Genomic DNA, 144,179 nt, shown 5'->3' with positions numbered 1-144,179 from the left:
TAATGCTCTGTACAGCGTCTTTTACTTTTATCTCTGTACGGCACATCATGTTCCCATCAGCAAAAGAAGAATATGGCCTTTGGTTTGCTTATGGCAAATACTGGCCTTATGACAGTGTATATTTGGTATTTGCCTTATTAGCAGATGGCAGACTGAGAACTCTTACGCACACATTCCCAGAATAAAAAGATAAGCATTGTTCAGTGGTTAGAGATGAATATTTGTACTTTCTCTAAGACAAATCATGTATTTTTGTCACGATTCACATTTCTTTTTTTACATTTAAGAAGCTGCAGGATGTGAAGCAGAGAGCAAGATATGGTCCAGTGGTGAGGGCACTATCGTAAGATATAGGAGACCTGGATTCAGTTACCTCCTCTGCTACACACCTTGAACAAGTCATTTAGTTCCTCATCTGTAAAATGATGATAGTGCTTCCCTACCTCACAGGAGTGTTTTGAGGATACAGATATTAGACTGGGAAATGCTTTGAGATCTACTGATGAAAAGAACTAGATATTATTACGTATCCATACAACAGTGCTATAAAGGGACCAACAGCAATTACTCCCCCAGGATTCCAATTTAAAATGACCTGAAAAGATTTTGTAAATGCAAACAAATCCTAAATCACATGCAGAAAGTAAAATAACAAAATGGATATTCTGAAATAACAAATAGATATTTTATACACAATCTAAAAGCTGCTGCTTTTACTCCTTAAAGTGGTTGCCATTAAAATATTAACTTTTACCAGAAGCTGCCACAGAATGGTACTGAGTTATGGCAACTTTCTATCATTTAAGTAAAGGGAAATATTGCTGTATCTCTGATGGCACTGACTGGTAACTACTGACAAATGTTGACTGGGCCTAACCTAGGTATTTGGTTCTTTAGATGAATTTCAGTATATGCTCCTGAACATTCACCCCACCACATTCTGTACTCCCTAATAGGGTTATTTAATTTAACAGATTGGAATTAAGCAGTAATACTAAACTCTGAGAAGTAATTATTTTCTACTTTGCTATGTCACCCTTGTGTACCCTTCCTTCTCTTGTTTGTGGACTCTCTCTCTCTTCCTCACCCGCTGACTTCCCGAAAACTTATTTTTCTACAACACAGAATTGCTTCCTTTCCTTTTTACATTTGGCCTGGATATTACACCTGAGAGGCCTTGAAGACAGAAATAGACCCATCTGATACAATCGTTAGATTTCTTCAGTGAAAGATGAAATACACTTATGGAAATAATAGGACCAGGCATTTATGTATTGAAGGTGGCTGAATTAGATAACCAGAGATCCATTACTTTCCTAAACATGGTAGGTATTAGAGCAGTGGTGCGCAAACTGAGAGGGGCGCACCAGGTTCTCTGGGTGGGAGGATGCTGAAGAAACTGGGATCCCATGAGTCCTGCAGGACCCACTGCCATAATAGCAGGAGTGGGATAAAATAGAGTGGGTATTGTGGGGCAGGATGTGAGTGAGATTTTAAAAAATGGCCCTCCCATACTGCAAACAACATGAACACCCCAGTCAGCAGCCATCACTCTCTGACTTGTTAGCTCTGAAAGCAGCACCACTGCCAGCAGCAGCATAGAAGTAAGGGTGGAAATGCCCAGCTTTGAAGGCAGTACCCATGCCAGTGGCAATGCAGAAGTATAGGATTACTTCAGATTACAAATAATGGAGAGGGGGAGGAGTGACAAATTCCTTGAATGGTAAGGAGGGCATGACTGCACATTGTATACCACTGTATTAGAGTAAACAAGTTTTCTTGCCATCATTCTGAATGGGAGTTTTGCCCAAAGGCTTCATGATCAGGCCCTTATACTGACTGATATTCATGCCCCAAATACAAAAATATGGTTTGCATACTGGACAACAGGGATGGAAAGACAGTGTTGTATGTTTGACTGGTTTGCTTTCATCTCTTGAAATGAAAGCAGAGTGGTTAGAGAAGAGAACTGACATAACATAAGAACGGCCACACTGGGTCAGACTAACGGTCCATCTAGCCCAGTATCCTGTCTTCCAGCAGTGGCCAATACCAGACGTTTCAGAGGGAATGAACAGAATAGGGCAATTACTTAGTGAGCCACCCCCATCATACAGTCCCAGCACCTGGCAACCAGAGGCTTAGGGACACCCAGAGCATGGGGTTGCATCTCTGACCATCTTGGCTAATAGCCATTGAGAGACCTATCCTCCATGAATGTATCTAATTTTTTTTAACTCATGTCGTGGAAAAATTAACCACGCGTTGTGTTTGGATCAGAACAAAGCCTGAAATCCATTTATTCAAGGATGTGCATGCAGGGAGAGTCAGCCGAAGCTGCTCTGGCATAAACAGAAAATACAGGAGCTTATATTGCTGAAAACCACAATTTGTTAAACCCACTTTCTTTAACAGCATTTTCCTTATTTGGCATATAGTGCAAGCTTCAACAGTAGCTCTGCCTTATTTGGAGTTTAGCAAAAACAAGCTTTTTCTGTTATTGACAGGTGTTTCCCTTTGCGGTTAACGGTTTTTCTAACTTTGAGTGGTTATGGTTACATTTCTTAAACTGTGCTGTTTTGCAATTGCCCCTTAATGGAATTTTCCACACTTTCTTCTTATGCTTCATATACACAGTTAGCTTGAACAAAGTTTTAGGCCTACTTGGGAAGTTTGGGCCTGCTTGGATCCACTGAATTTTTCCTCCACACTCAATTATACCTTTCACCTTCACAGCATCCCATGGCAGCAAGTTCCAAGGGTTGACTGTGTTGTGTGAAGTACTGCCTTTTGTTTGTTTAAAACTGTTGGCTATTAATTTCATCAGATGTCCCATGGTTCTTGAGTTATGTAAAAGGGTTTATAACACTTTCTTATTCACTTTCTCCACACCATTCAAGATTTTATAGATCTTGAGTATATCGCCCCTTATTCATCTCTTTTCCAAGCTGAACAGTCGCAGTCTTTTTAGTCTCTCCTCATCTGGAAGCTATTCCATACTCGTCATCATTTTTATTGCCCTTCTCTGTACCTTTTCCTATTCTATCTTTTTGAGATAGGGTGACCAGAACTGCATACAATATTCAAGGTGTGGGCATACCATGGATTCATATAGTGGTATTATGATATTTTCTGTCTTATTATCTATCCCTTTCCTAATGGTTCCTAACACTGTTGGCTTTTTCGATCACTGCTGCACATTGAGCAGATGTTGTCAGAGAACTATCCACAACAACTCCAAGATCTTTTTCTTCAGTGATAACAGCTAATTTAGACTCCATCATTTTGTATGTAGAGTTGGGATTATGTTTTCCAATGTACATTTCTTTGCATTTATCAACACTGAATTTCATCTGCCATTTTGTTTCCCAGTCACCCAGTTTTGTGAAATCCCTTTTAATTCTTTACAGTTGGCTTTGGACTTAACCACCTTTAGTTCGTCTGGAAATTTGCCATCTCACTGTTTATCCCTTTTTCCAGATCATTTGTAAAAATGTTGAACAACACTGGTCCCTGTTCAAGTTGTTGGGGTCCCTGCTATTTATCTCTCTCCTTTCTGAAAACTGACCATTTATTCCTACCCTTTGTTCCCTATCTTTTAACTAGTTATTGATTCGTGAGAGGACCTTCCCTCTTATCCCATGACTGCTTATTTTGCTTAAGATTGGGCAACTTGAGAGAAAAGATGGTCTTTCGGCCAAAGCATTGGGAGTTGGACGATTTAGATTCTATTCCCTCCTCTACCACAGACTCCCTGTGTGATCAGGTCAAACCGTTGAACCTCTCTGTGCCTCAGTTTCTCCCATTTGTAAATTGGGGATGATAATGCTTACCTAAATCATACAGAACTTTATAAAAATACAAATGGTAATTGAAACTTAATTTTTAATCAGTAAACACAGCTTTGGTTGGCAAGAAATGTCTCTCATTCTCCACATCTATTTTGTAGGGTTTATGTAGAGTAAATGCATTCTCAGAACACATGTGACCTTGCACAAGTTTCAAGCTGACAGGCAATGTATTGAATCTGGCCCCAAAAAGATTATTTTAGAAATATTTGATATACAGTAGAACCTCAAAGTTATGAATACTAGAGGTACGAACTGACCAGTCAGCCACACACCTCATTTGGAACCATAAGTACACAATCAGGCAGCAGCAGAGACAATAACAACAACAACAAAGCACTGTGTTAAACATAAACGACTAAAAAAATAAAGGGAAAGCATCATTTTTCTTCTGCATGGTAAAGTTTCAAAGCTGTATTAAGTCAATGTTCAGTTGACTTGAAAGAACAACTATAATGTTTTGTTCAGAGTTATGAACTTTTCAGAGCTATGAACAACCTCGATTACCATGGTGTTCATAACGCTAAGGTTCTACTGTATAGTAGTGAGTGATTGTTTTTTACAACATGACTAATTCAAATTACATATTAATGGGGGTGGAGGAGAGATGCTATAAAAGCAGACTCTGTTCCATTCTTATTTTATTTATTTATTTACCATTTAGGATAATTTAGCATTGGCAATTGTCTTTCAGCTTCATTCATTCATTGAGCAATGCAATTTAAATAGCATCTTTTTTGTTCTGTTTTCTGAATAATGTTGATGCAAAACATTTACAGATGAGACAATAATTCTTTATCTCTTTTAACTTCCCCTAATGGGATTACATTGCTTGTAATTACCAGGTGATATCTTATTTCAAAACTGTTGCTGCTTGAGGGCAAAAAGGGGTCAGATTTGAGTCATACATTTTATAGGAAAAACGTTCCTTAGTTCACTTACCCGCAATGAATTCTGGCCATTATTGTTCAGCCATTTCAGCAGTCGCCTCTCTTTAACTTGATACAAGGTCACTAAGTAATTAATTATCTGTAATCAAATAATATTAAAGTCCCGGCAAGTTCATTGCAGGAAAAAAAAACTTTTCAGTTTTAAAAGAGGATGGATGAATAGGTGCCCTTTACTGTGGGATTTAAATAATACTGAAATCTTAATATATTTTATTCACTGCAGGGTATATTTTGCTCCTTTGAAATACATAATATCTATCTTGCACTTGGAGTAATATTTTGTTGGATCTCTGAAAACAAATTATATATATTACCCTCCTTTGTCTCTCTTTACACATCAGTCTGTGGGCAGAAATTGCTGGGGAGGCAGCATGGCCTTAAAGCCCTTTGCATGGAGTCAGGCCACCTGAATCCTATTCCTGACTTTGCCATGTGCCCATCACATCACACATTAGTTTCCCCATCTGTAAATAGGGGGTAGTGCTGGTTGTCTTCCTCTGTAAAGTGACTCGAGCTGTACATTGGAATGCTAGATTGGCCCAATCCAGAGTCCTCTGAACTAAACAGAAGGACTCCCATTGACTTCAGTGGACTTTGAATTGGGGCCAGTAAAATCTAAATATTTCTACATTAGTGTCTGTGACAGACATATGGTCTTTTTTCTTCCACTTAATATTGCAGAGCCTTCTCTTGTGCATTGGAGCTGGAAACATTTGGATCCTATCTTGGTATGCAAGCCCTACTTCCCCCAATAGGATTCTGGGTCCCACTACAGGTCAAGTCTATATGCTGAGGGACCCAGTAGGGAAGTTGTTTTCTTCACTAGCCAAATTTCTGGGTAACTGGATTTGCATTTTACAAGTTAAAATAATTTGGAACCATGTCACTGTAGAATAGTTGTGTCCTATTTTGGTATAAGTAGGTTTCATTGCAATATAATATTAGCTATGGCTGGGTCTTCCTTTTCATGTAATATCAGCACCTGCACTACTTGCAGGGAATTTAGAAATGTAACGCATTATTTCCTGAAATTATGTTAATTAGCAGCATAGTTCATTGCAATATAGATGGAAAGGTCAGGGACAGCAAGATACTCTCTTTATATTAACTACCCTAAAATATTTTAGCAGAAATTCCTTTCCACCTTATCCTTATTAAAGTGCCTGTATTAATAACAGAGCACATTTAAGCTCTGTGCATTTCTCTGAGTGCAAAAATGAATTGGAAAAAACAACACGTCTTTTCTACATTCTCTACTTTCTTACTGTTTTGTTCTTAAATCTGTACCCACTGCAGGGACAACTTAACTCCTGCTGTTAAACTAGGCCAACAGATTTCTCAGAAATAGCTACCAAGGGAGGAGAAAGCAAAGCTAAAATGTACTGTGAGCAGATGTTGCTCTTTAAAGTTCCTGGGCTTGATGCCTTGTGTTTGATTTTTCTCCACATTATTGTGGCTGAAATATGTGAGTGGCTTGTAGAGAGATGCCATCGACTTTGGGGAAAGGGGAAAAAAAGCCACAACTTTAGATGACCCAAGGTAAAAATAACCAGAGAATAGCACCATGCTTGTGACCTCTTCTGGCTGGAGGCCTGAGAAGCAACACTAACACTGACAGCTGATGAACAAGCTTCTTTAACTCAAATGAAGTTACACCTTTTAGAAGTGAGCGACCCCCGTGTGACAGATTCCTCTCACACCAAAATCCATGCTTCTTGAATCCTAGCAACCACCATCTGGTTCAGGCTTTTGGATGCATACAGCTTTTCCACTACCCTGAGCTGTGGTGGCTTTGCTTGTGGTCTGCTGGAATAACTCCATTGTAAATTGAACAAACTACACAACATCTCAAAAAAAATTGTCAGGCTGTTTTACATGGTATAAGGTGATGGAGTTGGAGGGGGGTGGCCGCATACTGTGCAAGATCTTGGTCAATAGAACTAGCCCGTGGGCCTATGAGGAGAGTCTATGCTTGCCTTAGGGTTGCTAGGATTGTACAGACAAGCCACTAGGCTCCACTTGTGCAACAGAAGGTTGGTACTCCCTCCCCTCCTGCTATATACAAACCCCTTTCTGAAGTCAAATTGCTCAGTTAAATTGGAGGAGGGCAGGGTGTCCCTAATCTTGCTCAACCTCCCTTCAATCCACAGGTCAGCCTTAGGAATTGCATTGTGATCATGCTGGACAGGAAACTGACATGTTCAGGGATGAAGAGTGGGAGTGGAGGGGGGAAGGCAAGACTGTTTTTTGGATCAGGGATTCACTGTTCTAGATATGGTACAAACACACTCCAGAAAAGAACTCAGCACAAAGAATGCTGCAAGTAGGTGGCTGGCTACTCATTTTCCATTCCCCTATATCATCTCCAGCTGTGGACAGTTCCTGCAGTGAGGGCGGAATAGATGAGTAGTGCAACTACCTTTGCCCCCTCTGCTGCTTTTCTCCTTCCCAGAGCTCTTCCCCTAAGACAGAGAGAAGGGAGGGAGTAGGGCAGACCTCTGTTTTCAGGCAGACTTGTTGTTAGATTCTAAGGATACCAGTACTAGTTAAGAATAGCCCACTTCCACCTTAATTGAATTGGCTCGTTAGCACTGACCCCCCCACACACACTTGGTAAGGCAACTCCCATCTTTTCATATGCCATGTATTTTTACCTCTCTACTGTATTTTCCACTCCATGCATCTGATGAAGTGGATTTTAGCCCACGAAAACTTATGCCCAAATAAATGTGTTAGTCTCTAAGGTGCTACAAGGACTCCTCATTGTTTTTGCTTATACAGACTAACACGGCTACCACTTTGAAACCAGTAAAAATTAACTTTTTTTAAATCTGCAGCACTAGAAAACTTGTACCTAAGAGATCTTTAAAAAGTTGGATGAAGAGCTCTCTACACCATTACATTTAAAATTCAACAACAACGTATCTTGGAACACTAGAAAAGTTCCAGAGGACAGGGAAAAAGCTAATGTTATACCAAGATTTAAAGGTTAAATGGGATGATCTGGGTAACTAAGCCCAGTTAGCCTGACACTGCTTGTGGGGAAAAATCATGGAAAGGCTGATATCGGATGCAATCAGTAAAGAATAAAATGATGGTTGTTTATTTAAAATCATAAAGTCTCCAATGCAAGACTCATTATAAATAATAGTACTTAACTCTAATAGTGCTTTTCAGCAGTAGATCTCTTAGCACTTTTCAAAGGAGATCAGTATCATTATCCTCATTTGACAGATGGGAAAACTTCAGAGATGGGAGGAGACGTACCCCAGGTGACCCACAGGCTAGTGGCAGCACTGGGATTAGAACCCATGTCTCCCAAGTCCCAGTCCAGTCCTCCATCCACTAGGGCCATTAAGTTAGTTAATTATACACTAAATACAATTAAATAAAACTTCAGTAGCATTGAGGTAAGTTTCACAGGAACTTAGCCGGCTAGTAAGCCCCCTTCATCTGGGATCCTCTCAAACACATGTATTTTGCAGTGTGCACTGAAAGTCATCAAATTTGGGCTATTTTGGACCAAAAGGTAGAGCATGTTCCAGAGTCTTGGACCCCTACAGAGAATGCCGTGCCAGTTTCCCCCTCACTTTGATAATGAAGGGGACCTAGCTATAACACCCTTGCTAACTGCAGTTGTGGCAGGATGGCCCAAAGAGAGAGGAAAGCCTGCAGGTAGGCTGGTCCCAGGCCAGCTGGGGGTTTATAGATCACAACCAACAGCTTAAACTCCACTTGGAGACCAGTGGGCAGCCAGTGCAGATCTTGGAGCACTGGTGTCATCCCAGCCAGATTCACCACTCAGTAAATGATCTACTTTGTTCTGTTCCAGCTTCAGTCTGAACGGTTTTAAAGTGTGACCCCACACTACAGTAGTCTAATCTTGAGGTGACAAAAGCATTGATAATAGTGGCATGATCAGCATCTGAAAGGAAAAGTCACATCCTCCTAGCCAGATGCAGATGGTAAAAAGCCATGCCAATCAATATGTTTTTTTGGAAAATAGGCCTTGCCCGACAAACTTAATACTGTCTTTTGATGAGATCACAGAAGGTTAATATAGACTTCTGTGTGATGTCAGTTACCTTTTAAGGCACTTGACTTAATCCCACAAGGAATTCTGATTTAAACAAATAGATTGCAGTATAAAAAGATCAATGTAGCCTGTATTAAATGGATTAAAAACTGGGTAACTGCTAGATTGCAAAAAGTAGTTGTAAACAGGGGCTTGTCACCCAGTAGGGTCCCAGATATATATCTGTTATTCAATATTTGTAACAGTGACCTGGAAGAAAAGATTTAATTACTAGTAAAACTTGCAAATGATACAGATTGATGGAACAGTAATTAATAATGGGGCAGGTCAGCTATACAGACCAAACTGAATCATTAGGTGAAATGGGCTCATCTAAACAGCATGCATTTTAATATAGCCAAATGCAAGGTTGAAAGGCTAGGAATAAAGAATGTAGATCACACTTCCAGGATGGGAGACTGTGTTCTGGAATGCACTGATATTGAAAAGTAGTTGGATGTAGATAAGCAGTGGAACATGAGCTTCCAATGTGATGCTGTATCAAAGATCTTCAGATGTATAAGCAGGAGAATATCAAGTAGGAGTTGGTATTACCTCTGCATATGGCATTAGTAAGACTGTCATTGGAATACTGTGTCCAGTTCTGATGTCAACACTTTAAAAAGGATGCTGAAAAACTGGAAAGGGATCAGAAAAAATCTTCAAGAACAATCTGATACCAGGAAACATACCTATAGTGAGAGACTTTATAAATTCAATCTGTTCAGATTATCCAAGAGAAGGTTAAGAGGTAACCTGCTAACTGTCTAGATGTACATACATGGGGAAGAGATTTGTGGTCATGGATGGCTCTTTCATCTAGCAGAAAAAGGCAAAATGAGATCCAAGGATTGGAAGTTGAAACAAGACAAGTTGAGACTGGAAATAAAGATACAAAATTTTAATAGTGAGGGAAATTAACCATTGGAATAACTTACTTAGAGATGCAGTGGATTGAAGTCTTTAAATTCAGACTGGATATATTTCTAAAAAGATACAATATAGCTCAAACAGAAGTTATGGGCTTGATAAAGAGATTACTGGCTGAGGTTCTTTGCCCTCAGGAGGGCAGACTAGATGGTCAGACTTGATGGTCCCTTCTGTCCTTAAGATCTATGAGCTCTCCCGCATAGCCAGAATAGACCATAACATTCTAATCAACTTCACACCTAGCCTTTAAAGTTTGGAAGAGCTGGTTGACATTTTTCAAACATTTTTTGACCAAAATGAATATTTGCAAAGAATGTTCATTCTGGGGAATTTGTGACAGTTTCTTTTTGTATTGTTTTGACCAAAATGATTTTTTTATGAAAAAAAATCATTTTGGACAAGCCATGACTGTCTTGTTTCCTACAAAACACTTTAAATCAGCTCAGCTTCTCATCTTGATGCTGTGATAAATGGCACTTTTTATGACAGGCTGTTCTCTGATCTGCTTTATGTAATAAGACCACGAAAAAACAAAAAAACAACCACCCAACTCTAACATTGAAGCCTGACGCTACATACCAGAAGTCTATGGAAACTGCAATCTCTACATAAATTGCTGCATTATAATAATAAGACTGAAAGTACATACAAAATATAGCAGTAGAGGAATTGATTTTCTCTTGTTTAAACGCTTGTTTTAAACAGGTGTAGATACTGACTTCAGTTGAGTTATTCCTGCTTTATACTCGTGTGCAGAAAGAACACTTAAATGTTTATTCCATTCTAAAATGGTATACCAATTTGACAGCCATTTTCTATACATAAAATAAGGAATATTGGTAGAACTAAATCTCTCCAATTGGTGGAGGTTATTAAAGTACTTCCATTGAAAGTGAGAGGATCTGTCACAGAATTTCTAAGCAAAATGTCATATGCTGGGGATGTTATAGTGAAGCAAGCTGGGGCACTCAGGAACAATATGTTTCTGTAAATACCTGTAGCAGTTAGCCTCCATGTGTTTTTAGTTTATGTTGTAGGGTGGCAGAACTCCAAGAAATTTTGATGAGTCAGGACTTTGGGTCCTGTGCCCATATTTATTTTATTTTATTTTATTTTATTCACCTACAGTCAGCTTGCCATTTCTTCAGTCACTTGACCAGTGGCAATCAATGAGCTGAACATGACTGTATGCATTAATGTCCATAAACCTAATATTTATCTGACACTTGGATTCATTGGGTTTCAGAGTATCAGCCATCATTAGACTCACACTTACATCTAATCCTGGAGTCCTGCCCCTAGTAGCTTGATGCTTAAAAAACATTACTGGCCTTACTATCCTGATGCTTAGATAATATATTTATTGCAACTACCATGCCTGGTGAGATGAGGAACAGTAAATTGATACCTCATTCTTTGGAAGCTTCTGCCACAGCGTTATTTTTCACTTCATCTCTACACTGAGTCTCCACTCTGCTGATCAGGATTCTATTCCAAACTAAACAGCAAATGATGTCTCATTAATCCTTTCTGATCTCAGTTATTGGTACAAATCAGTCATACGTCCACTGAAAACAATCCAAATTGATGACTGTATTTGAGATTGGAATATATCCTCTTTAGTGATATCTTAATACTCATTTTTGATAATAGCAGCAGATATTGCTTGGGCAGAGATGAGGGTTGATTTTAAAGGCTTGCTACTAGGATGGGGGACACGAAATTCAAACCTCCTCCTCCAGTCTGGTTTAATCAGAGCATATTCAGGCTCAATTGAAATCTGATTCTAAGCATCGATTCTTCAGAGTCAAACAAATATCATTTAATCTCATCGGTGATGGGCTAAAATCCCCAATCTTAGTCTCTAACTTTTAGAATGAACTCTATGTGGAGAACAAAGGTGCTCGTGAGAAAACAGCCAAGGCTGGTGTTATTGGCAGAGCATACAAGCTGAGGTGACTGGTTCAATAAGATACCAGAGAACCTAAGTATGTAGGGGATGCTGTGCGGGCACAAAGCTTGAACTTGATGTCAGAAAAAAGGGATTCTGCAGAGTAGTGGGAGGGATAATATAATTATCATATTCAGGAAACAATGCAGAGGGGAAAGAATGGATCATCTGCATAAGAAATGCCACAGTAACTGATCATTCAGAACTTCTGGAGTACATTCTGGGGCAGGAAAACTGCGTTGCAGACATTGTCTATTTTATTTGCCTTCTCCTAAGATCAAGCTTCAACTCTACTTAATATTGCAGATCTTAACTTTGTATATGGGAGTGTATACATGGCCACACAGAAATGAGACATGCTGGTGGTTGATGCGTTAGCTGGTGGCTGAGTGCCATGGAAGCAGAGGAAATGATAAAAGCTTGATCCAGACAGGCTGCAGCATACAGACCTGTATGCATAAATTATGTTCAGCTTACTAATGTTGCTAGAGGACAGGGAAGAACTGCTTCACTCTCAACTGTGTGAACACACTTGGCTGCGAGGTGGTGAGGAAGATTTGGGACCATGCAGATCTTCCCGCTTATACTGTTCCCTTCCTCTGCCTTTGACAAATTCAGTGCTCCCCATTTGGGGAACACTGGTCTAAGGCTTCAGTTGCTTCTTTTTGAAGCAAAAGATGGATTTAATGAGACCACTGACATTATTGCAGACTGAATCCGTATATTTCTGCTTATCTTTAATGATCTTGCAAACTATGTGCTCAGATGCCACAGTGATGGTAGGACCTTAAAAGAGCCTAGATTTACTGTATTTAGTGTTTGCATTAATTGTCTTCTGCCCCAGGCCATGAATCCTTTACCTCTTGACAAAGAAATCATTGAAACCACTCAGCTCACTGAACTGGTACCTAGGAGTCTGGAAGCAAAAATAAGTATTAGACTGCTGCGAGGAAGGGGAGTGTCCCTTAACCTAGCTAATACAGTTAATTCTGCCAGAGTCATATGAATGATACATTTGCTAATTAAATGAACACAAGCAAGTCCCTCCCTGCTGTGTTCACTATGCTTTTTTTGTAGATAAATGTAGTAAGGGTAGCCTCTACAATACAGAATATCATAAAAGAAGAACAAAAGGAACATGTTCAAGTATCACAGGGCTGCACTCGACAAATAATTCTGAAACTGCAGAAAGCTAGGTTCTCAAGATGAGGATAACAGCCTTTCACAAATCTTTGGGGAACAATGTTCATGACTGTGGGCAACCCAAAGCCTCTGACTGCCAGATGCTGCATCTGGATGACAGGGGATGGATCACTGAATAATTACTCCACTCTGTTCATTCCCTCTGAAGCATTTGCACTGGCCAAAATCAGAAGACAGGATACTGGGCTAGATGGACCATTGGTGTGACCCCATATGGCCATTCTTAGGTTCTTATGTAAGAATAAATTCAAGCCAAGAATAGCTTCTTTTTTTCTTCTGTAACAGAACAGGTAAACCAAAAGACGTTTAATACTCCTGCGGGAATTCTGCACCACTGCATGTGAGCAGAATTTACTTTCCGACCGGGAAGTAAAGGGAAGCTTCAAGAGCAGCCACTTCTTAGCAGCAAAGGTATATCATTTCAGGCACCCAGAGCAGCTGGCAGAGAGATAAATCAGTGCGGGGATGGGGCACCCCAGCAGTAGCTCCCACCCTGAGCAGGGATCAGCTGCTAGTCCCAGCTGTCTGGAGGCAAGAGAGGATGGGACTTCCTCTTCCCCTGCAAGCAGTGGCTGGGACTGTGTCAGACTCACCCCCATGAACCTTCCCCAGCTGCAGGAAGCTCAGCATCTTCCCTTGCTTCCTGCCCGCATCGCTCCTCAGCCATGGGGGGAGGGGTCAGTGTACAGGGAGCTGCTCCCCACTCCATCCAACCCTCATGCATCCAGACTTCATGTACCCATATACCAGTGCCAAGCCTCACCCAGTACATACAGACCCTCCCTAGCCCTCCATCCCTGAACCCCACCCCACTGAACCTCAATTCCTCCATCTGCATCTGTACCCACATCTGCCTCTGGATCTCCACCCCAGCAGACAGACCACCCCCATGTGCTCCCTGCACTCAAACCCCCACACCACTCTGAGCCCCCACATTCAGACCCTCACACCACCGACTTCCAACTTGCTTCACCCCACCAAGCCCCCACTCCACCCTACCAAGCCCCACTCCCCCAGCACCCAGACCCCCCCTGCTGAAGCCCCAGACCCAGACCCCTCTGCTGAGCCCCAGCCACATTCACCTGGAAGTCCCTGCAGTGTCCCATTGCCCCTGCACCTGGAAGCCCCCAATGAGCCTCTATGCATCTAGAGCCCTCTACATCTAGACCCCCGCACACATTGAGCTGCCTGCACCCAGACTGTCCCACACAGAATCCTCTCACCCCACACCTGGATCCCTCCACTCTGAGCCCCTCCACACTTGGATCCTGCCTGGTTGAGCCTGTCTTCCCCACACCTGGTGTGCCTGGTGCAGAGGTGCAGGTCCCCAGGGTGTTTCTGGGGCAGGCGCAGGCCTTGTGCTGTGTCAGGGTTGGGTGCAGCCTCACTGCTGAGTCCATGTCCCAGGGGTGGGGGAGCTTCAGGGTGATCCCCCACCTTCTTGCAGCCAGTAGTCTGTGCTCTTCACTGCCATGCTGGAGCCTCTGCATTAAACTTGCAGAATTTTAAAATATTGTGCGCATAATTTTTAATATTTTGGTGCAGAATGCCCCCAGGAGTAATTTAAGGTGAGTTTCTTAGTCTTTTAAAGTACATCTGAAAGAACCTACTTGAATGCACTAACAAAGCAGAACAACTTGTTGCCATGGTGTATAAAGAGAAAACAAGTGACCAGCATTTAGACTGGACTGAGGGAGCATATGTCTAAAGAAATCGTTTTAGAGAGAATAGTTGGAAGCAGTGGATGGGGTTAAAGTTACTGGTTTCTGCCTTGGCTCCTGCATCTGCCCTGTAGAAAGGGAGTTTTAGCTGAAATTTATGAGGGGGAAGCCAGTCTTTAAATTGGACATATTCCCCTGCCATTTATCCTCAAACGTCAGACCTCCTGGTTGTTGCTGAGGCTGCTCTTTATTCAAGCTCCAGTTCCTCTGTGTTATGGCTAGAGGTTCTTGTGCCAATGTGTGAAGGGAGGGAGAGGTCAATGGACTCAATCACAGCCAGAGTCCTCAGATGACTTTGAGTCTCACTCAGCGCCAGAGTGGGGGGGAAAGGAATAGTTCTTTAGTGTTGTTTTACTTTGTACTTCTACAGTTCTTTCCAGTAAAGGATTATAAAATTCTGGGTAACATCCCTCTGAAGTAGGTATACTATACCCATTTTACAGATGAGCTAAGTGACCTAGTCACAGTCATAGAATGTATCAGTGACAGACCTGGTGATACAACCTGGGAGGCCTAACTCCGCAGTAGTCTTGTATATCAGGTACTAGACAATATGTCTTTTCTTACTACTGTACATTCTTCAAAGATCCTATGTTTGTTTCCCTCATCAGATGAGTAACTTTTAGGCTACATCTCCACTAAAAGAGGTAGGGTTGTGATTCCCCTGTTCATTGAGCTAGGACTAGTATAAATAGCAACATAACTGCTATTGGCAACTATTACAAGCAGAGGCACAGCTCAGCTGTGCTGAGTACCTACCTTTTGGTTTCAGGCAGGCTGGTACTTGACACTGCTACACTGGGCCTCCAGTGCCATTATCTGTGCTACCATGGCAACACTGCTATTTATACTCGCACTAGCTTGATGAGAGCAAGTGTGTGTATGCGAGCAGGGGAATCATACCCCTTGGTCATAGTGTAGACATAGCCTTTGGTTCATGCTTCCAGTGCAGACACTTATGTTTACAAGTTCACAATGTACTTTCCACAAATATTCTCTAATATTCACTTACACTTTGCTGTTTTCCTGGTAAATTCGCCTGCTGGCATATTCAACTGAGTTGTGAACACAGCTGCAGTGAAATTTGATATTTTGTTTGAGTGACTATTTGTGGACGTCTTATAAGGTATTTGCCCAGTTTTGCTTACCTACGCTGTACAATAGTTCTTATACCACACCCATCACTGCAGTATGTGAGCGTCTTCCAGTAGTGCATTAAGCAATGTGACTAACACCTGTCACATGTTTGTTTGTTCTATCTTCCTCTCCCAAGAGGGAGAAGCGTGTGCAGTGGAGTGCATTGTTTTGGTAGTCTCTGAGTGTGTTGGGTTTTATATATAAATATACCTCTTGCTGTGTGTTCATGCTAGACAAGCCAATATCAAAGAAATATGCCTTGCACTTGGCGTGGAAACTGGTGAGGTTTATGATGGTCCTTAATTCCTGGGGGTGTTCATTCCACAGTCTCAGAGTGCCATGCAGAAAGTTCTGTCTCCCATACAGACGAATTTTACTCTTATTGTGGAATTCCATTGTGCCAGAGGAGCATAGTTGTCAACAACAGTCTTCACTTCCAAGCCTTAGATGATCTTTTAGCTATCCTATCATATCCCATTCATGGTCCCAAACCATGTAGCACTTTGAAGATACCTATCCCAGTGTATGGTGATGCTTAATACTTTGTACTTCAACAATGAGTTTCAGATACTGACTCTTATTCCCAGTCTACTCAGACAATGGTAATTAAAGTGTGATTCTAGTCTGAAATTCAGAGATAATAAAGCCAAAAGGACCATTGTGTTCATCTAATTTGACCTCCTGCATAACACAGTCCAACAGACTTCCCTAAATTAATTCCTGTTTGAACTAGAGCATGAAGCACAGATTCACATTTTCTGTTTCCAGCAACCACACATTATGCATCTTAGTTCTGAAGGTACACTGTTCATGGTTCGCTATCCAGTTGCATTTTTTCAGGTTCTTCAGGTGTGATGCTGAATGGTGATAGACACTAAAGTGCATTTAAAAACAGCAGAGTTCACTATTTCCAGGTCAAAAAGGCTTTTCTTCTTATACTATATATCTAACTTTGTCAGGATGACATCAAAAAGATTTACAACAATCTCCCACTTCATTTTTCCGAACATGAGTGATTTCTCTGTTTATGGTCTATGGCCTTGTCTACAGGGAAATTAACCAGCATAGGTATACTGGAATAGCTCCTCATGTGGACAATCTATCACTTGCAGGAGCAGACCTAGCCCTTTTGCCAGGCAGGGTGGAAAATGTTTTTGGCATCTCCACTCCCCATAAGCAGCTGAGCCAAAGTTCGATCAGCAGAGCAAATAAAGCTGAGTGGCATGGCTGTACATCACCCACTATTAGTGCCTATGATGACCACCCTGCTTGCTCGCTCCTACAACTAACCCAGGTTTCTAATCTTATACTTAGATTATAAACTGTTTGGGACAGGGAAAATATTTTTGTTCTGTGGTTGTACCGCGCCTAGCACAATAGAGTCCTGGTCCATGAGTAGGATTCCTCAGATCTATGGTAATGCAAAAAATAATAATCTTCTACTGAGCTATATTGAATTATGCAAGCTAATCTAAGTGTGAAAGAGGGTCAATTTATGAATTTGCTAGAGTGCCAATTAGATCTTAAAGCTGAAATCTAGCCAACTAGGTTGCTAATATTTAAGAGAATAACCCCTTTTATTGAATCCAAGGAAGATTAGCTTACCAGTTTTAATGTTGGGTTCTTTTCCCGTCAACTTTTAACTTGAGTAATATTTCTCAGTTCAGGACACTTATTTTTTTCTTAACCAACCGACAGTTTATTAATTCACCACATTAGTGGATAATCAATAGCTCACACTCAAATGTAGACACAACCAATTGTGTGCACTACATATACTATAGTCTTGCAAGAAATTATCACAGACTAAAGTTGAGGTTCAGCAACTGTATCAAGGAACAAAGCAAACTACCAAGATTTCTTATTACTTATACTTATGTCAAGGTTCCTCCCCCACTGTGAACGCTAGGGTACAGATGTGGGGACCTGCATGAAAACCTCCTAAGCTTATCTTTACCAGTTTAGGTCAAAACTTCCCCAAGGTACAAAATATTCCACCCTTTGTCCTTGGATTGGCCGCTACCGCCACCAAACAAATACTGGTTACTGGGGAAGAGCTGTTTGGAAACGTCTTTCCCCCCAAATACTTCCCAAAACCTTGCACCCCACGTCCTGGACAAGGTTTGGTAAAAAGCCTCACCAATTTGCCTAGGTGACTACAGACCCAGACCCTTGGATCTTAAGAACAATGAACAATCCTCCCAACACTTGCACCCCCCCTTTCCTGGGAAATGTTGGATAAAAAGCCTCACCAATTTGCATAGGTGACCACAGACCCAAACCCTTGGATCTGAGAACAATGAAAAAAGCATTCAGTTTTCTTACAAGAAGACTTTTAATAGAAATAGAAGTAAATAGAAGTAAAGAAATCACCTCTGTAAAATCAGGATGGTAGGTACCTTACAGGGTAATTAGATTCAAAACATAGAGAACCCCTCTAGGGAAAACCTTAAGTTACAAAAAGATACACAGACAGAAATAGTTATTCTATTCAGCACAATTCTTTTCTCAGCCATTTAAAGAAATCATAATCTAACGCATACCTAGCTAGATTACTTACTAAAAGTTCTAAGACTCCATTCCTGTTCTGTCCCCAGCAAAGCAGCATACCAACAGACAGAGACCCTTTGTTTCTCTCCCTCCTCCCAAGCTTTTGAAAGTATCTTGTCTCCTCATTGGTCATTTTGGTCAGGTGCCCGCGAGGTTACCTTTAGCTTCTTAACCCTTTACAGGTGAGAGGAGTTTTCCCCTGGCCAGGAGGGATTTCAAAGGGGTTAACCCTTCCCTTTATTTTTATGACAACTTATGATAATAAATTATCAATTCTTAACACATTTATCACACTTCTAAGTGTGTATTTGTCTTTCAGGCACCTTTTAAGTGTGTGGTTACTACTCTTAGACTGGATTGTCCAAAAGGACCAAGTTTAGAATATTACAAACCATTGCCTAAAATAATTCTTTTCAATCTTTCAAACCAGTTTGCTTGGATTTATAAAGAAGTTAAAATCTAAAGTGTGATTACTTGAGGTCTCACAAGAGAGTGTAGATTCAACAAGATAACCTATAGTTGTTTAGCTAAAGAATAGAAGGGGAAATACAGTCTTTGAAATGAAATGTCAACACTTCTTCTTATCTTCCTAACCCTGGGCCTGGTGAGATCCTTTCCACACAGCTGGTCCAGGCTTTGGTTGCACTTAGGATTCTGCAGCTTCTTGTTGGTTTCAAGCAACTCATTTGAGCACATGGTGACCTCAGTTTTATACACCCTACTTTCAGGGCTCATAAGAGGATGTCACTCTCTAATTCCTGTTGGACACATGTCAAGTGAGTGCTTAGGTTTTTTCTCTTTCAGTTTCTTTGCTTCTTCCATTGGTATCCTGTATATAGTGTGTTGGGATATAACAAATTTCTTCAATCCTTTTCTCGTCAGAAATTTTTTAAGTTTGATTCATTTCAAGGATAGTATTTCATTATTAGCCCCTATTATCGATTGGGATCCCGCCCTTTTAAGCAATTTATCTTAATATCCTAAAGTTATACCTGATTTACATCTTTTAACATTCTTCTTCCGTGTGCCAGACAATTCATAACACTTCTACAGTGCAGCAATTATTTACAATGAAACACAACAAAATCCATATAATCTTCTACATTTGAAGGACATACTCCATATATTCTTTGATTATATATACGCATTTCACATTATTTAGAATTTACAATAGAACAACAGACTTTATTAAAATATAGTCATAACATTCACAAAATGAGACTCATAGAAACCATCCTCAAACAACTCATAACACAAAAGGCTAGCTTCCTTCAGGAGTCAACCACAAATTGTGCAACAACAACAACCTCCTCAGAACACCATCCTCACCACTATAGATGTCACTTCTTTGTATACCAACATCCCTCACAAGGACGGCATAGCAGCCTGCCTCAAATATTTACAAGACAATGGACAATCTTCAGATAGCCTCCTCAAACACATCACCAAACTCAACCATTTCATTCTCACCCATAACAATTTTACATTCAACAACATACACTTTGTCTAAACCACGGGGCCAGCCATGGATATTCGGATGCCTTCCCAATATGCCAATCTCTTCCTGGGCCATCTTGAAGAAGAATTTTAGATAAATGCACCACAAAATCAATGATACACCAGCGATAAACTGATGCTATTTTCATCCTCTGGACAGATGAGAGATTCCCTCATAGACTTCACCCACAACTTCAACAACCATCACTAGTCCATTAAATTCTCTCTGAAACACTCCCATACTAGCACCATCTTCCTGGACACCATGATCAGCTTAAAAAAACATCCTACAGAACCCTACAGACAACAGTATATAAGAAACCCACAGATTACCGCACTTACCTTCATAGATCCAGTAACCACCCCAAACACAAGAAGAAATCTGTTATGTATACAGCCAGGCACTCAGATACCACAGAATATGCTGAGGAGAAAGTCTGATATATCTTAACACACTCAAAACCGCCTTCACCAAATAAGGACACTTCACCAGAGAAGTAAATCACATCATGGAACGAGTCACTCAAATACCCCAAGAGAACATGCTGCAATACAGAAATAAATCCCCCTCTCACTGAAAAAGCACCCCTAGTTGTCACCTAGCACCCCACATTGGAACCTATACAGGGTATCAAACAACTACAATGATGGGGCCCTCATCCTGAAAGAAATCTTTCCTGAACCCCTCTTCTATCCTTCAAACAACCCCCCAAACTCTCCAGGCTCATCATCAGAAGCAAGCTCCCCATAGAGCAGGACACACCAAACCAAAGCAGCACCAGATCCTGCCAGAACAACAGACACAAAACCTGCAAACATATCTCCACTGCTACAATGATTAACACTCACACCCCTGCAAACACACCTTTCAAGATCCATGGGTCCTACACAAGCCTATCACAACATGTAGTGTACCTCATCCAGTGTTCTAAATGCCCCAACAACAACTATGTGGGTGAAGCCAGACAATCACTACGCTCTCGAATGAGCTTGCACAGGAAAATGATAAAAGAGAAAGATACCTTATCACCTCTGGGTGAACAGTCTTCACAAAGCAATCACTTTATATCTGACCTATCATTCCTCATCCTCAAAGCAAACCTGCACAACACTTTCAAATGATAAGCCTGGGAGTTTAAATTAATAACTTTGCTAGACACTAAAAACACGGTCTTAATAAATCATGGATTTAAGGCTTATTACAACAATCTGTAACCCACTAACCCTCTCCCCACCTTTTTGTCCTATGACTACAGGGGTGTTAACAGGCCACTTCACCTTGAATGATTCCTTAGAATATGTGCAAACTACTTATGCTAAACTATCTGTTCCATTTCGTAATTAGCTGTGACACTCTCATTACCTTTCCCAGACATGAGGAAGAGCTCTGTATAGCTTGAAAGCTTGTGTCGCTCACCAGCAGAATTGGGTCCAATAAAAAAATATGACCTCATACACTTTGTCTCTCTATTATTCACACATAGAAGGATGTAGATCTGACTCACAAGGCAAACAAATGTGCAGCTTCTAATTTGGGGTGAAAGACAGACGATCCATGGTATACTTGATTTACTAAAACAACGAGGAGTCCTGTGGCACTTTAAAGACTAACAGATTTACTTGGGCATAAGCTTTCATGGGTAAAAAACCCACTTCTTCAAATACATGGAGTGCCCAAACAATGTATAGTTTATAATTTGGGGTGAAAACATTTGGCTTGGATTTCTTGGGGTAACAGGCAGTTCATCCAATTTGACCATCATTCGTACAGCCACATTTCTAGTTTGCTTAACTTGCCACTTCAGCACCCACCTCTTGATCCACTAAATGTGCAGTGGCTCACTTTTCATAGGAAAGCAGGGTGTGACCCTGGCTTGGTAAACTGCAGTTCTTTTTAACTAGGTTGGGAGGGAGCAAGGTTTTTTCCATATGCAAATTACAAGAGATTATTTCCTAGATGATTAACAATACTCTCATTTAAAAAGAAAAGGAGTATTTGTGGCACCTTAGAGACTAACAAATTTATTTGAGCATAAGCTTTCGTGAGCTACAGCTCACTTCATCGAATGCATTCAGTGGAATATACAGTGGGGAGATTTATATACATAGAGAACATGAAACAATGGGTGTTACAGACAGACCCCCAACCTGAGGGAAATACTCACCAGCAACCACACAACAGAACCACTAACCCAGGAACCTATCTTTGCAACAAATCCCATTGCCAACTGTCTCCACATATCTATTCAGGGGACACCATCATAGGGCCTAATCACATCAGCCACACTATCAGAGGCTCGTTCACCTGCATATCTACCAATGTGATATATGCCATCATGTGCCAGCAATGCCCCTCTGCCATGTACATTGGTCAAACTGGACAGTCTCTACGTAAAAGAATAAATGGACACAAATCAGATGTCAAGAATTATAACATTCAAAAACCAGTCAGAGAACACTTTAATATCGTTGGTCACTCGATTACAGACCTAAAAGTTGCAATTCTTCAACAAAAAAAACTTCAAAAACAGACTCCAATGAGAGACTGCTGAATTGGAATTAATTTGCAAACTGGATACAATTAATTTAGGCTTGAATTAAGACTGGGAGTGGATGGGTCATTACACAAAGTAAAACTATTTCCCCATGTTTATTCCCCTCCCTTCCCCCCCCCCCCCCCCACACTGTTCCTCAGATGTTCTTGTCAACTGCTGGAAATGGCCCACCTTGATTATCACTACAAAAGATTTTTCCCCCCGCTCTCCTGCTGGTAATAGCTCACCTTACCTGATCACTCTCATTACAGTGTGTATGGTAACACCCATTGTTTCATATTCTCTATGGATATAAATCTCCCCACTGTATTTTCCACTGCATGCATCCAATGAAGTGAGCTGTAGCTCACGAAAGCTTATGCTCAAATAAATTTGATAGTCTCTAAGGTGCCACAAGTACTCCTTTTCTTTTTGTGGATACAAACTAACACGGCTGCTACTCTGAAACCTGTCAATACTCTCATTTAGCCATTTTGGTGTCTGTTCTTGGGAAGGGGAATGCCCAGCCTGGGGTCCTCAGGCAAAGTGTCTCACACGATGTGAACCATTCTCTTATTGACTTCATAGGTGGATCCCATTTTGGGATAAACAGAGATGGATAGCTTTTCTAATTTTGAGGACTGGAAGGACTCATTCGTTGTTTATCATTCAAGGCAAATCTGTTCCATGTATCCTTTACATGAAGGTTCTTGCCCTTAATCCCTTGCAATTCCTTTTTATAGGGTCAAGCTGTGTGTTTTTTTTTTTAATTATGCTTTCATAGTTCCTAATGTAACCCACACACCTCCTGGGTGTGGTGCTCTGTCCCATCTAGTGGCGGAGAAATAGAGAGAGATTTATATATATTAATGAGTCTGCTCTACAGCTTTAGCTAACAGCCAGTTGGCTTTTAGCTCATGCTATAGAGGCTTCTGCACTAAACTCCAGAGGTCCCAGGTTCAATCCTGACAACTGGGGTCTGTCGGCATTACACTAACATGACTCATGCTTTTAATTATGAAAAATTCTATTCAGAAACAACAACACCCACTCTTTTCTGTGGGGGAGATACATGGGAGATTATGTTATATGCTGCTCTTGCCAGATGAGTGTGGGTGTATCATACAACCCAACCATAATGTCCTTTTTATTTTTTTAAACTGTCACAAACCCTCAGCCACTGAATCACGAATTACATTATCTATCTTTTTAGATATGCAATTTGTGGTCCCAGAATAGCTGCAGCACATCTTGTTCCACATGGCAGCTGGGCGAACAACAACATGAACAGACAGCATACTCTAAAGGGGTACTTGGTATAGAAAATAAGCACTTTAATTTTTCCCACTTATTTTCTGCCAGATGGTTTCCAATAGAACTCCTCAAGTGTTTCCTACTGTATTGCAGTAGAGTTGAGCATGTATAAGGCCTTTAGATCATTCTTGGTAATGTATAGAGCTAAGCGCAAGAGTGAGCTTTTCAAATGACACCCAAAATATGCTGGAGGAAGCAAACAATATTTTTGATTACTCACCATAATTATGAAGCTAATTCAGCCATGTTGTTCATTACTCAAATATGCTATAAACATTTAAAGGCATCTCCTGTTTTCAGAATGAAGCTGCAAGCTAGTATTTTGGAAAACACATGAAAGCCAATGTTAAGTATTTTTTATTTCTGTTGATGTAAGGATAGCGTACAAATGAATCTTCGCAAAAGAAAATAGTGCAGCAAATGTTATGTTTGCTTCTTTACATTTTCGTTTGATTGGACATGGTGAGTCACCCATAACACCACCACCACAAGACAGCAAATGTTGATTGCAGATGAGTTGAGATCTGTATTATTTATGGGTATCCAAACTGCAACTCGGCCAGTTAAGATCTAAACTTCAGATTAGTTCCCTGTCAAATACACTTTAGAAATAGATCTCTTTAAGCTCACTGAAATATTCTATAGTTTGTTCAGTCTAGTACAAGGGATAGGAACTACAATATATCCTATCAGCATTAGAAATGGAGAGAGACCTGAAAAAATTTAGTTCCTGATGTGTAATAATTTGGCATAAATTATAGTGGCATTTCAAGGGAAATTATAAACCTGGTGCAAAAAGAGACATGAAAGGGTTTCAATTTCATATTTTCCATCTAGACCAGGGGTGGGCAAACTTTTTGGCCTGAGGGCCACAGCTGAGTATGGAAATTGTATGGTGGTGCCACACCTAAAACAAGGCCTAATGGAGTAGGCCCAGAAACTTGCACCATGTGGATGGAGGGTTCCACTGGGTATTGTCAGGCTCTGGGTTCTAGGTGATGAGGATAGGTGGCTAGAATGATAGTTGAAACTGGACATAGGGTCAGGACCTGGCCAAGGGCAGCACTGAAATCAGGGTCTGGAGACAGGCCATGGATCAGAACTGGGGTAAGGGTCCACAGACAAGCCAAATCAGGATTGTAGTCAGAGTCAGGCTGAAGTCTGAAGCCAGACTGGAGTTAGGCCAAGGGTCTGGGGGGCAGGAGGCAGGTGCAGGGCTGGAGTGGGTTTTGAATAGGGCTGGACAAAGGTCAGAATATGGCATGGACAAGGCTGGAACAAGGTTTGAGCAAGGCTACTGTACGAACAGAGACAGGATCGAAAGCAAGCCATTGAGGCAGCAGGACGGTTCATACTAAGTGTTGCTGTTACACAGACAGATCTGACAATGAGGGGTGAAATACCCGTGCTTTGGAGTCATCTGACCTGGGGCCTACCCAGGGATAGGCTGCTGCAGCATGCCTCAGGGCTGAGTCACTCCAGGTTCTGCTGGAGAGATGAGTAATTGTAGCATAGTGAGCAGGCCTGATCTGTCGTGGGATTTGCCTCACGGTACCCTTCGTCCCACCCAAGGCATCCTGGGATGGTTTTGTTGGGCTGGGACAGGTGGAACACATGGAATGGGTCATGGGCATGGATGTTGTTTGCTGGGTCCCATGAATGCTCCACTGGGCTGTAAACTTCCCAATCCACATGGTACAGGAGCTTTTCCTCAGAGAATCCTGAGTTCATCCCAGCAGGAAGTTGTAGATGTGCTTCCTCAGTAGGGAGACATGGAACACAGGGTGTACTCACATCATGTGGGGCAGCTTGGGGTGGAAAGTGACTGGGTTTATTTGCTGAGTGATGAGGAGGGGAACAATGTACTGGTAGTTCAGATTGCAGAAGAGACAGGAAGTGTGCAACTGATATGTGGATAGTCACACCTTGTCCCCAGATAGTGATGGGAGGGTTAGCCTGGAGGCAGCAGTCAGCAAACCGCTCACAGTCTGCCTTGGAAGAATCCAGCTGGGAATCTAGTTTCTCCTGGATACAACAAAGTGTTTGACCAGATCAGTGGTGACAGGGATGTAAGAAGTTGAGGGTAGGGTTGGGTGGAACCAGGGATAGACATCATATTTGAAGGAAAAGGATCTTTAGTGGGTGGACTTATGCTTGCAATTGTTATAGATGACTCTGCAAAGGGTTGGAGTTGAACACAGTCATCCTGAGGAAAATTAATAAAACCCCACTGGTCTTGTTCTAAAACTTGATTCACCCATTCTGACTGCCTGTCTGTTTGGGGACGATAGGTGGTGGAGAGATATAGGTCAATGTTTAAGAGTCCAAAGAGCTCCTGCCAAGAGTAGGAGATGAGCTGCAGTTCACAGTCTGACATGATATTGGACAGTAACCCATGAAGTTTGAAAATGTGGTCAAAGAGGAGATGGACTTCACTTCTGTGGTGAAGAACTCACGGAAGGGCATTGTGGCGGTTCAAATACAAGACAGCACAGAGCTTTTAGCAAGCAAGCAGGCTGGTCTGCTGACGGGATTGCCCCCGTCAGCTTTTCCAGCTCTCTTTTTATTTCTCTCCCCCCTGCGCAATACATACTCCGACCGCAGAAGGCATCAACAAAGGAAATAAAATGACTTTGATTAATATTCTTATTTACCAGCCTCTATCTACTACAATCCTTGTTCTCAGGCCTTGAGCCCAGGCCAAGGAAGCTTCCCACGGTTCATGTCCTTTAGTTGACTTCCCATGGTCCATGTCCTTGGATGGAGCAGTGTGTGCATCGCTCCTACACAACAGTCAGGGTGTGCCCTGAATGTTTCCAGGTGCATGAACGCTACATGAACCCTTCAGGGCATGAAGCAGGACATCTTGAATAGGAGGTCTACGACTACAAATATGATGCTATGGTTCTGGGTGTTAGGAAGCACGACAAAAAATCCATTGATATAGATTCCCAGGGTAAGAAAAGAGTAGGTAGGGGGACCACATCACCGAGGGGTTTAGTGTGGGGAACCTTCATAGCACCATATATCTTGCATGAGTCAACTTATGATCTCACAGAAGTGTGCAATCTGGCCAGCAGAAAAGTTATGCAATCAGTTTTATGGTCTTCCAATGTCAAAAATAGCCAGCTGGAGGTTAGTCATGGCACAGTCAAAGAATTGTGAGATGAGGCGGGCCTGTGGGAGCATAAAAACACTCTTTGAACAGAAGTATTCCTTTTCTAACAGAGAAACCTGGGTCAGGCTTGACATTGGGCAAAAGCTATTTAGTCATAAATTGGTTGCTTGACAGAGAGGATTTCATGAGGGCTAAAAGGTCCATGTTCACTAGCACACTGGCAGGATGATGGAAAGTTCTGATGGTCCTTCCTTGCCATCAAGGTACTCTCCCTTGTGGGGCAGTGCATTGGGCTTGCCATTGCGGCCTCCAGGCCAATAATGTAGCATGATCTAAAATAAGAGAAAGACAGAGAGCACAGGATCTGGCACTGGCTGACGGCCTTCAGGGATCACAGGCTTTCTACATTTTTATGGTTGATAAATACTTGAATGAGGAAATGCATACCTTCCAAGTGCTAACACCACTCCTCAAAGGTGGCCTTGATGAGTAGCAGCTCTTTGTCATAGATTTCTTACTTCTGTTCTGTGGGAGTTAGCTTTCTGGAACAGAATGTGTATCGGTGGAGAATGCTCAGTGACCCCTGTTGTTGTGACAGTACTGCCCCGATGGCAAAATTAGGACAGCCTGCGTCAACAACAAGGAGCTTGGACAGGTCTGGGTGCTTCAATATATGTGCAGAGATGAAGGTCTTCTTTAGTTGCTCAAACGCTCTTTGGGCCTCAGACATCTAGCTGAAGTCAGAATTCTTATGGCAGAATTGGGGCCACTCAGGAGAATTCCTTGATGAACCTCTGCTAGAAATCTGTGAATCCCAGGAAGCACTGGATATCACAGGTGGTCTTTGGCAAGGCCCAGTCCACTATGGTGGAAACTTTCAACAGCTCCATACTAATCCCATTGAGTGGGTTGACATAGCCAGGAAAATCAATGGTGGTGTGGTCACATACCCATTTTTCCAGTTTGATGAATAGGCCATTTTTCCTGAGGCATTTGTCAAATGTGCTGGTTGTGCAGAGGCTGGTTTTCAGAGAAGTTGAAATGTCATCTGTATAGATGAGAATGAACTGTCTAGGATATCTTTGAAAATATCATTATTATAATGTGGACAATGCTTTGGAGAGTCCTAAGGCATAACCATACTTGGCCATACTTGATGTGGAAGGCTGTCTTCCATTCATTGCCCTCCCCGATGCAGACCAACTTGTATGCACCATGTAGGTCAAGCTTTGGGAAGACCTTTGCTAATGCCAACCCATTCTAGCAGCTAGTTGATCAGCAGGAGAGGGTATTTGTTCTTGATGGTAATACTATTCAAAGCCTGATAATCAACACAGAGGCAGTGTTCTGTCCTTTTTAACAAACAGGATGGGGGCTTCAGCAGGGGATTTGGAGGGCCGAGCAAAGTTCTTAGCCAGATTTTCATACAGTAATCTCACAGGGCCTTGAGCTTGGGTTCTGATTAAGAATAAATGCACCCAGAAGGGATCTTGGAGGTCTATGGGGCAGTTGTAGGGTCAGCGAGGGGGTAGGACATCAGCATTCTTCGTATTGAACATGTTCACAAGGTTATGATACTTGGCTGGAATTAAGGAACCAGTATTTCCTGATGTTGATGTAGCGCTAATCAGGGAGGATACTTTCCCAGGGGCCAGTTCCATCTTCCCCTCGCTGGATCTTCCTATATGCCACAATCAGCAAACCCCAGAATCAAACCAGACCCCCCCAGCATACCACCTGGAAATGCTCAGATACCCAGGGGAGGCCCAATATGACCTGAAAGTGCAGCAAAAAGATCAGGTTGAACTGCATAATTTCTGGTGGTCCCAGATCTCAACCCAGAGAGGTGCTGTCTCATGGGAAATTGGCCCAGAATTCAGCATACTGCCATAAATAGTCTTTACCTGCTCTGGGACAAGTTTCCTCCAGATGGACAAATGGCTGGTTCATGGAAAGGTCAAGTCAATAAAGTTGCCGGACATCCTGAGTCAATCAATGTGAGTGGGGTACAGTTCACTTTGGCTTGGACCTGGAGCTGGAGGGGGAGTTGGTAGGGCTTTGTTTGGACAGGGGCACATGTAAGCAGCAGAGGGGTTCATTTGGGGTGCTTACTTTCTGGGTTATGTCCAGCTGCAACTACTCTTCCGGGGCTGGAAGGGGATGTTTCCTGCATCTTAGCAGGTTGGGGTTTGTGGGGACATCCTGAAGCATAATGGCCACCTTCCCTGAGATATAGGAAGAGGCATTTTGGCACCAGTACTCCTTATCTTGATCTGTGAAGTGCCTCCTGATGCTGTCAATCAGGTCTATAACTGGGCAAAGAGCATGCACAGGGGTCCTCAAAACTAGGCTGGGAATGGAGGGAAGCCTGTTTCTTTTCCTGGAGAGGCCTGAGCAGCTGGTTTTCAACACTTATGCAGATCTCACTGTGGGGTAGTAACTCAGCTGGCGGAGGGGGGAGGCAACTTCAGTCAGCTTGTCCTTTATGGTGTCGTTCAGTCCCTGATGAAAATGGTGGATCTGGGCTTCCTTGTTTCAGGCCATATCAATGGCCAGGTGCCAGAAGTGGGCTGTGTAGTTGGAGAAGGTCACAAACCCTGTATAGAACTGTAGGACTGCTTAGGTGGTGCAGGCTCTGTTGGGGTCATCAAATATTAATGAGGAGGAGTGGATAAAGTCCTCAAATCTGTCAAGCATCAAGTAAGCCCATTCCAGGGTGGGTGATACCCAGTCTAGGCTTTGCCAGATGGCAGGCTGATAACCAGGCCCAGCTTCATCTGATCATCTGGATACAAGGATTGCACTTCAGGAACAGCAAGCAGCACTGGTTAATAAACGCTCAAAACTTGCGGCAGTCACCATCAAACCAGTCTGGCAAGGGGATTTTCAGACTATGCTCCAGGACTGCCACTGTGGGTGGGCCTGAGGGTGCTGTTGGGATCTAGACCTGCATTCAGAGGGAGGCATTCTTTAACTGGATCTTGGCAATTTGATTCTGGAGTAGGGACGCAGTCTTCGAGGCTGCAGCACACAGGAGCTCCATCAAGGCCCTGGAGTCCAGTATGGTGGAGTCTGCGCAAACTGTCAGGCTCTAGGTCCTAGGCACTCAGGCCTGGTGGTTGGAGCAGTGGTCAAAGCCGGTCATTGGGTCAAGACCAGGCCAAGGACAGCACTGAAACCAGGATCTGGAGACAAGCTATGGGTCAGAACAGGGTTCAGAGTCCATAGATAAGCCCAATCAGGATGGTAATCAGAGTCAGGGAACTGTCCAAAGGTCAAAGCCAGACTGGAGTCAGTCCAAGGGTCTGGGGGTCAGGAGGCAGGTGCAGAGCTGGAGCGGGTCAAGAACAGGGCTGTACCAGGATCAGACTAGGGCACAGACAAGGCTGCAGCAGGCTGTGACAAGGCTTGAGCATGAATACGGACAGAGACAGGATCAAGGGCAGGTTGGAAGCCTCGGGAGTCTGTAACACTACAAGGCAGCAGGAGGATTCCTAGCTGAGTGGTGCTTTTACACAGACTAACTTGCAGCTGTGAATATAAGGGTGAAATATCTGTGCTTTGCAGTCATCTGACATGGACCCTGCCGAGGGAGAGCCAGCTGCGGCATCCCTGAGGTTTGAATCACGGCAGGCTCTGCTGGAGTGATGAGTCAGGGCTGCTGAATGAGCAGCCCTGGACCAGTTGTGGCTTGCCCCACAAGTATTGTGACCAGGTAGGTGCTGAACACACAGGAACAGAGATGATCAGAAGCAAGAAAGCCAAGCAGGAGCCTGTAAGTACAGTGTATAACCTTGGAAAAAGGTAGAGGGTTTTTTGGGTTTGGCGTTGAAGAAAGAAGCATGGGGCTGTACACTAAGAAAATATTCTTTTGTTCTTAGTTCCTCCTGCATTTGAAGAAGCAGGACTTCATGCATTCTTTGTAAAAAGCAAGACTGCATCAAAGAAAGTACCCAACTCCATCAACTTCCAGCTAAGTATCCGCAGGACCCCAACTTTGACTAGCTGCTTGAGTCAAAAAGAGTTAAAATTACCATCACCCTTGAAAGCCAAACAATATTATTGCTTATGGAAAAAAAAACAATTATTTTATACAAGACACAGATATCACTCAGCAGTGCATCTTTTTGTTTTGCACAGTTCAATTTCAATGTGTAATGCTATTACTAAAAAGTCATTATCTGAGGTACAAATAAAGCTAAGAGAAATTGCATCAACTAGAGGGTTTGATTGCAATAGCTAAGTGCAAAGCATAGTTAAGGGACGTACTTCACAACTGCTGCTCACAATAACCATTCCAAGACTGTTTACGGTAGAATTAAGATTGTAGATACTATCAGTAATTTAAAGCCAATGAACATTAGAGAGCTACTTTGTAGATTACACAGACCAAACACTGGAAGGCACAGGAGTACAGAATTAAGGCACCCCGAGGAATCTTACCTTTGCCCTAGCCATGCTCAGAGTCCATCCAGTGACTGGTAGATGAGGATAGAATGTAAATTTGTTCTATGCATTATAAGAAAGGGAATGTTATTAACTTGTCAAGGGAGTGTGTATTGGAGTATAACCTGTGATTGTCTAGTGGGGGCTAATGTAAACATTAGAATAATCAGTATGGCACACCATAACAGGGTCATGTGACTCTTATTGTCAATGTTAGCCCTGGTCTACACTAGGACTTTAGGTAGAATTTAGCAGCGTTAAATCAATGTAAACCTGCACCCGTCCACACGATGAAGCCCTTTATTTCGACTTAAAGGGCTCTTAAAATCGATTTCCTTACTCCACCCCTGACAAGTGGATTAGCGCTTAAATCGGCCTTGCCGGGTCGAATTTGGGGTACTGTGGACACAATTCGACGGTATTGGCCTCCGGGAGCTATCCCAGAGTGCTCCATTGTGACTGCTCTAGACAGCACTCTCAACTCAGATGCACGATTGCCGTTGCTCTGACACAGGGAGGGGCGACTGACGACATGGCTTACAGGGTTGGCTTACAGGGAGTTAAAATCAACAAAGGGGGTGGCTTTACATCAAGGAGTATTTCAGGCAGGACTTCACGGAGGGTTCCAATAAGAAATGGTGCACCTAAGTTATTGTTCTTATTGGAACAAGGAGGTTAGTCTGGCCTCTGATTGATACATGGCTAGTTTTACCTCGCTGCACCTTTTCTGTGAGTGACTGCAGTATGACCTAGAGGAATGAGTCCCCTAGACGGGGGGCAGGGGTGGGGGTTTGCAAATGAGTACAAAACAAATCTGGTCTATTTCTTGTTTTGATCCACTCCATCTATCTTTTACATCTTTGTCTGGCAGCAGACGGTGCAGAAGGACTGCATGCCATCCACATCTCATGGCTGCTCGGCAGAAGATGGTACAATAGGACTACTAGCCATCCTCATCTCTTGCCTGCCCGGCAGAAGATGATGCAATAGGACTGCTAGCAATCCGTGTCACCTGCCTGCTTACCATAAGATAGTTCAATAGGACTGACCGGAGGACTAAAGAGAATGACCTGATCAAGTCACTCCAAATTTAGTCCCTGCGCCCATGTCTGCCCAGGCGCTCCTGATCGACCTCACAGAGGCGACCAGGAGCACCTCGGACATAACGATGACAGCTACCAGTTGTATTGCACCGTCTGCTGCCACAAGGCAATGGGTTGCTGCTGCTGTGTAGCAATGCAGTACCGCGTCTTCCAGCACCCAGGAGTCATACGGTGACAGTGAGTTGAGCGGGCTCCATGCTTGCCGTGGTATGGCGTCTGCACACGTAACTCAGGAAAAAAGGTGCAAAACGATTGTCTGCCCTTGCTTTCACGGAGGGAGGGAGGGAATGGGGGCCTGACGATATGTACCCAGAACCACCCGTGACAATGTTTTAGTCCCATCAGTCATTGGGTTCTCAACCCAGAATTCCAATGGGCAGCAGAGACTGCGGGAACTGTGGGATAGCTACCCAAAGTGCAACACTCCGGAAGTCAACTCTAGCCTCGGTACTGTGGAAGCACTCCGCTGAGTTAATGCACTTAATGCACTTAGAGCATTTTCTGTGGGGACACACACACTCGAATATATAAAACCGATTTCTAAAAAAACGACTTCTGTAAATTTGACCTAATTTTGTAGGGTAGACATACCCTTAGAGGGGGTTGCTATGCGATAATTTTAAGTAGAAAGTAGACAGAACTATGAGGCAGAATTGATATTGTTTGGGGTTATCTTACCTCTGCAATTTCATAACTTCTGATGTGTGGTTTTGTAAAAAGTCAGTCACAACTTAAAATTCATGTGTTTTTATCAATACTTGGGGGGCCTGGGTGAAATCCTACTTCCTTTCAAGGTTCTCAGGTTTCCTTGAAGATAATCTTAATTTTTGGTCTTGAACTTTTTTTTTTATACAACCCATTTTGATGTACACTACAAGTATCCACATATGGTCTGTGGTTTTGTGAAAACCTATTATAGAGATATGGTGCAAGCTTCCTATCAGATCTTGTGAAGATTGGACCATTCATACAGTGTAATCACAACACTGAACTTGAATGAAGCATATTTTTGCTTTTACCCAAACTCCATTTGGAGTTTGGAGGGAAAAAGTATCATTTGAAAAAAATAGGCTTTTTTCCTAGTGAATACATCACATTAGCAATATTATGTGCAAAAGCAATAATATGCTTTATAGACTGTTGTTACAAGTACTATATGGCCAAACTAGTGTCAGACCATGCTGATATAAGCAGGGTCTGAAAGTGCTCACAGCTGACATCTAGTGATGAGCTGTGGAAGAGGACTTCAGGAGCTGATCTCGTTTACATGGGCATACCCACCCTGCCTAGGCGCTCAGCATGATGGGAATGCTTGCCCTAAAGATCACTTTTGGTGGGTGTTGGGTCCCCAGTCCCCTCATTATTGGAGCATGAGTAATAAAGGATTGTTATCCTTGTTGTGTGAATCCAGGGCAGCAAAATTGTGCTTGGCATACCCTGATTGAGGGACTCTTCCTGAACTAAACGGCACTCGCTAGGTGGGGGACCTGGGTTCCAAAGTCCAGTGAGTGAAGAAAGGGTGGGGATAGGTACTTGTAGTTGGTGGTATGGGCCCTGCTCAAAGGTCTTAGACATCATTTGAGCCTTTCTCTGTCCCCTCTGTAATAAAAGAGCTACTTTAGACTCATTTGAGAGTCTTGTTAAACAACACAGAGCTGAAATCACTGATACCTAGGTCTACGTGTTAGAGCTGCTTTGGGACAGTGTCTCTGATGCAAGAGACTGCCTAGTGTACACCAACAGTTGGAATCACTGACAGCTGTGTTAAGTGGTGGGACCTGAAGACATCCCAACAGCCAGCGAAGCTGTGTGGCAATCAGCCGGCAAAGTGGCTGCTGGAAAAGACCGGCGTGGAACCCCGCAGAGAGGCGTGGTGATCGGCCAGCAGGATAGCTGGTGGAGAGGATCAGAGCGGAGCTTGGCAGAGAAGCACAGCAATTGGACAGCAGAGCAGCTGGCAGAGAGGAGTGTTGAGCGAGTGCCTGGGCAGCAGATGAGTAAGGTACCTTCTCAATGCCCCCTCCACCCAGGATTGGAGGTGAACTCTGCAGATGCACCTCTGTTCTCTGAGTCTGCACTGACCAAGGGCAGCAACTGTGAGTGGGGTGCAGAGAAGGGATGGGCACGTTAAAGGGACTTTTGGTTGCTGGACTTAAGATCCTGAGGCAAAAGGATACTGCCCAACTTACTTGGGTGTTGGTCTTTTGCCCGTGGTCTAGGTTTATGAACCCTGTTTGCAGTGTTTTCCCAAATTAATGCTGAGTTACTGCCCCCTTGCTTATTAAAAGTTTCTTTGCTACACTTAGACTCTGTGCTTGCAGGAGGGGAAGTATTGCCTCTTAGAGGCACCCAGGGGGGTGGCATGTAATTGTCCCACATCACTGGGTGGGGACTTGAGCTGGTTTTGTGTTGAATTGTTGAAAAGGAACTCCTAGACACTGAATCCGGCCCTTGCTGCTGCCAACTCTGACTGGCAGAAGGGTTACACTAACATATTTTACCGTGTTCTTTAAGCCATAGAAGTTTTGTATTTAACATTTAAATTACTTTTATTAACAGAACAGCAACTAGTCCCTGGTGTCCACTGCAGCCACCTGGAGTGCAGAGCCCTGTTTTGCAAAATGGAAGATGACCCTTTGGTCTCTGCAAGTATACTGAGCACTCTTACGTAACAACAGCTGCTGCTCCACACAATAACTTTGTATAACCTGTATTAAACCTTACTACTATTTAGGTTCATAACCATGGTCCATATACTGCAATGAGGATTGAAAGCTCTTCCTTGATGAGGTGTCATTGGGAATCTTGTGGTACACTGGTTGAGTAGCACTCTGTGTTCCACAAGCTTGGAAGCAAGATGTTTCAAGCATTGGCTGTAGTTCTTGGTGAGTTGCTATAAATGTGCACCTATGTGTGTGAACAAATGGCATCAGGAACAGAGCATTCCTTGCTGAAGGTTGCAAGAAATTGAAATGTGGACGTAGTCTAAGAACAATTACTTTGTTATAATAAAAAATTTCAGTCCTGTTTAATTAGAAAATATCCAGTAATGAACCCATAGGTTTGCCTATATTCCATCTGACAACTTAAATCTATATAGCATAATAGGTCAGGTATGAAATTGGAGGAAGGCAGGGATTAAGATCCATCATCAGACTGTGGAGACTTCCTGATGTTTCCATAAAGCTTATCTAAAAATTTAACTACAACATTTCTGACAATAGTCAAATACTAATATTTTCTGAAACGAAGAGATTAAGCCCAATTTTGAGTTTGTAGAGTAACCCATTGTAAATGTATCATGGGACAAAATAATAAAGCTATTTTATTGCTTTCAATATTTGCAAAACAGAATGCAAAACTGCAACTCAAAAACTAACAGACAATCTTCAAAGGACAATTCAGGGCAACAATGCAAGATTACCCAGAAAGCAAAATAAACGTCATCTTTTCTCAGCAGGCATTACTTGTAGTTTCTTTATAATAGATACTTCTGTGCATCCTTTGCTAACATTCCCTTTTTGAACTTGCACGACAGCAATAAATTTGTAGCCCTTGGGGAAAGTATCATGAGATTTAATGCACCATGAGATTTAATTTTTGTGACTCTAAAATAGTATCCCATCATTTTTCATTGTAATCCTTGATTCTGGAAGATACCTAGTATAGTAAGTGGCTTCCCAGGATAACGTGGTTAAAGCACTGGACTGAGGCTGACAAGATCTTGGTTCATTTCCTGTCTCCTCTCCAGATACTCCTGTGTGACATAAAGTAAATCGTTTAATCTTTGCATTGGCTCACTTCTGTAAAATAGGAATAGCAATAACTCCTTTCTCCCACCCTCTGTCTTGTCTAGTTAGATTGTAAACTCTTTGGAGCTGGTACTATCTCTTACTAGCACCAAGCACAATGTGGCTCCCATCTCAGTTGGGCCATGTAGATGCTACTGTCAATAATTCCACTAGCCTAGACTAAATCCTAGCTCCTCTGAATCAAGATAAAGCGAAAGGTCTCAACCCTGAAAAGGGAACTGGATAGTATCCAAATTTGACAAACATGTGTTTTAAATTATATTATCACTCTGCAATATTTTGACACGATTTCAATAGGCAAAACAAAAGCATCTCTGGGAAGCAGAGCAACATAAGAAGTAGTGACTGAAGTGACACTGACAAAACTCAGTTCAGATTCAATTCATTTGTCATTTCTGTTTCACAAGCTAGTTTTGTTTAGCATTAAGAAAGTGTTGACTTTTTAATGGGACTCAGAATAAACACAGAGAGGGCACTTCAAAAGATCACTCTGGTTTTAGAGTGATTCCCTCAACTTCAAGTGGAAAATAACTTTAAAACTGTTCTCTCTAAATGGAATAAATCTTCTTCAAGGCACCCTCTGTATGACCTCTATATTCCAAATCAAATACAGTCTAGCTGGATACAGAACTACAACAGATTTTCAGTATGACTAATTACTTGACTTGAGCAAAACTATCCCCTTTAGCAGGGAGGAATTATAATCAAAGTGTATTTAAGTATGGGATCATTGAAATTCAAGAGTGTCTAAGAGCCACAGAGTTGTATTTGTGACTTCTATATCTGCATACTGAATGTATTCAGGATTGCTCTGGGTTCAGCTGAAGTGCATTTTCATGAGGTAACTCCTAATAGCTTGTTGGAGAAACTAATCTTTCTGAAAGAATGGACGAATAAATCACTTTGCAATGTCTCAACATTTTTCAGCACATTCATACTGGGAGTTCTTTGGACACTTCACCAGCTGTAAGTCCAGTAGCTGTGGGCCAGATCATCAACTGGTTTTAAGTGACATTTTGATTTACACCAGCTGAGAATCTAGCCCCCATTTTATTCTTGTGCCTAGCTTCCTACCCTCAACACACACACACACACACACCCCTTGATATCAGCCATCAGATTTGTAAAGATTATATCTTGCCCTGCTATCTTTGTTGAGGAGAAACATGTGCTTCACATCTTCCAGTATCATAGAAGAGATTATCAGTTTTTCCTTCAATAACATTCAGTGAACCCTTTATGCAACTCAGTCTTATGTACCAAATCCAAACTTGCAGACTTCTGATGTTGCAGGACAGTTTCACTGAATTGCTGCTGAAGGTCATGGTACTATCTTTGGAGTCTGATGTCTCTAGCTTGAAGAAAGGGTTTTTTTTATTTTGAGTCTTATTTGAGGTGATAGCTAAGATTTTCTTACTGATTAGGTGCTTCATTCTTCTTCTCTGCTGTAAGATCTCTTGAGAAAGCCAAACTTGTATGATAAACAACCCAAAACCAGGTTGGCAAAACAAAGTTGCCTCCTTACCTATATGTCTGCAACACCTTTAAAATGACTTTGAAGTGAAAAATCTCTTAGGCCCAGATCCACAAAAGGACATAGCTGCCTAAATTCCACATTAGGCACCTAAATCTAAAATTTAGGCACCATCCCAAGATCCTTAAAAAACCCTATTTAGTTGTTGCTGGACCCTGGAGATGCCTAAAATCACTTGGCACCTACATTTTCTCCTTAAAAGTCCCCTACATGCCTATCTCATGCTTAAGCCCCACCAGGGTCCTCAAACCAAGTGAACATAGGCATTCCATCAGCTATCTCAACTGCAGGGCCCAGTCCAGTCAGGGCGCTGTTCTTAAGGCATACCTAATGCCTCACAAAATGGCCAGGAGGAGGAGGGTGACTGCCTTCCTTATAACCTTTAACTCAGTGGTTAGGGCACACACTTGGTATGTTGGAAAGCCAGGTACAATTCCCTCCTCTGGCTGATGAAGAGAAGGGATTTGAACAGGGGTTTTCCATCTTAGGTGAGTGCCCTAGCCACTAGACTATGGTCATTCTCATTTTCTCTGGCCCTATGTGTATTTATTTTTTTATACACAGTGGAACAATTTCAACAGCAGAGCTTTTGGAGTTAGGCATTCACTGCTGCAGTTCTGTCAAGAAATGACTTAGGCACCTGAATCCAAGAGGAGAGGGGTCCTGGCTGAGGATCCCAAGTGGAGATAGGTGCCTCCCTCTAGCCTGGATTTAGGTACCTAACTCTTTAAAAGGGGTGGGGCTTAGGACATCTGCTGTTGGGTATCTTAGGTGACTCCCCACCTATGTGCTGGTGTAATAGGAACAGGAGATGGACATGCAATTTTTTGTATAATTATTACACTCTCATTCTTCCTGCACCTAAGCTTAACTCTTTGCTGAAGCACAACCCAGAGTTCAGTCTTTTCAGAAAACGTTACAGAGTTATATCTCAGGGCTGTTGTATGTAAAACCCTGGTAAATAAATGTTGCTAGTTCCCAGTCAGTTTCAAAAAGAGAGCATGTAACAGGATGGCTTCCCCTGTGGGCTGGAGTGCATGGGGCTAAAACAATCCTGATTACAGAATGAACCACCCCTTGAGGGAAATCAGGCACTTCCCTATACACAGAAGAAGGTGGCAGTGGTAAAGAAGGAAGCCCGGGAAACTGCAGCTAGGTCTGTAGACACTATAGGGAGCAAGAAGACCCTGAGTCAGCAGGGGAAAGCACAAGCAGCTGGAGAGAGTAAGCCTCGCTCTCCAGGCAGGGAGGCCTGTGAGAGACTGCAAAGGCCTACCTGCAAAGGCCTATAGAGGACAAACTCCATGCAGGAGGTTCTGGCCAAAAGGACAGACACACTCTCAGGAAGGAATGTGTGTGCCCATAGCCTCTCCTGTATTCACACTCTACACACTACTGCAATGACTTTTGTACAAAAGATGTTTTGTGAGGTATCATGTGAAAACTAACAACATAGTGGTCAATAATAGCGTTGTAAAAGATGTGCAACAATGTTGTATATGAAATCATGGATACTCACTAATATTATGCTTTCAAGTCTGTGACTAAAAGATGTTTAAACCAGGCATATCAGGGGAAGTTGATAAACAGGCTCTCTCCAAACAAAGGAAAAAAGCCAACACCACAAATCACATGTGGCCCAAATTCAAGGGGCTATTCATTTGTATTGGAGGCTGCAGCATGAAGGCAGCTTGCATATTAGCAACTACCAGGAGGGTGGAACCAGCATGAACCCTAATCTTCCAAATTTATAGCTCTTTTACTCAGTGTATCTGGGGGTACCCTACAGAGGAATATGTTTTGAAGGTTTACTGGACTATAAAGAGAAGTGCAAAGTACCCCAAGTTATCCTTCACTTTAAGAAGACAAAGAAATCAACCAATTTGATCTCTGTGATGGGTCATGGCCAGGCCAGCTAGTAAAAAGCTGGAAAAACAACTGAGTGAGAGAAAAAACATCTTGACCAAAGACTGTATCTTGCTAAATTAAGTTTTAGACTTTTAGAAAAATGTTCTCACTTATTTGCTTGTATCCATCTTTATCTTTATGTCTTCTGCTTGGTATCATTTAATCCATTCTCTTTTGTTAATACACTTTTTTGTTTTGCTTACATTATAAATCATTAGTGCTGGGTAAGTTTTTGGTAAAGTGTGTGACTCTAGTAAGCTAACATATTGGAATGTTATATTGTCTCTGTAGAGGCAGAAAACCGAATATTTTTCCTGTGAGGGTCTAGTGGGAGGAACTGAAAGCTGCAGGAGGATGATTTGGGGGCACATGTGGGGCTGGAAGGATACTAAATTCAGCCTGCATGGAGTAACCAAGTTGGGCAAAGCCAGAGTAAGGCTTGTGGGCTTCTGACAGGCTGTTGGAGTCAGAGCTGTGAACCAAAGCTGAACAGCCACAAGATATTCAGAGCTACAAGGCAGTTATTTACTGAGTACCTTAGTAGCCTGGGTGAACCATTGGCCATTGGCCATTATCTTTGAAAACTCGTGGCGAACCGGGGAAGTCCCGGATGACTGGAAAAAGGCTAATGTAGTGCCAATCTTTAAAAAAGGGAAGAAGGAGGATCCTGGGAACTACAGGCCAGTCAGCCTCACCTCAGTCCCTGGAAAAATCATGGAGCAGGTCCTCAAAGAATCAATCCTGATGCACTTGCATGAGAGGAAAGTGATCAGGAACAGCCAGCATGGATTCACCAAGGGAAGGTCATGCCTGACTAATCTAATCGCCTTTTATGATGAGATTACTGGTTCTGTGGATGAAGGGAAAGCAGTGGATGTATTGTTTCTTGACTTTAGCAAAGCTTTTGACACGGTCTCCCATAGTATTCTTGTCAGCAAGTTAAAGAAGTATGGGCTGGATGAATGCACTATAAGGTGGGTAGAAAGCTGGCTAGATTGTCGGGCTCAACGGGTAGTGATCAATGGCTCCATGTCTAGTTGGCAGCCGGTATCAAGTGGAGTGCCCCAGGGGTCGGTCCTGGGGCCGGTTTTGTTCAATATCTTCATAAATGATCTGGAGGATGGTGTGGATTGCACTCTCAGCAAATTTGCGGATGATACTAAACTGGGAGGAGTGGTAGATACGCTGGAGGGGAGGGATAGGATACAGAAGGACCTAGACAAATTGGAGGATTGGCCAAAAGAAATCTGATGAGGTTCAATAAGGATAAGTGCAGGGTCCTGCACTTAGGACGGAAGAATCCAATGCACCGCTACAGACTAGGGACCGAATGGCTTGGCAGCAGTTCTGCGGAAAAGGACCTAGGGGTGACAGTGGACGAGAAGCTGGATATGAGTCAGCTGTGTGCCCTTGTTGCCAAGAAGGCCAATGGCATTTTGGGATGTGTAAGTAGGGGCATAGCGAGCAGATCGAGGGATGTGATCGTTCCCCTCTATTCGACATTGGTGAGGCCTCATCTGGAGTACTGTGTCCAGTTTTGGGCCCCACACTACAAGAAGGATGTGGATAAATTGGAGAGAGTCCAGCGAAGGGCAACAAAAATGATTAAGGGTCTAGAACACATGACTTATGAGGAGAGGCTGAGGGAGCTGGGATTGTTTAGCCTGCAGAAGAGAAGAATGAGGGGGGATTTGATAGCTGCTTTCAACTACCTGAAAGGGGGTTCCAAAGAGGATGGCTCTAGACTGTTCTCAATGGTAGCAGATGACAGAACGAGGAGTAATGGTCTCAAGTTGCAGTGGGGGAGGTTTAGATTGGATATTAGGAAAAACTTTTTCACTAAGAGGGTGGTGAAACACTGGAATGCGTTACCTAGGGAGGTGGTAGAATCTCCTTCCTTAGAGGTTTTTAAGGTCAGGCTTGACAAAGGCCTGGCTGGGATGATTTAACTGGGAATTGGTCCTGCTTCGAGCAGGGGGTTGGACTAGATGACCTTCAGGGGTCCCTTCCAACCCTGATATTCTATGATTCTATGAACCCCAAAATGTCAAATGAGCTGTGCTCTGTTGAAACTGGATGAAGACTGTGAGTTCGTGTTCTGTTTTCAAAGGCTTTGTGTTATTTTAGATGACTGAGGGAGATAAACTGAACTAAATTTGGAGCCTGGAAGGTCCGTGTGAATCCAGTGAACTAAATAAATGGGACCCCTTGTGAGTGTTTTTTGAACTACCTTTGAACTGTGAGTTCTGGAAGAGTCCAGAAGAGGCAGAAGGGAAACAGGGGCAGGGTACCATAGAGTGACCTCTGGCCACAAAGGGGTTGCATGGGAGGCAGCTACCCATGTTACCGAATATCATACACCTTCTTAGTAAAACAAATGTTTAATGCACACAAAACACATTGTGACTAGTAGAAAACATTGTAAATAATATTTGGAATACTGTGAATAACTTTTACAAAAAGAAAAGGAGTACTTGTGGCACCTTAGAGACTAACCAATTATTTATAGTCTCTAAGGTGCCACAAGTACTCCTTTTCTTTTTGCGAATACAGACTAACACGGCTGTTACTCTGAAACTTTTACAAAAAAGCAATTAGACAATAAGTCTGCTGGTGTTTCTTGTACAAACTTGTTCCCTCTTGTTCTTTACAAACATTCAAATATCAGGGTTCAACCTAACATTTTCTATGCCCCACAGCAAAACACATTCCATTCAGGTTGTCTCTCAGAGCTGACTATTCCATCTGTACAGTGTGACCATAATATGTAGTGTGTGTCACCTGGACTCTTCAGAGCTTGTGGAATGGCAGCATCTTAGACATTTCAAACACTTCACAATGCTGTTAGCAACCAAACAATCTGGAGGTCTCCTCAACTAGCAACAGTCCAATCCTTGGCTTAATAGCTGACTTCTTTCAGTTGCTGGTGAAACAGAAGTCTTCAGCCTGTATCCACAGGGCTATAGGTATTGGGATCAACATATAAAATATCCATTTTCTGGATCTCTTTAAGGCTCTCGCACGATAGGACTCCATTTTCTCCACATAAGCCCAGCTAAGTCAGGCAAGAATTCACAAGCCCATACCTCATTCTTCCCCCTTCTCATTCTCTAACTGAGATAGAACCCCAATTTAAAAGAGTTAGCTGCTAGCTCAATGCAAGCTCCACAGGTACTGTAGCCTGGGGGATATGTCTGCATAGCAAACAGGATCCCACGGCAGCAAGGCTCAGAGCCCAGGTCTAAGGACCAAGCCCCAACAACTACACAGCTCTTTTTAGCACCATAGCATGATGAACCCAAATCTGTCCCAGGTTCTGCTGTGGGAATCTGCTTGCTGTGTAGAAAAATACTCCACCTCCCCTAGCTCTCCCTGTGGGTCTGTTACACCACAGTGAACCAAACATCATGCTAATAGAGGGCTTTCCTTGAAAATAAAGCTGGAATAGCACTGCCCTGTATCTAAAGTGTACAGGGATTGGGACCCAACTCTCATAATAGAGGCATCTCTTGATCCTGCATTGATCAGCCACTGAGTCCATAGGGCTGTCTTTGACTCCTGTATTTATAATCTTTTTCCCCTTGCACTCTGATTGGCTCACCGCTCAGAGGGTGACTAGGGTATGACATGCCCCCAGGTGAGTTGACCACAATGAAAACTTCATATACAGCCTCAGAACAGCTACTGAGCATGTCAGGTAACTGCCACACCCTGTTCTGGAAGTTTCTGAGCCCTTCGAGCTGATTTATCCTGCCCTGCTGTCTGCATGTGTGCAGAGATGCAGAATATTCAACCAAGATCCATGTCTCCTGTCCAGGAGAAATGAAGTTAAATGCTGCAGTTTAAAGCATGTGGGTGTGAGAGATTTTTGTGGATCCCATTCTTAGGTGCCTATCTTTCTCCATATATTGTATAGGGAGCCTAGGCACCTAACTGTGTGTTTATGGATTCCACTGAGTGACTAAGTGCATAAAAGTTAGATAGTGCAATGCTGAATATTGCAATGCTAATTCCTTTTGTGGATCTGGACCCAAATGTTTAAAACTCTTAAATTTGATAACCAATATTATTTAACTCACACGTAGTAGGGACATTCTCCATCATAAAATTATATACATATAATCTAAGGCCAAATAGTTCACCTTTAGGTAAGTAAGAGAAGGGAGACAGGGGTTATAATGAAAAACTAGTCAAAGCCTTAAAACCAGAGAAAAACTCTCTCCAATTAATAGCCTAAAGTGTGAAAATGTCTTCACTACACGCCGGCTCGGTGGGAAGCGATCGATCCACAGGAGATCGATTTATCACATCTAGACTAAACTGGAAGTCCTGGCACAGTCAAGGAATTATGATGTGATTGGAATAACAGAGACTTGGTGAGATAACTCACATGACTGGAGTACTGTCACGGATGGATATAAACTGTTCAGGAAGGACAGGCAGGGCAGAAAAGATGGGGGAGTTGCATTGTATGTAAGAGAGCAGTATGACTGCTCAGAGCTCCGGTATGAAACTGAAGAAAAACCTGAGAGTCTCTGGATTAAGTTTAGAAGTGTGAGCAACACGGGCGATGTCGTGGTGGGAGTCTGCTATAGACCACCGGACCAGAGGGATGAGGTGGACAAGGTTTTCTTCCAGCAACTAACAGAAGTTAGATTTCAGAGTAGCAGCCGTGTTAGTCTGTATCCGCAAAAAGAAAAGGAGTGTTTGTGGCACCTTAGAGACTTTATATGAGCATAAGCTTTCGTGAGCTACAGCTCATTTCATTGGATGCATGCAGTGGAAAATACAGTGGGGAGATTTATATACACAGAGAACATGAAACTATAGGTGTTACCATAAACACTGTAACAAGAGTGATCAGGTAAGGTGAGCTATTACCAGAAGGAGAGCTGGGGGGAAAAAACCTTTTGTAGTGATAATCAAGGTGGGCCATTTCCAGCAGTTGACAAGAACTTGTGAGGAACAGTGTCGGGGGTGGGAAATAAACATGGGGAAATAGTTTTACTTAAGATCTCTATCAAGCATTCTCACAACTACAATACCCACCTGTTGAAGTGAAGAAACAGATTGACAGAGACAGAAGAGTACCCAGAAGTTACCTACTACAGGACAGGCCCAACAAAGAAAATAACAGAACGCCACTAGCCATAACCTACAGCCCCCAACCAAAACCTCTCCAACGCATCATCAAGGATCTACAACCTATCCTGAAGGACGACCCATCACTCTCATAGATCTTGGGAGACAGACCAGTCCTTGCTTACAGACAGCCCCCCAACCTGAAGCAAATACACACCAGCAACCACACACCACACAACAAAAACACTAACCCAGGAACCTATCCTTGCAACAAAGCCCGTTGACAACTGTCTCCACATATCTATTCAGGGGACACCATCACAGGGCCTAATCACATCAGCCACACTATCAGAAGCTTGTTCACCTGCAAATCTACCAATGTGATATATGCCATCATGTGCCAGCCATGCCCCTCTGCCATGTACATTGGCCAAAACGGACAGTCTCTATGTAAAAGAATAAATGGACACAATTCAGACATCAAGAATTATAATATTCAAAAACTAATCAGAGAACACTTCAATCTCTTTGGTCACTCAATTACAGACCTAAAAGTGGAAATTCTTAAACAAAAAAACTTCAAAAACAGACTCAAACAAGAGACTGCTGAATTAGAATTAATTTGCAAACTGGATACAATTAACTTAGGCTTCAAAAAAGACTGGGAGTGGATGTGTCATTACACAAAGTAAAACTATGACCCCATATTTATTCCCTTCTCCAACCCCCCCCCCCCCCCCCGCCACTGTTCTTCACACGTTCTTGTCAACTGCTGGAAATGGCCCACCTTGATTATCACTACAAAAGGTTTTTTCCCCCCAGCTCTCCTAGTGGTAATAGCTCACCTTACCTGATCACTCTTGTTACAGTGTGTATGGTAACACCCATTGCTTCATGTTCTCTGTGTATATAAATCTCTCCACTGTATTTTCCACTGCATGCATCCGATGAAATGAGCTGTAGCTCACGAAAGCTTATGCTCAAATAAATTTAGGTTTCAGAGTAGCAGCCATGTTAGTCTGTACTTGCAAAAAGAAAAGGATTACTTGTGGCACCTTAGAGACTAACAAATTTATTTTCCACTGAATGCATCCGATGAAGTGAGCTGTAGCTCACGAAAGCTTATGTTCAAATAAATTTGTTTGTCTCTAAGGTGCCACAAGTACTCCTTTTCTTTTAAAGGAAGTTACTAATTTGCAGGCCCTGGTTCTCATGGGAGTGTTCAATCACCCTGATATCTGCTGGGAGAGCAATACAGCAGTGCACAGACAATCCAGGAAGTTTTTGGTAAATGTAGGGGACAATTTCCTGGTGCAAGTGCTGGAGGAACCAACTAGGGGCAGAGCTCTTCTTGACCTGCTGCTCACAAACCGGGAAGAATTAGTAGGGGAAGCAAAAGTAGATGGGAACCTGGGAGGCAGTGACCATGAGATGGTCGAGTTCAGGATCCTGACACAAGGAAGAAAGGAGAGCAGCAGAATACAGACCTGGACTTCAGAAAAACAGACTTTGACTCCCTCAGGGAACTGATGGGCAGGATCTCCTGGGAGAATAACATGAGGGGGAAAGGAGTCCAGGAGAGCTGGCTATATTTTAAAGAATCCTTATTGAGGTTACAGGGACAAACCATCCCGAGGTGTAGAAAGAATACTAAATATGGCAGGCGACCAGCTTGGCTTAACAGTGAAATCCTTGCTGATCTTGAACACAAAAAAGAAGCTTACAAAAAGTGGAAGATTGGACAAATGACCAGGGAAGAGTATAAAAATATTGCTCAGGCATGCAGGAGTGAAATCAGGAAGGCCAAATCACACTTGGAGTTGCAACTAGCAAGAGATGTTAAGAGTAACAAGAAGGGTTTCTTCAGGTATGTTGGCAACAAGAAGAAAGTCAAGGAAAGTGTGGGCCCCTTACTGAATGAGGGAGGCAACCTAGTGACGAGGATGTGGAAAAGGTAATGTACTCAGTGCTTTTTTTGCCTCTGTCTTCACGAACAAGGTCAGCTCCCAGACTACTGCACTGGGCACCACAGCATGGGGAGGAGGTAACCAGCCCTCTGTGGAGAAAGAAGTGGTTTGGGACTATTTAGAAAAACTGGACGAGCACAAGTCCATGGGGCCAGATGTGCTGCATGCAAGAGTACTAAAGGAGTTGGTGGATGTGACTGCGGAGCCATTGGCCATTATCTTTGAAAACTCATGCCGATCAGGGTAGGTCCCAGACAACTGGAAAAAGGCTAATGTAGTGTCCATCTTTTAAAAAGGGAAGAAGGAGGATGCTGGGAACTATAGGCCAAACAGCCTTACCTCAGTCCCTGGAAAAATCATGGAGCAGGTCCTCAAGGAATCAATTCTGAAGCACTTAGAGGAAAGGAAAGTGATCAGGAACAGTCAGCATGGATTCACCAAGGGCAAGTCATGCCTGACGAATCTAATTGCCTTCTATGACGAGATAATTGGCTCTGTGGAAGAGGGGAAAGCAGTGGACGTGTTGTTCCTTGACCTTAGCAAAACTTCTGACACAGTCTCCCATAGTATTCTTGCCAGCAAGTTAAAGAAGTATGGGCTGGATGAATGGACTATAAGGTGGATAGAAAGCTGGCTAGATTGTCGGGCTCAACGGGTAGTGATCAATGGCTCCATGTCTAGTTGGCAGCCAGTATCAAGTGGAGTGCCCCAAGGCTCGGTCCTGGGGCCAGTTTTGTTCAATATCTTCATAAATGATCTGGAGGATGGTGTGGATTGCACCCTCAGCAAGTTTGCAGATGACACTAAACTGGGAGAAGTAGCTACACTGGAGGGCAGGGATAGGATACAGAGGGACCTAGACAAATTAGAGGACTGGGCCAAAAGAAATCTGATGAGGTTCACCAAGGACAAGTGCAGAGTCCTGCACTTAGGAAGGAAGAATCCCATGCACCACTACAGACTAGGGACCGAATGGCTAGGCAGCAGTTCTGCAGAAAAGGACCTAGGGGTTACAGTGGACAAGAAGCTGGATATGAGTCAACAGTGTTCCCTTGTTGCCAAGAAAGCCAATGGCATTATGGGATGTATAAGTAGGGGCATTGCCAGTAGATCGAGGGACGTGATTGTTCCCCTCTATTCAACATTGGTGAGGCCTCATCTGGAGTACTGTGTCCAGTTTTAGGCCCACACTACAAGAAGGATGTGGAAAAATTGGAAAGAGTCCAGCAGAGGGCAACAAAAATGATTAGGGGACTGGAACACATGACTTATGAGGAGAGGCTGAGGGAACTGGGATTGTTTAGTCTGCGGAAGAGAAGAACGAGGGGGGATTTGATAGCTGCTTTCAACTACCTGAAAGGGGGTTCCAAAGAGGATGGATCTAGACTGTTCTCAGTGGTAGCAGATGACAGAACGAGGAGTAATGGTCTCAAGTTGCAGTGGGGGAGATTTAGGTTGGATATTAGGAAAAACTTTTTCACTAGGAAGGTGGTGAAATACTGGAATGCGTTACCTAGGGAGGCGGTAGAATCTCCTTCCATAGAAGTTTTTAAGGTCAGGCTTGACAAAGGCCTGGCTGGGATGATTTAGTTGGGGATTGGTCCTGCTTTGAGCAGGGGGTTGGACTGGATGACCTCCTGAGGTCCCTTCCAACCCTGATATTCTATGATTCTATGACCCCCTAGCACTCGCCCATCGACTCCTGTACTCCAGCGCCACGAGAGGTGCAGGCAGACTCGACGGGGGAGCAGCAGCAGTCAACTCCCCACGGTGGAGACACCACGGTAAGTCGATCAAAGTATCTCGATAGCAGTTACATTATTCACTTAGCTGAAGTTGCGTAACTTAAATCGATCGCCCCCTCCCACCCCCAGTGTAGACCAGAGCTGAGACACCCACATTAGAATATACCATAGCCCAGTGATTCAGTCTCTCACATCTCTCTTTCGTATACCAGGAATTCAGCGGAGAGGTGGAGGATATGCATTCACATACCTTCCCATCAGGCAGAGGGTGGGGACTTGAATTAGAGTCTTCCACACACATTCTGTATAAATACCCTAACCACTGGGCTAAAGGTTATAAGGGAGGCCACCTCCTTGTATTGTGATTACAGATCTCCTACACTGTATGTGTTACAGCCAAGTCAATATGTGGAGCAGAGGCTGCCGCAAAACACCTACCTTAGGTTGTACAGGATAATAGTCTTTGACCAGAAGGGAAGAACAGTGCTTTCCAGTTGCAACTGCAGGGATGCATTTAGCTCTACATGATGTTAATACTAGAGTCAGAAATTAACCCATGTACTGTGATATAGTCTGACTCTGATATTTGCATCTGACCTAGCTAAACGCACCCCTACAATTGCAACTGGGAAATGGTGTCCTTCCCTTCTGTGCACTATTAAATAGTTGCCACATTTCTTCATAGAGATGACTTTATTTCAGTAGTGTATAAAGTCACTTCTGTGCATTTGTCAGTGGGAATTTGTAAAGCACTATGATATTCTCCTGGATCAAGACAGCTATACAAATTATCCTATTACACTGAGGAATACTGAACCCAAGACATTTTTGTGGGTTTGAATTTTCCCAAGAACAATCTATCCTCTCTGTAACCTAGAAGTTACGGGCTTCCTATATTAAGCTATCAACGTGTTTTCAACCTGGGAGCTGATTCAGTAAAACACCTAAGCACATATTTGAATCCATTCTTTAAGTTAAGCATGTGCTTACACATTTTGCTGAATTGGGGCTCTTATTCCGGAGTAATTACCTCTACAGGGTAGGGAAATTCACCACCCGTCTCTTCCCCCGAAGGAATGTTCAATCTCTGAATCCTCTGACTCTATCAACAACCACCATCAGTTCGTGGATTTAATTTAATTCCACTGTGACCATGGTCCCAGTGAGGGCTAGCTGAGGTCATTCAATTAGGGTGAACTGCAAAAAATGGGGCAGACAAACCCCAAAACTGGTGAATAATTCAATACTTAGATTTACCAAGCCAGTATAAAACAGCTTCTTAATTACCTCACTGATCATTCAGGAGTCAATAACACAGTTCCCTTAAAGTGCCCAGGTTCAGGCCTCCATCCAGGTACTCAAATCAAATATGATGAAGATTCCTGTAAATCTTATTTCATCATATAAAAGAAAAGGTTCTACCAATCCCAAAGAATCAGACACATTACCTCCAAGAATATTCCAGATGGAATGAATATTCCAGGTCTTACCCAAATATACACATACAGCCAATTCTTATTAACTAAACTAAAATGTATTTAAAAAAAACAAAAGAGAGAGAGAGAGAGTATGGTTAAAAGATCAATATAGATACAGACATGAGCTCAATTCTTGAGGTTCAGATACATAGCAGAGATGGAGAGCTTTGTAGTTGCAAAGAGTTCTTTCAGAAATAGTTCATAAGTTATAGTCCAATGTCCAATATCATATTCAGGGTGGACCAATCAGCACTGGGATCCCAAGCTGGGTGGGTTAAGCTTCCCCTATGAAGCATCAAGCAGATCTGAGATGAACAGGATCAGGACCCAAGGATCTTTTACACAATTTCATGTCTTCTTTGACAAGTTGGAGTCCCTCAGGGAACAAACAATGATTAGGATGACTTTGAAGGAAGTCCATTACTAGTACTTAGCTATACGAATTAACATAAGGCAATTTGCTTGTCCCTCCACCATGCACAGAAGATTTGCTATAAATTTCAAAGAGAAATGAACACAGAAATATCCCGTGTTTACAATTCATTTAAATGCTAGGATGTTCTTTTGATCTCTGAAATATCAGAATACAATTTAGACAGGGACTGTTGATTACATTGTCAACTACTACCCATATATAGGTATATACACAAAAACACAAACATTATCTCCCCACATGTCTTTAAGGGTTGAATTTGAGTCATTTATTTTGCAGGATGTTTAACCCTTTCTGGCCATGTGTCACATCCTCTTTCACACTGAAAATATATATTTTAACTAAAAGCTTTTAATGGTTGCTCAGATCTGATTTATCCAGTACTGGCTGAGACTTGATGTGAGGTCAATATGATAGTGTAAAGAATTAGTTCTTTCCTCTCCATATATTCCTTGTGATAGAGTGTCTTTGATCCTTTGAAGTCTTTTGAATCTTGAACACTAGTTAAGGATCTTCCAAAGAAAGCAATTTGAAATTAAATATTAGGAAAAATTAGACTTTTTCTAATGATGTGTGGAGGCTAATTTAAAGGAATCAGGTGAATGCATGGAGTTGAAAGCACAGAGGAATCAAGGCATTTAGAAGTCCCACTACTTCCTGACAGAGGTTGGTTTATAATTTAAACAAACTCTTGTGATGAATTACATCATGTTCTGTGTATATTAGAGGATAGGAGACCCAAGGCAAATACCCGAGGGCAAAGCTACATGTATACTTGTGCTTGTACAATAAGAGTATGCTTTTAGTCTCAATGTATGGTGACTTCAGAAAACTCAAGTGTTTTTTTCAGAGTAGCAGCCATGTTTATCTGTATCCACAAAAAGAACAAAAAGATATATATATCTTATATATACAGATAAGTTGGAAGTTACCATACAAATTGTGAGAGGTTAATTAGTTAAGATGAGCTACTATCAGCAGGAAAAAAAACTTTTGTATTGATAATCAAGATGGCCCATTTAGACAGTTGACAAGAAGGTGTGAGGATACTTAACATGGGGAAATAGATTAAATATGTGTAATGACCCAGCCACTCCCAGTCTCTATTCAAACCCAAGTTAATGGTATCTAGTTTGCATATTAATTCAAGCTCAGCAGTTTCTCCTTGGAGTCTGTTTTTGAAGCTTTTCTGTTGCAAAATTGCCACCCTTAAAGCTACTGCGTGGCCAGAGGGGTTGAAGTGTTCTCCTACTGGTTTTTGAATGGTTTCAGAGTAACAGCCGTGTTAGTCTGTATTCGCAAAAAGAAAAGGAGTACTTGTGGCACCTTAAAGACTAACCAATTTATTTGAGCATAAGCTTTCGTGAGCTACAGCTCACTTCATCGGATGCATACTGTGGAAACTGCAGAAGACATTATATACACAGAGACCATGAAACAATACCTCCTCCCACCCCACTCTCCTGCTGGTAATAGCTTATCTAAAGTGATCACTCTCCTTACAATGTGTATGATAATCAAGTTGGGCCATTTCCAGCACAAATCCAGGTTTTCTCACCCTCCGCCCCCCCCCCCCCCCCCCCCACAAACTCACTCTCCTGCTGGTAATAGCCCGTCCAAAGTGACCACTCTCCTTACAATGTGTATGATAATCAAGGTGGGCCATTTCCAGCACAAATCCAGGTTTTCTCACACACCCCCCTTTTTCAAAAACCACACACACAAACTCACTCTCCTGATGTCAGATTTGTGTCCATTTATTCTTTTGCATAGAGACTGTCCGGTTTGGCCAATATACATGGCAGAGGGGCATTGCTGGCACATGATGGCATATATCACATTGGTAGATGTGCAGGTGAACGAGCCCCTGATGGCATGGCTAATGTGATTAGGTCCTATGATGGTGTCACTTGAATAAATATGTGGACAGAGTTCGCATTGGGCTTTGTTGCAAGGATAGGTTCCTGGGTTAGTGTTTTTGTTGTGTGGTGTGTGGTTGCTGGTGAGTATTTACTTCAGGTTGGGGAGTTGTCTGTAAGCGAGGACTGGTCTGTCTCCCAAGATCTGTGAGATTGAGGAATCATTTTTCAGGATAGGTTGTAAATCTTTGATGATGTGCTGGAGAGGTTTTAGTTGGGGGCTGAAGGTGACCACTAGTGGCATTCTGTTATTTTCTTTGTTTGGCCTGTCCTGTAGTAGGTGACTTCTGGGTACTCTTCTGGCTCTGTCAGTCTGGTTTTTTACTTCAGCAGGTGGGTATTGTAGTTTTAAGAATGCTTGACAGAGATCTTGTAGGTGTTTGTCTCTGTCTGAGGGATTGGAGCAAATGCGGTTGTATCTTAGAGCTTGGCTGTAGACAATGGATTGTGTGGTGTGTCCTGGATGGAAGCTGGAGGCATGTAGGTAAGTATAGCGGTCAGTAGGTTTCCGGTATAGGGTGGTGTTTATGTGTTTGGTTCTTTCATTAACAGTCTTTTCAGAATGCAACATGTTTTTGAACAGGTATTCATTGGAAATGTGTTCCCATAAATGCCAAGAGGGTATAGGTGAGTGTCCAATCGAGATGGTTCAATAATATGTAAAAGAGTTGGTGAATAATGTAAGTTTTGATGCAAACAATTTATATGTTATTTAAGTGCTGTCTGACCAGTTTACAAATCCAGTCCATTATGTGTCAAATTAGTTGAATAAATTATTAGAAACTAAAATTTGACCAATACACTTCAGTGAATATTCTGTTCTGCTCTTCTTCTGCTGAAACTACATATGGGGACAACCTCCTGGAGTTCAAGGTTGTGCAAAGCTTTTGAACTAGTTTCTGGCTTTAAAAATTGTGATCAAATATACAAAGTTTAATTCCTTTAACTTAATCCCATATTTTATTTCTAAGAGGGGTGTGGGTGTGAATAGGGAGGGGAGGGGAGTGGCCAATGCCACTACTTTCCCCGAAAAAGAAACATCAGACAATTGGGGGCATAGCAACATCCATATGAAGTCTCAGTTGAAATCATCCACCACAAATCTTGGTAATCTGCTTTTCAGTTAAAGGAAGGATTTTTCATGGTTTAATCAGGTGTAAGAAATTTATAGTCACTGCCTTATCCTACAGGTCCTTGAAAATTAGTTTTATTAGAGAAAGGGAGAGGGGAAAATGAGTTACCTTAACAGCTTTCATAGTACTCAGCTGCATTTTCTTTAATTTTCTAATATGCAAGGCTTATTCCCATCTCTGCAGCTGTTGGTCTAATTGGATGATTTCCTGTTTGAAATGCAAAGTAATTTAAAGTGACTAGCAGTTGTTCAGGGAACCTCCCTTTCCAGGACATAACTTAATCTGACGTCTTCAACACTCATCAGAGATTCAACATCTTTTCAAACTGATTACTGCTTCCACCATCACTCTTCAAGTTCCTTGACTTCCATTTAAGTGGTCCAATTTACAGCTTGATTATTTCAAATGAAACTAAGAGTAAAAACACCATGCTTTTTTATAAACCAGTTTGCTTCATTGGATGGCATATTAGGTGTGCTCCTCAATGTTACTTATTGGCTTCCTTGTCTCCTGTGGTGCTTAAACAATACACTATGTTTCTGGTTTTACATCTGCTGAGCTTCAAGAGGATAAGTTGTAGGAAGTTCATGTAGCATAAAGTTAATATAATCAGAATTTATTAAGTGGAGAAATAGCTGAATTTTGTCAAAGAAGGCTATAGAGTCTTCTGAGCTATGCCGAAGAAAAGTCATAAATCATTCACAGTCAGAAAGGTGATATTTTTCTAAAAAGCAAATAGCAAGGCAATGGTATTTCTTCTCATAACCCCAAAACATAAAGTTCTAAAATTTAGCAGGTGTATGTAACTGACATCTGAGCTCAAGCGGCCAAATAGTATCTGCTGGTAGGTTTGTATGATACAAAGCAATTTTTCAAGAAAGCATATTGTCCCCATTAAGACATGTGTCCAGGCATAAGGTTCTCCAAGCAATCTAGTCACATCTGTCCCCTAGAAGGATTTCTGCCAATACCTGCTGTTTTGTAGTGCTCCTTCTCCCTACACCATCAATGTTTAAGCTGACATTTTCCTCCTTGTAAAGTGAATCTGTAATGTGTTTTATCTCCTTCAAAGCATGGAGTTTTATTTCTAGTAGATGTCCAAGGGACTTATGCATGTAATTCTCATTAATGTTAATGAGGGAGTTACCCAGTGTAAAACCCTACTTGCTGATAAAAGAATAGAATAAATTCCTAAATGGCAGGCACAGAAAACAGTCTTGCAAATAGATGCTGTGACTGGCTGGAAGGAATGGAGTCTCTCTGTGGTAAAACTTTGCAAAGAAGCATAACGATTCAACTCACAAGAGCTTTCATTTAAAATCTTGCCTCCACTGAAAAGCCTCTAATAATTAGGAGCTTGCTTAAGCAATAATTCAGAGGTGAGATGAGAGGAAACCAGGCTTCCCAGGCTATGGATCATGATTTCCAGGGGGAGTGCAGAAGGGTCACACAAATAGCAAATTCTGAAAAAAAAATAAATACAAAGTGACTAAAAAAACTTCCATAATATAAGTCCAGTACTGATGGTATCCTTGGAAGGTAAGCTGACAGACCACTCCTATGACAAGACCCTGCATTCTGACTTTCTCTAAATCAGCAGATTTTAGCTGAAGAAGGGGCAATTCTCTCTTTTTCATCCCATTTTCATCCTCATATCTCTGTAAGGCAGGTTTCTCTTCAGCAGCAGCAATAAAAATTAAGCATCATAAATTAAAATAAATCCTGCTTGATCAAAAAAAAAAATGACCTGATTGTTAATTTCCTCAGTTCACCTTTTTGGGACATCTTTCAACTTTGACATTAAATTTCAACATTCACATTGAATGGCAAGTGTGTGTGTGTATGTGTTTTAATTTTGTAACTCCTATACATTAAAGTTCACATTTGGAATCTTCATAGTTCTCTCCAAAATGGTTATGGTTACAAAGTTTCCTGAACAGGGCTGGAAGAGGATTGCTAAATATTATTTAGCCTAGAAAAGGTCAACAGCTCCAGGTAGTTTGGAAACAATTCCAAAGCAAATGCCTTCATATAACACAATAGCCAAAATATAACAATTTCATGCAATATGTAGAGGTCATGCATGCACACAGGGCTCAATAACAAAGAAAAATAAATGATCTTACAATTTTATGGTCATTTTAGAAAGAGGTGGCTGTTAATAAAAAAGTCTTAGCCTAAGGACTTTCTTGATTTTTTTAAAGTATTTATCCATGGCAAAACAGTTTGGAAATAAAAATGCTTGCATGAGAGTGATGACCATACTAAAACTTTCCCAGGAGCAGAGACTGTCTGTTCCATAAATGCCTCAAAGCCCTATGATTTATGTAACACACACCTATTGAGATTTCTAGTGTAATCTTTCAGATTACTTCTTATGAAGAAAAATGGAATTGGATTAGTCCTTAAGAAGAAAAATGATGTTACCAGTTGTTGTGCTAAATCCTTCTCCTACACCATAATACAACTGGGAACCTCCATTGACAAGAAGTTCTTCTGGATTTATACCTTTCATAACTAAGAATTTGGCCCATTATTTTAATGTTCTTGAGATAATTTCAGATTTTGTACATATTAATAATAATATGTATCATATTGCCTCTGTATGGTATGGTATGCCCACATCTTGAATACTGTGTGCAGATGTCATAGCCCCATCTCAAAAAAGATATATTGGAATTGGAAAAGGTACAGAAAAGGGCGACCAAAGTGATTAGTGGAACAGCTTCCATATGAGGGGAGATTAATAAAACTGGGACTTTTCACCTTGGAAAAGAGATGACTAAGGGGGGGTATGATGGAGGTCTATAAAATCATGACTGGTGTTGAGAAAGTAAGTAAGGAAGTGTTATTTACTCCTTCTCATAACACAACAACTAAGTGAAATTAATAGGCATCAGGTTTAAAACAAACAAAAGGAAGCATTTCTTCACAGAGCACACAGTCAACCTGTGGACCTCTTTGCCAGAGGATGTTGTGAAGGCCAAGACTATAACAACGTTAAAAAAAAGAACAAGCTAAATTCATGGAGGATAGGTCCATCAATGGCTATTAGCCAAGATGTGCAGGGATGGTGTCCTGGCATTGGCCACTGTCGGAAGACAGGATACTGGACTAGATGGACCTTTGGTCTGACCCAGTATGGCTGTTCTTATGTTCTTATGTAGTGGAACAAATACAAAATCATAATTTCACATTTGGAGTCTTGAAAAAGTAAACATGCTTCAATCTTATTCAATAATTCTTTGTAACCATGTAATTCATGGTTTTCTTTTTAGCAAAAGTAAGCAGCCTACAGGCTGTCTTATTTCATATGGTTTTCTCAACAACTCTTTTTACACACATTACATTAATGTATAGTTTGTTATTAGGGCTGTCAAATCATTAAAAAAATTAATCACAATTAATAGCAGTTTTAATTGCACTGTTAAACAATAATACAATACCATTTTTGGATGTTCTCTACATTTTCAAATATATTGATTTCAATTACAACACACACTACAAAGTGTACAGTGCTTACTTCATATTATTATTTTTATTCCAAATATTGGCACTGTAAAAATATAAACAAAAGAAATAGTATTTTTCAGTTCACCTCATAGAAGTACTGTAGTGCAATCTCTTAATCATGAAAGTGCAATTTACAAATGTAGAATTATTTTTTACATAACTGCACTCAAAACCAAAACAATCTAAAACTTTAGCGTCTATAAGTCCACTCAGTCCTGCTTCTTGTTCAGTCAATTGCTAAGACAAACAAATTTGTTTACATTTATGGGAGATAATGCTGCCCACTTCTTATTTAAAATGTCACCTAAAAGTGAGAATAGATGTTCAAATGGCACTGTTGTAGCCGACGTTGCAAAGTATTTAATTACAAGATATGCTAAATATTTATCTGCCCCTTCATGCTTCAACCACCATTCTAGGGGACATTCTTCCATGCCGATGATGGATTCTGCTTGATAACAATGTAAAGCAGTGTGGACTGACACACATTCATTTTAATCATCTGAGCCAGATGCCTCCAACAGAAGGTTGATGATTTTTTTTTTTTGGTGGTTCCGGTTCTGTAGTTTCTGCATTGGCGTGTTGCTCTTTTAAAACTTCTGACAGCATGTTCCACACCTTGTTCCTCTCAGATTTTGGAAGGCACTTCAGATTCATAAATCTTGGATCAAGTGCTCTCGCTATCTTTAAAAATCTCACATTGGTAACTTCTTTGCATTTTGTCAGATCTGCAGTGACAGTGTTCTTAAATCGAACAACATGTGCTGGATTGTCATCCAAGAGAGCCATAACACAAAATATATGGCAGAATAAGGGTAAACAACAGAGCAAGAGACATACAATTATCCCCAAGGAGTTCAGTCACAAATTTAATTAATGGGTTATTTTTTAACAAGTGTCATCAGAATGGAAGCATGTCCTCTGAAACGGTTTCCGAAGCATGGAACATATGAATATTTAGCATATTTGGCATGTAAATACCTTGCAATGCTGGCTACAAAAGTGGATTTGTAGGCTCTAAAGTTTTATATTTTGTTTTTGAGTGCAGTTATGTAGCAACAACAACAAAAAACAACATTTGTAAGTTGCACTTTTTGTCCTATCCTCAGAGGTTAAGGAGAATAATTTTTCTCCCTCCTCCTTGTAACAACCTTTTATGTACTTGAAAACTATTATCATGTCCCCTCTCAGTCTTCTCTTCTCCAGACTAAACAAACCCAATTTTTTCAATCTTCCCTCAGAGGACCTTTAATCATTTTTGTTGCTCTTCTCTGGACTTTCCCCAATTTGTCCACATCTTTCCTGAAATGTTGTGCTCGGAACTGGATACAATACTCCAGTCAAGGCCTAATCAGTGTGGAGTAGAGCAGAAGAATTACTTCTCAGGTCTTGCTTATACCACTCTTGCTAATACATCCCAGAATGATGTTTGGTTTTTTCGCAACAGTGTTACACTGTTGACCCATATGTAGTATGTGATCCATTATGACCCCCAAATCCTTTTCTGCCGTACTCCTTCCTAGGCAGTCATTTCCCATTTTGTATGCATGCAACTGATTGTCCCTTGCTAAGTGGAGTACTTTGCATTTGTCCTTATTGAATTTCATCCTATCTTCTTCAGACCATTTCTCTAGTTTGTCCAGATCATTTTAAATTTTAATCCTAACCTCTAAAGTACTTGCAACCCTTCCCAGCTTGATTGATGAAGATATTGAATAGAGCTGAACCCAGAACTGATCCCTGCAGGACCCCACTCAATATGTCCTTCCAGGTTGACTGTGAGCCACTGATAACTCCAAAGAAGTTATGCACCTACCTCCATCTAGCTTGTATTTCCCTAGTTTGTTTATGAGAAGGTCATGTGAGACAGCAACAAAAGCATTACTAAAGTGAAGGTGTACCACATCTACCACTTCCCCATTATCCACAAGGCTTTTTATCCTGTCAAAGAAAGCTATTAGGTTGGTTTGACATGATTTGTTCTAGACAAATGCATGCTGACTGTTAATTATCACCTTATCATCTTCTAGGTATTCGGAAATTGCTCAATTATTTGCTCCTTTATCTTTCTGTGTATTGAAAAAAAGCTGATTGGTCTGTAATTCCCCAGGTTGCCCTTATTTCCTTTTTTATAGACAGGCACTATATTTGCCCTTTCCCAGTCCTCTGGACTCTCTCCCATCTTCCATGGCTTTTTGAAGATAATCGCTAATGGCTCAGATATCTCCTCAGTCAGCTCCTCGGGTATTCTAGGATTTATTTCATCAGTCCCTGGTGAATTGAAGACATCTAATTTGTCTAAGTATTTTTTGTTCTTTCCCTATTTTAGCCTCTGATCCTATCTCATTTTCAATGGCCTTCACTATGTTAGACATCCAATCACCACCAATATTTTTCAGTGAAAACTGAAACAAAAATCATTTAACACTTCTGCTATTTCCACATTTTCTGTTATTGTTTCTCCCACCTCCCCACCCCCGCTCACTGAGTAATGGGCATACCCTGTCCTTGGTCTTCCTCTTGCTTGTAATGTATTTAAAGAATGTTTTCTTGTTACCCTTTATGTCTCTAGCTAGTTTAATCTTGTTTTTTTTCCCTTGGCCTTTCTAATTTTGTCCCTACATACTTGTGTTATTTGTTTATATTCATCCTTTATAATTTGACCTAATTTCCACTTTTTGTAGGACCCTTTTTTGAGTTTCAAATCATAGAATGATAGAATCATAGAATATCAGGGTTGGAAGGGACCTCAGGAGGTCATCTAGTCCAACCCCTGCTCAAAGCAGGACCAATCCCCAACTAAATCATCCCAGCCAGGGCTTTGTCAAGCCTGACCTTAAAAATATCTAAGGAAGGAGATTCCACCACCTCCCTAGGTAACGCATTCCAGTGTTTCACCACCCTCCTAGTGAAAAAGTTTTTCCTAATATCCAATCTAAACCTCCCCCACTGCAACTTGAGACCATTACTTCTTGTTCTGTCATCAGCTACCACTGAGAACAGTCTAGATCCATCCCCTTTGGAACCCCCTTTCAGGTAGTTCAAAGCAACTATCAAATCCCCCCTCATTCTTCTCTTCTGCAGACTAAACAATCCCAGTTCCCTCAGCCTCTCCTCATAAGTCATGTGTTCCAGTCCCCTAATCATTTTTGTTGCCCTCCGCTGGATGTTTTCCAATTTATCCACATCCTTCTTGTAGTGTGGGGCCCAAAACTGGACACAGTACTCCAGATGAGGCCTCACCAATGTCGAATAGAGGGGAACGATCACGTCTCTCGATCTGCTGGCAATGCCCCTACATATACATCCCAAAATGCCATTGGCCGCCTGGGCAACAAGGACACACTGTTGACTCATTGTAGATCTCCTGAGTAAGCCAGGGGGTCTCTTGTCATACTTCCTATCTTTCCTATTGAGTGGGATAGTTTGCTCTTGTGCCCTTAATAATGACTGTTTGAAAAACTGCCAACTCTCTGGAACTGTTTTTCCCCTTAGACTTGTTTCCCATGGGCTCTTACCTACCAAATCCTTGAGTTTGCTAACGTCTGCCTTCTTGAATTCCATTATCTTTCTTATGCTATTTTCGCTCCATTCTTTAGAATCATGAACTCTATCATTTCATAATCACTTTCACTTAAGCTACCTTCCACTTTCAAATGAGTTCACATTTTTGGTTCACATACTCACTCACAAAGTTTTGGGAAGTGGGTGCTGTCAGTTTGGAATCCCCTTTGTCTGAAATCCAGCTATTCTTTGCAGTACTTGGATAATGGTACCCATCTGTGGGTAGATGACCATATTGAGTGCCTCACAAACGTGGACAAACACAATCCTGACAATGGAGTTCCCCATCCTGAATTGATTGGTAGCTGTTTGGTGTTGCCAGCTTCCACAGGGCAATAAACACCTGCTTCTGCACCAGTATGGATTTCCGAAATTGAGGGCTCTTGTGCAGGAGTGTTGGTGCAAGCTCTTCACATGACTCCAATGTTTCCTCATTCAGAAGTTCTGAAACCACTGCTTGTCATTCCAGGTTTTCTAAATAACCATCCTGGACCATGGCAAAACTGGCAGTCACCATATCTGTTCCAAGGAACAAGAGTGGTTTGTCAGTCACCTTCTCCGTTCTGGTCTGATTCATTCCAGTATCTCAACTATTGACTGCAGTAAACATTTGTCTTGCAAGGAGGTGCAGGAGCAGAACCATGTCATCAGTCACTTTCCTCCATGACTTCCACCCAGTTTGGCGGAAGGGAGAGATGAGCAGGAACTGTTACCCCAAGATTTGGACCCAAGGCACTCCAATACTGGCCTACCTATAATTATAAATTTATTTTTAATTTATTCTGCCAAATAGGGAGGAAGGTGGTGACCTGCCCTAAAGGAATTGGCAGGGTATTACCAGGGGATTTGTGTCTGACCCACAGAGGACTCCCCAGAACAGGCTAATCCTGCTAACCCTTGAAAGCACACATATACAGCCCTCCGCTCAAAGGATTGTCATACAAGCAGCAGTTCTTCAAAAACAAAGTCTCATTTATTGAGAGAAAATTAGGCAATTACAGTATATTCAATAAAGTAAGAAAGAAAGCAGTGCAGTGTATAATAGGTAGTAAGGCACAATGACATTACACTTAAAGATTATACATTCAATTGACACAGAAAACTACAACGACTGTATGACAAATACAGTGTTGTGGTATTGATGCACACTGACCCTTCTATACATATGCATAAGGCCTTCAACATTAGACTTATTACAATGTAGCATACAAATACCCTATGCACATGTACAGAACAGTACTGAAAGATAACATTAAAGAAACATTAAGATTACCATTTTGTGAGTGGTGATCAGATAGCCATGAAATGGGATGGGGTAGATCACACTCAGAAGCAGGCATTCAGCTTTATTTACAGGTATACTCTGTCATTACTCAAGAATCATCCTAAAACCAGACTTACGCTCCTTCGCTATCCCTCTGAATTGTCTAGGGTCCTTCTGTTCTGTCTGCCTTCGCTCTGATCTTTTCCCTCTATCACTGCTGCTTCTGCTTGGTTGCTTTCTCTGCTGTTCTTGGTCTTCTCCTGCTGCTCCTTTCCTGGTCTTCTCCACTCTCACACACTCATGCCAAACCTGCTCCTGGCCAGCCTTAATGATATTCAGTTTCTGGCCTTTTCCGAGTGGTTGACTTTTCAAGCTGAGTGCTCTCTGCATGGGTGGCAACTGTTAAGTCAATCAGCTCTGCCGTGACATCATAGCTAATCTTCCTCCTGACCTCTATCTGCAGATGTTTTGGAGTGAGTCGAGTCACACTTTGTTCGACCTTTGTTTCTCACTTGCTATTGGTCAATTTAGTCTGTGTCCTCCATTTTGAGAATTTCTAATAGTAAATCAGTGTGTCCACCATTTTGGACATTTAACTCCAAACTATCATTATTTATAGCTTATCTAAAGCATCTAGCCTAAAACTAAGTACTGTTCCCTGCAAACTAAAACACTCTGCTGCTATCACTACCTTTGTAAAGGTAATTGGGAGAGGTGAATTATGCACAATGTTTCATACCCCTTCCCCCCCCCCCACAACTGTCATTATCTCTTTCCAGGGTGCTGCAATCTTTATACAGGATCCAAGCAGGTCATAATCTCTGGTAACAGAACTGCCATCAACAAACATGCAAAGCCAGTGGACTGTACCAACAACCAACTAGTGCATGTTCCTAGAGTGTATCCTGTGATGCCAGAATCCTAGGATGCTGCCCCAGAAATGGTAGCGCTAACATCACCTACCAAACAGAGGCAGTGTGGATGCAGGTATACAACATAGCATATGTGAATGATTGACATGGGTATGGGGTACATGCACAAGCATGTACCTGCTCAACTACCTTGGGAAGCACACTAGCCTTAGAGATTGTTATGTGACACAGCACTCAAAGATTGTGCTTGAGAAGAATCCCCAAGTATTATGACCCAAATCCTGCTTTGTAGCCAGCACAATGAAGATAAATTGGATTTTCATAGGCAAATATCACATAAGAGCATTTAAAAAAAAAACAGTTACCCAATTATTTTGAACTTCAGGGATGTGGTTTAGAGCATTTTAAAGTGCAATTATGTGTGGGTGTGTCACTCAGAAAACACTGAGAGCCTGTTTTTACTAGTTTGACGGGTTTGTATTTAATAAAGTTAGATGGCATCTCTCTAATCAGTCTGAGGCACCTATATTACTGCTAACATCCAATTTTTGAAGTCGTGTGTGTGTGAGCAGTTCTTGTGGGGAAAAGTGGGGCTGGATCCTATTCATCACTTATTCATGAAGAATCTGGTCTGCAAGCAATATGCTCCCTTTGGTGATGGGTAGCTGTTAAGTACTGTTCCATATGCAACAATATTTTATATACTATATATAAGGCCATATTTTGAGGTCTTCTGGTCTCTAGTTTCCTGACATCCATCACTATTCGCCATAATCACTACCATCATAAATTTGGTGTGACATGCACATGTGTGACCATAGCTGGGAAAGGTGTGATTCCCCGCATCAGAAATCTGCGTCAAGGACTCGGGGGGCTGGGGAACATTTTGACACGTTGCCCCTCTAAGTATTGGGTGGATTTTAATCTAATGTAAATTTAAAAAGAACAAATGCTGCTCAGATATCCAACGAAACGAAATGAAACTAATGTGACAATGAGCCTGAATCAGCTCATGTCAATCTCCATGCACCTTTAACAAGGCAGTTTCCGAGCCATGGTGCAGTCTAATGCTTGACATGAACATTTTAAAACTAAATCAAATGGCTCAAGATGAGTTTGCAGCAGAATATAAATAACTCATTCAAGGACCTTTGATTTTTTTAAAAAGCATAAATTGGAAAATGGATACAAATTAGACTTACCATTTGCTGTTGAGGATCAAGGCCTGTTTTTGAATCTGATGAATGAGTTCGGGGTCCTAATGACAAATTTACTGTTCCCTGTTTAAATGTAATCATACCAACTAAAAACACTCCCTCAGCACCCAAGCAGGAACTGGATCTACAGTGAATTTTGTTGGCCTCAGGTGCTCCATCATCTCAACAATATAAGACATAGATGCCTGAGAAAAGCTAACCGCTGGTACCCAAAGGGCACCTTAAATAAAAATAAAAAAATCTAGGGCAGAAAAGGATATAAGACCTGGATGGAGGAAAATAATCAAAGGATGGATTTGACAAATGCCACAGGAACTCAGCATTGAAAATGAATTCTTAAAATAATTACAGAAATTATACATCATTTATTGACCTGGATTTAAAGCATGCCTATAAATTTAAGAAGTTTTGCAGGAGGAAATAGCCCTTCAGGAAAAAAAGCACCTTCACTAAAACAAGAACTTCATGATGCTCTGTGATATATGCAATTTCTATGCTTCAAATAAATACACGCAATCTTGTCAAAATGCATTTATCTTCCTGCTGCTGTTCTTTCATTGTTAATGTGCTCAAAGCGTGGGTATTCCTAGGAGAATAACGAGTAATATGCTGAACTACAGCCCATGAAGATGCCATCTCAATGATTTTTTTTAAGTGAATAGCATAAGTCTACATAAGCAACCTCCATATTTTACAGATAATGCACATTCTCTGCCCCAAGGAGCTTATAGTTTAAATTGGATAAGACAAAGAGAAACTTAAAAAAGAGTTCAGGATAAGGTTCACTCGTCTTTCAGCCTACCTGTAGACGGTGCATTCTTGCAACTCTCTGGTTACCTGAGCCTGTTTCTTGTTTGCTATAAGTTTAAATAGCTAGCAGAAATTACAAGGTTTGTGTTTTTGTTGCTTCTGAAAGAAACTGTAAAATAAAAATAACTGGCATGGTCAGTTCTCAGAGCTTATTATTCATAACAAATTTTTGAACACCGTGAGAAGAAACACAGAGTTCCCAAAAATTTAGTCTCAGTTAGAATCTTTGATCACTACATCTATGCAGCCTGCTGAGTCAAAAGCAACATCTTCCCTCCACTTGCTTGTAGGAATCTTCAGTTGGAATCTATGCAGACTCCTCCTCTTCCTCTTCCCCTACTGAAATCACTGTTAGCCAGTCAGCTAACTGGTTAGTCAACCACACGGTTAAGTATATAGATTTTAAAAAAAACCTGCTGCAAAATGCTTCAGAGTTAGGGACAATAGCCTGTTTTCTGTTCCTGGGCTCAGCTGCTCCCAACCCACACAGGGCACATGGCCTTTTGCAAAGCAGCTGCCCTGACTGCTTTCCGTCATGCAGTCTGACCCCAGCAACAGGGAACCTACTGGAGCACACCCAAAACTACCACACGCAATTCTAGAAACTTCTGGATGTGGAGTGCTAACTCTGCCTACCAGCCTAGCCGATCGGAAGCCAGGTCTTCAGTGAGATACTCAGAAATTGCTGAACTTGCCCAGCTAATTGACAGTGAGGTGTTCCTGGCTTATGCTACCTACACAACCATTGTCCTTTTAAAAATGATGCTAACGAATATTATAACAGCATACTTCAGAATTACAAGAAAGGTCTTTAGTAACTCAGAAGATACAGCAACATTTGGCAAAGGTGAGAATGCGAAGAAGTTCCTGTGGACTGACTCAGCCTTTGAATGTGTGTGCAGAGGCCACCTGAACGACCTTGAAATCATTGTCCCATATATTAGCACTGGTCTGCTCTATGCCCTGAGTGGCCCTGCTCTGTCCACAGCCTTGCTGCACTTCAGGATCTTCGTTGGGGATAGAACCTTTCACACTATCACGTATTTGACACCTCTCCCCCAGCCCAGCAGAGTCTTGTTTTGGGCAGTTGGGTATGCAGTTACCATCTCAATGGCATACAGGCTGCTGACAACTGGATTGTACCTGTAACTAGAACACAGCCTCATCACCCCCTCAACATTTCACATGAAGATTCCAACAGTGCATTACATTAAACATGACTGTCTTAAATGAACTGTCTAATTTTTGTAACAATTTTTACATGGTGGCTAGGGCTGCATTTTTAACAAAGAGGCTCTTCGTTCCTGTTTGAAATGTTTCTCTTCAAAGCAAAAAAATCCCTCCCCATGTCCTCTCTATTCAGTCTGCTTTGCCGAAAAACATTAGTTTGAATGTTCGCTCTGTGATTTGTTGAAGGCTTAAGATTCTGAACATATGACAGTGCTGTATCAACAACATGTGTGGTGATTTTCTAGGGATGCACTCTTTTGGGCTGTATCTCCGAAGCCTAAATCAATAAAGACAAGGGGGAAAAAAAAAAAACAATAACTCAGACATGACTCACTCCTAACCTCCCCGCCAGGGGTCTCTCAAAGAGCTCTCTCCCTATTAGGCACGTGGGTTACACAAGCTCTTTGGGGCAGGGACTGTCTTTTTATTCTGTGTTTGTTCAGTACCTAGCACAGTGGAGTCCTGGTCCATGACTGGGGCTCCTAGGCATTATGAGAATACAGATGATCAATAGTAATATTCAGAGTTTCCCTGGAAAATTCCCATCAGAATTACCTGTCTCTAGATAGCCAACATACCAATTCCAGGCTGTGATATTCAGTTTTACATGCATTATTAGCCAGCAAATTGAGTTACTTCCAGAGCTGGCTGGAGGACAACAATTCTATTTCATGACAACTTTCAAGATATCAAAATTTGTTTTTGTTCCATATTGAAACAAATGGAACCATTTGAATATTTTCGGAAAACAGAATTGTGTCCAAATGTCCATTTTTGGATTTAAAAGATCAGGCTTTTGATTCAGGTCTCTCATTCTCCTCAGAAGTAACCACTGTGGGCCTCTGAAACCTTTCCTTCAAAAGCTTTGTCAAAACTGATATGTCCCCATGAAATGTTTGAGCTTTAAAAAAAAAAGTTTTGTCAAAAATGTTCCAAGTTATTTTCCTCTCTACTACTAGTTTTCCATTCTTAAGAGTATTTTCAAAAAATGGAAAAAGTTATAGGCAAACAAAGATGTTTACTAAATGTTCAGCTGATCTCCAGCTTTATGCTGGAGTGAACTGGGGTCTCTTTTGTTCCCAGACAGAACAACGAGACTGAAGGCAAAAGTACCCTATTGGTCAGGACAAGGAATAGTCTCCAACAGCGCTCCTGAGTTAATCTTTCTGGCATGCAGGAAATGTTCCACTGACACAATACAGACTTCAGTAGCCACTACCAGAGTTTATAGCCTTTCCTAGGATGGGGTTCTGTGTGCTAGCTCTCCTCACCAGTCAGTGGAGTAGTTCAGGGTAACATCAGAGGTATAAAAGTGGCTGTCTTGCTAGATAACCAGGCATACTCTGAACAAGATGACATGACTATGTAAACATCAATCAGTTTGAAAGGTGAACAGGCAGGATACTTCTTCTACAGGCTGGATCCCAGACATTATACTTTGTCTGTGTTCTGCAGATCTTGTGACTATTCTGTCCATCTTCAGTCTTGAATGGCAAACTAGCACATATGCCATTTCAATCTATTAATCTAACATCTTTACTACCATTAAAAGGAAAGGAAAGGAAAGGAAAGGAAAGGAAAGGAAAGGAAAGGAAAGGAAAGGAAAGGAAAGGAAAGGAAAGGAAAAGGTGCCCTCAACATACTACAGTAAGAGACAATAACCTCTGTAGGTTGAGGTAAACAGCCAGCAAACAAATAGAGATACATAAAAAGAGATGGTTTCAGAGTAGCAGCCATGTTAGTCTGTATTCACAAAAAGAAAAGGAGTACTTGTGGCACCTTAGAGACTAACCAATTTATTTGAGCATAAGCTTTCATGAGCTACAGCATCTGGTGAAGTAAGCTATAGCTCACGAAAGCTTATGCTCAAATAAATTGGTTAAACTCTAAGGTGCCACAAGTACTCCTTTTCTTTTTATAAAAAGAGATCAAGCCCAATTCCCAAGATGGCTTTGTAAAAATGTTTCTCATTTTCTAACTGAATAGAAGGATGAAAATAGTAAAAAAGCTGCAGCTGTGGTTGAGGGAGAGAAATTCACTTCAAAGAGTAAATCATATTGCAGATTTAAGTCTTTTTTCTAGCTCATCAGAAAGACATCCCAAAAAGAAAATGCAAATCTAACCAAAAAAGTAGTGAAACAGAGAAAGAACCATCTGTTTAGCCCTGAAAACTTCTTCACTGGAAGATAGTGTGAGGTTGCGGGAGGGCAAAAGATTGGCCTTTCATAATCCGAATCAGGTCCCTTCAAAAGAAGAGATTCATGAAAGACTGTTTTCACCACAAATATTTTGAAGTTATGTTCAGTATAACCTGAGGAACTAGAAACAATAGAAAGGCAGGGGGACAAAAATCAGGGAGATTCTTTGAACTTCAAAGGCAGTAAGGGGTTGACTCCTTTTACACACATTATGAGGAGATGTGATCGAAGCAGTCGGAATTTCCAGACAAAACCAGAAAACTAAATAATGCAGACAAAGCAGTTCATAATAAATAATGCAGACAGAGCAGTTCAATGCAGTTCATAAAGGAAACGGAATCATTTTCCTAATGGTAGATGTAGTCATATTGTCCTTAGTTAGGGCACAGTAATACTGTCAAAAGGTGGATTCCTCCTAAAGAAACCCACATACTGAAAAATAGGAGAACACCTTAAAAATGAGCTAAGACTGAGTCTGCAGCAATTGCCTTAACCACTCAATATAAATTAAGGTAATTTGAGTGCCTCGTTTGAGAAATGCAAATTTAATTCTGCATTTTCTGGGTTTCTCACATTTTTTAAAGACTAACATTCCTGAAAGATGATATGCACTCAAATGATGAACGTTGATATGTGCCTGCAACCTTAATCTTGCCATAAAGTTTTTAGAGTATGGAGCTTCACAGATAGACTAAAGACAAGATGCCATTTCTTGGAGTCTTACAATCAAGGACCACCATCCCGCCAGGAGACCTGCACATGAGGACCCTGACCCGATGCAATGCGCACTGTAATCAATGGAACCTTGCAAGGACACAGGAGTAGTCCTTGCAGAGCTTCATTCAGAATTGTACCCTAAGCTAGATTTGAGGAAGGCAAAGATGGCATTAAGCATGGAAAACATGGAAGGAAGTTTATATACACAACAAGGTTTAGGTTATGAAGTCAATGGGACTATACAGATTTACAACAGGTGAAGATCCTATGAGTAGTGTTGGAATGAGAGTTATTGTGGGAATAGGTGGGTTTTGAAGGGATGTTTGAAGGAGGAGACTGAGACTGCATATCATTTAGAGAAGATTTTGCATGTACAAGGGTCATGAGAGATAGAGAGGGCCAATGGGTAGGGCACTGGACTGGGACTCAGGAGGCCTTGATTCTATTCCTGACTCTGCCACTGACCTGCAGTGTGATCTTTGAGCAAGTCACTTCACTTCTCTGTTCCTCTGCTTTCCTATCTGGAGTGAAAGCTTGTCAGGGCATAGACTCTTATTGTGTGTGTGCAATGACTAGCACGATGGGGACCATACTGTTGTAGTAATATTAAGCACAGTAGCATTTGTGAGAGGAACATATTATCCCAAAGTGTATTTCGCACATCTCTGAAAATAGTCCTACTTTATTTCTGTACAAGCCCAAAAAATGAAAGAGAGACACATGATATAAACTGATGTCAGAAAAGCCACTAAACAATTCTAGAATTGAGGTGTGTAACCTTACGTTAAAAAGGAGGAAATGTGTAGAAAAGCACAGGCTCCAGCTAGTACAGAATGCAGCTGCCTCACTTTTGCATGTCTGAGGCCACTGTGAGGACCATGCTCAAGTCCTTCCACTAACTCCCAGTCAGCTTCTGATGCCAGTTTAAAGTTTTGGCCCTAATTTTCAACAGAATTAGTGGATCATGCCCCAGCTACATTAAAGATTGAATTTCAATCTGTGAGAACCACCCTGGCAACTATATTCCTCTGGGACAATGCAGATCATAAAGCTGAGATTAAGCACATGAGAGTTGGAGATAAAAGCACTCTTGTTTAAGGGGATCCAGTCAAGGTACAAACTTTCAGAGGAGATCAGGTAAATCCAGAGTCTGACCATCTTTAGGAAATGCTGCAAAACCTTTTCCTTTTAAAAAACCTTTCCACCATAAGAATGGCACTAACATCCCTGCCTACCCAATAACCCCTTCTAACAAAAAGAGGAAATTAATAAAATCTAAAAAATCTAAACTAACAACCCTAACCCAAGCAGAGTTGCTGTTCCTGAAAAAAGCACTAGACATTCCATGAAATCCACTAGGAACTTTTTTCAGAGTAGCAGCCATGTTAGTCTGTATTCGCAAAAAGAAAAGGAGTACTTGTGGCACCTTAGAGACTAACCAATTTATTTGAGCATAAGCTTTCGTGAGCTACAGCTCACTTCATCGGATGCATCATCGGATGTAGCTCATGAAAGCTTATGCTCAAATAAATTGGTTAGTCTCTAAGGTGCCACAAGTACTCCTTTTCTTTTTGACTAGGGACTTTGCAATTTCTATTGATTTTCCATAGGGGGTACTCAGATATTACTGTGATAAGTACCGTATAAAACTCTAAAATGGCTAGAAAGCATCCAAGGCCTCTGACACCAATTAAAGTTACACACAGAGAGTAGCATACAGTAACAATGTTAGCTACTTAAGAGTTAAGGCTTATGTCAGAGATGCCTATGAACTAAGCTCTTGATGTTTTTAAGGAGATATTCAACCAGAACAATGGCCACATCCTGGCCTGAAATATAATTTTACAAGGGTTCTCACTTGCTGAGCATTCACATATTTATAAAGAGCTATACTATAAACCTGCAGGCCCCATGAGATTGCATCTTCTGGCAGAAGTATACTGTACACAACCAGGCCTCAGCAAATTAAGATTCTGTACCAGTACAAGTGATTGAAGAATGTAGATCTGCCCTAAGCATATTCATGTTGTGGAAAATCCCCACTGTGAAGGTTGGTGGCCAGGATATAATTCCAAGTAAAGAAATATTAGGTAAGAACATTCCTTTTCTATTCTTTTTTCCTCATTAAATCTTTGTATTTCCCTTGTGAGGTTTAAACTTTAAAGACTCTGCTCAGATGTTGTTTCCCACACTAATTAGAGACACTAAGCATCTGTTGGAATCTCCTTTGGTTACCACTAAGTCTTAAACCACCACTATTCCCCACAGAATAGTAGTGAAATCTTGTCTCCACTACAAACTTGTCAACACTTGGTTGATGAAAGTTAGCTCAACTAAAGTTGCTGCAATTAGTATATTGCTCATGCATGTGAGTACTTAGATCCTTGCATTGGCACTGCATGTACCTCAGCATATAGCTGCTGAAGTTAGTATATTGCTTGTGCATGTGCATACTTATCTCCTTGTGTTGGAGTGCTTGTGTTGATGCATAGTGCAGTGCACCATGGGTGGGTATCTGAGTGTGCATCTGCCATTGTCCAACTCAACGTCTTTGGGAAAGTTTTGGTAATGCATGATGGGGCAGAAATGAGTTGTACAGCAATGACTGGCATCCTGGGTCAACTTCCTACCATGCAACTGTCTCCAGCCCATAATGTCATCTATAGTCCATATTTTTGGTGCCTTTTTAAAAAATCTCATGAACCCCCATGGTCCTCCTCGCTGTCCACCCTCTCTGACAGAAGCATGGAGCCTGCAAAGTTCTGCACTGCTCTCATCAGCTTTGCAAGCACAGGATATATGTTCCTCCAGTAATTGCAGAGCCGTAAGAAGAATTAAATCAACAGGGAACATGAAGGAGGACAAATTGCTGTGGGACATTAAAAAAAAACAATTCAATGTTGTTGGTGGCATTCACAGAGCAGCTACAGATGGTGGAGCACTGCTTCTGGCCCCAAGAGACAAACACTGATTGATGGGATCACATCATAATATAGGTTTGGGATGATGACAGGTTCAGTGGCTGCAGAACCTTCAGATCTGGCAGGCCCCATTTCCGGATCAGTGTGCTGAGCTCGCCCCAGCCTTCCAGCGCACGGACAGCAAAATGAGAGCTCCTCTGACAGTGGAGAAGCAAGTGGTGATTGCACTGTGGAAACTTGCAGTGCTGGATTGCTACTGGTCCGGGGGAAATAATTTTGGAGTGTGACTCTTGGCAATGTGGATCTGCAGCAATGAAGTTCCCGAACTGCATTGGAGCAATAGATGGCATGTGTATCCTTATTTTGGCACCACACCACCTTGACACATAGTTCATCATTAGAAAGGGCTACTTTTCCATGGTTATGCAAACATTGGTTGATCACCAGGGACACTTTACCAACATGCCTGGTCAGGGAATGTGCATGAGGGTTGCATTTTTATCAACACAGGACTGTTCAGAAAGCTACAAGCAGGGACTTTCTTTCCCAACTGGTAGATGACCACTGGTGATGTTGAAATGCCAGTTGTGATCCTGAAGGACCCAGCCTAATCCTTTTTCCCCTGGCTCATGAAGCCAAACGTCCGCCATCTCAACAGCACCAAGGAAAGATTCAACTACTGGCTGAGCAGATGCAGAAGGACAGTTGAATGTGCTGTTAGTCTTGACTAAAGAGACAAAAACACCTGCTGTTCATAATATCTGTGAAGCAAAGAGGGAAAGTTGCTGCTGGGATGTAGGGCGGAGGTGGAGCGGCTGTCTACTGAGTTTGAGCAGCCAGGCAACAAAGGCTATTAGAAGAGCTCAACACAAAGCTTTATGGCTCAGGGAGGCATTGAAAGAGCACTTTAACAGTGAGCCTCAGTAATGCACTGTACTCTACCTGGCCCTGCTGTATTGGGGCCCATTCAGAATTGCGGGGTGCTTCATGTGTGAATATAACTCCGTTAATTTTGCTGTGCTTGATGTACATTTGTGGTTTTTACACTGTGTTTTGCCACTGATCCTGTGAATTGTGTCACATGGCACAGTAACAAGTGGGCGCTTTCAGAACTTCAAGGCACTCTGCAGCATGTGTTGTGAACTAATAAAAATGAATATATTCCAAATAATAGAATTTTATTCAGTAACAAAACCAGTGCAAAGAAAAATCTGTGCAATTTAAAAGCAAACATATTAAAAACTTAATACATTAAGGGAACAGAACTTAACAAGGGGAAAGAACATTCATGTCCATTCTAGCTACACATACAGCAACCATGGCTTTCACAGGTCAGTGTATGGGAAGTTGTGATTGTCCTTATTGTCCCCCAGAGTTAACTGGTAGTGGTAGGGATGTGACCTCTGATACCACGTAGAACGTTGGGGAGCGGGTGGGGGAGGGGCAGGGAGGTGCTGTAATGGAGTTCTCCATGAACTGCGGAGGGAGGCAACCCCATGATTTTTGAACGTGTAGGTCCACCAGAGTCTGCAACATCTATGTTTGCTGCCAGAAAAGCGTCACTATGTCCTCCTGCTCCTCCCTTTCCTTTTCCTCCTGGGACTCCTGGGCCTTTCCCCTGTCTACTCTTTCCTTCTCTGGGCAGTCTGCAATGTTCACCCTCCAGGCCCCTTGCTCACGGTCCAATGCAGCACTGGCTTGCAGGATCTCATTGACCAAGTCATTCCAAGTCCTCATCTTTCTTCTCATCTGGCTCAAGAGTTCCACGAATGGATGGGGAGCCCCTCAAGGCCATACTGGCAGCAGCTGCAGATAAAACACACAGATGTACCATTGTCAGTATAGTCACAACGGAAAGTGAAAGTTAAGATTCAGAATGGTTCTTTGCTTCCCTTATTGACACTTCTACTTCAGAGTGTTCAGAGTAACAGCCGTGTTAGTCTGTATTCGCAAAAAGAAAAGGAGTACTTGTGGCACCTTAGAGACTAACCAATTTATTTGAGCATAAGCTTTCGTGAGCTACAGCTCAAATATGCTCAAATAAATTGGTTAGTCTCTAAGATGCCACAAGTACTCCTTTTCTTTTTACTTCAGAGTGTGTGTGCATGGCACCACTCACAGCACCAGCCCTGGTGAATATGGCCCACCAAGGGTGAGGGAAATGCTTGTTTGCATGAAACTAGTAGTATGGGGCACTGACACTGGACCCTGGTGGCTCCATTTTCCACGGGGGCTGGTGATTTTAGCTGATACCCTACTGCTGAGAGTAACAAAAGCACAGAGATCACAGCTGCTGCTGGAATCCCAAAGCTGTGTGTGGCCGTATGCTACTAGCCTGTGAACTGCAATGGTGCATGCCAAAGTTATCGCTCACAGAGGATGAAATAAGGTTGCCATCCCTATAGACCTTTGGGAGAAGATTGCAGAGTGCCTCCATGGAAGTTTCTTCAAGATATCTTAGAAGGATTCAAGGGACATCCAATCAGGAAAAGGCATTTCAAAAATTCATGGGGCTTTGAGAGTGGGGGGACCTTTCTGTCTCCGTGACCCCTGAGCAGTGGTGTTTACAGTTGTGACCAGAGCAGTCAGTGTCAGACATTGTGGGATAGCGGCTGGAGGACTGTTAGGGTTGACATAAGTAACACAGTGCCTACACTCACATGGCATCGACCTCAGTACATTAACCATGGCCCAACGCTGCTCAGGGCGGTCGTGTTACTTCTCACTGTAACAGGGCACTTACAGCGGTGGGAGACAAATTTCAGTGCAGACCATGCACAACTAAGTCGACTCAAGGTGACTTATGTTGACCTAACTTTGTAGTGTGGACCAGGCCTTACTGTTTTAAGTCTTTCGTCTCATGTATTTATTATTCTATGACATAGTAGAGTCATCTATAATATCCAGCCAAATTGTAACATTCTTATAGTTAAATAGATAAGATGGCCATTCACATGGACTCACAAACGAAATGTGTCCAACTCCTATGAAGATATGCAACCTTTTGTTGCAGTTTGTCTGAGTTAGGTGCAGACCCATAGAAAGTTTTCTGCTTCCTTTGATTTTCTAAAGGTCACTGTAATTTTTCCTTTCAAATGTTTTTTTTCAATATTGCAGGCTCATTCCTCACCACTGTTTGTTAGTCTCTGGGAATTGTTTGCTTTTCTTTTGTAGCTGCAAAAAGTGATTTAAAAATAAAAACACATTTGCCTTATATACTAGCCCATTTATCTTTCTGATCTCTTCTGTAGATTTTGTTTTGTTTATGAAATTGGCAATTTTCATGTCCACTCTTGGCTTTTCTGCATTATTCAGTTGGAGAAAAAATCAGAGCCCTATTAGTCTGATCAATTTCACTTTTAGTTCATTGAGTTTCACTTCTATTTCATACAGATTATCTGCTGTACCTGAGAATGCTCCTTTCTCCTCTACAAACATATTTTACATATGTTAGGTGAACAGTTTCTGTACTAGGGATCCATTCAACATTTCGTTCATATTTTCCAACTTCCCTTTCCCCTGTAGCAAACAGTCTAACTCTCAGATGATTAGTATTATTTGTATTATGGTAGCACCTTGGAGCCCTAGTCATAGATCAAGACCTCATTGTACTAGGAGCTGAACTAATTCAACCCCTGTCATCTGGGTAAACCTTTCTAATAAAATCATATAAATTTCCCATTCACTTTGTGGTCTTCTATATTAGAGCTATATGGGAACTTTGCTGTGTGTGGGTTGTGTTCTTTGTTGTGGTGGTGGTTTGTTTAGGAAGCCGCTTTTCTTTGGAAACATATGTGAGTGCAGTTTTCCTTGTATTGTATGACCAGAGTTCCTCTAATAAAATTGAAATGGAGTACTTGTGGCACCTTAGAGACTAACCAATTTATTTGAGCATGAGCTTTCGTGAGCTATAGCTCACTTCATCAGATGCATACTGTGGAAACTGCAGCAGACTTTATATATACACAGAGAATATGAAACAATACCTCCTCCCACCCCACTGTCCTGCTGGTAATAGCTTATCTAAAGTAATCGTCAGGTTAGGCCATTTCCAGCACAAATCCAGGTTTTCTCACCCTCCACCCCCACACACAAATTCACTCTCCTGCTGGTGATAGCCCATCCAAAGTGACAACTCTTTACACAATGTGCATGATAATGAAGTTAGGCCATTTCCTGCACAAATCCAGGTTCTCTCACTCCCTCACCCCCCTCCAAAAACCCACCCCCATACACACACAGACTCACTCTCCTGCTGGTAATAGCTCGTCCAAACTGACCACTCTCCAAGTTTAAATCCAAGTTAAACCAGAACATCTGGGGGGGGGCGGTAGGAAAAAACAAGAGGAAATAGGCTACCTTGCATAATGACTTAGCCACTCCCAGTCTCTATTTAAGCCTAAATTAATAGTATCCAATTTGCAAATGAATTCCAATTCAGCAGTTTCTCGCTGGAGTCTGGATTTGAAGTTTTTTTGTTTCTGAAACCTGTCTAATAAAATTATTTAGCAAATTAAAATGAATTTCTACTTTGAGTAGAGACTGTAAAGACGGCATCAGAGGGTTCCATCAAAATAGTTGTGTTTTCATATCAAATACACTTTGTTTTATATACTGCATATATATAGAGAGAGAGAGAGAGAGTGAACTAATAAATTGCCAACCCTGGAAACTAAACCTGGGCTCTGAGAGTCAAGCTGGGATCTTTCCCTTCTTTTTCATCATTGCCAGGAATGATGATGCCAGAAGGCTTTGCAGGCTAAATCAGGCCTTCACTCATACATGTGAGCCCTATTACTTCTACTATTACAGTGGGATTGCACAGATATAACTGCTTGGATCTTAGGGCCTGTCTACATGGGGAATCGAGTGCAGAACAAGGGAGGGTGTGAATTTAAAACACACTAGCTACCTCCACTAACTTTCTGTGACTGTGGAATAAGAGTGTTCCCATGGGAAGTTGGTGCAGAACAGCTAGTGTGCATTAGTAAATCCACACTAGCTATTCTGGGCTTTTTCCCCATGTAGACACACCCTCACTTGTTAACTAAGAGCATGTCTACATTGCACACTCACTAACAGCAGAGTGTAGAGAACATACACTGCACACACTCCTAGCACAGATATAAGTAGCTGTGTAGACGGTGAGGCACTGCTTAGGTGAGTAAGGACATTCCCGAACCTTAGGTATGTACACTACCTGGCTCTCTACATGCCCAAGCAGTGCTGCTAATTTTAGCAGTATGGTGTCCCACTGCCTCCCCATTGCTGGAGCCTTTCCCTGCTGTAGGGAAAGGCCACAGTAGCAGGAATAGGCTCTGGCATGGGGGACACAGTGAGGAAATGATCTGGTAGCTCCCTGAAGTGGGGAAAAGCTGCAGCGGCAGGGAGTTGCCAGATCCTTTCATTGCCACCAGGAAAGACTCTGACTGCAGGGAAAGGCTCTGGCAGTGGGGAAAGACTCCAGCATTGTCTCCTGCTAAGAAATTATGCCAAAGACATAGTTCAGAATGAGGATAATAATATAAAATACTCCTATTTTCTGTCCAACAATTTTTTTCCCTAAAATCAACTTATCTTGCAATACATTTAAACTTATTGTGTGAAATCCTTACCCCTCACTGAAGTCAATGACAAAATTCCCATCGACTTCAATGGAGCCAGGATTTTACTTATCATATATGTAAGATGTGTGTATACAATACATTTCTCTTCTCTTTTTTTACAGCTTTATTTCATAGGCTTTTCCTTTGCTGCTTATACACATCATCATTTCTCTTTTTGTGACCATGCCTGTGCTTAATAGTCTTGGTTCAGTCAGTTTAGTGGATCATTAATTAACACTGATTACTCTGCTCTCATTAAAACTCAGATGGCATCACGAATTACCAACATTAATAATAAAACAATCACTTTCCATTGCCTTAAAATGTCTGAAAGAAACATTTTTTCCTATCCTATTAAATTTTATTATAACAAAGGATACAGAATTTAACAGATAAAACTACTTTATTAGGATTTTTATTATGTCCTCAAGCAGTGAATGTCTTCAAACTTTCAATAGGAGAAAAGAGAGCATGCATCTGAGACTTTAAAATATATAGTTTGACATTTCATTTAATTGTTAACAAATTAAAGGAAAAAATCAATTTAATGTTTTCCCAATATAGCTTCTTTGCTAGGGATACTGGGTCAAACTCTGCTCTTGTTTATACGAATGGATATCTGGAGTAACTGCCGCAAAGTCAATACAAATTTACGTTCATGTAACTGAAATGAAAATATGGGCCACTTTTTATGCAAATTAGTACATAAGCTAGGATTTCTTGAAGAGTATGTGGTAAACCTAGGACAAACAGCTACAAAAGGGGGGTAGTAATTAGTCCCAGGGGATTAAAATGCCCCTCCCTATCCACTGAGGAGAGAGAACCATGGGGCAATAAGGTTCAGCTGGAAAAGGGGTTGGTAGGGAACCAATTATGTTCAGCTGACTCCAACTACTTGGGACCTTTCAAAACCCTCCCCTGGGTGATAGGAGGGGGGAGTGAGGGGGGGAGGGAGTAGGGAAGCTGCCAGTAGGCTGTTTGAAGCAAGACACCAGACCTTCCTAGTAGGGAGGCTGCACTCGCTCCCCAGAAGGGAAGGAAAACAAGCACAAGGGTCTGACTGAGGAGAGGAGTAGCAGGACCCTGTGCCACCTATAAGGATTTGCCTTGCTCCAAACCTGAGTCTCCAAGGCTAAAAAGGACTGAGGCAAACAAGGTATTTTGCCACAGGTATATGAAGTGAGCTGTAGCTCATGAAAGCTTATGCTCAAATAAATTGGTTAGTCTCTAAGGTGCCACAAGTAATCCTTTTCTTTTTGTGAATACAGACTAACACGGCTGCTACTCTGAAACCTTCACAGTACAAAGAATGAAACAGATCTGGATATAACAAATATTTATAAAGAAACAAGTTAATAATCATAATTATATTTATTACTATAGAATGCAGATATGTAAAGCACCATAGAAGTTAGAAGCTGAAAAATTCATTACTGTGTTGCATTACATGTTTCATCTTACAAGAAGCTGCTCTTGAGTGGCTGTAATTGAGATTACTAATTGGAAAGTTCAGAAGCTTTATACATGCGGGTCACTTGCTCTTTTGTTGAGGATATTATTAAATGTCCAGTAACTTTCAAAAAGGATGGCAATCCACTTTTAATTAGTTTTTGCTTAAATAAGGATTTTGATAATAGTAGTGTTACACATATCAATGGCTTATAGGCTGAAATCTCTGACACACAAAATGAAAGCTTTCAGAGTAGCAGCCATGTTAGTCTGTATTCGCAAAAAGAAAAGGGAGTACCTGTGGCACCTTAGAGACTAACCAATTTAAAATTGTTAGTCTTTAAGGTGCCACAGGTACTCCCTTTTCTTTTTGAAAATGAAAGCTGTTTTCTAGGCTTCAGAGACGATGGGTTTTCAGACTGCGAAACAACCAGTTTACTAGCCACAGGCTACTGTTACATTTGTGAAAGAGGAACACACTTCTCTCCATTTTCAGCTGGATTATCTCAACTTTCCTCTCACTAAATAATGCTTTACTATGTGTATCGACCAATGTTCCCTCTAATTTTTGACAGGCCATGTGCGTGAAAAATTTCTTCTGTGCAAATTTTTGACAGGCTGTGTGTGCAAAAAAAATTTTCTGTGCAAATTGTGCTTCTGTGCAAATTTTTGTGCGTGTGGTGTTTCACCATGTGCGTGGGGTTTAGGATCTGTGTGCACGTGCACAGCTTAGAAGGAGCAGTGGTATAGACCTGTTGAAATCAGTGGGATTTCATGTATTTTAAGGTACTGCTCTGTACAAGGAAGGGTGGCAAAAACTGTCCCTTTGTGACCTAGTTGATATTGAAGTATGTGTAATCTATAGAGATATTAGGATAATAGGAGCCTGTGTTGGAGGCAAGTGGACAGCTAAAAAGAAAAGGGTTAAGTTTAAATAAATAGAAATTATTCTAGATTCAGAATCCCTGGAAATAAAAGGTATTGTAAGAAAAAGTTTTGTTGCTAGGAGACTATAACCAGAAACTATAAGGCTAAATTGTTTTTGTTTAAAAATATGAAATATCTTCAGTCAAGGTACTTAATAGAAAAGATAATAACACATATACATAAAACTGATTTTATTGTTTTGGTCATTAAAGACCAGGCAAAATTTATAATGTATATGTTGAAAAGTGAAAGTCCTTGTACAAGGCACAACCAAAGCATGGATCATAAGAACTTAATTGCCTGGCCAGATGCATGTTAACTGCTTGCTTAGAATTAGAGAGACAAGGTGGATGAGGAAATATTTTTTTATTGGGCCAACTTCTGTCGGTGAGAGAGGCAAGCTTTTGAGAAGAGATCTGTGTAGCTCCAAAGCTTGTCTCTCTCACCGACAGAAGTTGGTCCAACAAAAGATATTACCTCACCCACCTCGTCTCTCACATATCCTAGATTGACAGAGCTGCAGTTATGCTGCTTAGAATTCCACAGCTTCCCAGCACAGCAGTGATTCCAGCACATAAAAGAGTTAGCGCTTGTGATTAGTTTTGTTTCTGACGTGTAGGTGGCAATAATTTATAAATCTCATAAAACTTCCTAAATAAATAAATAGCAAAAAAGTGCTTCCTCCAGCTGCTGTGGAGCCAATCTAAGAGTGTTACCGAACACATGACTCAAGTGTCCAGGCTGCTGTATAATGGACAGATTTGATAAGTTTCATTTTGAAATGGCTACTGTTCCAGCATGAGTTGGACACCCTGCATACAGCCAAGTCTCATGCTTCTGGAGTGGCTGTCACTAGAAATCGTTTAACTTTTTTAAAAAAATAAAATCTGCCTGTTCCTAGAGAAGGGCAACAAAGTGTGTCAAGATTATGACTATCAACAGATGGCTTAGGCAGTGGTGCTATAAGGAGGGCTTTGGGATGTATGGCCATTGGGAGGCATTCATGGACAGAGGACAGTTCTCTCAGATGAAGTCCATCCTGAGTAGGGAAGGAAATAGACTTCTAGGGTGGAGGCTGGCACAACTGATTAAGAGAGCTTTAAATGAGGAGTTTGGGGGAGATGGTTGGGAGATGTCCAGGTAATCTCCACGCCGGACTTTAGCATTGAGTGGGAAGAAAATGAAGTAAGAGGATACAGCCACGGGTAGGAGAATGGATATAATGAGGAAGGGCAGTGTGGATACCAGTCTAACAGGTTATACTGGCTGTAGAATGAGCGTGCCTAATCGGGTACAGAATGTGAGTGAGGCCAAACAGCAAAAATTAAGATGTTTGTACACCAATGCGAGGAGCCTAGGTAACAAAATGGAGGAACTAGAGCTACTGGTGCAGGAAGTGAAACCATATATTATAGGGATAACAGAAACATGGTGGAATAGTAGTCATGACTGGACTACAGGTATTGAAGGGTATGTGCTGTTTAGGAAAGACAGAAATAAAGGCAAAGGTGGTGGAGTAGCATTGTATATCAATGATGAGGTAGAATGTAAAGAAATCAGAAGCGATGGAATGGAAAAGACAGAGTCCATCTGGGCAAAAATCACATTGGGGAAGAAAACTACTAGAGCCTCCCCTGTGATTGTGCTTGGGGTGTGCTATAGACTGCTGGGATCTAATTTGGATATGGGTAGAGCCCTCTTTAACGTTTTTAATGAAGTAAATACTAATGGAAACTGCGTGATCATGGGAGACTTTAACGTCTCAGATATAGACTGGAGGATAAATGCTAGTAATAATAATAGGGCTCAGATTTTCCTAGATGCTATAGCTGATGGATTCCTTCATCAAGTAGTTTCAAAATGTAAAGGCGGAGGAGATTATACCTCTAAGATTTTCTGCTCCTTGAAGTCTTTGAATCATGATTTGAGGACTTCAATAGCTCAGACATAGATGAGGGGTTTTTTGCAGGAGTGGGTGGGTGAGATTCTGTGGCCTGCGTTGTTCAGGAGGTCAGACTAGATTATCATAATGGTCCCTTCTGACCTTAATATCTATGAATCTATTAGCTGAATAGAGTGTGATCTGCCTGAGGGTATGGTGGAAACATTTACCGTACACTGTTTGTGTTCTGGAGTATGTGCAGTAGTGATTTTGTCCACGCTCAGCACAGTAAAATCTGGTATTGTAACTGTTGATTGAACTGGCTGCTGCAACATACTTTAGCAAAATGCCCAATCTTATTGCAATGATTGCACTGAGCTACTTTTGCCGGACATCCTGTGTAGCTTGCAAGGTGTTGTGGGGATGCACAGCGAAGCATGCTTTTACTGTATTTTGGATTTAGTAGTTTTTCATTCGTTTTCTTCTTGTAATTGTTTGTCTCCAGTGATAGTGAACTTTTCTGCAGAGGAGTCACAGCCTGGACCATGCCTCCTGTATCCATGCTCATTATTTTGGCTTCAGCTGTAGCTGAATCAATCCGGGTAGCAATGGTTATTGCTTTTTCTAGTGTAAATTGTGGTTCTAGAAGTAAACGTTCTCTTACAACCATGCTTCGTGTTTTCTCAATGAGCTGGTCTCTTAATCATCTCATCTGCCATAGTCCCAAAGTCGTAAGTTACAATCAGACTCCTCAGGGAAGCAATATTCTGCATTATAGTCTCACCTGGTTTCGGCTCATGCTGGCATAATCTGTAGCGATTAGCTACTAGAATCATAGAATCGAATCATAGAATATCAGGGTTGGAAGGGACCCCTGAAGGTCATCTAGTCCAACCCCCTGCTCGAAGCAGGACCAATTCCCAGTTAAATCATCCCAGCCAGGGCTTTGTCAAGCCTGACCTTAAAAACCTCTAAGGAAGGAGATTCTACCACCTCCCTAGGTAACGCATTCCAGTGTTTCACCACCCTCTTAGTGAAAAAGTTTTTCCTAATATCCAATCTAAACCTCCCCCACCGCAACTTGAGACCATTACTCCTCGTTCTGTCATCTGCTACCATTGAGAACAGTCTAGAGCCATCCTCTTTGGAACCCCCTTTCAGGTAGTTGAAAGCAGCTATCAAATCCCCCCTCATTCTTCTCTTCTGCAGGCTAAACAATCCCAGCTCCCTCAGCCTCTCCTCATAAGTCATGTGTTCTAGACCCCTAATCATTTTTGTTGCCCTTCGCTGGACTCTCTCCAATTTATCCACATCCTTCTTGTAGTGTGGGGCCCAAAACTGGACACAGTACTCCAGATGAGGCCTCACCAATGTCGAATAGAGGGGAACGATCACGTCCCTCGATGTGCTTGCTATGCCCCTACTTATACAACCCAAAATGCCATTGGCCTTCTTGGCAACAAAGGCACACTGCTGACTCATATCCAGCTTCTCGTCCACTGTCACCCCTAGGTCCTTTTCCGCAGAACTGCTGCCTAGCCATTCGGTCCCTAGTCTGTAGCGGTGCATTGGATTCTTCCGTCCTAAGTGCAGGACCCTGCACTTATCCTTATTGAACCTCATCAGATTTCTTTTGGCCCAATCCTCCAATTTGTCTAGGTCCTTCTGTATCCTATCCCTCCCCTCCAGCGTATCTACCACTCCTCCCAGTTTAGTATCATCCGCAAATTTGCTGAGAGTGCAATCCACACCATCCTCCAGATCATTTATGATGAAGATATTGAACAAAACCGGTCCCAGGACCAACCCTTGGGGCACTCCACTTGATACCGGCTGCCAACTAGACATGGAGCCATTGATCACTACCCGTTGAGCCCGACAATCTAGCCAGCTTTCTACCCACCTTATAGTGCATTCATCCAGCCCATACTTCCTTAACTTGCTGACAAGAATACTGTGGGAGACAGTGTCAAAAGCTTTGCTAAAGTCAAGAAACAATACATCCACTGCTTTCTCTTCATCCACAGAACCAGTAATCTCATCATAAAAGGCGATTAGATTCTACATTCACTTTTGGTACAAAAAAGTTCTTTAATGCAGTGAGTGCAGTCTCATATTTATCGTCTGCAAGGGGAAGAGTGTAAAATATACACTGCCCTTCTGCTCCAAGGCAGTGGATTCGCAGAGCATGCTTTCTTACTTCAGAAATCTCTGTAGCACTGATTGCAAGCAGACAAGTCTCAGACATATGGATCCAGGCAGTAAAAGCAATTAGAGGCTCACCTGGGCTTTGTAGAAAGGGTGCAGGTGGGTTCAGAGGCAGAAGATCCATCCTCTTTGCCAAAATGTTGTAGTAGCCAGGCAAGGTACTAACAAACTTCAACAGGACTTTATTTTTTTAAAGTGGAAACCTCTTTTCCAAGCTGGTGCTGCACCCTCAGTAGCTCTCCCTCAACCTCTTCAACTCCTTCCCCTCCTTCCTGTTTCCCATCCTTTCAGACTCCCAACAGCCAGTGCTCCCAATTCTAATAATTACAAGCAACATCTAAACACCATACCAAGGTTTAATAATCTGAAGTGCCTTCCAAAATCTGAGGGGGACGGGGTGTGGAGCATGCTTTCAGAAGTCTTAAAAGAGCAACACTCCAATGCGGAAACTACAGAACCCAAAACACCGAAAAAGAAAATCAACCTTCTGCTGGTGGCATCTGATTCAGATGCTGAAAATGAACTTGCGTCGATCTGCACTGCTTTGGATCGTTACTGAGCAGAACCCATCTTCAGCAAGGATACACGTCCTCTGGAATGGTGGTTGAAGCATGAAGGGACATATGAATCTTTAGCTCATCTGGCATGTAAATATTTTGCAGTGCTGGGCTACAACAGTGTCATGTGAACGCCTGTTCTCACTTTCAAGTAACATTGTAAACAAGAAGCAGGCAGCATTGTCTCCTGCACATGTAAACAAACTTGTTTGAGCAATTGGCTGAAGAAGAAGTAGGACTGAGTGGACTTGTATGTTCTAAAGTTTGACATTGTTTTATGTCTGAAAGTTATTTTTTGTGAATAATTCTGAATTTGTAAGTTCAACTTTCATGATAAAGAGATTGCACTACAATACTTGTATGAAGTGAATTGAAAAATACTATTTCTTTTATTTTACAGTGCAAATATTTGTAATAAAAATAAATATAAGGTGAGCACTGTACACTTTGTATTCTGTGTTGAAATTGAAAACAATATATTTGAAAATGTGGAAAACATCCCAAAATATTTAAATACATAGTATTCTATTATTGTTTAGAAGTGATTAATCACACAATTAATCATGATTATTTTTTTAATTACACAATCGTGATTAATTTTTTTAATCACTTGACAGCCCTAGTATAATCCTTAACATATTATTAGAGGAGCAGACTATCAGAAAAAGCTTGTTCCCCTAAGGAGTCAGGGTCTTCGGCAGAGCCAGCCTGGAGGCAGGACCTAAAACAGAGCTAGTCTCCAGGCAACCTAATGAGCACATCTGACCTGTGGTAGCCTGCCTGACTGGCTACAGCACCTGATCAGTTGGAGGAGTCAGCCAACTGGCTTTTAAGCCCTGCAGCAGTTCAGTAGCTGCTCAAACTTTTTCTCATAGCTCCTATGCCTTCTTGTACCCAGCCTTCTAGCCCTGCCTCACTCCAGTGACCCTGATCCTGGCCCTTTCTTCTGATTCCTGGCTCTTGCCTCTGATTATGACTTTGTCTCTGACTCTGGGCTCTAACTCTGGTTCTGACCCTTGACTCTGATTACCAACTCCTGCTCTAAACACTAGGGCTGACTCCTGCTCTAACCACTGGACAGGACTGCCCATGTCTCTGTTGCTGACAGTTCATAGCTTTAAAAAAATCATTTGGTGAGTTACATGTAATGGGGTAGGTCTGACACTGCCTCTTTCATGGTGTACCTCTATATAGCAGCTGGAGGTTTAATTTCCACCCCCACATGCACCCTGGACTGAGGCACCTATCTCTGAGAGAAGGGTGGGGCTTAGTACACACTCTTCTTGTTGGCATCTCCCCTAGGCTTGTTTAGGTGGCTTCCTGCCTAGCCTCCTGGCTTTTGTGGATTGCATTCTTAGGTGACTGTCTCTCCCCATTCATTTCATAGGGACCCTAGGTGCCTAACTCAGTGTGTATCAGTTTTGTTCCTGTGATTTACCAGGTGCCTGAAAGTTAAGTGCCGTGATACTCAGTGATGCAACATCAAAGTTCCTTTGTGGATCCCACCCTTCCTGCCTGGTAACCCTTCTCAAGTGGGATCCTATTGTCTAGCTGTCCTTGGCCTCAAGCCAGTACTGAACTTCCCAAGTCTCCCAAGTACCTTAAGCACACCCTTTCCTGGAGCTCCACCACTGTGAGTATTCCTCTTCCTCCCTTGAGGGACATATGACAGTGTAAGCAAGTAATACACTGTCTCTGCAAAGGGAGTTTTAAGCATACACTCATGCTTCACTGCAGAAGAGCTATGCAGGTCTCTTGAAAAACAACAAAATGCTGCATGCCAAGCCTTGTCTCAGTTTCCTCACTCTAAGAGCCCTTTGGGATTTGGTCAGTGTTTTTTCTCTTCATGCTCCACCCTGCCTACTTCTGATCTCACCTCACCTCTTTTTTTCCCTCTCTCCAAAATGATTAGTAAGAGAGTCCTCCCATTATGGTCATCCTCAAAAGTGACCAACATCCCCTGTCAAATGATCCATTAGTTAACCAGCTTACCTGATAGGAGGGGTTTCTCTGGGCAATAGCTAATTCATTGTCTAATTGGGCTTGTATTTGAATAGGAGAATTACCAAATTAATGAGCCTTGATTGGTTTGGATTGTTTGCCCTGTGTCAACATCTTCTGGAATTCCAGTTCAAGACGAAGTTAAAAAGACAACAGTGAAGGGGCAGTACAAGCTTACTGCTAAAACGGTGCTCAGAAAACAAAATGGAATTTATAATTGATGCCTCCACATGTTCACTAACCCAGCTCTGTATGGTTGTGGCTGTGACAATTTCCAAAAATCTCAACTAGCCAAGGAACCATACTTTAATGGTTATCACTATGGGAACAGCTACATCAGATTGCATGATGGAGAGAAAAGATGGGTAGAATAGTCTGTTCAGTTATCTATGCCTGCCATTATTTCCACAGGGTGGGTTGGTTGGTTGTTTTGGGGCTTTTTTTTGTTCAGTTGGTTGGGTTTTTTGCCACTCCACTTTAGTCCTGATCCACACCCAAGGAAAATCTTTCCATTGACTTCAATGGGCTCTGGATCAGGGCTCTAGGATCTGATAGTACGGCTTTAATCCGATCAAACTGCCACTTTCTTGAATAGGTATTGCCTGAGTAAAGCCTATAGGACTTAACTGAGACATTTTTGAAAGCATTTGGATTTTCTAGAACAAGAGCTTCATGAAACTTCCATATGCTGCTAAATAACAGCAGAATCTGGATTCAGTATGTTGGGGTTGGCACATCAAAATAAACTGCAGAGGATCATACTTGTATTATTGGAAACCTGAAGAAACCATTTGCCTTGTGATCAGTTATCTGGCTACTAAATATCTTGGATGCCCTCCCATTACTGGACTGTCTGAAAATATAAATCAAGAGGAGAGACATGGTCTCATCACAGATGAAACTGTGCTGAAATCCAAAATCACTTGAGCATATTATCTTTCTCAGTTAATCGGTCTGTGCTTTATTTACAATACCAATGTTAACTCAAGAGAAGTGCCTGGTTTTAATAGTCTCACAAGGATGTTCCAGAGGCTTTCGAATACATTCCTGCTAGAGTTTGGAGAAATATTTATTATAAAAAAATATTTATCTAAATTTGGGGTTGGTTGTGTGTTACAATGGGAGCAATTTTAAGAATCTCTGAAATTGTTCAATGAAGCTTCACATATTAAACAAAAGTGTGGTATTTAGATGGCTCTGAAAATGTCCTGCAAATATTTGTGCCATTGAAGAGCAATCACACAGATATATATGAAAAATAACCCTCAAAGTGGCTCAGCGTTGGCTGAAATAACGTATTAAAATGCAAATGATTTAGTACTAAAGTAGTAGTAGATAGGGCCCAAAGGCCCTAACTGAGATCATGGCTTCATTGTACTAGGCACTCTGGCCTGGATTCATGCAAGGAATTAGACATGGTGATGCTGAGCATCACAGCCTAACTTCTAGACACCTGGAAAATTCCTATCTCCTGAGTCCTAGTCCAGTGCTTTAACTATAAGACCATCTTTTACTCTTGTGAATGGGGCTTTCTCATCCAAAATGCAAGGATGGATGCAACATGTCTCTCACAAACCTTTCATATTTCTTTGGTATGTTCGCAGAATTTTACAACTAACTTGTACTGATTTTTTTCACTTATGAAGAGTGGTTCTTAGGTTTTTAAACAGAGTATTGTTTAATTTTGGTCTTTAACAGTGGGGGGATGTAGAAGAGAGAGAGAGGGATTCCCTTGTTAGGAGAAATGAACTGGTTTCTTTATTCAAAGGTTTCAGGTAAGTGAATCTTGGGCTGAATGCTTTGCAGTATTCACCCAGCTTTGTCAGAGACACTTGGTATGAAGGCATATATGCTATGTGTAAGTGAAAGAATATCCATCCTTCAAGAATTACTAGCATTCAAATAGCTACAAGAACATTTGACACACACAAACTTTGCATGACACACAGCACCTAGGACAAAATTCTGTTCTGAGTTACACCAGTGTAAACCCAATTACTTCAGTTCAATGGTTACTCCAGTTTTACACTGGTATTACAGTGAGGAGAATTTGGTGATATAATTACTGTTCATGTTAATCTATTCAAGGTCATTTATTGATGGGCAAGTGAAGTGTCATGGGTAACTGATCTCAACAAGTAATTATAAATAGAAATCCTCATCCAACGGAGGTGGTTCTAGCTAGGTGCTGCTGGCATCTGTTTCTGGCCCAATGCTATTCAAAATCTTTATCAATGATCTTGAAGAAAATATAAAATTGCTGGTAAAGTTTGCAGAAGGCTCAAATTGGTGGAGAGGTAAAGAATAATTATAAATAAAGGTGAATTCCAGAGAGTGATTTAGGTCACTTGTAACGTGGCCTCTGTGATGCTGTCTAAACAGGTTACCACCTCTGTGACACAGACAGACCAGCTCAGATCACAGCAACAGGGCAATTCATTTGTGTATGAATAGCCAAGAAGGGTTGAGTGTGTCAATATGTACTCAGGCCAATTCACTTATGCTGATAGAAATCAAGAGAGATGTTGATTGTATTGTTAAAGCATGCCTTTAGCCAGAATCCACCTTGAATGGAACGGTACTACGGGTGAAGTTATAGCTGGTGTAAGGAAGTTATTGCCTAAGGATCTTTTGATTAGGGAAAATATTAAAGCTTTGTTCAGTCCAGGTAACCAGTCACAGGAAAGGAATGATCTTAAACCTGTGTCTGTTATGGGCAAGGATTTGCCTGGGGAGGGTTTTTCCAAAAGTTTGTCTTTGGAAAGTAGCTGTTTGGCTGTGAATGAAGTTTCTGAATGTCTATCTAATGTCTCAGAAGTAAATCTGGAATCAGATCAAGCAAAGGGAGAGGAGAACAAGGAGATCTTGAATGAGCCTAGGAGCCTTGTGAGCTGATGGCTTTGTCTAGTCAGCAGTTTGGGAAGCCAAGGATAGTGGAAGATGAGTGTCCTTATACCGTACCTATTACATGTGTGGAGAATTGTGACAGTGAAGGAAATGTGCCTGTGTCTGTCAGAGGTATTGACTTGCCTGTGGAGGGAGCTACCACGGTCTCCAAGCAGTTGTCTGTGAACAGCCCTGTGTGCTGGGACAAAGGAAATGAAATCCCAAGCTGTGTGTCTGGTAAAGGAGAATGTGTCTCTGGCTTTTCTTTGTCTGTGGAGCAGACAGAAGGTGCCTTTCAGCCTGTGATGGTTGAGAATAGTGCAGATGTCTCAGAGTTGGTTCTGGATTCTACTAAAGCCCAGGAAGGGAATGGTCCTAAGTTTGTGTCTGCTAGGGAGAATGGCACTGTATCTCGGTTGCATCCAGTTAGTGTCAATGCAAAATCCCAGAGACCAGACAATTCTGGTGCTTGTATTTTGCCTGTTGCTAATGTGTGGCTGGGAAAGGGTGTAGCAACTCTGTCTGATCAGGGTGATACCCTAGCCAGGGCAGAAGGAGAGCAGGAAGGTGATTTGACTGTGTTACCTACTGATGGTGTGGAAACTTGTAGCAAGAAGGAAAAGATTCCTGAACTTGTGTGTGGCAAAGGAAAGGAAAGGAGAATGCTTCTAATCTTTTACTTAGTGAGTCTAGAAGTTTGCCTGTAAGGGGATTGTGTAGAAATCCGCCTGATGGGCCAGAGGTGATCCTGGATGTAAGTGAGACCCAGAAAGAGTCTGTTGTTCCTCAGGAAAGTGTTCCTTTAGAGCAAGCCCTTGGTGAAGAAGGTAAGGGCAGAATTTCAGTGAAGGGTGAATTGTTGCTTAGAGAAGCTCCTAGGGAAAGGAATCCTCTTGGTAGTCTTTGCAAGCAGTTTACTGCACCTGAAGGGGGTGAAAGTGATTTAATCAAGAAAGTTTCAGTTCCTAACAGACAGAAATTTTCCTTTTGAAAAGTCAAAAGGATCCACTGACTTTCCTTTTGAAAGATCCAGTGTGGATAGCTCTGAGAAGGTCTCAGATGGAGTGAAAGCTGTTAAGTTGAACAGTCCTATAACCAAGTGGCTGTGTTTGGCTAACTTGTTGGGGAGACAAGGCTGTTGAGAGAGGAATGTCTCCATGCTGATTCTGTAAGCTTCTGTGTCTCAGGTTCAGAGGGAAGACTCGGTAGCTGAGTCTGCAGAGCAGAACAGCTGTGCAGCTAATCTCTCGAGAATGCAGGGGATGGCAGGTATACTCTCATCTCTACACACTTTGGATATGACTTGTAGTCTCTCAGTGAACTTAACATCTAATTCCATGTGGAAACAGAGGTTGGTAAGGGAAACTAAGGGAAACTACATACAGAACATTGAGTCTAGCTTGTTAGTGAAAATGGATGGTATCTCTTTAAGACAGAGTCCAGCCTTGGAATTGGTAGCAGTTAAGGATCTGAAAACTGGTGAACTGGCTCCTGTCTGTGGTAATGCAAATTACTTGGCTTGGCAGGGAGAAGAAGGACTTGCTAATAGCTGTTAGCACAGAGAGCACACCCAATCAGCTAGTGAATTCTGTTAAGCAAGAGAAACCAGGGTTTGATCCTTCAGGACAAGGAGGAAAGAGAGACCTTAATTTTGCAAAGGGAAGCCACAGGTTAACCCTAAAACGCCAAAACCCCAATGGTATTAAGCCAAAGGTGTGGCATGACAAAAATGATTGTAGATGGACACTTACAATGAATTTGTTGTTATTGCGGATGGTGATTGTTGTAACTAATGTGTTGCTATTACCAAGAATTGTAAAAATGTATAATGTGTCTAATCTTCTGAAAAAACCCTTTAACATGTTAAAAGGAATACATGAGAACACACTTGGTGTTAGAAGGCCTTGTTGTGCTAATGTTGCACAGTTAGTGCCTGTAAACAGTCTTGGAACTTTTCACAGGAGAAAAGACATTCCAAACCTGATGTGCTGTACGAAAAGGTGGGTATTGTAAGAATGCGTGATAGAGATCTTGTAGGCGTTTGTCTCTGTCTGAGGGGTTGGAGCAAATGCGGTTGTATCGCAGAGCTTGGCTGTAGACAATGGATCGTGTGGTGTGGTCTGGGTGAAAGCTGGAGGCATGTAGGTAGGAATAGCGGTCCGTAGGTTTCCGGTATAGGGTGGTGTTTATGTGACCATCACTTGTTAGCACCATAGTGTCCAGGAAGTGGATCTTTTGTGTGGACTGGTCCAGGCTGAGGTTGATGGTGGGATGAAAATTGTTGAAATCATGGTGGAATTCCTCAAGGGCTTCTTTTCCATGGGTCCAGATGATGAAGATGTCATGAATGTAGCGCAAGTAGAGTAGGGGCATTAGGGGACGAGAGCTGAGGAAGCGTTGTTCTAAGTCAGCCATAAAAATGTTGGCATACCGTGGGGCCATGCAGGTACCCATAGGAGTGCCGCTGATTTGAAGGTATACATTGTCCCCAAATGTGAAATAGTTATGGGTGAGGACAAAGTCACAAAGTTCAGCCACCAGGTTTGCCATGACATTATCAGGGATACTGTTTCTGATGGCTTGTAGTCCATCTTTGTGCAGAATGTTGGTGTAGAGGGCTTCTACATCCATAGTGGCCAGGATGGTGTTATCAGGAAGATTACCGATGGACTGTAGTTTCCTCAGGAAGTCAGTGGTGTCTCGAAGATAGCTGGGAATGCTGAAAGTGTAGGGCCTGAGGAGAGAGTCTACATAGCCAGACAATCCTGCTGTCAGGGTGCCAATGCCTGAGATGATGGGGTGTCCAGGATTTCCAGGTTTATGGATCTTGGGTAACAGAATATCCCTGGTCATGGTTCTAGGGGTGTGTCTGTGCGGATTTGTTCTTGTGCTTTTTCAGGGAGTTTCTTGAGCAGATGATGTAGTTTCTTTTGGTAACCCTGAGTGGGATCAGAGGATAATGGCTTGTAGAAAGTGGTGTTGAAGAGCTGCCTAGCAGCTTCTTGTTCATATTCCGACCTATTCATGATGATGACAGCACCTCCTTTGTCAGCCTTTTTGATTATGATCTCAGAGTTGTTTCTGAGGCTGTGGATGGCATTGTGTTCTGCACAGCTGAGGTTATGGGGCAAATGATGCTGCTTTTCCACAATTTCAGCCCGTGCACATCGGCAAAAGCACTCTATGTAGCAGTCCAGTCTGTTGTTTCAACCTTCAGGAGGAGTCCACCCAGAATCCTTCTTTTTGTAGTGTTGGTAGGAAGGTCTCTGTGGGTTAGTATGTTGTTCAGAGGTGTGTTGGAAATATTCCTTGAGACGGAGACGTCGAAAATAGGATTCTAAGTCACCACAGAACTGTATCACATTCGTGAGGGTGGAGGAGCAGAAGGAGAGGCCCCGAGATAGGACAGATTCTTCTGCTGGGCTAAGAGTATAGTTGGATAGGTTAACAATATTGCTGGGTGGGTTAAGGGAACCACTGTTGTGGCCCCTTGTGGCATGTAGTAGTTTAGACAGTTTAGTGTCTTTTTCTTTTGTAGAGAAGAAAAGTGTGTGTTGTAAATGGCTTGTCTAGTTTTTGTAAAGTCCAGCCACAAGGAAGTTTGTGTGGAAAGTTGCTTTTTTATGAGAGTTTCCAGTTTTGAGAGCTCATTCTTAATCTTTCCCTGTTTGCTGTAGAGGATGTTGATCAGGTGGTTCCGCAGTTTCTTTGAGAGTGTGTGGCACAAGCTGTCAGCATAGTCTGTGTGGAACGTAGATTGTAATGGATTTTTTTACCTTTGTCCTTTTGGTACGATGTCCATCTGTTTGCATTTCGAAAGGAAGATGTCTGTCTGCATCTGTACGAGTTTTTTCATGAAGTTGATAATTTCCACTCCATATGGCTAAATTCAGGGCCTTGCATAATGACAGATTTCAGAGTAGCAGTTGCTACTCTGAAACCTGTATGAAAAGTGAAACTGAGGCACAATACCATATTGCTTTCAAGGCTAAATGCCAAGATTCCTATACTATGGACATTAATATGTACATTGACTTGATGTTAATTGTGTTCCAAACATTTGTCAAAGCTTGTATGGATAAAGTAGGTATGTTCTTTAGCTCTTGGCAAGATCACATCAGACATACAGGAACCATGCTACAAGGGCAGATCCAATCCATTATTGTTCTAACCAAGTTTTACCTTGAGTTTGTAAAAAGATTCAATCGTGTTATGGAACAGGACTCTGATAAACCCTTTCTGTTATACACTGGTATGGGTTCTAACCCAGTACACGCTGTAATGAGACAGAACCCAGGATGGGGAGCTCTTGAGATGCATTCAGTGATGTTTGTGTCATCCCTTCCTGCATCAATTTTGCGTTAGGAGTGTGATGTTATCAGTGTAATACATCATCTTAATAAAATTATTATATCATTGAAAGGTGACAGGGCCAGAAAGAGTTAATTAACTCACAGACTGACCTGACCCAAGGCCGAACTTTAGAGACTGGTTAGGAAGATATGTAAATGAATAGAGCTTTGAAATGGAAGCCTGTATTGTTAGAGATAGAAGAGTAGATGTTTGCTCAGATCTTGTGATGTAAGCCAACAAGTCTTGTCTATTGCTGTAGCTTTGATTCAAAAATCAAAAAAGGAATATTAACATATACTTGAGTGAAATAATATTATTGTCTATGTCTCTTTGAAGGTCGTGATAACCTGTATCTGAACTGTTTAATGGATAAATTATCCTGTGCTTATTGCCATGATGTTTGGAAGAAGGAAAGTTAAGCCTATTGTTTTCTCAGGCCAAAAGGCTGCAGGAAATGTATAAAAACCTTGAGACACGATCCTTCTTCATCTCAGATCTGCTTTGGGTTTCAAGAAGGGGAAACCCTGAGCCATAAGGATTGAGATCCCCAGTCACTGACTGGAGTCACCCTGAATATGGACATTGGACTATAACCTCTGGACAATTTTTAAAAGGACTTTTGGCCACTACAAACTCATCTCTGCTAGGTATCTGAACCTCAAGAATTGAACTCAAGTCTGTATGTGTATTGATCTTTTAACCAAAACGCTCTTTTCTTTTTTAATAAATTTTAGTTTAGTTAACAAGAATTGACTAAAGCGTGTATTTTGGGTAAGATCTGAGTTATCATTTGACCTGGGTGTGGGGCTGATCCTTTGGGGTTGGAAGAACCTTTTCTTTTATATGATGAGATAAGATTTTCAGAATTTATCATCATATGTTTGACATGTGTGTCTGGATGGAGGCCTGAGGCTGGGTACTTTAAGGAAACTGCATTATTTGGACTTCTGAGTAACCAGTGAGGTAATGCAGAAGTTGTTTTGTGCTGTCTTGGTAAATCTAAGTACCGGAATATCCATCAGCTTTTGGGATTTGTCTGCCCCATTCTGTTTGCAGTTCACCCTGAGTGACCTGAGCTGGCTCCCACGGGCAGCACCATCACAGTGGCGTAATGTTTAAATATGAATTTACTTGATGTGTAAAACTGCATGAAAACTAATGAAGAATTGTTTCTGGCTATCACATTGTGTTTACATTATGTTTACCGGGCGATTGGAGCCTTGGAAATGTAAATGAAGGGACATGTTGACTTCAAAGTGTGGGTTCAACAATGGGGAATCTACAGACCCATGCTGTGATGAAAACATTTGCCAGACTCTTTTCAGCTATAAGAAGGGACCCTGGGAGTGATTCTATATCTCTGATCTATTTGGATGCTGTCAGAGGGCATCCAGGATGCAAGACAGAGGTCCCCAAAGCCATTTTGGGCAACCCTGAGAGTCACATGGGGAAACTAGCAAACACCATATCATTGCTATAATTTGAATTTACAAACTCTGACTCACCTGTTATGTATATTACCTGCTTTAATCTCTCAATAATTCTCATTCATTTTTCTTAGCTAATAAACCTTTACTTGGTTTACTAAAGGATTGGCTATCAGTGTTATTTTTGGTGTCAGATCCAGAGCATCAATTGACTGGGGGTAATCTAATGTGTGGTGATTTTTGGTTTTAACAACCTTTCATCACAGAAGTCCCACTTCTCTGAGTAGCAAGATGCGCTGAAGAGCCTAAGGGGACTGTGAGTGGCTCCATAGTGAGACCGATATAGTAGTCCAGGAGTGCACATTTGTTACTGGCTTGGTGGAATCTTTATAGAATATGCCACCAGTCTGGTGTGTCTGCCCTGTTTACTGACAGTCTGAATTGAGAGTTGCACTCTTAGCTGTGAGCCACATACTAGACAGCCTCATTTGAGCAACATGCATTTTTAATAAAGCCAAATACAAGGTCATGCATCTAGGAACAAAGAATGCAGGTAACAGTATAGGCTGAAGGACTGTATCCTGGAAGGCAGTGAATTTGAAAATGACTTTACAAAGACTCCTGGTAGATAATCAGCTAGACATGAGTACCCAGTGCCATGTCACAGCTATGACAACTAATGCAATTATTAAGCAGGGGAATACTGAGAAGGAGTAGGGAGATAATACCTCCATCTATACACAGCATTAGTGAAACCATTACTGGAATAACATGTCTAGGTCTGGGTCAACATTTCAAGAAGGATGTTGACAAATTAGAAGGGTTCAGAAAAGAGCTACACACCTTTATTGAGTTCTGGAAAGCCTTCCTTACAGTAAGAAAAGGAGTACTTGTGGCACCTTAGAGACTAACGAATTTATTTGAGCATGAGCTTTCGTGAGCTACAGCTCACTTCATCAGATGCATACCGTGGAAACTGCAGCAGACTCTATATATACACAGAGAATATGAAACAATACCTCCTCCCACCCCACTGTCCTGCTGGTAATAGCTTATCTAAAAGCCATTTCCAGCACAAATCCAGGTTTTCTCACCCTCCACCCCCCCACACAAATTCACTCTCCTGCTGGTGATAGCCCATCCAAAGTGACAACTCTTTACACAATGTGCATGATAATGAAGTTAGGCCATTTCCTGCACAAATCCAGGTTCTCTCACTCCCTCACCCCCCTCCAAAAACCCACCCCCATACACACACAAACTCACTCTCCTGCTGGTAATAGCTCATCCAAACTGGCCACTCTCCAAGTTTAAATCCAAGTTAAACCAGAACATCGGGGGGGGGGGGGTAGGAAAAAACAAGAGGAAATAGGCTACCTTGCATAATGACTTAGCCACTCCCAGTCTCTATTTAAGCCTAAATTAATAGTATCCAATTTGCAAATGAATTCCAATTCAGCAGTTTCTCGCTGGAGTCTGGATTTGAAGTTTTTTTGTTTTAAGATAGCGACCTTCATGTCTGTGATTGCGTGACCAGAGAGATTGAAGTGTTCTCCGACTGGTTTATGAATGTTATAATTCTTGACATCTGATTTGTGTCCATTTATTCTTTTACGTAGAGACTGTCCAGTTTGACCAATGTACATGGCAGAGGGGCATTGCTGGCACATGATGGCATAAATCACATTGGTGGATGTGCAGGTGAACGAGCCTCTGATAGTGTGGCTGATGTTATTAGGCCCTGTGATGGTGTCCCCTGAATAGATATGTGGGCACAATTGGCAACGGGCTTTGTTGCAAGGATAAGTTCCTGGGTTAGTGGTTCTGTTGTGTGGTATGTGGTTGTTGGTGAGTATTTGCTTCAGGTTGCGGGGCTGTCTGTAGGCAAGGACTGGCCTGTCTCCCAAGATTTGTGAGAGTGTTGGGTCATCCTTTAGGATAGGTTGTAGATCCTTAATAATGCGTTGGAGGGGTTTTAGTTGGGGGCTGAAGGTGACGGCTAGTGGCGTTCTGTTATTTTCTTTGTTAGGCCTGTCCTGTAGTAGGTAACTTCTGGGAACTCTTCTGGCTCTATCAATCTGTTTCTTTACTTCCGCAGGTGGGTATTGTAGTTGTAAGAAAGCTTGACAGAGATCTTGTAGGTGTTTGTCTCTGTCTGAGGGGTTGGAGCAAATGCGGTTGTATCGCAGAGCTTGGCTGTAGACGATGGATCGTGTGGTGTGGTCAGGGTGAAAGCTGGAGGCATGCAGGTAGGAATAGCGGTCAGTAGGTTTCCGGTATAGGGTGGTGTTTATGTGACCATTGTTTATTAGCACTGTAGTGTCCAGGAAGTGTATCTCTTGTGTGGACTGGACCAGGCTGAGGTTGGTGGTGGGATGGAAATTGTTGAAATCATGGTGGAATTCCTCAAGGGCTTCTTTTCCATGGGTCCAGATGATGAAGATGTCATCAATATAGCGCAAGTAGAGTAGGGGCTTTAGGGGACGAGAGCTGAGGAAGCGTTGTTCTAAATCAGCCATAAAAATGTTGGCATACTGTGGGGCCATGCGGGTACCCATAGCAGTGCCGCTGATCTGAAGGTATACATTGTCCCCAAATGTGAAATAGTTATGGGTAAGGACAAAGTCACAAAGTTCAGCCACCAGGTTAGCCGTGACATTATCGGGGATAGTGTTCCTGACGGCTTGTAGTCCATCTTTGTGTGGAATGTTGGTGTAGAGGGCTTCTACATCCATAGTGGCCAGGATGGTGTTATCAGGAAGATCACCGATGGATTGAAGTTTCCTCAGGAAGTCAGTGGTGTCTCGAAGGTAGCTGGGAGTGCTGGTAGCGTAGGGCCTGAGGAGGGAGTCTACATAGCCAGACAATCCTGCTGTCAGGGTGCCAATGCCTGAGATGATGGGGCGCCCAGGAGTTCCAGGTTTATGGATCTTGGGTAGCAGATAGAATATCCCAGGTCGGGGTTCCAGGGGTGTGTCTGTGCGGATTTGATCCTGTGCTTTTTCAGGAAGTTTCTTGAGCAAATGCTGTAGTTGCTTGTGGTAACTCTCAGTGGGATCAGAGGGTAATGGCTTGTAGAAACTCGTGTTGGAGAGCTGCCGAGCAGCCTCTTGTTCATATTCCGACCTATTCATGATGACAACAGCACCTCCTTTGTCAGCCTTTTTGATTATGATGTCAGAGTTGTTTCTGAGGCTGTGGATGGCATTGCGTTCCGCATGGCTGAGATTATGGGGCAAGTGATGCTGCTTTTCCACAATTTCAGCCCGTGCACGTCGGCGGAAGCACTCTATGTAGAAGTCCAGTCTGCTGTTTCGACCTTCAGGAGGATTTCATGATTTCAACAATTTCCATCCCACCACCAACCTCAGCCTGGTCCAGTCCACACAAGAGATACACTTCCTGGACACTACAGTGCTAATAAACAATGGTCACATAAACACCACCCTATACCGGAAACCTACTGACCGCTATTCCTACCTGCATGCCTCCAGCTTTCACCCTGACCACACCACACGATCCATCGTCTACAGCCAAGCTCTGCGATACAACCGCATTTGCTCCAACCCCTCAGACAGAGACAAACACCTACAAGATCTCTGTCAAGCTTTCTTACAACTACAATACCCACCTGCGGAAGTAAAGAAACAGATTGATAGAGCCAGAAGAGTTCCCAGAAGTTACCTACTACAGGACAGGCCTAACAAAGAAAATAACAGAACGCCACTAGCCGTCACCTTCAGCCCCCAACTAAAACCCCTCCAACGCATTATTAAGGATCTACAACCTATCCTAAAGGATGACCCAACACTCTCACAAATCTTGGGAGACAGGCCAGTCCTTGCCTACAGACAGCCCCGCAACCTGAAGCAAATACTCACCAACAACCACATACCACACAACAGAACCACTAACCCAGGAACTTATCCTTGCAACAAAGCCCGTTGCCAATTGTGCCCACATATCTATTCAGGGGACACCATCACAGGGCCTAATAACATCAGCCACACTATCAGAGGCTCGTTCACCTGCACATCCACCAATGTGATTTATGCCATCATGTGCCAGCAATGCCCCTCTGCCATGTACATTGGTCAAACTGGACAGTCTCTACGTAAAAGAATAAATGGACACAAATCAGATGTCAAGAATTATAACATTCATAAACCAGTCGGAGAACACTTCAATCTCTCTGGTCACGCAATCACAGACATGAAGGTCGCTATCTTAAAACAAAAAAACTTCAAATCCAGACTCCAGCGAGAAACTGCTGAATTGGAATTCATTTGCAAATTGGATACTATTAATTTAGGCTTAAATAGAGACTGGGAGTGGCTAAGTCATTATGCAAGGTAGCCTATTTCCTCTTGTTTTTTCCTACCCCCCCCCCCCCGATGTTCTGGTTTAACTTGGATTTAAACTTGGAGAGTGGCCAGTTTGGATGAGCTATTACCAGCAGGAGAGTGAGTTTGTGTGTGTATGGGGGTGGGTTTTTGGAGGGGGGTGAGGGAGTGAGAGAACCTGGATTTGTGCAGGAAATGGCCTAACTTCATTATCATGCACATTGTGTAAAGAGTTGTCACTTTGGATGGGCTATCACCAGCAGGAGAGTGAATTTGTGTGGGGGGGTGGAGGGTGAGAAAACCTGGATTTGTGCTGGAAATGGCTTTTAGATAAGCTATTACCAGCAGGACAGTGGGGTGGGAGGAGGTATTGTTTCATATTCTCTGTGTATATATAGAGTCTGCTGCAGTTTCCACGGTATGCATCTGATGAAGTGAGCTGTAGCTCACGAAAGCTCATGCTCAAATAAATTCGTTAGTCTCTAAGGTGCCACAAGTACTCCTTTTCTTTCTGCGAATACAGACTAACACGGCTGTTACTCTGAAACCTGTCATTATGCAAGGCACTGCATTTAGCCGTATGGAGTGGAAATCTATCAACTGCATGAAAAAACTTGCACAGATACAGACAGACATCATCTTCCTTTCCAAATGCAAACAGATGGACATCGTACCAAAAGGACTGAAGGTAAAAAATCCATTACAATCTACATACCACACAGACTATGCTGACAGCTTGTGCCACACGCTCTCAAAGAAACTGCGGAATCACCTGATCAACATCCTCTACAGCAAACAGGGACAGATTAAGAATGAGCTCTCAAAAATGGATACTCTCATAAAAAACCAACCTTCCACACAAACTTCCTCGTGGCTGGATTTTACTAAAACTAGACAAGCCATTTACAACGCACACTTTGCTTCTCTACAAAAGAAAAAGGACACTAAACTTTCTAAACTACTACATGCTACAAGGGGCCACAGCAATGGTTCCCTCAACCCACCTAGCAATATTTTTAACCTATCCAACTATACTCTCAGCCCAGCAGAAGCAGCTGTTCTATCCCGGGGCCTCTCCTTCTGCCCCTCCACCCCTACGAACATGATACAGTTCTGTGGTGACCTAGAATCCTATTTTCGACGTCTCCGACTCAAGGAATATTTCCAAAATACCTCTGAACAACATACTAATCCACAGAGGTCTCCCTACCAACACTACAGAAAGAAGGATTCTAGGTGGACTCCTCCTGAAGGTCGAAACAGCAGACTGGACTTCTACATAGAGTGCTTCCGCCGACGTGCACGGGCTGAAATTGTGGAAAAGCAGCATCACTTGCCCCATAATCTCAGCCATGCGGAACGCAATGCCATCCACAGCCTCAGAAACAACTCTGACATCATAATCAAAAAGGCTGACAAAGGAGGTGCTGTTGTCATCATGAATAGGTCGGAATATGAACAAGAGGCTGCTCGGCAGCTCTCCAACACGAGTTTCTACAAGCCATTACCCTCTGATCCCACTGAGAGTTACCACAAGCAACTACAGCATTTGCTCAAGAAACTTCCTGAAAAAGCACAGGATCAAATCCGCACAGACACACCCCTGGAACCCCGACCTGGGATATTCTATCTGCTACCCAAGATCCATAAACCTGGAACTCCTGGGCGCCCCATCATCTCAGGCATTGGCACCCTGACAGCAGGATTGTCTGGCTATGTAGACTCCCTCCTCAGGCCCTACGCTACCAGCACTCCCAGCTACCTTCGAGACACCACTGACTTCCTGAGGAAACTTCAATCCATCGGTGATCTTCCTGATAACACCATCCTGGCCACTATGGATGTAGAAGCCCTCTACACCAACATTCCACACAAAGATGGACTACAAGCCGTCAGGAACACTATCCCCGATAATGTCACGGCTAACCTGGTGGCTGAACTTTGTGACTTTGTCCTTACCCATAACTATTTCACATTTGGGGACAATGTATACCTTCAGATCAGCGGCACTGCTATGGGTACCCGCATGGCCCCACAGTATGCCAACATTTTTATGGCTGATTTAGAACAACGCTTCCTCAGCTCTCGTCCCCTAAAGCCCCTACTCTACTTGCGCTATATTGATGACATCTTCATCATCTGGACCCATGGAAAAGAAGCCCTTGAGGAATTCCACCATGATTTCAACAATTTCCATCCCACCACCAACCTCAGCCTGGTCCAGTCCACACAAGAGATACACTTCCTGGACACTACAGTGCTAATAAACAATGGTCACATAAACACCACCCTATACCGGAAACCTACTGACCGCTATTCCTACCTGCATGCCTCCAGCTTTCACCCTGACCACACCACACGATCCATCGTCTACAGCCAAGCTCTGCGATACAACCGCATTTGCTCCAACCCCTCAGACAGAGACAAACACCTACAAGATCTCTGTCAAGCTTTCTTACAACTACAATACCCACCTGCGGAAGTAAAGAAACAGATTGATAGAGCCAGAAGAGTTCCCAGAAGTTACCTACTACAGGACAGGCCTAACAAAGAAAATAACAGAACGCCACTAGCCGTCACCTTCAGCCCCCAACTAAAACCCCTCCAACGCATTATTAAGGATCTACAACCTATCCTAAAGGATGACCCAACACTCTCACAAATCTTGGGAGACAGGCCAGTCCTTGCCTACAGACAGCCCCGCAACCTGAAGCAAATACTCACCAACAACCACATACCACACAACAGAACCACTAACCCAGGAACTTATCCTTGCAACAAAGCCCGTTGCCAATTGTGCCCACATATCTATTCAGGGGACACCATCACAGGGCCTAATAACATCAGCCACACTATCAGAGGCTCGTTCACCTGCACATCCACCAATGTGATTTATGCCATCATGTGCCAGCAATGCCCCTCTGCCATGTACATTGGTCAAACTGGACAGTCTCTACGTAAAAGAATAAATGGACACAAATCAGATGTCAAGAATTATAACATTCATAAACCAGTCGGAGAACACTTCAATCTCTCTGGTCACGCAATCACAGACATGAAGGTCGCTATCTTAAAACAAAAAAACTTCAAATCCAGACTCCAGCGAGAAACTGCTGAATTGGAATTCATTTGCAAATTGGATACTATTAATTTAGGCTTAAATAGAGACTGGGAGTGGCTAAGTCATTATGCAAGGTAGCCTATTTCCTCTTGTTTTTTCCTACCCCCCCCCCCCCCGATGTTCTGGTTTAACTTGGATTTAAACTTGGAGAGTGGCCAGTTTGGATGAGCTATTACCAGCAGGAGAGTGAGTTTGTGTGTGTATGGGGGTGGGTTTTTGGAGGGGGGTGAGGGAGTGAGAGAACCTGGATTTGTGCAGGAAATGGCCTAACTTCATTATCATGCACATTGTGTAAAGAGTTGTCACTTTGGATGGGCTATCACCAGCAGGAGAGTGAATTTGTGTGGGGGGGTGGAGGGTGAGAAAACCTGGATTTGTGCTGGAAATGGCTTTTAGATAAGCTATTACCAGCAGGACAGTGGGGTGGGAGGAGGTATTGTTTCATATTCTCTGTGTATATATAGAGTCTGCTGCAGTTTCCACGGTATGCATCTGATGAAGTGAGCTGTAGCTCACGAAAGCTCATGCTCAAATAAATTCGTTAGTCTCTAAGGTGCCACAAGTACTCCTTTTCTTTCTGCGAATACAGACTAACACGGCTGTTACTCTGAAACCTTCCTTACAGTGACAGACTAAAGGATCTCAATCTATTGAGCTTATCCAAGAGAAGGTTAGGAAATAACTTGATCACAATGCATAAGTACTGGGGGAAAGATTTCTGATAGCAGATGGCTGTTTAATCTAGCAGACAAAGGCCCAATAAGATCCTATGAATAGAAGCTGAAACGAGACAAATTGAGCCCAGAAATAAGGCACAAATAATTAACAGTGAGAGTATCAACTGTTGGAACCCTTACAAAGGGAAATTCTCCATCACTTGAAGTCCTTACATTGAGATTTGGTATCTTTCTAAAAAGATACTCTGAAACCTAAAAAGATTTTGTAGCTCAACCGGAGCTCAGTGAAATTCTACACCCTGTGTGAGCAGGAGATCAGTTTAGATTATCACAATGGTACCTTCTTGCCTATAAATCTGTGAATCATTAGCTTTTTCCTTATCAGTCATTATGGTAAAGAGTAAGTGAAGAGACTTGGTTCCCAAATGATGCAGTACATTTTCATGAGATGTTTTCAAGGCTGTGGAAATCCCTTTTGAGCAAACCCTTTTGAATGGTGGGGTTGGCAGGCACCCTGACATGATGGAGAGACACTGAATACAAAATGGCAGCTAACATTGCCAAAAATGCATATGGAGAAAAGCTTTACAGAGGACCCAACAACCATGAAACTGCAATAAGGACAGGGACCTTTTAATTAGTCATAGCAGACATGTTTGTCTGTGTGCCTCCTCTCTTGAGCTCTGTGCTCAGCAAAGCTTGGCTTGACCTGAGAATCAGACCCAAATGTCTCACTCAGTGGGTCCAATCCTTCAATCACATACATGAATGTGAGTTGTTTCACTGAACTGTGTGAGAATATTTAGAGGTTTAAAGTTACGCATGTGCAAAAGTGTTTGGAGAATCAGGGCCTAAAACGAGACTGCACTCACAACTAATGGACATCATCTATGCAGGACTGTGAGGAAGAAAGCTCTTGAAGGGAACACAATCACACAGCAATGAAGAAAAATATTTTTTGCACTATCAGTTTGAAATCACTTAACTTAAAAACATGCAGTAAAAATACAGTATGCAAGAAAAATACATCTCCTTAGTATGGCATTATTATACCCTATACGTTCATATGTATTCGTGAAAGGAAAAAGTGGAAACTGACTAAGAGGATATGTGAATTTCTTTGAAGAAATCCATGCAGTCAGATGGACAGAATTCCATTGAAATGAAACTCATTTGGCTAATGATGAATCTTTTGAGTGTAAACAGTTTTTTTGGTTGCCATTTAGAAGACACTTGTACCAAGTGGGCGAAATGTAATAATTTAAAAAAAAAAGTCTGAGTAAGAACTCATTTTATGTTAAACAAAAGATTTCACCAGCTTTCCCGAGGCGGAATTTACAGGAACTAACACAACAAATAATGACAGGTTTCAGAGTAACAGCCGTGTTAGTCTGTACTCGCAAAAAGAAAAGGAGTACTTGTGGCACCTTAGAGACTAACCAATTTATTTGAGCATAAGCTTTGAAGTGAGCTGTAGCCACAAGTACTCCTTTTCTTCTTACAACAAATAATGAGCCGGATGGCTGTTGGCCCTAATATGCATATTTATCAGTCTCAATAAAGCTTGCAGTTTGCCACTTTTAAACTTAGCTCTGTCATTCAGATTCTCCTGTGCAAATGAATAGGCTTTGCTTGTACAGCTGAATCCATTTAGACACTTTTATTCCCCCTTCTTCATCCTCTGGAGAGAGTTCATGTAAGAGATGCTGATAAACATTCCACATACAGTGCTAAAAATCCATTATCTGAAGAATAGTGAAGAAACCGTTTTGATAAGATGGAACTGTCTGAAGGTCAGGTTTAAATAGATGTATAATGTTAGCCACGCTTGATTGGCTATAGTTTTAGCATGTATTGCTGAATGACTACTTAAATATTGACGTTAAGCAAATTCAAAACACTACTTAAAATCAGAAGCAAAGGCAAAATTCAGGATAATAAGATGAGGCTTAGCCACTATTTTATGTATGTATTATAAACTGCAGGAAATAATATCTAGGTGTTGTAATAAACAGACCCTTAAGTACAGGACACAGTGTTAATATATCACCCTAGTTGTCCTGAGAAAATAAGAGTCTAGTCCAGTGTTCATTTAAGCCAATAGGAAGACTCTAATTGACCTTAAAATTCAAAGGACCAGACTCAAATTGCAGAACAGATGTTTGGGCTAACTGGGCTGTAATCTGATTCCTATTTAGTAGCTGCCAGAGCGGGTATGTGATTCTCATACTACCAAGATGAGTTGCTGTTCTCTTGCCGTAATCTCTGAGAACCATAAGGTGCCTTCCCCTGAAAAAGAGACAGAAGAATCAAGAATCTTCCCAACATGAAACTTGAACAATCCTCCCATCAAATGGGAGGGGATTAATGGGTTCCCTGAGATACCAGGGTTATAAGCCTTAGGCATCAGAAGAACCAGGGGCACCATGTGTAACTCCACTCCCACTGAAAGCACTGGCTGCCTCCTATTATGGCAGCACATTATTAGCTCTGTGAGAGTTAATGATACATGTGTGCTTGCACAGGATTTCCTAAATAATCTGTTTTGACAAAATAGAAGGATTTGTCTTTCAACGCTGGTACTATTTTGAATCTGATCATCTTAATTTGAAAAAATATAATTATGATGGGCCAAATCCTCAGCCAGTGTAAATAGGCATAATTACATTGAAGTCCGTGAAACTACACAGATATAAACCAGCTGAGGATCTAACTCAGCCTATCTAAAGACTGTAAGAGACAGATCTGAGGCTGTATCATAGTGTTTTTTTATACTATTTCCTTTTCAGATTGCCTGGACAACTTGGGCTCTATAAATCATGGTATAGCTATACCATGATGAGTAAAATGGCTTAAATTAAACCCTACCACTTACACTCAGGGTATGTCTACACTACGAAATTAGGTGGAATTTATAGAAGTCGGTTTTGTAGAAAGTGTTTTTATACAGTTGATTGTGTGTGTCCCCACACAAATGCTCTAAGTGCATGCAGTCAGCGGAGCGTGTTCACAGTACCGAGGCAACCGTCAACTCCCGGAGTGTTGCACTGTGGGTGGCTATCCCACAGTTCCCGCAGTCTCTGCCGCCCATTTGAATTCTGGGTAGAAATCCCAGTGCCTGATGGGGCTAAAACTTTGTCGCGGGTGGTTCTGGGTACATATCGTCAGGCCCCTGTTCCCTCCCTCCCTCCATGAAAGCAAGGGCAGACAATCGTTTTGAGCCTTTTTTCTTGAGTTACCTGTGCAGACGCCATACCATGGCAAGCATGGAGCTCATTCAGCTCACCGTCACCGTATGTCTCCTGGGTGCTGGCAGACGTGGTACTGCATTGCTACACAGCAGCAGTTTATTGCCTTTTGGCAGCAGACAGTGCAGTATGACTGGGAGCCATCATCGACATAGTCCAGGGTGCTCTTTTAACCGACCTCGTGCCTGGGCAAACATGGGAGTGACTCAACCAGGTCATTTCCCTTGTTTTGTCTCATGGCGATTGAGTCCTACCAGCAGTGCACTGTCTTTTAACCTCCAGCTAGCAGAAGATGATGGCTAGTCGTCATACTGCACCGTCTTCTGCTGAGCACCCAGAAGATGAAGATGGCCAGCAGTCGTACTGCACAGTCTGCTGCCAGCAAGATGTATAAAGATAGATGAAGTGGCTCAAAACAAGAAATAGACCAGATTTGTTTTGTATTCATTTTCTCCTCCCTCCCTCTGTGAAATCAACGGCCTGCTAAACCCAGTTTTGATTCTATCCTTCAGGTTTTGAGTTCTATCCTTGAGGGGGCCATTCAGTTTCTCACAAAGCCACCCCCTTTGTTGATTTTAATTCCCCATAAGCCAACCCTGTAAGCCATGTCGTCAGTCGCCCCTACCTCCGTCAGGGCAACGGCAGACAATCGTTCCGCACCTTTTTTTTGTGCAGACGCCATACCACGGCAAGCATGGAGCCCGCTCAGATCACTTTGGCAATTAGGAGCACATTAAAAACCAGGCGCATTATCCAGCAGTATATGCAGCACCAGAACCTGGCAAAGCGATACTGGGCGAGTAGGTGACGTCAGTGCAGTGACGTGAGTGATGAGGACATGGACACAGACTTCTCTCAAAGCAGGGGCCCTGGCAATGTGGGCATCATGGTGCTAACGGGGCAGGTTCATGCAGTGGAACGCCGATTCTGGGCTCGGGAAACAAGCGCAGACTGGTGGGACTGCATAGTGTTGCAGGTCTGGGATGATTCCCAGTGGTTGCAAAACTTTCGCGTGCGTAAGGGCACTTTCATGGAACTTTGTGACTTCCTTTCCCCTGCCTTGAGGTGCAAGAATACCAAGATGAGAGCAGCCCTCACAGTTGAGAAGTGAGTGGCAATAGCCCTGTGGAAGCTTGCAACACCAGACAGCTACCGGTCAGTCGGGAATCAGTTTGGAGTGGGCAAATCTACTGTGGGGGCTGCTGTGATGAAAGTAGCCAACGCAATCAAAGATCTGCTGATATCAAGGGTAGTGACCCTGGGAAATGTGCAGGTCATAGTGGATGGCTTTGCTGCAATGGGATTCCCTAACTGTGGTGGGGCCATAGACGGAACCCATATCCCTATCTTGGCACCGGAGCACCAAGCCGCCGAGTACATAAACCGCAAGGGGTACTTTTCAATAGTGCTGCAAGCACTGGTGGATCACAAGGGACGTTTCACCAACATCAACGTGGGATGGCCGGGAAAGGTACAGGACGCTCTCATCTTCAGGAACGCTGGTCTGTTTCAAAAGCTGCAAGAAGGGACTTTATTCCCAGACCAGAAAATAACCGTTGGGGATGTTGAAATGCCTATAGTTATCCTTGGGGACCCAGCCTACCCCTTAATGCCATAGCTCATGAAGCCGTACACAGGCAGCCTGGACAGTAGTCAGGAGCTGTTCGACTACAGGCTGAGCAAGTGCAGAATGGTGGTAGAATGTGCATTTGGACATTTAAAAGCACGCTGGCGCAGTTTACTGACTCAGTTAGACCTCAGCGAAACCAATATTCCCACTGTTATTACTGCTTGCTGTGCGCTCCACAATATCTGTGAGAGTAAGGGGGAGACGTTTATGGTGGGGTGGGAGGTTGAGGCAAATCGCCTGGCTGCTGATTTCGAACAGCCAGACACCAGGGCGGTTAGAAGAGCACAGGAGGGCGTGGTGCACATCAGAAAAGCTTTGAAAACCAGTTTCATGACTGGCCAGGCTAAGGTGTGAAAGTTCTGTTTCTTACTCCTTGATGAAACCCCCTGCCCCTTGGTTCACTCTACTTCCCTGTAAGCTAACCACCCTCTCCTCCTCCCTTCGATCACCGCTTGCAGAGGCAATAAAGTCATTGTTGCTTCACATTCATGCATTCTTTATTCATTCATCACACAAATAGGGGGATAACTACCAAGGTAGCCCAGGAGGGGTGGTGGAGGAGAGAAGCACCAGGAGGGGTGGTGGAGGAGGGAAGGTCAAGGCCACATAGCACTTTAAAAGTTTAAAATTTATTGAATGCCAGCCTTCCGTTGCTTGGGCAATCCTCTGGGGTGGAGTAGCCGGGTGGCTGGAGGCTCCCCACCGCGTTCTTGGGCGTCTGGGTGAGGAGGCTATGGAACTTGGGGAGGAGGGCGGTTGGTTACACAGGGGCTGTAGTGGTGGTCTGTGCTCCTGCTGCCTTTTCTGCAGCTCAACCATATACTGGAGCATATTGGTTTTATCCTCCAGCAGCCTCAGCATTGAATCTTGCCTCCTCTCATCATGCTGCCACCACCTTTCAGCTTCAGCCCTCTCTTCAGCCCGCCACTTACTCTCTTCAGCCCGCCACCTCTCCTCCCGGTCATTTTGTGCTTTCGTGCACTCTGACATTGTCTGCCTCCACGCATTCGTCTGTGCTCTGTCAGTGTGGGAGGACAGCATGAGCTCAGAGAACATTTCATCATGAGTGCATTTTTTTTCGCCTTCTAATCTTTCCTAGCCTCTGGGAAGGAGAAGATCCTGTGATCCTTGAAACACATGCAGCTGGTGGAGAAAAAAAAAAGAGACAGTGGTATTTAAAAAGACACATTTTCTAGAACAATGGCTACACTCTTTCATGGTAAACCTTGCTGTTAACATTACATACACAGCACATGTGCTTTCTTTCCATGGTCGCATTTTGCCTCCCCCCACCACGTGGCTAGCCCCTCACCCCGCCCCGTGGCTAACAGTGGGGAACATTTCTGTTCAGCCATAGGCAAACAGCCCAGCAGGAACGGGCACCTCTGAATGTCCCCTTAAAAAAGCACCCTATTTCAACTAGGTGACCATGAATGATATCACTCTCCTGAGGATAACACAGAGAGATAAAGAACGGATGTTGTTTGAATGCCAGCAAACATACACTGCAATGCTTTGTTCTACAATGATTCCCAAGTACGTGCTACTGGCCTGGTGTGGTAAAGTGTCCTACCATGGTGGATGGAATAAGGCTGCCCTCCCCATAAACCTTTTGCAAAGGCTTTGGGAGTACATCCAGGAGAGCCGCAAATGCCAGGGCAAATTAATCATTAAACATGCTTGCTTTTAAACCATGTATAGTATTTTAAAAGGTACACTCACCAGAGGTCCCTTCTCCGCCTGGCAGGTCCGGGAGGCAGCCTTGGGTGGGTTCTGGGGGTACTGGCTTCAGGTCCAGGGTGAGAAACAGTTCCTGGCCGTCGGGAAAACTGGTTTCTCCACTTGCTTGCTGTGAGCGATCTACAACTTCATCATCATCATCTTCCTCGTCCCCAAAACCTGCTTCTTTGTTGCCTCCATCTCCATTGAAGGAGTCAAACAACATGGCTGGGGTAGTGGTGGCTGAACCCCCTAAAATGGCATGCAGCTCATCATAGAAGCGGCATGTTTGGGGCTCTGACCCGGAGCAGCCGTTTGCCTCTCTGGTTTTCTGGTAGGCTTGCCTCAGCTCCTTAAGTTTCACGCGACATTGCTTCAGGTCCCTATTATGGCCTCTGTCCTTCATGCCCTGGGAGATTTTGACAAATGTTTTTGCATTTCAAAAACTGGAACAGAGTTCTAATAGCCCGGATTCCTCTCCCCATACAGCGATCAGATCCTGTACCTCCCATTCGGTCCATGCTGGAGCTCTTTTGCGATTCTGGGACTCCATCATGGTCACCTCTGCTGATGAGTTCTGCATGGTCACCTCTGCTGATGAGCTCTGGCCAGCGTGGCAAGCTGCAGGTGACCATGCAAACAGGAAATTGAAATTCAAATGTTTGCGGGCCTTTTCCTGTCTACCTGGCCTGTGCATCTGAGTTGAGAGTGCTGTCCAGAGCGGTCACAATAGAGCACTCTGGGATAGCTCAGGGTATGTCTACATTACAAAATTAGGTCGAATTTATAGAAGTCAGTTTTTTAGAATGACAGGTTTCAGAGTAACAGCCGTGTTAGTCTGTATTCGCAAAAAGAAAAGGAGTACTTGTGGCACCTTAGAGCATTTTAATGCATCCGATGAAGTGAGTTGTGGCTCACGAAAGCTTATGCTCAAATAAATTGGTTAGTTTCTAAGGTGCCACAAGTACTCCTTTAGTTTTTTAGAAATCGCTTTTATATAGTCAATTGTGTGTCTCCCCACACAAAATGCTCTAAGTGCATTAACTTGGCGGAGTGCTTCCACAGTACCGAGGCTAGCGTTGACTTCCAGAGTGTTGCACTGTGGGTAGCTATCCCACAGTTCCTGCAGTCTCCGCTGCCCATTGGAATTCTGGGTTGAGATCCCAATGCCTGATGGGGCAAAAAACATTGTCGCGGGTGATTATGGGTACATGTTGTCAGGCCCTCCCTCCGAGAAAGCAACGGCAGACAATCGTTTCGCTCTGCACTCACCTGCAGCTTGCCATGCTTGCCAAACAGGAAATGAAGTTCAAAAGTTCGCAGACCTTTTCCTGTCTACCTGGCCAGTGCATCTGAGTTGAGAGTGCTGTCCAGAGCGGTCACAATGGAGCACTCTGGGATAGCTCCCGGAAGCCAGTAACGTCTAATTGCATTCACAGTACCCGAAATTCGACCGGGCAAGGCCAATTTCAGCGCTCCTCCCCTTGTCGGGGGTGGAGTAAGGAAATCGATTTTAAGAGCCCTTTAAGTCAAAAAAAAGGGCTTCATGGTATGGACGGGTGCAGGGTTAAATCGATTTAACGCTGCTAAATTCGACCTCAACTCCTAGTGTATACCAGGGCTCAGACTTCCACCAACCAGGTCACATACACTTACCAAAGGGTAACGAAGTCTAAATTTGGTGTAAGCGTCATATTGAAGAGCTAAAAAAAAAATGTATGACACATACATTAAAACAGAGTTGGTTACCTCTTTTTAGTTGCTTCTTTTGCTTCACTCCAGATGTGGCCTATCCATGTATGAGATACACCAATTTAGATTTCCTTACACTCAGACTCGGTGGACCAGAGTCAGAAGTGATATGGAAAGGTTGTGGGGGTAGGGGGGAGATAGCTACACATTAGTGTGTCTATGAATGCATCTAAAGGCAAAATCTGCTGTCTGCTATGCTAGAATAAAGTTGGAGTAACTCCCCCTGAAAGCTAGTTGAGTTTCTCCAGATTTCTGTTGTATAAACGAGAAGAATTTGGCTCTTAGAAACCCACCCATTCACCAGCACAATGTACACTCTCCTTTAGGCATTATCCTGAAATCAGTATTCAGTATGGAAGGGATTAAGTGTTGATTTCTCTAAATTCCTCCAAAAATAACTAAGTCATTAAATCCCTGATACGGCAAGTATTTGTCTTACATTTCTTATATTGGTTTATACTATTTAGTGATTGAACATACCAGGGAATCACCATGAGCAAATGTTAAAGAATTTTTATACTGTAAATAGCAGGAAGCAGGATATAAAACTTAAAGGAAGAGAGAACAAAAATAACTTTTTTTAACTAGAGTCATCTTCATATTGATGCCATATTAAAACAATAACAGTAATAGTTCAGTTATTAATAAAGAGTTAAATAACTGTATGATATATCTAATTGATTTACAAATATCAAATCTCTAGTGGAGAAAATTCTAATTGATCAACATACTTCATTGCTATTGTTTGAACTTGCTAGATCGAAGCTAGGTTGGGTATGTCTACATGTGTTACAGTTACACCTCTGGTTGCAGTGTAGACATAACCTAAGAGGTCATGCTTCCTCTTACCAGAGAAACCCTAGAATGTGCAGGATGGTGTTAGGACAACAAGTGAGGGTGGCCAAAAGAGCTACAACCAGACCTTGCAATAGGGTAAACAATGACAGGATGACTTGCTGGACATGGAGTGGTTTTGCAGGCTCTGGCAAGGATCATAGAGAAAAAGATCCAAAGAAGAGTTCTGTGTAGCTCAAAAGCTTCCTCTTTCACCAGTTGTTCCAATAAAAGATATTACCTCACCCACTTTGTTTAATGGAGAAGAAGAGACAGCAGCGAGTCTTTTGGGAGTGCCTGTATGAAACTGTTTTCCTACCACAACTTATCTACATCAATGAAATGGACAGTCAAGGGATGTAGCAATGGAAATCATCATTAGGTGCTGAGGTACTGTGGTAATTGAGTGCCACGTAAGTATGTAGACGGACACTCCATCACACCAGTCATTTTAAAACTGAACTGGATACAGGACTGAGTAAGGAAGCAATCCTGCTTTAGTAGAGTATGTTCTAGAGAGCCTATAGGTCTATAGCTTATCCTGTGATATACAGTACACCCAAAATGTACTGCTAGAAAGCTTTTTAATCCATTCTGGAAACCCAGGTATATCTACAGTGCAGTGCCATCTACAAGCAGTGGATCTGTGCATGAACAGGGATAACATTCTGAGTGGTACCAAAATACCCAGAAATGTGTTCTAGAATCAGAATATACTGAGTCTGATTCTCCACTGCATTCACCTTGTGAAATTGCTTAGAACTGAGAAAAGTAGGTAAGAAATCCCACTGTTCTGATAGGGTCGCGTTTTACACCTACTTTGCATGAGTAAATGATTACACAAAGTTCCAGACAAGGGAGAATCAGGCCCATTTTGTGTTTTCCATTGTCAGCTGCCATCTTTGGGGCCAAATCCTCAGCTGGTATAAATTGGGTTATCTCCAAGGAAGTCAATGGAGCTATGCTGATTTACACCTGCTGAAAATTTGACCTAATCTGTTGGAGAGTAAGTGCTGTACACACTTTATTATAATAAAGACTGGTTAATCTAAGCTAAAATACTGCTACCATTTGTCAAGGGGAATACCTGCTTGTCTGAGTTCTGGTCATGGAAACTGGGAAGGGGGAAATGGCAATGTTGTCACAATCCAATGGGCCCCGCCCCTTAGGGAGTCCCCTGGGAAGGCAGATCAGCACGGTATATTGCTAACACTGTGGCAAGCATCACAAAGCATTTTGGGGAGGGTCAGAGGTGTTTGGAAGTTTCCTTTGCAGGTACGAGAGGCGGAGAGGTGGGGAGAGAAAGAAGAGAGCAGAGAACAGGTTAATTCAACACTGCAGTTAGCAAGCTCAGTCCGAAGATAAGAAGCTGACTTCAGCCCAAGGCCAGCTGCTACCTGCCAAGACAGAAGGGGGAAACTCCAACCCCCCTGACCAGCCGTAAGAAGAGAAAAACTAAATGGAGCAAAGCTGCAAAGACAACAGCAAGAACAGTGAAAGCAAATGAGACAACTACAGCGAAGGCCAATAAAAGGGAAAACAAAGTCTCCGGAGGCGTGATGTTTTGGGAAACCGAGAAGGCCACAGCAAGCCGGTTTGGACTGGCACAAAGAGCACCAGGAACAGAGGTCGTGGAATGGAACACCCCCAAAGGAGCCCAGGGCTTAAAACCCTCCTGAGAGCTGGAGCAATTCAGAGAGCACAGCAGATCCTAGGACGGCCTGGGCCCAGGACAGCACTCCCATCCACCTTTCCCCCTCCGCTTCTTCTGACGTTACACCCAGACTTGGCCAGCCTGGGAGGCGTGTGTGAGTATGAAAGGTTGAAGGTTGAGGGGAGATATGATTGCTCTCTATAAATATATCAGAGGGATAAATACTGGAGAAGGAGAGGAATTATTTAAGCTCACTACCAATGTGGACACAAGAACAAATTGATATAAACTGGTCATTGGGAAGTTTAGACTTGAAATTAGACAAAGGTTTCTAACCATCAGAGGAGAGATGGAACAGCCTTCCAAGGGAAGCAGTGGGGGCAAAAGATCTATCTGGCTTTAAGATTAAACTCGATAAATTTATGGAGGAGATGGTCTGATGGGATAACATGATTTTGGCAATTAATTGATCTTTAACTATTCATGGTAAATAGGCCCAAGGACCTGTGATGGGATGTTAGATGGGGTGGGATCTGAGTTACTACAAAAAATTCTTTCCTGGGTATCTAGCTGGTGAATCTTGCCCACATGCTCAGGGTTTAGCTGATCGCCATATTTGGGGTTGGGAAGGAATTTTCCTCCAGGGCAGATTGGAAGAGGCCCTGGAGGTTTTTCGCCTTCCTCTGTAGTGTGGGACACGGGTCACTTGCTGGAGGATTCTCTGCTCCTTGAAGTCTTTAAACCACGATTTGAGGACTTCAATAGCTCAGACATAGGTGAGAAGGTTTTCACAGGGGTGGGTGGGTGAGATTCTTTGGCCTGCGTTGTGCAGTATGTCAGACTAGATGATCATAATGGTCCCTTCTGACCTTAGTATCTATGAATCTATGAAAGTGGGTTAGGGCTTGGGGCATTAATGCTTTCTTTCTTCCCCTAAGTGATGTGGCAGCATTCCCAACACTCTCTGCTGTTTTTTTATTATTTTATCAATAAAGCTTTAAAATTTAGACACTTGGTGTGCCTCGTCATCTCCTCTCCAAAAAGATCCTGTGGCCCCAGCCTGATCAGCTGTGGCCCAGGCAGATTGGTGACAAAAATCTGTCACAATGTAGGGTAGAGCTGAAAATATTCCTGTTCTGGGAAAAGTGTGTTTTCATTCAGATGTGGAAATGAGAGCTTTCATAAGAACACAAGAATGGCCATACTGGGTCAGACCAAAGGTCCATCTAACTTATGTATCCTGTCTTCCGACAGTGGCCAATGCCAGGTGCCTCAGAGGGAATGAACAGAACAGGCAATCATCAAGTGATCCATCCCCTGTCGCCCATTCCCAGCTTCTGCAAACAGAGGCTAGGGACATCGTTGCTGCCCACACTGGCTAATAGACCTAGCCACCATGAATTTATCTAGTTCTTATTTGAACCCTGTTATAGTCTTGGCCTTCACAACATCCTCTGGCAAGGAGTTCCACAGGTTGACTGTGTGTTGTGTGAACAAATATTTCCTTTTATTTGTTTTAAACTGACTGCTTATCAATTTCATTTGGTGTCCCCTAGTTCTTGTGTTATGAGAAGCAGTAATTAACACTTCCTTATTTACTTTCTCCACACCAGTCATGATCTTTATAGATTTCTATCAGATCCCCCAGTCATCTCTTTTCCAAGCTGAAAAGTCCCAGTCTTATTAATCTCTCCTCATAAAGCAGCCGTTCCATACCCCTAATAATTTTTGTTGACCTTTTCTGAACCTTTTCCAAGTCCAATATATCTTTTTTTGAGATAGGGTGACCACATTGGCATGCAGTATTCAAGATGTGGGTGTATCATGGATTTATATAGGGGCGATATAATATTTTCTGTCTTATTATCTATCTCTTTCGTAATGATTCCCAACATTCTGTTCTCTTTTTCGACTGCCACTGCACATTGAGTGGATGTTTTCAGAGAACTATCTACAGTAACTCTAAGATCTCTTTCTTGAGTTGTAACAGCTAATTTAGACCCGATCATTTTATATGTATAGTTGGGATTATGTTTTCCAATGTGCATTACTTTGCATTTATCAACATTGAATTTCATCTGCCCTTTTGTTGCTCAGTCACCCAGTTTTGAGAGATCCTTTTGTAGCTCTTCACAGTCTGCCTGGGACTTAACTATCTTGAGTAGTTTTGTATCTGCAAATTTTGCCACCTCACTGTTTACCCCCTTTTCCAGATCATTTATGAACATGTTAAATAGGACTGGACACAGTACAGACCCCTCGAGGACACCACTATTTACCTCTCTCCATTCTGAAAACTGACCATTTATTCCTATCCTTTGTTTCCTATCTTCTAACCAGTTACCAATGCATGAGAGAACCTTCTCTCTTATCCCGTGACTGCTTACTTTACTTAAGAGCCTTTGGTGAGGGACCTTGTCAAAGGCTTTCTGAAAGTCTAAATACACTATATCCACTGGATCTCCCTTGTCCACATGCTTGTTGACCCCCTCAAAGAATTCTAGTAGATTGGTGAGGCATGATTTACCTATACAAAAACCATTTTGAGTATTCCCCAACAAATTACGTTAATCTATGTCTGAAAATTTTGTACTTTACACCAGTTTGCCCAGTACTGAAGTCAGGCATACCGGCCTGTAATTGCCGTGGTCACCTCTGGAGCCCTTCTTAAAAATTGGCATCACATTCGCTATCCTCCAGTCATTTGGTACAGAATCTGATTTAAATGATAGGTTACAGACTACAGTCAGTAGTCCTGCAATTTCACATTTGAGTTTTTTCAGAACTCTTGGGTGAATACTGTCTGCTCCTGGTGACTTATTACTGTTTAGTTTATCAATTTGTTCCAAAACCTCCTCTAATGACACCTCAATCTGGGACAGTTCCTCAGATATGTCACCTAAAAAGAATGGCTCAGGTTTGGGAATATCCTTCACATCCTCAACTGTGAAGACCGATGCAAAGAATTCATTTAGTTTCTCTGCAACAGCCGTATCATCCTTGAGTACTCCTTTAGAATCATAGAATATCAGGGTTGGAAGGGACCTTAGGAGGTCATCTAGTCCAACCCTCTGCTCAAAGCAGGACCGATCCCTGACTAAATCATCCCAGTCAGGGCTTTGTCAAGCCTGACCTTAAAAACTTCTAGGGAAGGAGATTCCACCACATCCCTAGGTAATGCATTCCAGTGTTTCACCACCCTCCTAGTGAAAAAGTTTTTCCTAATCTCCAACCTAAATCTCCCCCACTGCAACTTGAGACCATTACTCCTTGTTCTGTCATCTGCTACCACTGAGAACAGTCTAGTTCCATCCTCTTTGGAACCCCCTTTCAGGTAGTTGAAAGCAGCTATCAAATCCCCCCTCATTCTTCTCTTCTGAAGACTAAACATCCCCAGTTCCCTCAGCCTCTCCTCATAAGTCATGTGTTCCAGTCCCCTAATCATTTTTGTTGCCCTCCGCTGGACTCTTTCCAATTTTTCCACATCCTTCTTGTAGTGTGGGGCCCAAAACTGGACACAGTACTCCAGATGAGGCCTCACCAATGTCGAATAGAGGGGAACGATCACGTCCCTCGATCTGCTGGCAATGCCCCTACTTATACATCCCAAAATGCCATTGGCATTCTTGGCAACAAGGGCACACTCATGTTGACTCATATCCAACTTCTCGTCCACTGTAACCCCTACGTCCTTTTCTGCAGAACTGCTGCCGAGCCATTCGGTCCCTAGTCTGTAGCGGTGCATTGGACTCTTCCGTCCTAAGTGCAGGACTCTGCACTTGTCCTTGTTGAACCTCATCAGATTTCTTTTGGCCCAAGCCTCCAATTTGTCTAGGGCCCTCTGTATCCTATCCCTACCCTCCAGCGTATCTACCACTCCTCCCAGTTTAGTTTAGCATCTTGATCGTCCAGTTGCCCTCACTGGTTGTTTAGCAGGCTTCCTGCTTCTGATGTATTTTAAAAAAATTTGCTATTACTGTTTGAGTCTTTGACTAGTACTTCAGATTACTTTTTGGCCTTCCTAATTGTATTTTTACACTTCATTTGCCAGAGTTTATGCTCCTTTCTATTTTACTCACTAGGATTTAACTTCCACATTTTAAAGGATGCCTTTTTTATCTCTCACTGCTTCTTTTACTTTGTTGTTTAGCCACGGTGGCTCTTTTTTGGTTCTCTTACTATGTTTTTTTAATTTGGGATATACATTTAAGCTGAGCCTCTATTATGGTGTCTTTAAAAAGTTTCCATGCAGCTTGCAGGAATTTTACTTTTGGTGCTGAACCTTTTAATTTCTGTTAACTAACCTCCTCATTTTTGTATAGTTCCCCTTTCTGAAATTAAATGCTACAGTGTTGGGATGCCACAAGGATGTTCAATTTAATTATATTATGGTCATTCTTACCAAGTGATCCAGCTATATTCACCTCTTGGACCTGATCCTGTGCTCCACGTAGGACTAAATCAAGAATTGCCTCTCCTCTTGTGGGTTCCAGAATTAGCTGCTCCAAGAAACAGTCATTTAAGGTGTCAAGATACTTTATCTCTGCATCCCGTCCTGAGGTGATATGTACCCTGTCAATATGGGGATAGTTGAAATCCCCCATTATTATTGAGTTTTTATTTTAATAGCCCCTCTAATCTCTCTGAGTATTTCACAGTCACTATCACCATCCTGGTCAGGTGGTCGGTAATATATCCCTACTGCTGTATTCTTATTATTCAAGCATGAAATTACTATCCATAGAGATTTTATGGTACAGTTTGGTTCATTTAAGAGTTTTACTTTGTTTAATTCTCCTATCCTACCTACATGTACCACTAGCATTGGCTCCTCCCCAGCACTACACATAAGTCTATCTCGATGTCTTGAGAAATCCACAATGTTCGCACCAGGCAGGCAAGTCACCATGCAGTTCTCCCAGCCAGCACAAGCCCAGATATCTATGTTTCTAATGATCAAATGGCCCATTACTAATACCTGTCTCTTCCTAATAACTGGCGTTCTCCCCCCCAGAGAGGTATCCTCAGTGCGAGAGGATACCACAACATCATCTGGAAGGAAGGTCCCAACTATGGGATCGTTTCCCTCTGCTCCAGTTGGATATTCTCCTTCCCTGAGGCTTTTATCCTGCTCAAGAGCACAGAGGCTGTCAGACTGGAGGTGGGACCATTCTACTGTGTCCCAGAAAGTCTCATCTATGTACCTCTCTGTCTCCCTTAGCTCCTCCAGCTCAGCCACCCTGGTCTCCAAAGCCCATACCTGGTCTCTGAGGGCCAGGAGTGCCTTGCACTGAATGCACATTTACGCTACCTTCCCATAGGGCAGGTTATCATACATGCTGCATTGGGTGCAATAAGCTGGGTAGCCCCCACTCTGTTGCTGGATCTCTGCCTGCATTCTCTTTGTACTCCTGCAGCTGGTTCCTTTGTTGTTGTTTTGTTTTTATCAGGGGGTGGCTTGGGGCTTCAGTTTAAGGAATGTTAAGTTTAACTCTTCCTTATTCACTTTCTCCACACCAGTCACAATTTTATAGATTTCTGTCATATCACCTCTTAGTCATCTCTTTTCCAAGCTGAAAAGTCCCAATCTTTTAAATCTCTCCTCATGGAAGTTTCTTCTTTCTTTATTATTTTCATGTATTCTACCTATAGCTAAAATCGTACAGTTTTCAGCAAAGAGTATAGAATAATTACCAACATTAAACTCCTGAATATTTATCCAGACACAAAAACTGTTTCCAGAAATAAATAGTTATTCTTGTGATTAATTTGATCTCATTTATTTATTTCTAAGTAAATATTAACTAAGTTTGGAAAATACTACAATTACCTAATAAATGCATTTCATTATTTTACTTAATCAGGGTGAGCTAGAATTACGCAAAGGGTAAGAATATTCATATACTTCTTCTTTAAAAAACAAACCAACAAAAACCACCTACACACATTACTAGGAGCTGAAAGCATTCCTTATTTCCTTTAGTCCATAATGCTGCTGCATGGGACATAGAGGACTACTTGAGATCCCAGATGTCAAGTTGCAAAATATAGTCAGCTAGTAACAGCCTCTGGCCGCTTTGCAGCCTCCTCCATTCGCAGCTGTCACTTTCACAGTAACACATCTAAAATTGCCCCCTGTTCACTTATGTGCTTCTGTTTAGTTGGGGGTGGGGTTCAGTTCTGCTACTGGGTTCCATTTAGATTTGTAGATTAAGGCCAGAAGGGACCACTGTGATCATCTAGTGTTGCCTCCTGTATCACACTGGCAACTAGAGAGCATGTCTTTGAGAAAAACATCCAATCTTGATTAGAAGTATTTCCGGTACCAAATACAGAGGTTATATCACCTCTCTATTCCTACTCAGTATTCCTCTGTTTATACATCCCAGGATTGCATTAACCCTTTTGGCCACACCAGCGCACTGGGAGCTCATGTTCAGCTGATAAACTCTTTTTTCAGAGCCACAGCTGTCCAGGATAACGTCCCCGCATTCTGCAAGCATGGCTTACATAACTCTTTGTTCCCCGATGTATAGCTTTACATTTGGCCTTATGAAAACACAGATTCAGATTGCTCTGTATCAGTGACCTATCCTCGTCATTATTTTACCAGTGCTTAATTTGTGCCAGGGCTGAGCCCCAGCACCTCTAGGTTGGCAGTTCATAGTCCTGGCATCTCTGGAATTGCTGCATCAGTTATGAATGTAAAAAAATTGATTGAGCCCCGGCACCTATTTAATTATGAATTAAGCACTGCTATTTACCACTCCCTCAATCTCTGTGTCATCTGCAGGGCTGGCTCTAGGCACCAGCAAAAGAAGCAGATGCTTGGGGCAGCACATTTCCAGGGGTGGCATTCCAGTGCCAGCCACACCATCCCTAGAAATGTGTCCCTGCAGCCCCAGCTTGCCCACGCTCTGCCTCCTCCTGCTCCCCTGAGTGCGCTGCCGCCGCTCTGCTTCTCCCCCCTCCTTCTCAAGCTTGCCGTGCGCAAAACTGCTGTTTCACGCGGCAAGCCTGGGGGGGAGGGAGGAGAAGCCAAGTGGCGGTGCGCTCAGGGAAGGCAGTGGTGGTGGAGCGGAGGTGAGCTGGAGCGGGGAGCGGTTCCTCTATCCCCCCCCGTTACTTCCTGTGCTCCCCCGCCCACCCTCACTCACCTCCGCTCCACCTGCTCCCCTGAACGCACTGCCTCTCCCTCTAGAGGGAGGGGGGAGAAGCGGAGCGGCGGTGTGTTCAGGGGAGCAGGCGGAGTGGAGGTGAGCTAGGGCGGAGGGCTGCGGGGGGGGGGAGCTGCAGGAAGCAATGGGGGGGGGAATGCGGCACGCCCGGGGGAGGAGGCGCAGCCGGGGATTTGGGGAAGGGGTTGGGAAGGGGGGGAGTTGGGGCAGAACCGGGCATGAAAAAAAAGCAAGGGCAGCCAAAAATTTTTTTGCTTGGGGCAGCAAAAATCCTAGAGCCGGCCCTGCTCATCTGCCAACTTTACCAGGGATTATTTTATATTTTCTTCCAAATGATTGATAAAAATGTTATATAGTGTTGGGCCAAGAACTGATCCCTGGGGGACACCATTGGAAACACACCCACTCATTGATGATTCTCCATTTACAATTACATTTTGAGACATATCAGCTAGCCAGTTTTCGTCTGGGGCTGTGTAAATAACTGCTTTGTCAGTTCATTGGCAGTTCTGAAATGAAATATTTCATATTGATATTGATTTTTAAAAAAAAACAACTTTTTTTTTTCAAATACAATGGAAGGAAATTGCTTCCTAGTCACTGTAGTGAGCTGAAATTCCTGGAAGAAGGGATTGCCCTGCCTGCTGTTTTACCATTTCATATCGGGACTATACATGTATAGTGTGTATGTGTAAATAAAACAAGTCACACTTAGACTATATCCAGACTGCAGCTGCCTGAAAGACTCCAGAAACCTGTTACTGCCCAACTGTGGTGTCAGAATGGGACAGTGGGATCTGAAGAAAGGGCAACAATACTAATTTGTTAGATGGAAATTGAAATACTTACATCTCAGAGTGAAGAAGACACCCACATTTTTTAGACAATGATGAAACTAAATCTCCCCATAGAGGAGAAAAGGACAGCCAACTAATATACACCCCTCCTCCCATTCTATTGAAAGCTTTGCTATGGACTTCCATAGATGCAGAATTGGGCTCTTAAGGACACTGGATATTTTAATAATTTGAATTGATTTCTGAGATGTTCTAATAGTTTGGAGCTGTGATCTCAAGGATAATATTGTTGTGTTAAGCACTTAAGCTAGAGTAATTGACAGTTCCCATAACTTCATTAATGGACATGGACTTAGTTTAGAAAGATACATAAATATCAATATGAATAACGTGAAGTAGCAATTTGACAGATGAAAGAGTCTTGAAAATTCAGCCCATTTAATCATGCCCTCCTGCTTTCTCATTTAACCCAAGTGCTACTGAATTTTTTTTAAAATAGTATCCCTTTGATAGCTCTACAGAGGGACATGAGAAGTTCAAACCTGTATTAGGAATGAAGAAAATTGGACCAAGTGTTCACACAATGTAATACAAATGTATTTCCAAGAGACTAGTAGTATAACATAAGCATTCGTGTTAACCTTTAAAAGACAGCTTGAGAAAAGGCTTTTTTGAGCTGTTGTGTAATAAATCAAGTGAAAATGCACCACTTACCATAATGGTAACTGATTCCAGTAATGCCTCTGAACTGAATGATTGTAAATTCCTGACATTCTTCCTTCCAAGGTCTTCCAAAGTCATTTTTCCTGGTACTTTTCCTGGTATTTTTTGTTTGTTTTTAGTTACATATATAAGACCATTAATAATACTGCAAGTAGCACTTTTCATCTTCAGAATTGTTTACAAACATTGACCTTAACTCTGCAAAAAGTGTCCATATATATAGTTTTTGAAACTGTGTGAAACTGGAGAAAAAAAATTCAACAATGTTTTGTATAATTTTTTTTCAGAAATATTCTGTAGGATTTTGAGCCCTTGAATTTCTTCTGTGCAATTCTAGAAAGGTTATTTTAAAATGGAAATTATGCAGAAACACTCCTGGTGCTGGACAAAGCACTGTATCATAGAAAGTTAGGGTTGGAAGGGACCTCAGGAGGTCATCTAGTCCAACCCCCCTGCTTGAAGCAGGACCAATCCCCAATTTTTGCCCCAGATCCCTAAATGGCCCCCTCAAGGATTGAATTCACAACCCTGGGTTTAGGAGACCAATGCTCAAACCACTGAGCTATCTCTCCTCCACTGCACTATATGATTAAGCAGATACCTGTGGCTTTATAAAACAGCTAAAATGAAGCTAATATATTTTACTGTTTACTTTCCCAGAGACTGTATTATATACCAGTAAAACTTTTGCACTTACAAATTATGTTCCAAGTTTGAAATATGGGGAGTCAGCATTTTAGATAAAATTCCCTGCATGTGGGACTGCACCAGTACCCAGCTATCCTGGCAACAGATCTTTCTACTGTTTTTTAAGTACAGTTTTTCATTTAAAATTCTCTCTTTCAGACTGCAGTTTAGAGCTGCTGGACCCAAGTCTCAAAGACCTTTTGCTGTCACATAAATCAGTAAAATGAATGCATCGGTAGCCACATGTAAATAAACTCCACACTATTTATCTACTGCATGGCTCTCTAAAATAATCCCCTAAAGGAACAGCTTGTGACAAAGTTACTCTATTGTTCATCTCAGAGGGCAGAGGGTTTATAACTTTAAAATAAAGAGTGGGAAGGAGACATAGGGGCACATCGCACACCTGTGAGAATTAGGTCACTTTTACATAATTGCCTAGAATGGATTTAAGAGCCTATCTTTAGGCATCCATATCTGAGCACTTAGGTTGTAACTCACATTTGGGCCACAATACATTTTGTAATGTGGTGTTTTCTGTTGGCCATGTTAGTTCATATATACAGCCAGACCACCTTAAGCACCTTGCCAGAGATTGAGATGGGTGGCACACGATCTTTGAGGAGGCCACGTCTCCTTGGTGATGAAGACAATGTTAGGTTATCATGTTTGAGACTGAAGAACTGCTTGTTAAGAAAAACAGATACAAAATATTTTGCTTTAGATTAGTAATTGTTCTTTTTTTTTCATTTTCTTTTACATACTTTATTTGGTATCCAGTAACTGCAGGTAGTTCTATAGGCATTGATGATATCGGTGGTGAGCAAATGAAGATTAATCCCCTCCATCCATTATATTAAATCTTTCTAGGCTGAGTAAAGCTGGCATAATAAAAAAGCTGTGTAATTTACATTTCACAATAGCACAGACATCTATCAAAACACTCACTTGCATTAAGCGAGAGTGGCTTTGTGATGAAAAAAAGAAGAAGAAAATCAAGACTTTGTTTCCCTTGTGGAAGAATAGGGTCTCTTGGGTGTGGAATAAGGCTGAAGCATCATTAAAGACAGCGTATATAAGGCACAACAGCTTCATTTCCTGTGGGGGAGAGAAGCAAGTTCTAAGTCGTAGCTGAGTTCTGAGATTTCTTTTTTAAAATAGTGCAGGGAATGGAGAGGGGAAGGGAAAACAAGACTATACCATCAGTTAAGGCTGACAGAGAGAAGATGAGTAGAGCAATAAAACCAATATGGGTTCCCCAATGAAAGAATGTACAATAATTAAATAATAAGGTAATAATAAGTCTTTGGCAGAGTAATTTAAGAGGCATACATTGGGGATGTGTTTGTGTGTAGTGGGTCTTCAATGTAATATCAATGGGGGAGATCAATGTTGCCCAAAGGGTGATAGCAAATAAGAATTTCCTTCAAGAATATATTGGGAGGAAAGAAATATTAGACTGAGGGATAAATGAACAGGAATATTAAATTCATTATTGTACTAAAACAATTGTTTTTGTTCAAGACCATGTCAAGTAAGAAGTAACAAAGGATTTATAAGTACTGTAGAGACAGTTAAAAATAGATTTTTACAGCAGATCCCAGGTGATTAAGGGAATAATGAAAAAAAATTAATGATAAATGATTACAACAGCACTCAAAAAGTTGCTAAGCAAACATACAGGAAGAAAGTGCCCCTTCCCTAAAGCGCTTACTGCACTGACAGGCGGACAGATGAAGAGTGGGGCAAAGGGGGTACAGCATATACAGAAAGCATTCAAGGTAGAGATGGGCCATGTCATGATAATTCCATTATATATTTATAATTAGTTCCAAGGGCTTTACCAAGCCAGCATGAATTTATTAATCCATTGGGCATCATGGTAGCAATAGGTCTTGAGAAATTTCAGTGCAGCAAGGGTACTGGTCCATTAAAACTTTAATGTCATAAATGCCAGACAAGTCTTCAACTGTATCTCACCCCACATAATCAAAAGTTGGCCATGAAACCAAAAATAAATGTTCGCTACTGACTGGCTGAATCGACCATAGCAGACCTGTTGGATTCCTGATTATAAGTATGTGTTTAGTTCCTTTTTAAAGCTGCCCGTAATCACATTCACAGCTCTGGCTATTGTTGAGGTGGGTTTAGAGGGTTTTTTCGGTTGCTGCTGACTTTGCTAAAATTGTCTGATATCTCATTACTTCTAATGTGATTGTAGCCAGGTTCCCTTCTTCAGGTGGAAGTGAGGCTGCTCAAGTAGAGACATCTGACATCTCCAGGTGTTACCAATGGGTATAAAGGTAAGAGGGCCGCATCTTGTTCTCAAATGGTTGGAACTAAGTGCTGCTGCTTCTGCCTGTATTTTATTGCCTCATTGAAATGCTTTTTTGGAGGATCACAAGGATCTGTGAAGAACAACTCTGTGGTTAAAGCATTTGAGGGGGCTTCAGAAAAGGTGGGTTCAATTCCTGACTTCATCATGGACTTTTTGTGTAACTTGGGGCAAGTCCTTCAGTTTCTATGCCTCAGCTATGACAGCTGTTAAAGCAGGAGATGGGGTGTTGAGGATAAATTCATGATTGTTTGTGTTGGGTATTCAAATATATAGTAATGGAGCCATATACATATTTCTTCACTGTGAACAAAGCCAGCTCTAGAGACAATTATAGTGTGGGGGAGAAGAAAAACACAATAACCTTCCACTAAAACTGCTCTGGATAGAGAAAAGAGAACCCTGTACTCTGATTTTCACAGGACAGAGGACTGAGTGCCCTGGAGGCATACTCTCCCAACTAGTTAAATTGCAGGAGAATTTAGAGAGGAAATATCTCAGATGTGATTAAGTAAATTACACTTGTACATTATGAAGAGTGAAAGGTAAAAATTCCTTTCAAAGTACCTTTTGATTGTTCATACTCCTCACTTTCAGGCATTACATCATGATTTCAGTGACCATTTTACCTTTCAGCTGTATTTTACTGCCATTGTTCTCAAAGCCAGTCAATATTTGTTTAACATTTACTGTGCAAACCCACACTGAGGAAGTGAAGGGATATTCTTTCAAAGATTCTGCGAGCCAACTGTTAGTTAATAAGTTTGGTTAAAACTAGAATACTGTAAGATGGATTTTTTTTACCAGAGGCCCTTTAGTGTCTAACATTAATTGGTAATTTTGTGTTCAATATTTATAGCTTTGATTGCATAACATTGGCTCATTCTTTACTTGAGATTAGAGGGCTGAGGTTGAAGCATGTGGTTCTTGCATAGGCTGCCAGGAAAAGTGATTACAGATGTATTAATTACCTTGGTTATGTAAGCACTTGTGACATTGGATTGGATTTAACAAGGACAAGCTGTAGAAGCCATGAGGTTCTTATAACTTTATTGTGAAAAGGTAAATGCCTCTGGTCCTGCAGGGAAAGAAGAACATTGATTCTTCTCAATATTTCTCAGCTTCCAGTTTTGTGTCTCCCACTACAAAAAGGATGTGGACAGAGGAGAGCAACAAAAATGAATAGGGGGCTGGGGCACATGACTTATGAGGAGAGGCTGAGGGAACTGGGGTTATTTAGTCTGCAGAAGAGAAGAGTGAGGGGGGATTTGATAGCAGCCTTCAACTACCTGAAGGGGGTTTCAAAGAGGATGGAGCTAGGCTGTTCTCAGTGTTGCCAGATGACAGAACAAGGAGCAATGGTCTCAAGTTGCAGTGGGGGAAGTCTAGGTTGGATATTAGGAAAAACTATTTTACTAGGAGGATGGTGCAACACTGGAATGGGTTACCTAGGGAGGTGGTGGAATCTCCATCCTTAGAGGTTTTTAAGGCCCAGCTTGACAAAGCCCTGGTTGGGATGATTTCGTTGGGGTTGGTCCTGCTTTGAGCAGGGGTTTGGACTAGATGACTTTCTGAGGTCTATTCCAACCCTAATCTTCTATGATTCTATGTAATTCAACTTGCCAGTTTCTTTTTTACTTTGAGGAGCACTAGTATACCACAGTGATGGGTGAGATGTGAAAATCTAAAGAAAACAAGATGAAATATCACATGTGGTGATAATATTGCTACAATCATGTGATACATTGGATCTATTTTGAACATCTGGCTGCCTCATTGTGCTCAATCCATCTCCCCACAACACTTCTAACATTCCAAGCTTCCATGCAGCCTTTGAAGAAATACCATTTTATAAAATAAAATAACAGAACACCCCTGGCCATCATGTACAGCCCCCAGCTAACACCTCTCCAGTGCATCATCAACGATCTACAACCCATCCTGGAAAATGATCCCCCACTCTCACAGGCCTTGGGAAACAGGCCAGTCCTCGCTTACAGACAGCCCCCCAACCTGACACAAATACTCACCAGTAACCACACACCACACAACAAAAACACTAACCCAGGAACCAATCCTTGCAACAAACCCCATTGCCTACTCTGTCTCCATATCTACTCTAGCGACACCATCATAGGACCCAACCACACCAGCCACACCATCAGGGACTCATTCACCTGCACGTCTACTAATGTGATATATGCCGTCATGTGCCAGCAATGCCCCTCCGCCGTGTACATTGGCCAAACCGGACAGTCTCTACGTAAAAGGATAAATGGACACAAATCAGATATCAGGACTGGTAACATACAAAAGCCAGTAGGAGAACACTTCAATCTCCCCGGACACTCAATAACAGATTTAAAAGTAGCCATCCTTCAAGAAAAAAAAACTTAAAAAAGCAGACTCCAAAGAGAAACTGCTGAACTACAATTCATTTGCAAACTTAACACCCTCAATAGGGACTAGGAGTGGCTGGCTCATTACAAAAGCAATTTTCCCTCTCTTGGTATTGACACCTCCTCACCAATTATTGGGAGTGGACCACATACATCCTGACTAAATTGGCCTTCAACGTTGGTTCTCCACTTGTAAGGTAACTCCCTTCTCTACATGTGCCAGTATATATTTATGCGTGTGTCTGTCATTTTCACTTCATGCATCTGAAGAAGTGGGCTTTTTACCCCTGAAAACTTATGCCCAAATAAATCTGTTAGTCTTTAATATGCCACCAGACTCCACGTTGTTTTTGTGGATACAGACTAACATCCCTCTGATACATTTTATAAATAGAGAGAAATAGTCATTGCCCCTAATTGTGGTCCAGGTAAAAGTAAATATTATGTTGGTTCAAAGTTCAGGGCAGGAAATACTCCGTTCTGGATTTGTGACAGCTTTATGCTTTGATATTTTGCAAACTAACAGTATTACAAAACACCTGCTTTACAATATTGGAAAGTCCCTTTTCTTGGTGGGTCTTTATCTCCTTTTAAAAAAGGCAAAAAAATCTGTACTGTTGTCCTGTTTAATTTACAATGTAAGATCCTTGGGATTTCTACTCCTTTTTTCCTCTATTTTGTACAATACTGTGCAATTTAACAGAGCTCAATATATAATAGAACTGGCAAAAAAAAAAGATTTTTCTCAATATCCATGTTTTCATAATCTGTCATCAAAACTTGAAAAATGCTGACCAGTTCTAATAATAAGTAATATTGCACCTTGGTTTTATAAGATTAGAATAAATTTTATTTCATAACCTCATCCAAGAGCCTCCTTTACTTGTAAGTGCAATGTACAACATATTATTACATAGTACTTTTTCCCTGAGGATCTTAAAGCACTTTGCAAACAATTAAGTCTTAGTCAGAATGCCTCTGTCACACAGGTCATCATTTTAGAGATCCATAAGTTAAGACACAAATAGACTTATCTACATCAGGGTCATATAGTGACTCACTAGTAGATCCTGGAATAGAACTCAAGGCCTCTAGACAACAGTCTTTCCCATATGATATGATATATAGCATCTGAAAATAGAGTTTTATTTAGTTTTGGCCAACATTGTTATAAGCAAAATTGGCAGTGATGTTTTTAGTTAGGGTTTTCTAAAACTTTCCATTCTAAAGCACTATTTTCAGTTGTTCATAACTTTGTCCACCTTTAACTGTTCGAGCTGAAACTTTGAATGGTGGGGATCTGCCTCCAGCTGAGCTTTTTAAAGAAGGTATTAGTAAAAATGGCTGAGCTATTTTCAAGGATGAAGTTAGGGAATAATATGTTTCTTTGGCAATGTTTTAAAAAATGGCTTACAACTGCTTTTAAAGAAGGTCCTGCATCTTCATCCTTTCAATCAGACCCTAGAGATTTACCAGAGACAGAAGGAGAGGGCAATCTAGTGAGGAGATAGGCTGGTGCTGGCAGGGAATTGATTGCGGTGGGGCATGGCTAGGAGACGAGGCAGGCTAGGGTTGGCAGGGAGTTGATTAAGGGGCAGTCTAAGACAGAATGTTCTGTAACCACTAGAAAACCCTCACCTCCAGAAGCCAGAATTGAATGTAGGACTCTTGAGCCCAGCATTCCTCTAATGTCTAGGAAACAGCTGTGCATTCAGTCTGTGTGTGTGACAGAGACAGAGATGTCCCACTAGTAGGGAGTCCACATAGAGAATGACAATCTACTATTCTTCTCAGTTTCTCTGTTAGCTCAAGTGGCAGAGGTGTGTGCTTTGGATCTAAAAGTTCTAACCATTATCTGTATGGGGATCAATATGTTCCACATGACTGAAGTTCTGTTTTTTTCAATTTGTTTTTTTTTTAAACATAAGTCATCACATTAAAAAAAAAAAAAACCTGCACTAAAATAACATTAAGGTTGGAACATTAAGGTTGTCAGAAGTTAGGAAATGCCCGAATTATAGTTGTTTGTGAAGCCTTAATTCAGTCCCCTTGTGCATATGCATTCTGGTTAGAGCTGGGTAAAACTGTTGAAATATGTAATTTTGCTTGACCTGAAACTATCTGTGAACATGGTGTGAATTTGCTAAATAACTTCAGACGTTTAAAAAAAATTAGGATGTAGATGACATTCACAAAATGGCTGAAGTTGGATTCTGTGCTGGTGTCCTCCTTATAATGTTTAGCCCAGTTGTTAGGCTATGTGATGGGAGACCCAGATTCAATTCCCTCCTCTGTCTGATGTGGGGAAGGGTTTTGAATCTGGATCTGCCCCCTCCCAGGAGAGTACCCCAACCATAATTCAGTGGTAATTGATAGTCAGTCATCATGACAATGAATAGTCATTGGGCCAAGAAACAAGCATGTGAATCACTAGAGCCAGGTGGTTACAATGCTCACCTAGGATATTGCAGACCCAGGTTCAAGTATCTGCCCAAATAACAGAAGGGAGAACTGACCCTGAGTGAGTACCCTAACCACTGGGCTCAAACTTATAAAGAGGGCACCACCTCTTCCTTCAGCCATTTTGTGAAGCTAGCCGTTTAAAGATACATAAATGGTGTTTGTTTGTTTTTTTTTCTCAATTCATTGGAATTTGTCACAACTTTCAGATTTGGTTCAACTTGAGCAAAAAACAAAAAAAATTCTGGAAATGGCAGCAAACTGAATGATCAGTTTTGTCCATTTCTAATTATGATACAGAGTGTCAAAAGTACCTAAATATTTTAAGAGACTAAGTGCTGTTTTCAGAAGTGACTGGAGCACTTCAGAATGTGCCTCATTGACATCAATAGGACTTAAACTTCTAAGGTCTCATTTTAAAGTGATTAGGGTGTTGCCCTCTCAGTATTGAAAGACCTAAGGTTGGCATTTTTTAAAGGATTCCGTGAGAATTATTTATCCAACTTCCATTAATATCCAGGGGGAATTGGGCATGTAATTCATTCATTCTCCTTTTGAAAGTCCCAGTTTACACGATTTAGATGCCTTAGGTCTCAATGTCAAAAGTGATTTAGGTACTAACACGCTAAGTCTCATTGACTTTCAGTGAGACTTAGAATCCTAAGGGCAGATCCACAAAAGGATTTTGGCATTGAAGTCCAAAGTTTAGATCCTCAAAACCACCACTCAGCTTCTGCCTAACCCTGCAGGTACCTAAATTCCCTGAGTGCCTAAACTTACACTGGTAAAGTCCCTAGGCACCTAAATTTCTGTTGGTGGGCATGTGCTACAATCCCCTGAGTTCCAATACCACTGAGCTTCTTGGCACCTAAGCCCCAGTGGGAGCCTGAAATGAGGAGTTCCCCCACACCTTTCTTGCTTGTGGGGCACAGTCTGGTGGGTGTACTCGGAGGCTGCCTAAAAGCATATCTATTGGATCAGGCCCTGCACAGAATGTGGAGGAGGGGGTTCCCCCTCCTCCTTATACCCGATAGCCCAGTGCTGAGAGTACTCATCCAAACTGCAGGAGACTTGGCTTTAAGTCCCCACTCTGACTGATTCAGAGAAGGGCCTTGAACCCAAGTCTCCCTTCTTCTAGATCAGGGGTGGGGAACCTCCGGACCACTGCTTCATTTCGTCCAGCTTGAGACAAGTCTCTGCAGCGCAGGCCAGAAGCCCTTAGGGGCTGGAGCCACGAGCACCAGCTTGCCCCACTGCAGGGGGAGGGTTTCCAAGCCATTAAAACTCTGGTCAGCTACGCGCAGCTCCCAGAAACTACCGGCATGTCCATGTGGGCCCGTAGGAGCAGGAGTAATCAGGGAAGCTCTGCGCGCTTCCCCTGCCCGCAGCACCAGCTCCGCAGCTCCCATTGGCAGGAAACCAGGCCGACTGGGAGCTGCCTGAAGTAAGTAGCACCTAGCCGGAGCCCGCACCCCAAACCCTCTGCCCCAGGTCAGAACCCTCTCCTGCACCCTAACTCCTTCCCAGACCCAGCACCCCCATACCCCAACCCCCTGCCCCAGCCTGGAGCCCCCTCCCATTCCCAGAGCCTGCTCCCCAAACCTCCTCCCAACCCCCTGCCCCAGCGCTGATCCCACTCCTGCACTCCAAACCCCTTGCCCCAGCCCACAGCCCCTTCCTACATCCTACATCCCCTCATCTGCAGCCCCACCCCAGAGCCTGCACCCTCAGCCAGAGCCCTCACCCCAACCCCCTGCCCCAGGCTGGATCCCCCTCCTGCATGCTGAACCTCCCATTTCTGGCCCCACCCCAGAACCTAAGGGAAGCCCTTAGCTTCTGCACCCCTCGCAGGGCTGTGTGTGGCCCACAACTGATTTTTTCTGTGAGTCAGTGGCCACTGATAAAAAAAAGGTTCCCCATCCCTGTTCTAGATGAGGGTCGTTACCACTGGGCTATTGGGTTTCTTAGGGTAGGGGTCCTGTAATCTCTCCTGTGGAAGTTGTTCCACTTTGTATGATGTGCATGGGGAAAAGTGAGCATCACAATGGCTCTATAGCCTAGTGGCTAGTACACTTATCTAGGAGACCCATGTTCCAGTCCCTCTTCCAATGACTAAGTATTTTATAAAAAGTGACTTTCCCGACCCAGGTATTTCCTATAGGTTAGGTTAGGTTAGCCACTCACCTAGCTGGCTTCTGAAAATCCCATTATCAGGCACCTAACTCTTCCCAAGTATTATATAGGTAGCCTGGGCCTCTAATTCAGGGCTAAGGATTCCACAGGACAGAACCCAATTAGGTGTTGAAACACTGAGTCTAAGTCCCATTTGTGGATCTACCCTAAGTGCCTAAGTCACTTTTGAAAATGAGACTAAATCTCTTGGGCCTTGCAATGCTGAGCAGAGCCACACTGAAATACCTTCAAATATCTGGGTCTAAGTGTCTACATCATTTTTTAAAATGGGATTTAGGCTCCTAAGTCACAAAAGTGCTTTCGAAAATTTGTGCCGGTCATTAATTACATGATCACACACTATTCCCCCCCACCACCCCGGATCTTTGTCTTTTTATTATTCTAGTGTACCTGCTGTAACTCTTAAAGTGACTCTTATTTCTCCTTTGATTGGTTGAACCTTGTTTAACTGAAGCCTATGATAACATATATGAAAATGATGACACTTTTGCTCATTACAATGTCCTATGCATCCCCTGGAATTTAGTTTATAATACTTGTTGTGTCCTATATTTGTATTTATTTGGAAAATTTCTAATGACTGTTCTCTGAATTTCATATTCTTAAGGGCAGGAAATTCATCTCACTATGTTGCAGCTGTTTTAGACTGTTCATGTAATGTTCAAATTTCCAAAAGTGATTTGCCAAATTAACATAGATAACTTCCAGGAGAGGAGGATAATTCTGATTCTTTGGCAGCTTGAGAAGTCCCAGTAGGGGCAGTAATAAGATTCAAAGAGTAGCTCTGCTCTCTTCCACAGCTTTTGTGAACAAAGATAGAGCAAAAATTACTCTCCAAAATAATTTGTAATTTAACAGAACTGGGATTATATAACACCCAGCCTAAAGAAAATCAGCAATAATTATTTGTTTTCTGGGCAGTTTCTCATGCTTTATATGTCATAGTTTATAAACTTTCCTGCAATACTTTATTTGAATGCAAAAAAACCCCAAAACATTTGTAATACAGATGCTTTGAATTACAGTGGTTAACATTTCACACAAATGCTTACAGGGTGATCTGAAGTATTATACTACATTTTTTAAGCAGGACAACATATGTGAGGCTTCCAGAATGGAGGAAGTGGCTAGCCCCCATCTATCATCATGGAGAGGTAAGAGCACAAAAAGCTTAGATTCATCCATATAGTTAAGATGTAAATTAGCTATCCAACCCTGACCACCTAAGGTCACTTGACATCCCATTATGTTATATGTCATATTGGCCCATAAGGAAAAGATTGTCCATATAAATTCAGAGTCTTTTATCACAGAATCCTAGAATATCAGGGTTGGAAGGGATCTCAGGAGGTCATCTAGTCCGACACCCTGCTGAAAGCAAAACCAATCCCCAACTAAATCATCAGTTTATAGTAGTGACTGAGCAAAATTAATCCCTGATATAATTCCACTGGCTCCCCAGTCTCCACATTGAGATCCTCAACTTGTCAAATGGTCACATAAACTGTTTCCAGGACTTGGGCCACAGATATCTGGGGTCTGAACACTACACTTTTTGAGCTATTCCTTATTTATCCATTCTCATTTACTTTGCTTTTCTGCTAACCCTATCTCTGCTCACATTCTTTGAACTAGCCATTTGCGGGTTCGGTGGCTTGGTTCTCCACCACTTCCGAACTCTGCTCAGGTGCAGTGGAGTGGGTGGGGACTATCAGGGAATTTGTTGCAGCTGCCCAGCTGCAGGGGACCAATCTTAACATACGCTACTGAGAAGCAGCATAGCAGAGCCTTGCTCCACCACACTCACCATCCTCCCATAGCCAGAGCAATGGTAGCTGGAGAAATTTGTCCCAAAGTTGTTCATTTGTTGTGGTGATGCCTAGAATTCCCAGTTGTGGGCGAGGACCCCAGTGCACTAGGTGATGTAGAAGCAGAACAAAAAGGCAGACTGTAAACTCTTTGAGGCAGAAACAACGAGGAGTCCCTGTGGCACTTTAGAAACTAACAAATTTATTTGGGCATAAGCTTTCGTGGGCTAAAATCCACTTCATCAGATACATGGAGTGGAAAATACAGTAGGCTGGCATAAATATAGAGCACATGAAAAAATGGGAGTTGCTTTACCAAGTGGGGGGGGGGTCAGTGCTAACGAGGGGGACGATCCCTCACTCTCACAGACTTTGGCAGATAAGCCAGCCCTCGCTTACAGACAGCCCTCCAACCTGAAGCAAATACTCACCAGCAACTACACACCACCCAACAGAAACACTAACCCAGGAACCAATCCCTGCAACAAACCCCGTTGCCAGACTTGTCCCCATATCTATTCAAGGGACACCATCATAGGACGTAACCACATCACCCGCACCATCAGGGGCTCATTCACCTGCACATATACCAATGTGATATATGCCATCATGCCAGCAATGCCCCCCTGCCATGTACATTGGCCAAACCGGACAGTCCCTGTGAAAAAGAATAAATGGACACAAATCAGACATCAAGAATTGAAACAGTCAAAAACCAGTAGGAGAGAACTTCAATCTTCCTGGACACTCAATAACAGAATTAAAAGTTGCCATTCTTCAACAAAAAAACTTCAAAAACAGACTTCAGCGAGAAACTGCAGAACTGGAATTCATTTGCAAACTTGACATAATCAAATTAGGCCTGAATAAAGACTAGAAGTGGCTGGGTCACTACAAAAAGTAATTTTCCCTCTGTTGATATTCACCCCTTCTTTTCAACTGTTGGGAATGAGCCACATCCACCCTGATTGAACAGGCCTCATTAGCACTGATCCCCCACCTGGTAAGGCAACTCCCATCTTTTCATGTGCTGTATATATACCTGCCTACTGTATTTTCCAGTCCATGCATCTGATGAAGTGGGTTATAGCCCACAAAATCTTATGCCCAGATAAATGTTAGTCTCTAAGGTGGCAGAAGGACTCCTCATTGTTTTTGCCGATACAGACTAACATGTCTACCCCTCTGAAACCTGTCTTTGAGGCAGGGCTAAGTAAAGTCTCTAGCACTCAGAGGTACTGCCATAATTTCCCCTGGAATGAAAAAAAATATGTTTCCTCAGTAATATTGAAGACCAGACCATAGCAATAATTCATGTCCATTCTTTGCACGTAAACAAGCCAGCATGCACACATAATCGATTACAGCAAATATATGAAAAGCATAAGATGGATGAGATGATGATGCAGCACTGAAGATACAGTATAAGAAATAGGGTGCACATACTTTGGGATATAGCTGATTATGTGTGATGTCATTGTAATAGAAAAGGCAACAGCATCAAATCCTTTCCTGCCACTTTTACATTTCCAGACAGGGATTATCTTGAGCCTCTTGTCAGATCATAAAGGTTTGGCTGATATTGAAAATATGAAGAGTGATGCCACGGTCACAGAAAGACAATTCTGTATAACAACTTCTAGCCAACCTGTACTCATCCCCTCTCTTTTCTGCCCCCTCCAAACATGCACATATTAAAGGCAGGTCGAATCTGCAGAAGGATTCAGAGCAAGGAGATATTTGCGATACTAGGCTGTCCAGGCTGATTCCCCACTCTGGCACTTCAAGTGCAGAAAGTGGGGCCCAGCAAGGATTTTAAAAATTAATACTGGCCACTCCAGGCTGGTATTAAACTCTCAAGGTTATAGCTTCTCTCTGACCTTGGACGAGTAGATGCTGCTGCCACCCAAATGCAACTCCCCCCCTTTTTGGAACCAAGGAAGGCGCACTTGGGAATTCCTTCCTGTGGGGTACCCTCAAGCCCTTCCCCCCTGCCCTCCAGGGAAGAGCTGAGAAATAAAACAAAGGAAATTGGCTTTTGCCACCAGCTAATTAAAAAACATGTGCACTGACCTCTTAAGACAAAAAAAAAATCAATCCTGTTCTTAAAAACAGTAAATTTTATTAAAAACAAAAAGAAAGAAAATACATCTGGATCTTAGGCTTTTACTAGTTTTGAAAGTCCCACTTACAAAAATTAAATATCAAGAATAACCTTCTTGGGGTCCAGCTTAAAGGTTACAAGCAAAACAAAAGCATTTGCGGTTAGCACAGAGGAGTCCACAAGCCTTACAAAATAAAAGAAATAAACCTAATCGCATCTTTCTAGACATTTCTGATCTACTTACATATCTGGGTTTCCAAGTAAGCAATTACTAGCTATAATTCTGATGGTTTTCATACCTGGCCTTCAGCTTCTCACAGCATAACTCCTACCCTGTTCCCCTATTCCCTGGAGAACAACAACAGACACAAAGGGGAAGTTCTTTCCCCCATTTTAAAAAGTTCTAGCCTTCCCATTGGCTCTTTTTAACCCTTTACAGGTAAAGCAAGCTGAGAACAGCCACCAAGACGGACTTGCTGCTGGCTGGGTGTCCATAAAATGGAGCTCCCCCCATTCCATTTATGGCATCGGCGTTCCCCTCCCACTTACACTTTTGTAAATCTAGAGTAGCTCTACTGAAGTCAATGGAAAGCCACTTAGCCCAAAACAGGTGCAAATAAGAGGTGAATCATGCCCATTATTCTCTACAGTACTCCTCAGTTTCATCTCTGTATGCAGATGATATGCTCCCCTTATTTTAGAAGTATTCCATTATACTGATAAGCAAATTCCTGCAGGATTACTCTACATAAATGATAACAAATATTTTTGATTTGCTGCACATACAGACCAATTAGTCAGCTGTATGAGACAGCTGGTTCACAACGTTCTGATATTAGTACTTTACATGATTTTGATTTAATTTCCAGGGCAGACTATGGAGAGCAGAGTTGTAGAGGGGGGGAGAAGGGTAGATTGGTTGGATGGTTTGTTTGTTTGTTTATTTGTTTAGCCCTTTTGCAGCCCTTTCTTTGATACCTACTCATAAATTATATTGTTGTGTTATGGTATCTCGTTATCCTTTATTAGCAGAACACCACTAATTAGGAGTCGGGATTATACATCATGCCCTCCATATAGAACAAGTTAGCATATAGAGGCTTTGCCTACTGCTGTTTTTAAGCCTGAAGAAGAAGGAAATTATAAAGGAAATTATACATATTTCATACTGTCCCTGCTAAATGTTCCGGGCCTGTACACTCTAATTTAGAGCTATGTTCATTTTTTTCTCCTGTACTTAATAGGAAACAAAGGTATAGTCCATAGAGTATAATTATAGTCTGAGCATGACCCTAGTGGTAGAATTAAGACAGGGATTTCTAATCTTTAAAACAAAATCATAAAAAGAAAGTAGACTCAAATGTGAGTCTCATTGAACTCAGTGGCAAAACTCCCATTGACTCCAATGAGAGTATGTTTTCTCTACTGGACACAAATCCTCCATCTAAAGTCTATCTAGCCTGAATAGTCCAGTTGGGTGCTGGGTGGATGTGAAAATTAGAATACCACCCCCCCAACTCAAGCCAACAGTGACTGTAGCTTCCACAGAGCAGCTCCAATCTACACCATTGGCTAGAGCAAGCTCTGAAGCTGCTTCACGTGGCTTCCCCAGAGCGGGTTAGGACAGAAGGATCTGTGCTGTGGGGAATTTGCCAGATCTGTCCTTCCCTCAGCCTGCCTTTGGCTTCCCTCTGTCCGTTCTCTGTATGCTGCCATAGAGAAAAGCCCCAGAGAACAAAGTTGTGTGCTGTGCCCTCACTGTACTCTCCTTGCCCGCAGGAATCCTGCAAACTAGCTAATCTTCACAACACCCCTGTGGAGTAGGTAAATATTATCCCCATTTTGCAGATAGACTGTCTGCAAAGATTTTCTTCATTGACTTGTCAAAGGCAACACAAGGATGAGACCCAGGATTAGAACTCCAGAGTTTCTGGTTCTAGTTCTATATTTACTCTCTCTCTCTCTCTCTCTTTCTTTCTGGATTGATAGTTTTGTTGCCCAAGCATGAAATCTTTCTTTGGTACAAAATAGGGAACATATATTTTGCCATATTGTCTCACTAACTGTGGGTAGTTAGCGGATGCCAAAAGTCAATTCGTATTGTTTTAGATCCTGCATGCTGGAAATCATGGAGGAAGATTACTGTAATGTCCCAGATTATTATCTCAGTTACAGTTTAGATCCAGAGCATATGCCCTATTTACTAATACTGCTGCAATCAGAAAACTATTCAGCATATACAACTAGCCTTACTTTTACAACTGTAGGCAATGTGTCACAGGTCTTAAAAGCAAGCAACTTGGAGAAGGGACTCTGTTAGGATCAGAATATCATCCTCAAGACTGACTTTCTGCAATCATAGGAGGTGGGGATTGGGTATATATTATCAAAACATATGTTGTTCTGATAGCTGATTGGTAGAATAACACATTACAATCCAGAACAGCAATACATGTAAATAACATTTTTAAAAGAATCAATTAGTATAAAGTTCATTTCCAAAAAACATCAGGACGAAAAGGCAAGATCAGACAGCTATTTCTTTTATATGGTGAAAAATTGAGCAACAACTAACACACAATAAATTTGCACAAAGTTAATTATTAATTTAGTTCTTCTGACATTTTTCATATATTGATCTGAAAGCCCTTTATTATTGTTGATATCCCCACTTTATATATGGGGAAACTGATCCAATGAGAGGTTAAGTGACAATATAATACTACATGCTGGAATACAAATACAAAAAGAAAAACAAGAATTGGTCAAGTAAAATTATGAAAAACAAATTTATTTGAATTAGTGATCAAAGTTTTGCAGGAAAGAATAATAATTAGATCTCATCAAAAAGAGGCAATTTTTTTTGGCCCACACCACCTGCAAGAAAGGATGTTTTTTGTCTTAAAATTTGATTATTCTATCAGTTCTAATGTTAATACAATTATACTGGTTCCTAATTAAGCAAATTCAGATTTCAATGGTTTTCTCTGAGCCTGTGTTGGTTTAAAAAAAGACCATAGAATGTGTGTGTATTTTTTTCCCATTGACATTTTCAGATCTCAACTATAATAAGGTCTCTAGACAGGCTGATCATTTTGTTTTAGAAAAGCCAAATTTAAAAGCAATTTTACTGCATTTAAGAGTTTGCAGAGACAGGTAATATTTTATCTGGAAGACAGATTCCATCAAAGGATGTAAAGTTGTACAAGGACCATCTTGCTTTGATCCATCACATAAACCTGCGAGTTTTTAAGAGTATTTTCTATCATTTCCAGCTGTTGATGTATTGCTATAAGAGAGGTTTCAGAGTAACAGCCGTGTTAGTCTGTATTCGCAAAAAGAAAAGGAGTACTTGTGGCACCTTAGAGACTAACCAATTTATTTGAGCATAAGCTTTCGTGAGCTACATCCAATGAAGTGATGCATCTGATGAAGTGAGCTGTAGCTCACGAAAGCTTATGCTCAAATAAATTGGTTAGTCTCTAAGGTGCCACAAGTACTCCTTTTTCTTTTTGCTATGAGAGACACTGATATCAGATATATTTTTGAGGCATCTGACTGGAGATCTTCTTCATACACAAGTTCTTTCTGAACAAAGAAAAAATAAGTCCCCGCAAACTCCATTAATCAATGCATGGGAAAAGAGCCACTCTGAAGTGTAACAACGTAGAGTGAATGAGATAATATAAATCTTGGTTCAACTATATCCTGTTTTCTCTCCCTTCAGTAGCTTGGACCAATGGTTCTCAACCTTTCCCAACTACTCTACCACTTCCATGAGGCCAATTTGTCTTGCTTGCCCCAAGTTTCACCTCATTTAAAAACTACTTGCTTACAAAATCAGACATAAAAATACAAAAGTGTCACAACCAACTATTACTGAAAAATTGCTTACTTTCTTATTTTTACCATATAATTATAAAATAAATCACGACCTCCCAGTTATGAAATACTGATATAGTATACAGAGCAGTATAAAAAATTATTGTCTGAATGAAATTTTGGTTTGTACTGACTTCGCTAGTGCTTTTCATGTAGTCTGTTGTAAAACTAGATGAATTGACATACCCCCTGGAAGATCTGTGCGCACCCCAACAGGTACACATACCCCTGGCTTAAACTGAAGTGTAAAATAAAGAAAATGGCTAAAAATTAGAACCATCTTTTGGATTTAAGCCCGAAACATTCTACTTTATATTGAGAACAGTAGGGGAACAAATACTGTTGGGCCAGATTATGCCATATTGATCCATCCATGAAACAGAGTGAATGGATTTAAATCTAAGCAATTTTAAATAACTGATTTTAATCCTACTTTAAATTATTAAGCAGGAAACCTTCATTTAAATCTTGTTCAGCATTTGTACTTTTTTTAGTTAGCTTCCTAAAGAAAGGTTGATTCTCATTGGTTGGTAACCATTAAAACATGTTCATTTGCAATGAAATACAGCATTTACAGTAAATTTGGTACTTCTTTTTGCTAACCAGGAGGATACACTATATCTATATACATTTATTTAAGCAATTGTACAGTTTATCTTACATCTATTCAGATTCTTAGTTTTCATATTATGTTAGAAAATGGTAAATAATGTATCTCTTATTTACTAAGTGGTTAATTTTTTACTTGTGATTTGTATCAAGCTGTATTTGGGTATTAAAGCAAATTAAAATTTTGTTTTTGTGCATTTTGATTAGTAAATGTGCTGATACATAAGAAAACAGATTTATCAGAACGTTTATCAAAACATGTTTTGCATTTAAAACTTATTGATTTTTTTTAAAACAAAGGATGTGTTATCTGCAGTTAGTGAACAAACCTTCTTTTTATGGCCACCATGTACTTCAATATCTTAGAACTTACACTGACTTTTTATTCAGAAGAGAAAAACAAGCTTTCCTGCTTTTTCCCCTTGGTTTCTTAACTTTGAATGAACTATTCATTGAACTGAACTAGTCGAATAACCTGAAATGAAGACAATATTCTCACTGCACCTGCAGAAGAGGTTACAGTTGTCAAAAGCTGGTTTAGTACGTAAACAAACTCTGGTTTTAGGTTCTTAGCTAGTGACCTCCAAAAGTCCAATGCTCTTACTTTATTTAAAACTTGGTGACAAACATGTGCCACTTAATAATTTTAAATTAATTTATTAGATTTGGTATGTTTAGGCCTTAACATAGATTGTCATAAGTTCAAATTTTATTTCATATAGATTTATTTTTTTTAAATCTGCGTTTAAGTTAAATGAAAAAGAAACAGAGCTTGGTGGAGGCTGGAGCCAATCTTACCACAAGGCATAAAGCTCTAGGACACTGGGAATTTCAGCCCTGCTTGGAGCAACCAGTCAGGGCTGCTGGAAGAAGCCAGCAGAGCTCTACCTGTTCCCTCAGAAGTCAGAGGAGTTTGGGGGTAGTGGAGTGGGAGTGGGAACAGCCAAACCATTCTCACAGGAGGGGAGGGAAAGAGCCCAGCAGAGATCAGTGGCTCCGTTCCCTCCTATTTTCCTGCAAACAGTGACTCAGTCAGCTCTCTGCTCCGCTCCTCACCTTTCCTGCAACACCAGGCCTGGAAAGTGGGAGGGGAGTGAAGCGCCCTGGAGCTTCTCCCACAGCCTGGGAACAGGGAAGAGGACGCTGCTGCAGTGAACCCACACGGCCTGGGGAAAAGGGGATGAAGAATCCCTGTTGCTCCAGGAGGATTAATTTTTTGTAAAAAAGAAATACAATTTTGAAACAAAAAGTTTCTAACTGGAAAAGTTGAAACTTTTCACTTTTTGAAATTTTGATTTTTTATTTCTGAATTTTTTGTCGTCGTTGTTAGCTTCCAACCTAAATAATTTGGTGAAGCTGACATGAATTCATAAAACATTTCCGTGTTTCCAAACCTTCATTTTCACTGGAGAAAAAAAGTTGCAGGTGAAAATTTTTGTGAGTTCATTCAAGAGCACCCTCAAGTGAACTCACACAGAAAAAGGATAAAAGATAAAAACACCATAGCACCTGTGAGTGAACACTTTGCACAAAATGATCATTGCATATCTAACCTCTTACTGCCCTTCCTCAGAGGAAACTTTCCGAACACCTTCAAAACAGGAGCCTGGGAGCTTAAACTGATAACTTTGCTAACCATGCAAGTCACAAGAGGTGATATAGTACTGCTCTACTTGGCACTGGTTAGGCCTCAGCTGGAGTGGTGTGTCCAATTTTAGTCACCAATGTATAGAAAGGGTGTAGAGAAAGTGGAAAGGATCCAGAGGCAAGTGGCAAAGATGATCAAAGGGATGGAATGCAAGCCATATGAGCAAAGGCTGAGGGAACTGGGTATGTTTAGTTTGGAAAAGAGGAGATTAATGGAGGACATGATAGCGGTTTTCAAATACTTGAAAGGCTGGCATAAAACAGATGGAGAAAAGTTGTTCTCTCTTTCCACAGAGGGCAGGACAAGAGGCAGTGGGTTCAAATCACAACAGAGGAGATTTAGATTAAATCTCAGGAAAATCTTCTTAATGGTAAGAACAGTAGGGCAATGGAACAGACTGTGTGGGAGGCTGTGGAAGCTCCTTCACTGGAGGTTTTCAACAAGGAGGCTGGATTGCCACCTGTCTTGGATGGTTTAGCCACAACAAATCCTGCATTTTGGCAGGGGGGTAAACTAGATGACCTTTATGGTCCTTCCTACCCCAATGATTCTCTGATTTGAGAAACACTGTTCTAATTGGACTTAACAACTGCATGTTTATAATTCTACAGAAAGGTTTGCAGTCATCCACAGATTCACTCTATATTTCTTTGGATTTGATTTACTTTACTTTGATTTCAGCTGAGTCATACATTGGGAATAGGGCTGTCTGGAAAACAAAAATTCCATTTCACAAAAAAACTAAAAGTTTTCAAATTTGCTTTTGTTTCACATTGGACTGTCATGAGACTGTCATGGAAAAAAAGAAGAGGCAAATGCACCCCAAAATAGCCAGCTGGGCAGGGCACTGATGTGGGATCTGAGAGACCTCAGTTCGAGTCCCCCATCTGAATGAGGGACTTGAACCTGGGTCTCCCACATCAGTGCCCAAGCCACCAGGCTATTGTGGAGTCTTTTTTTCTCATTTGGAATTTTCAATCTGGACATGAGAAACCTTCCTGACCAAAGTTGAATTGAAACCAATAAATTTCAAAGAAAAGATTCAGTTCCATCAAGAAAAAAGTTTTGTCAAAAAATTCCTGACCAGATGGAATTGTGACTATTGCTGGACCATTAACCTTGCCATATTATCAGAGAATTAGATATTCTAATTGTCTGCCCCTGAGGCTGAAGCTGTTTTGAATCCACAGGTAATAAAATACAAAACCTTCTTCCCATAAAGAATTCTGCTGGTGAAATGCTATGTGCCGAAGGGTTGACTGATATTCTAATTATGCTCTTGGGGTCTCCTGGCATTTTTTAGAACTGCTTTTAAATTGTCATTGCTTTTTCCAATTCTGAGGAAAGCTGGTGATGTGTTTGAAATCAGTCTTTGGAAAATAAGCAAA

General features: G+C 42.1%; 1 pseudogene; it reads left to right on the top strand.

Moving 5' to 3' along the window:
* Positions 1–65,240: 65,240 nt before the first annotated feature.
* Positions 65,241–65,777, top strand: LOC144263901 (microsomal glutathione S-transferase 1 pseudogene; annotated as a pseudogene).
* The last annotated feature ends 78,402 nt before the right edge of the window (positions 65,778–144,179 follow it).

This window comes from Eretmochelys imbricata, chromosome 1 (genome assembly GCF_965152235.1).
Source record: "Eretmochelys imbricata isolate rEreImb1 chromosome 1, rEreImb1.hap1, whole genome shotgun sequence".
Taxonomy (NCBI): Eukaryota; Metazoa; Chordata; order Testudines; family Cheloniidae; genus Eretmochelys; species Eretmochelys imbricata.
The sequence above is the reverse complement of the archived record's forward strand: the minus strand, read 5'-3'. Positions and strand labels throughout refer to the sequence as shown.